This window comes from Eschscholzia californica, unplaced genomic scaffold, assembly GCF_041429995.1.
Source record: "Eschscholzia californica isolate CP2 unplaced genomic scaffold, dmEscCali1.0.p SCAF_3, whole genome shotgun sequence".
In the NCBI taxonomy this organism is placed as follows: Eukaryota; Viridiplantae; Streptophyta; class Magnoliopsida; order Ranunculales; family Papaveraceae; genus Eschscholzia; species Eschscholzia californica.
The window spans coordinates 39,336,760-39,455,034 of NW_028238420.1; the positions used below are offsets into that span (position 1 = coordinate 39,336,760).

The 118,275-nt window shown below is 35.6% G+C and overlaps 9 protein-coding genes and 2 long non-coding RNA genes across 20 annotated transcripts; 1 reads left to right on the forward strand and 10 right to left on the reverse strand.

Moving 5' to 3' along the window:
- Nucleotides 1-1,952: 1,952 nt before the first annotated feature.
- On the reverse strand, nucleotides 1,953-3,727 carry LOC147550171 (transcription factor MYB14-like). Its single transcript, XM_086669778.1, has 3 exons — nucleotides 3,444-3,727; nucleotides 3,147-3,276; nucleotides 1,953-2,883 (listed from the first exon to the last, which is right to left on the reverse strand). Exons 1-3 carry the CDS (start codon nucleotides 3,577-3,579, stop codon nucleotides 2,205-2,207), a joined length of 945 nt encoding a protein of 314 aa, XP_086525904.1. The 5' UTR covers nucleotides 3,580-3,727; the 3' UTR covers nucleotides 1,953-2,204.
- Nucleotides 3,728-10,181: 6,454 nt separating this feature from the next.
- LOC147550172 (S-adenosyl-L-methionine-dependent methyltransferases superfamily protein) lies at nucleotides 10,182-13,857 on the reverse strand. 2 transcript variants are annotated; one of them, XM_086669594.1, is made up of 10 exons: nucleotides 13,520-13,782; nucleotides 13,168-13,234; nucleotides 12,831-12,896; nucleotides 12,447-12,540; nucleotides 11,869-11,985; nucleotides 11,648-11,748; nucleotides 11,352-11,426; nucleotides 11,128-11,220; nucleotides 10,638-11,040; nucleotides 10,182-10,551 (listed from the first exon to the last, which is right to left on the reverse strand). In XM_086669594.1, the coding sequence occupies exons 1-9, from the start codon at nucleotides 13,531-13,533 to the stop codon at nucleotides 10,651-10,653; spliced, it is 1,017 nt and encodes a 338-aa protein (XP_086525720.1). In that variant the 5' UTR covers nucleotides 13,534-13,782; the 3' UTR covers nucleotides 10,182-10,551; nucleotides 10,638-10,650. The 2 variants fall into 2 exon arrangements, with proteins under 2 accessions (XP_086525720.1, XP_086525719.1); XM_086669593.1 differs by having other exon boundaries at nucleotides 10,182-11,040; nucleotides 13,520-13,857.
- A 3,348-nt stretch (nucleotides 13,858-17,205) lies between these two features.
- Nucleotides 17,206-23,515, reverse strand: LOC147550173 (phosphoadenosine phosphosulfate (PAPS) reductase family protein). 4 transcript variants are annotated; one of them, XM_086666824.1, is made up of 17 exons: nucleotides 23,362-23,515; nucleotides 23,141-23,254; nucleotides 21,771-21,816; nucleotides 21,506-21,675; nucleotides 21,269-21,386; nucleotides 21,071-21,153; nucleotides 20,844-20,903; nucleotides 20,448-20,705; nucleotides 19,781-19,877; nucleotides 19,626-19,676; nucleotides 19,413-19,493; nucleotides 18,638-18,709; nucleotides 18,427-18,489; nucleotides 18,096-18,248; nucleotides 17,948-18,005; nucleotides 17,778-17,830; nucleotides 17,206-17,680 (listed from the first exon to the last, which is right to left on the reverse strand). In XM_086666824.1, the coding sequence occupies exons 2-17, from the start codon at nucleotides 23,239-23,241 to the stop codon at nucleotides 17,597-17,599; spliced, it is 1,548 nt and encodes a 515-aa protein (XP_086522950.1). In that variant the 5' UTR covers nucleotides 23,242-23,254; nucleotides 23,362-23,515; the 3' UTR covers nucleotides 17,206-17,596. The 4 variants fall into 4 exon arrangements, with proteins under 4 accessions (XP_086522950.1, XP_086522952.1, XP_086522951.1 ...); XM_086666826.1 differs by having other exon boundaries at nucleotides 17,206-17,674; nucleotides 23,141-23,252; nucleotides 23,362-23,513; XM_086666825.1 differs by having other exon boundaries at nucleotides 23,141-23,249; nucleotides 23,362-23,486.
- Nucleotides 23,516-27,730: 4,215 nt separating this feature from the next.
- LOC147550174 (serine carboxypeptidase-like 48) lies at nucleotides 27,731-30,217 on the reverse strand. The gene is made up of 8 exons (XM_086669285.1): nucleotides 29,742-30,217; nucleotides 29,510-29,629; nucleotides 29,277-29,420; nucleotides 29,030-29,180; nucleotides 28,850-28,941; nucleotides 28,482-28,744; nucleotides 28,251-28,384; nucleotides 27,731-28,049 (listed from the first exon to the last, which is right to left on the reverse strand). Exons 1-7 carry the CDS (start codon nucleotides 29,937-29,939, stop codon nucleotides 28,363-28,365), a joined length of 990 nt encoding a protein of 329 aa, XP_086525411.1. The 5' UTR covers nucleotides 29,940-30,217; the 3' UTR covers nucleotides 27,731-28,049; nucleotides 28,251-28,362.
- Nucleotides 30,218-40,704: 10,487 nt separating this feature from the next.
- LOC147550175 (serine carboxypeptidase-like) lies at nucleotides 40,705-49,375 on the reverse strand. Its single transcript, XM_086670306.1, has 9 exons — nucleotides 48,757-49,375; nucleotides 42,763-42,934; nucleotides 42,531-42,650; nucleotides 42,298-42,441; nucleotides 42,073-42,223; nucleotides 41,893-41,984; nucleotides 41,529-41,787; nucleotides 41,291-41,424; nucleotides 40,705-41,062 (listed from the first exon to the last, which is right to left on the reverse strand). The coding sequence occupies exons 1-9, from the start codon at nucleotides 49,071-49,073 to the stop codon at nucleotides 40,970-40,972; spliced, it is 1,482 nt and encodes a 493-aa protein (XP_086526432.1). The 5' UTR covers nucleotides 49,074-49,375; the 3' UTR covers nucleotides 40,705-40,969.
- A 10,128-nt stretch (nucleotides 49,376-59,503) lies between these two features.
- LOC147550176 (uncharacterized) lies at nucleotides 59,504-62,113 on the reverse strand. The gene is made up of 5 exons (XM_086668430.1): nucleotides 61,858-62,113; nucleotides 61,103-61,668; nucleotides 60,487-60,861; nucleotides 59,908-60,402; nucleotides 59,504-59,785 (listed from the first exon to the last, which is right to left on the reverse strand). The coding sequence occupies exons 1-5, from the start codon at nucleotides 62,111-62,113 to the stop codon at nucleotides 59,504-59,506; spliced, it is 1,974 nt and encodes a 657-aa protein (XP_086524556.1).
- A 992-nt stretch (nucleotides 62,114-63,105) lies between these two features.
- Nucleotides 63,106-66,397, reverse strand: LOC147550177 (serine carboxypeptidase-like). Its single transcript, XM_086668431.1, has 9 exons — nucleotides 66,051-66,397; nucleotides 64,903-65,074; nucleotides 64,671-64,790; nucleotides 64,438-64,581; nucleotides 64,213-64,363; nucleotides 64,033-64,124; nucleotides 63,669-63,927; nucleotides 63,435-63,568; nucleotides 63,106-63,198 (listed from the first exon to the last, which is right to left on the reverse strand). Exons 1-9 carry the CDS (start codon nucleotides 66,365-66,367, stop codon nucleotides 63,106-63,108), a joined length of 1,482 nt encoding a protein of 493 aa, XP_086524557.1. The 5' UTR covers nucleotides 66,368-66,397.
- A 3,396-nt stretch (nucleotides 66,398-69,793) lies between these two features.
- LOC147550178 (uncharacterized) lies at nucleotides 69,794-90,875 on the reverse strand. The gene is made up of 3 exons (XR_015236801.1): nucleotides 90,794-90,875; nucleotides 90,262-90,321; nucleotides 69,794-69,872 (listed from the first exon to the last, which is right to left on the reverse strand). It is a non-coding gene; the product is annotated as an uncharacterized LOC147550178 (long non-coding RNA).
- A 4,251-nt stretch (nucleotides 90,876-95,126) lies between these two features.
- On the reverse strand, nucleotides 95,127-99,427 carry LOC147550179 (serine carboxypeptidase-like). The gene is made up of 9 exons (XM_086665592.1): nucleotides 98,251-99,427; nucleotides 97,714-97,885; nucleotides 97,477-97,596; nucleotides 97,222-97,365; nucleotides 96,976-97,126; nucleotides 96,692-96,780; nucleotides 96,027-96,285; nucleotides 95,776-95,909; nucleotides 95,127-95,537 (listed from the first exon to the last, which is right to left on the reverse strand). The coding sequence occupies exons 1-9, from the start codon at nucleotides 98,550-98,552 to the stop codon at nucleotides 95,409-95,411; spliced, it is 1,500 nt and encodes a 499-aa protein (XP_086521718.1). The 5' UTR covers nucleotides 98,553-99,427; the 3' UTR covers nucleotides 95,127-95,408.
- A 242-nt stretch (nucleotides 99,428-99,669) lies between these two features.
- LOC147550180 (zinc finger protein) lies at nucleotides 99,670-103,420 on the reverse strand. 5 transcript variants are annotated; one of them, XM_086665593.1, is made up of 5 exons: nucleotides 103,180-103,420; nucleotides 101,152-101,398; nucleotides 100,834-100,921; nucleotides 100,122-100,188; nucleotides 99,670-100,032 (listed from the first exon to the last, which is right to left on the reverse strand). In XM_086665593.1, exons 2-5 carry the CDS (start codon nucleotides 101,267-101,269, stop codon nucleotides 99,979-99,981), a joined length of 327 nt encoding a protein of 108 aa, XP_086521719.1. In that variant the 5' UTR covers nucleotides 101,270-101,398; nucleotides 103,180-103,420; the 3' UTR covers nucleotides 99,670-99,978. The 5 variants fall into 5 exon arrangements, with proteins under 5 accessions (XP_086521719.1, XP_086521722.1, XP_086521720.1 ...); XM_086665596.1 differs by lacking the exon at nucleotides 103,180-103,420 and adding an exon at nucleotides 102,290-102,444; XM_086665594.1 differs by lacking the exon at nucleotides 103,180-103,420 and adding an exon at nucleotides 101,862-102,307.
- A 3,196-nt stretch (nucleotides 103,421-106,616) lies between these two features.
- Nucleotides 106,617-109,010, forward strand: LOC147550181 (uncharacterized). Of its 2 annotated transcripts, none has more exons than XR_015236799.1 (4): nucleotides 106,617-107,095; nucleotides 107,789-107,900; nucleotides 108,027-108,115; nucleotides 108,665-109,010. It is a non-coding gene; the product is annotated as an uncharacterized LOC147550181 (long non-coding RNA). The 2 variants fall into 2 exon arrangements; XR_015236800.1 differs by having other exon boundaries at nucleotides 108,027-108,097.
- The last annotated feature ends 9,265 nt before the right edge of the window (nucleotides 109,011-118,275 follow it).

Consider the following 118,275-nt stretch of genomic DNA (forward strand, 5'->3'; position numbering starts at 1 on the left):
TTACATGGGCCTGCCACTTACTCTGGTCTCTGGCTGTGGCTGAGAGATACAAGTGAGTGAGCTGGGCCTGGATGGCTCTGAGCAATATTGTGGAATGCGAAATGTTATATGGACTTGCCGTTTCAACCTACCACATATCTTCTTTGACTTCGACAAAAAAATACCTAAGATATGACTGTATATAACAAAAATGGTGAGTGCATTTAAACTTTCCCTTGTGGAACTGTCAAACCAAACATTTAAGACGGTTAATCAAAGGAGAGCCCATATAATCCTCGTATATGTGACGCTCTTCCCCTCTTGGATTCAAGGAATTTCAAGGTTTTCTTTAATTGCAAATATTTATTCTTATGCTGGATATATCTGTGCAATGAGCATACAACCAAACATGCCCTTCTGTCTTCTAAATACAAACTTCCAAATTTCTCTACTTTACACATGATTGACTTCTATTCATTGCTGAAAATTGTGTAGTTTCATGTTTGGAGATGTTGAAACAACACTATATAAGTAACTCACTTACATGGTTTGATTGGTTCGGTCTGTTTTTGCACACCCCTACCAATAAGAATAAATGTTTAGTTTCACTTAATTGAAATTATTAAATGGTTAGCTGGCAGAACCTAATTAATCTAACTTATCTTAGATGCATACAAAAACTATCAAGAGTCAATGGATTCAATTTGGATATTGTTTGTTTATATTTACACCCTAACAAAGACAAAAATGAGTTAGCCAATTATACATCAAAATCCATCAACCAATGATTTCCCAAAGAGCAAAGGCATCCAATCCCACCAAGTCATACATTTTAGGGCCTTTGGACATAGGAACTACATTCCAACAAGGATCCTCTATCATTTATACATTTATGACTATGTAATATTGGATAAACTTACTAGGTAAATACATATATAACTCTCATCTTCAAGGGTTTTCGAAAATACAGCTATTTTGTACTGAATTTGTTGTGGTACTTGAGTTTGTAACACAATAATGATCAATCTTCTTTATCACATTCCAAACACAAACAAACAAACCCGATCAAGGGTTTCCTTAGTTGGTTGGGTTTATCAAGTATCCATCTAGTCTAACTTAACAATACATAGGGGTACACGTCGAAAAACGTTGGGAATTTTATATCATTAAATACGAAGTTATCTATCAGTCTATTAAATTGAAGATGTCAATTTCATGAGGTAGCACTCCTTTGGTAGTAAGGTTCTTTTTGGCAGCCTATAAAAACATGCGATATATTGTTCCCATTATTTGGCCGCCATCTAATGTTTACCTAAACATTGATAGATACCGTCTATCAACCAAATGACATAGACGTTTCGGATATACTTTTGTCTTTTAACTTAAATAATTATATAAAAATGACCATGATTAGTAGAAAATTCGAAATTTAGAAAATTTAAATTTTAATTGTTTGGTTGAAGAATGGAAATTACCATCACATGATGATGCTGCCAAACTGTTTTGCAAATTTATTATCAAAAAAATCCTCTGTCTTCAAAATAAAAATAATTAAAAATTAATTTTCAATAATATTAAGTCTAAAAGAAATCCATAGTGAAAATAATTAATGATAAAGATGTATGTCTAATTCTTAAGGGGGTATTGTATGAATCAGTCTATACGTACAATCCTCTCACACGTGAGAGTCAAAAGCGAGTTGTTAAGAATTCAAGATGCGGATAACCTACTAGACTATATGAGAGAGTTGTCTAAGCAGAGGAATTTTAAAATATTTTTTTCTATTATACGTAGACATTTGTAAATATGTTTTAAGACATTTTGATATATTTTAAGATATTGAATCAATAGACAAAATGTCTTGTAAATATATAAAGATGTTGAGTCTATAAATAAAATGTCTTACGGACATTGTGTAACGAACCCTTTGATTAACAAATCTTAAGGGCCAAAAAGAATGCTAGACAAACATATGTGTCAAATTTTTTAATTGATCACAAATTTGGGTCCAACTTGGAATTAACACAAAAATTAAAGACACCAAAAGAACTTTTGGTATTGCACTGTCAAAAAAGTATTTTCACTGAAACCATACAATGAAAAGACAACCCCAAAAACTTATGACCAAGAAATCTTCAAAATCTGAAATTCTGACTTCCCCTTCCTTACCTTTCAAATCTCTTGATTTTGGTTACTGTCAGTCAATATCAGATTCATTAGTACTACTACATGATGACTCTCCCTTGTGTCTTGTTTTCATCACTATTACTACTACTGCTAACAAATTGTTTATCTTCTTCAACACCAAACCCTAATAATTGCTTATGATCTTCCCAAAATAACTCACTTGATGGATTCTCATGATTATCTTCAATTTCATACAAGTAATTATTTTCCATGATCATATCAGAAATAGTAGTACTTATACTATCACCATGGATCTGATTATTACAACTTTCATTAGAAGAACTTGAACTTAGTTGATCTATACCACTAGATCCAAATATGAGAGGATTCTTATAATTAGTAACTTCACAAAGGTGCATATTGGAACCCATTAAACCATTTTCTTGAAAATCTTCAAAATGGGTTTCAGTCATCATGGAGTTAATATTCTTGAAAGATAATGATTTTGGAGTAATGGGTTCATCAAGTAGGCTCATAAAGGATGACCTAGTTGTGGTATAATCATAATTTTCATTGAACATTACTGGCATTGGCAATGGAGTTTGAAGATGATGATTAAGTAATGGAAAGTTATTTGAATCATAAGCTGGTTTTCTTTGATGAGATGATGAAGGAATGACAATTGATCCCATGATTTTCTTCTTCAGTTTGGTGTTCCAGTAGTTCTTAACATCGTTATCTGTTCTTCCCGGTAATTGTGCTGCTATAATTGACCACCTATAAATATTTGAAATGACTATTAAAATCAACTAATTCTAGTACATCTTATTTGACATTTAAAAATGAAAACTTTCTTCAAAAACTGAATTTTTATCAAGTTCTTTTTTTTTTTTGTGAATTCATGATCTTTACTAAAGAAGGAAAGTGAAGGAAACAAGATGTTTTTTTTTTGTTCTGATTTTAAGAGAAAATATGAAACAGAAACACCAAATTTAAACCCAAACAAAATGGGAAATAAAAGAGAATTTGGAGGTGATCACCTGCTCCCAATTGTGGCAAAGAGGTTGAAGATGATTCTATCTTCATCATCAGAGAAATCTCCATGTTTAATATTGGGTCTGAGATAGTTTAGCCATCTCAATCTACAACTCTTACCACATCTTTTTAGACCTGAAAAATATAGTATATTGTATACCCAAGTCAAGAATGTTACCACAAAGGAATAAAAACCTAGAAAAGAATACAAATTAACAACAACAACTTGAACCTTTTGTTAATCAAATGAATGTAAGGGTAGTTTCAAATTTTCTCTCTCTCTCTCTAGGAGTCTAGCTTACCAGCTTTTGGTGGTAAAGCAATCCAATTCCCACCAGTTCCATGTTTCTCAATGAAATTCTTGAGTTTTGAATCTTCATCAGGTGACCATGGTCCTCTCTTCACATTAGCCTTGTCACAGCATGGAGCTCTCCCCATTTCTCTCTCTTTAGAACTTTTTGGGGGTCTGTTGGTTCTTGTTTGTGAGGAGAAGAAATTGATGATGATATACCTAAAAGTTCAAGTATATTATAATGTGGGTAGTGATGTTCATTTTCTTTCTATATAGGAGACCTGTGTTTTCCACAGTGATAATAAATAGAATCCTTTATTCTTACTATAAAAGTCAAAGGTAACTTGTCTGACTTACACACTAATGTGGTGAATCTGAGTCCGTTCGATCATGTCAGCATTTAATTCTGTTTCGACCCCCCGAGTTGTGACCAACTGTTGTTCCCAATTGTGTTGGATAGTTCAATTTGGTGCCCAATTATGTCTGAGAATTTAATTTGGTTCCAAAATTTTGTCAAGCCTTCCATTTCTACCTCATGATATTTTTGTAATTATATTTTCTATTTGTCCAACTTTCCTCCACTTCTGCTTTCTTCCACTTCCCCTTCCCCTTCTTCAACCTAAGAAGGTAGCTGACCGTTTCTTAGGTTAAAATAAGCGGGATGGAAGAAATAGAAAGTTGAATTGGAGGCGAATAGGATAAAACGAAGATTTCTATGAGGTAGAAACAAGAGACTTGACAACTTTTGGGAGCCAAATCGAACTCTCAGAAACAATTGGGAGCTAAATCGAATTTCTAGACACAATTGGGGGCCAAATCAGCCAGTTGATCACAAATGAGGAATCAAACAGAATTAATCCTCTCGGAAAAGAAAAGCCAGTACTTAGGGTCTCACCTTTGGTTCCCAGCATGTGGACTTAGGCCAATTAGAATTAAGCCTAACGAACTAAGGGCACAATTTAATTTTCACCCAAAAAGTTAACATGTTTACATATACGACCCCATTTTCAACTTCATCTTCACGAACACCACTATCTCCGACCATCTCTCCTCATTTCTCTTGATCAATGTCCTTCTTCGATTTTTTTTCTCTTTCTTTTAAAAGAAAACCCAATCCCTTTCCTTCCTCACACTTTTCCCTCGAACGAAATCACTGAAACCCTCTTTGTTTAAGAAGGGGGACCGGCCTATCTTCTCGGACGAAGGGGATAGGAGCCCTCCGGCGACATGCCACGATCAAAGGGTTAGGGTTTCAGACGCCTGAAACCTTATCCCTTTCGTTTGAGAAGGGGGTTATGGCGAAGAGAAATGTGCCCTTTGCCTGAACAAAAAGAGAGAAAAATGGTGGTGGTAAAGATGAAAATTAGTAGTAAAATGTAAACATGTTAATTTTGTGGGTGAAAATTAAGTTGTTCCCTAAGTCAATTTTGGTCAAACTCTGATGGACCACGTCTACATGCCCAAAATCTAAAGCAGACAACTTAGCGCGCTGGCCAAAACAAATTAATCTTGACAAACCATTCGAAGCATGAGTTATATGTGCAAGTAGGTACTGGGGGCCAACATGTTGTGTCGTTTCGTGACCATGAAGATAAATCTAGGGCACAAACACGGCCACTCCTCCTAAATCTTTTTATTTGTAATTGTTTATGTCTTAACTTACAAGGTTTGGGCTACAAATCCATCCCTTGACCAAGAAATAGGCGGGAGATCCTGATAGACTGGAGGTCCAAATGGCAAAATTGACGTTTGTCCCTCTACTTTTTCTACATGACACACGAAAAAAATAACTTGAGAGAGAATAACGTATTATAAACAAACATTTAGGTGGTATGACAGTTCAAATATCATAATGAAAAATGCGAGATTTCCTCATCTCTATCCATCTCTTTTATCTTTCCCTCATCTCTCTCACTTTTCTCATATCCCCTTTTCTCTATGACCGGCGAAGGGATTCTCCTCCCCTTCTCTGGATCGAGAGAAAAATAAGAGTGGTGAGGACAGCAGAAGAGATGGGAAATAGGAGGGAGAAAAAAAAGATGGGCAGAGTTGGCTAGGCCCAAAGCGGCTACTTTGGGCCCCAACTTACTTATAGGCCTTTTCTTTAAAATTCTATACGTTGGTGCGATTTCAATACACATAACTAAAACTAAAATATTGACAAGATTCAAGATACGACTTAGTGATTAAGAACTTGGTATATGTAATAAATGTACAAGGTTTGATTCCTCCGTAAAGCAGCATACCCTATTCTTGACTTGAATTTGGTGAGATGAAAGAGAGACATGGTGAGGAAGGGAGAAAGAAAGAGAGAGAGAGAATAGTGTTCGTGTGTGTGTGTCCCATGGTGGTGTAGGTAGTAGAAGAAGAAGAAGATATTATGTATACTAGGGTATAGCCCGTGCCTCTGGCACGAAAAATTTCATTGAGCATTTTACTCACTATTCGAAGTAAATGCTTTTACACACTTAACAAATTTATTTTGGGGTTATTTCCCTAATGGCCCCCAACTTTGTGACCAGCTTCCCGCCTGACCCCCTACTTTACGAGAAATACCCATATGGCCCCCTTCCGTTATAACACCGTTACTCTCTCTCTTCCATTTCTTTTCTCTCTCCTCCATCTCTTTTTCTCTCTCTGCCATGTCACGCCACATCATCTGTTACGCCACCTCATCACCTTCTCCGGCAGATGTCGCCGGCCGGCCAAATTTCCGACCGGCGACCTTCAAACTAAAAATAAAAATAAAATTTTTTTTCTTCTTCTTCTTCCTCTGTCTCCTGTTTTCTCTCTCTTCTTCTTCTTCCTCTCTCTCTCATCTTCTTCCTCTCTCTCTCTCTCTTCCCCTTTCTTCTCACTCTCTCTCTCTCTAAAATGGTCGGCGAAGGGGGGAACCCTTCGCCGGCCGTCGGTCTGGTTTCCCCAGACCTTCAGATCTGGGAGAAACCAGACCGACGAAGGTCTGGGATAACCAGACCTCGTCGGTCGGTCTCCCAGACCGACGACCGGCGAAGGGTTCCCCCCTTCGCCGACCATTTTAGAGAGAGAGAGAAGAAAGGGAAAGAGAGAGAAAAGAGAGGAAGAAGATGAGAGAGAGAGAGAGAGAGGAAGAAGAAGATAGAGAGAATAGGAGAGAGAAAACAGGAGAGAGAGAGAGAGAGGAAGAAGAAGAGAAAAAAAATTTAGTTTGAAGGTCGCCGACCGGAAATTTGGCCGGTCGGCGACCTCTGCCGTAGAAGGTGATGAGGTGGCGTAACAGATGATGTGGCGTGACAGGGCAGAGAGAGAAAAAGAGATGGAGGAGAGAGAAAAGAAATGGAAGAGAGAGAGAGTAACGGTGTTATAACAGAAGGGGGTCATATGGGTATTTCTCGTAAAGTAGGGGCCGGGCGGGAAGCTGGTCACAAAGTTGGGGGCCATTAGGGAAATAACCCTTTATTTTGATATGTTTTAGTTTTCAGTTATTCCGTACAAATAATCACGTAACCCTCGCCTAGAGCTGGCTTCCACGAAGTTCAGATTATATTGACTCACTAAATGGAAGGTTCACTGCTAATGGAGAAATTGACAATTGTTTATGGAATTAAACTGAGGTTCGGTCATACCTACAAAATGGGGTAAACAGAATTTAACAATGTTCACACCTTTTCTTCTCCTCATTCTCATCACCTGTGAAAAATTTATAGACTTCTCTAGATGAATCTTTGCACTTCTTATCAATGATATTTACTAATGAATTATGGGCTCTTAAATAACAAACAATATCTCAACTACTGTAAGTAGATAACATTCGAAAAAGTACTTGAAGATTTAACTAAATATTTGAATAACTAGATACACCGAGATGAGCTAATTTTTGAATACAAAAAGATGAGCTAATTTTTTAATAGCTAGATCTTTTGCCTAAAACACAAATACATATATGTACCTTACTATACATATTAGCGAACTTTTATAACCAGTTTCGAGATTGTTACATCAACCATCTACCGAAAGAGTTCAGAGTACATATTAGAAGGATTACTGAGATTTACTTTGTTATCGTAGGACAACAACCTGATCAGGTTAGCCGCAACTTTAACAGTGGCAGGCTGCCCCAGTTGTATGATTGTATACTCCAACCATCAACCATGTAAACCTAATAAACAAATATAAATACACACCTCTTATGAGTTATTTTTAAATATCGTATATTTCGGTGCTTACTGCTTAATACACACCTCTTATGAGTTATTTTTAAACATGATATATTTCAGTGCTTACTGCTTAATACACACCGCTTATAGGTTATTTTTTATAAGTTATTTCATTTCTAAGAAGGACCGCATTATAAATTTAGGAAAGGGTTGCTAGACAATATCTATAATTCAAAAATGATGTTTGTCTCAGTCAGTATTTTTCCTTCTATTTTATGTAATAGATTTTTTAATAGCTAGATCTTTTGCCTAAAACACAAATACATATATGTACCTTACTATACATATTAGCGAATTTTTACAACGAGTTTCGAGATTGTTACATCAACCATCTACCCAGAGAGTTCGGAGTACATATTAGAAGGATTACTGAGACTTCCTTTGTTATCGTAGGACAACAACCTGATCAGGTTAGCCGCAACTTTAACAGTGACAGGCTTCCCCAGTTGTATGATTGTATCCTGCAACCATCAACCATGTAAACCTAATAAACAAATACAAATATGGTTGATAAAATTTCGATGCTTAATACACACCTCTTATGAGTTATTTTTAAACATGTATATTTCGGTGCTTACTGCTTAATACACACCTCTTATGAGTTATTTTTAAACATGGTATATTTCGGTGCTTACGGCTTAATACACACCTCTTATGGGTTATTTTTTATAAGTTCTTTTATTTCTAAGAATGAATGTATTATAAATTTAGGAAATGGCTGTTAGATAATATCCATAGTTAAAAAATGATGTTTGTCCCAGTCAGCATTTTCCCATCTGTTTTATATAATTGATTTTCTTTGTGTGAATTCACGAACAAAGTTGTTGACCGCCAACCTTACGTTGGCAACCTTAGTGAAGGACAAAACGCGAAGTGGAGAGATGAAGTAGTAGAGTGAAGTGTATGAGAGAGATGGTAATGATAAAAAAAAATATTTACAAAAATGACATAAATAATTTCAAAATAAATTTTGACATTTGAAATCAAAACGAACTGTCAGACATTTATGTAGTCAAAAAAGACTAATTGATTACGAATTAGGGCCAAAATAGAATTAACAAAATACATCTACACAAAAAAAGGAGCGTCTAAGAGCACCTGAAAAAATTGTTGTTGGCATCCGGGGAAGTAGATTGAGTAACGTCAATCTCCTTTGACTCCAAACTTCTAGTCGCACCCGACACAGATCGGTACCCATCTGAATACCAAAGCAAAGGCTCGGACCCAGATCAGTCTGAGACCCAAAGAAATAGCTCAGACTGGCTAGTCTGAGGGCTTTTCAAGGGGTTACTTCGAGTTCAACCATAACTTTTCTTCAAGACAAATTCTAATCTAATCTGATTGTTCAATATTAGATTTAATTTGATTGCTCAATGTTAGATCAAAATATAATTTGCGTTTTAAGGTTTGATGAATTGAAATTACTTGTTTTGAGACTTTTTGTTTCAGATCATGGTGATTTCTCGGCGCCAATAACAATTTGTCAGGTGCCTTTAGCCGGTAAAAAAAAACAATAATTTTAGACGTAGCCTGGGCTAAAGTTTTTTTTTAATTATCAAACGTCCATCTGTAGAGAGAAGTTGGGCGGAAAATCATTGAAATTTGGTTTCCTAGCTCACCCGTCTAGGTTGTCTACTGCGGCGGATTGATATTATGTAGTACGAGAAGAGATGAAGACGGTGGTTAGGGTGATGGATTTTCGACGACGATTGATCTTCTCTTTATCCATGACAACTTGACAAGAGCAACCGATATCTCAGTGTGGCGGACTACGGTGATCCTTGATCAGGAAAGACGACAATGATGGTTTTGATGTTCTTGATGATACCGCTATTCATCTCTCCTGTTAAATATAATATGTATAATAAGATTCACGACGTGGCGACTTCCCAGTAATGGCGGCGGTGGTTCTCTCAGCTTGGTCACTTTTAGTCTTAGTTCAATAATTTTGTCGACTTTTAGGGTATTTTCATTCTCGATCTTAAGGATCTTTTCATTTTTCGACCTTTAAGGTCTTTTCTTTAGTCTGTCTTGTCAATTCATTTCCCTTCACGAGGCACTTTATGTTCGAAAGTTCTGTGTAGAACTTTACTTATGTAACTCTCATGTAGTTCTCAGAGGAATAAGAATTATCTTACCGTGTAATATTGTGACCGATTTCACTAATGAATGTAACATGTGGTTTTACTCAAAAAAAAAAAAAAGTTTCTGGCAATCCTACATGATTGAGTTTGAACTTTTTTCATGTCTGAAGAGTTTAAAGTTAGTTTGTATGTATACTTTTTTCGTACTGTGAATGTTAACACCGTGCACTAGGACCTTAAACATACATCTCGGGGGGCCAATCCCATGTAACCAAAACGTACTACCACAGGTAGTGACACGGTACACGACTGATATTAGCACAACCCATGCCTGCCACAACCACGTCGAGACATGTCTTGAGTCCCATACTTTGGCTTGGAACTAAAATATTCTTCAAATACTGACTCACACCCGGTTGTTTTAGGTTTAAGACGTGTCTTTTTGTTATATTGTGCAACATGTAGAAGAAGTTTTTATGGTATATCATCTTCAAAAACATTCCTTCTTTAACAAGATCAAGAATGGGAATAAGCAACTACCCACCAATCAAAAGGGTGTGTGTAGAGTTCTACTTCAGCTCCCTGGTATAAAATATTGTTGGTTAACAAGCAACTTTCATAAATTACATCTGAAACATACCTACCATAATCCTTAAACTTACCAGAGCCCAGTTCAATTCACCAAATAACAAGCTCTGGTGATTGCCGCCTAAACCCTAGTGAACAAGGAAACCATCTCCTGCAAGCATTTTCCTAGTCATAACTGAGGAGAGCTGCCAGGAGCTTGGAAACGTCTGTGTTCCGGACCATCCTACTAACTCTGTTCTGCAATTTATCACTGGAAACCAAAGATAGACTTTAAACCGATAAAAATTGATTACCAAATATTTGCATCATATGAACGTTAGGAGAACCTTAACGTACAATGTTGGAGACTTCAATTTATCTGGATATCGCGTAAAAGTCGTGCAGCCATAGCACCATATCTTCTTGCTTCCCATTCATCAAGCTTCCCATCTTTGAGTTCTGTAACTGGGTCGCTTTCATGTCCTTCACAAATTGTACTAATTTCTAATTCATCAACTCCATTGCCACTCTCAGAATCTTCATCATTTTCATGCTTCTTTGCCGACTCTAGTTCTGTAACTTGTTTGATTTTACTTGCATGTTCTAATTCATCAACTCTGTTGGAACTACCATCTTCTTCACTGATTTCATGCTTCTTTGCTGATTCCACATCTTGGGCTTCATTCTCTGCAAGTAATGATCGAGTCTTCTGGCCCATTATGTAGAGTTGGATACTGGCATGTTGAAATTTACTATCCATCTAGATAGTGGAAAACATTATCTTTTTTAGTTTAGAGATCAAGTTTTGAGAAATAAATATTAGCTATCAGTTGTTATGTTGAAACACCTTAGTTCTTGGGACAGTTTTCACTTCAAAGTTGCTCTTCCACATCTGAAGCATTTGTTCATGGACAGATGTTGATCGGATCTCATAACCCAACTGAGTGAAAAGTTCACGAGGGATAAGTTAGAATAAGGTAAAAATATGGACTATGGAGAAAGGGTTATCAGAAATTTGTTATCTGGACATAGTAGTTAAACACGAAAATAAGAATCTTACGAACATATTACCAAGATTGTAGTTTTAGGTCCTGATAGGGCGAATATTGTCTGCAAGAGTGGTTCTAAGAGGTGCTCGGCATAAACCTAAAACCAACAAGGAATAAATCAAATTATATAGAGGAATTATATACAACACGTTTTTAGAAGAAACTAGATATAAGCGAAACATATACTAACAAAAAGCCTCTTGAACAGCACCAATAAAGAGTAAAATAAACAAGTCGTTTTTTAGTTTGAGGAAAATTGGGTGAAAATGTAGGAAATGGTTTATTCCTTTTTCTTCTTTATGATGGGTGTATACTTACAACATCAGTCCCAATGATGTAATCAAATGGAGGTTCAACGGCCTTTATATGATTCTTGTTTCCCCAGTCCAGCTCTGCAGCCTGGATCGAACCAAATGATGCTACGAAAGCCCAAAAACAACATAGTGGTGAAGTTAGAGAAAAGGTGAAAGTTCCTTTAAAATTGGAGAAAAAGATTAAACAAATCCAAGACAAAAACCCGTATGAAAAAAGATGTGTACCTAGATCAGGATTCGCTTGCATGATTCTTGAAGTATTCCTTTCAACGTTCCTCATTAACAATGGCAAAACCTCAATCTGGTCTGTTGTAATGACGTCACATCCTAGTAATGCCATGCCTGAGAAAAGCATTTCGTGAGAATAGTCCAACATAGACAAAAGATGACATCATTACAAACTAAACAGTATCGAAGACTTCTCCACTCATTGCCAATTGGTTTATAGTAGGATGCCCACAAACTTAATATGGTATCTGGAGATAGGTCCACATGTGATAGGCCCTATGCTCGAACATGCTCCACGTAATAAGTAATCCAACCAAAAGGCATGTTTTAGACTCAAAGAATGCCAAGTGTAATTGGCGTGTAGAATAGTCCCACAATGACAAAAGGAAATATCATGGCCGAGAACATAATGTCAAGGACTTGTCAAATTATTGCCAATTGGCTTTGAGTGGATAGTGACATACTTGATACATTTCAGATCAAACCTAAGCAAATCCATGCTCGATAAAATCCAGTACAACGTGTTCCTACACATTTTAGAATTCCTGTCTATATACACTATGCAAGAAACTAACCAAATCCAGCTACTCCACAACCAGCTCCAAGTTCAATCACACGCTTTCCTTTCAATTTTGAAGGGCAAAACCTACCCTTTCTACAATTCCTTTCCTGAGTAATTCATACAAGAACATATTTATGAGCAACACAAACATCTTATAGAAGTTTGACATTTCCATCAAAACTCAAAACCTCATTTCAACACATAGTTTTGCAATGATATATCTCACGAGATTGCGATAGATGATGTGACCCACAAGAGAATCATATTAACTTAATACCATAAGTTGATAACATGATTTTTTGCCCAAAGCAAGATTAAAAATCAAAGAGATGGACTGCTTTCAGTAAAAATCAGCTGAACTTGCTAATGAAGACAGTAGTAGAATTCTAATTCTTACCAGAAATTTAACAAACACCATGGATGCATCCCAAACTGTAGTTCCAAGATGCTTCGAGTTCGGGTCCTACGACAACCAAATTAAACATTTTATGAGACACACATTCGATCATCTATTTATCGGAGTGAATTAAAAAAAAAATTTGTTAAGATTGGTAAGTCAAGTATTTAAAAATCCAAAAAAGAGTATCCTATTCATTTGAGAAACCACAAGTATAAACCTTTTAAATTCCCCCCACTTGAGAATGTTATTAGATATATAAACATTAAATAGTCCTCAAAATTAGCTGAGCAAAATGCCAAAATGTGAAATAAAAAGAGCAATGTTAATAATATACCTGAGAAAACTGAAGTTGATGGCCTAAAACCTCAAGTGTTATTGCTGATGTATTTGGAGAATTTAACCTGAAAAGGGCATCAATTTTGTTATGTTTTTGGGATACTAACTCAGAGTAGGGTAAACTCCACTATAAATCAGAACTACAATAACAAGAGGATTTAGTTTATAAAATTTTGCTGAAACTGGAAGTTGTATATTGTTTTAGTTTTCTTAATATAAGCAAAAGTTTTTATGTCAGAAACTAGAAGGGGAAGTTTAGTTTGATCTTTTGTAAAGCAAAAGATAAGGAAAAGAAAAACCCTAGTTTTAGTAGAAGGATACTTAGGATAGAAAGTCGAAAATAATATTACCTGTCATCCTCCATTGCTGAAGACGTTTAGAGAGAGAGAGAGAGAGAGAGAGGATCTGAAGTGTTCAATATTTACATTCAGAGAGTAAACTTGCTCAACCCTGTGTTAGATTGGACTCGGAGAGTTAAAATCACATCAAGCAATGCTACTAGTGATCTGGACCGTAAATTTACTTCTTCCTACCGCACCACTGAGCCGTGGGATGGGCAGACCCGGGATTTAGTTTGGTATTAGGGTGGTGGGGATGGGAATATCTTAAATCCAGTTTGGGAGACAACCTTATGTAGTAGCATAGTAGTAGTACGGGAAGATTTTCCAGTGTTGCACTTTGCACTCTCTTTTTCAAAAAATAAGTTACATATAAGTGTTTAAAAGAGGTAAATACTATTTTTCAAAAGTTTAACACTAAAAAAAAAAGTCTAAACAGCAATTCAATCATACGAAAAGGGGTCCAAACAGCAAATCTCCTTACTAGTATGTATGGCGGCGTCTGCTGTCAAGTCTAAGCAATTATTCACATTATCTCCCTTTTGCGAACTATGGAAGAGTAGATGAGTTTGTTTTTGACCGAAAATTTTACGTCAAAAAACCTTGATACTATACATGGAAAGTGACTCTTTTATACATATTCACTAGCTACTTGCAGGTTTTGAAACTAGGGTTGGAATATTACCGTACAAAAAAATGTTTCACAATATCACAATTTGCTGGAGATGGGTTGCTTCCTCTGTACACAAAATTCAGGGGAGGTTGCTATTTTTTTTTTTTTGATGAAGGGAAATACCATTAAAATAAAGCGTCTATTACAAGCCAACTTAAAATTCAGAAAAGAAAGATGCTACATCATTCCATATTTTCTTATACCCATGAGTACGTCCCCATTTAGCTAAAGCATCAGCATAGCCATTACCATTTCTAGACACATAAGTGAAAATAATTCCCGAAAATTTATCTTTGATGTTCTTGATCTGTTGGATGATATCTTGAGATTGTCATTGAGTTCTTCCTTCATCACCGTTGATAGCTTGGATTATTGACTTGTTATCACTTTCTAGATGCACATAAGCAATTTGTAGTTGCCTCGCTCCTAGAAGCCCATATAATATTGCTAAGCTTTCACATTCTTCCGCATTCTGTCCTCGTACAGTATCTGCTGCTGCCATTAAAATTTTGGCATCTGCATCACGCATAATGTAACCAATCCCTGCTTGTTCTGTAAGGTTCATAAAAGAGGCATCTACATTGATTTTAATATAAGGTGCCGTAGGAAGTTTCCATGTTTGTATATCCGTTTTTTCCTTACTCTTAGTGGTGATGCAATTTTCTGTTCTGAGTGGGGTTGTAGTGGTGCTGTTTATCCTTTCTATCGTTTGGACTGGATTCTGTTTATTCGTCGTGAAACAGTTCTCACATCTGGATTTCCACAGTAACCAAAGAATTTTAGCATACAGATTAATAGTTTCTTCCTCAAGGGACTTCCATTGTTGAATCCATTGCATAATGGTCTCAATATGATCAGTTCTAACATTATAATGAAACCAGACTGCCTTCGCGAAAGGGCAATGAAGCATGACATGATCAATAGTCTCTTCCTCATTGCAGTTAGTACAGGAGTAATTATTTCCAATGAACTTGCCAATTCTAGCTCTGACTGGTAAGCTATTCGTACAACATTTCCATAGAAATAGTTTAATCCTTGGGATAGTGTTCATATTCCATATAAAGAACCAGTCCATCTGGTCATTAGTGTTAAACATTGAATTGTTGCGTAAAAAATTGTACATGGATTTAAGCGTGAAATTACCTGATTTTGTCAGTGTCCAAATAGCTTTATCCTCTTCATTAGGATTGAGATTGATGCTGAGTATTGCCCTGCAAATGTCATTATTAAAAAACATATTAATAACATTTAAATTCCAATTTCCATTCGTAATAAGTTGTGAAACCCGATTCAAAGAGCATCCTCTATCATTCGTAATGGGAGGTGGATGGTTAGGTATCCAGTAGTCCGTCCAAATATTGATTTGCTCTCCTTTGTTGATGTTCCAAAATATCAGACTCTCACTTTGATGATGGTGTTTAGATATAGATTTCCACGGCCACGAGTGATGGTTCTTGGGCGGTTTAGGTTTATTTGAGTTGTGAAAATACTTTCCTTTAAGCACTTGGACCCAGATAGCCTTCGGATTGTTGATTATCCGCCAGTTAAGTTTGTGCAAAAAGGCTTGATTATCAAGAAGAGGAAGACGAAGCCCAAGACCTCCAAATTTGCGAGGTTTGCAAATAGAGTTCCAATTGATCGTATGAAAAGTTTTGGATTTTCCCCACCAAAAAGTCCTTTGAATAGACTCAATGCTATTGCTAATGCCTTTAGGAAGGGCAAAGCACTGCATCTGGTATCGGGGAACGGCCGCTACGATTGTAGAGATGACTACCGAGCGGCCAGCTTGCGAGAGGAGATGAGTTTGCCATTTGGCAAGCTTATTTTTTATTTGAGTGACAAGAGAGTTGAAAGCTTGTTTCTTGTTACAATCGATAAAAAGATTAGTGCCAAGGTATTTGTCCCCGGATGACGAAATGTGGACTTTAAGTTCTTTGATAATCATCCGTTTGAACTTGGGGTGCGAATTTTTAGAAAAGAATATATTCGACTTCGCATAGTTGATCATCTGGCCAGAAGTTTCACTGAATTCCTTAAGAATTTGTTTAAGGTTGTAGATATTCTCCAGAGAGTTTTGCCCAAAAATGATGCAGTCATCTGCGAAGAGGAGATGTTTGATCGAGAAGTTCGCGTTAGGGATAGGAAAGCCGATGAAGGAGGAAGCACTATGATTATTCTCAAGAAGCCGACTAAGACCTTCCATGGCAATGGCAAACAGGAAAGGGGAGAGTGGATCTCCCTGCCTAATACCCCTACTAACATTAAAAGTACTGCCCGGTCTCCCATTGATAAGAACCGCCATGGAGCTGGTAGAAAGGCAGGTCCTAATAAGATTGATCCAAGTGTTAGAAAAACCCATCCTCTTCATAACGTTCTCCAGATAGCTCCATTCAATTCTATCAAAAGCTTTAGACATGTCTAATTTTAAACCGAAGTAGCTTTTGGCTCCTTTGACTTTTTTGAAGGAATGGATGATTTCTTGACTAATAATGATATTATCAGTGATTTGTCTGCCAGGAACATAAGCTCCCTGGAAAGGGGAGATAATATCAGCCAGAATGAGTTTAAGTCTATTAGCCAGAATTTTGGTAATGATTTTATACGTAGTGTTCAGCAAGCTAATAGGACGATAATCAGCAAGAGATTGAGGAGTTTTAGTTTTGGGTAGAAGGCAAATGTGAGTATGGTTAGACTTCTCAGGAAGAGTATAGCTCTGAAAGAAAGTGTTAGTCATAAGTTGAATATCATCCTTAACAGTATCCCAGTTAGACTGGTAAAAATACGGAGGAAAACCATCTGGACCTGGAGCCGCTCCCGGCTTGAGAGAGAAAGTGGCCTTCCGAAGTTCCTCATACTGCGGAAGCGCTGTGAGAGCTTCATTTTGAACTTCGGAAATCTGAGGGTAAAAGCACTCCATAAAGTTAGTAGAGATCACCGAACCCGCTGTGGTGGAGATCTGCTGAATATGCTTGGAAAAGATCATCGCTATCTCCACTTCATCATTCGTTCAAAATCAGGCATAAGATTTACTCATCTCAAAACTAACTTCATAAAAATATATTGATTATAAATCAAAGTTAGGGTAAAGTTGCAGCTTGTGTCCATTCAAATATAGTTGTCTAATGGAGAATTACATAAAAAAAAAATCTTTGAATATCAAAGTATTTCAATGTTCTGTGAGAGGCTAAGACATAATAAACAAGGGGAAGAACTCTAAACTGTTTTCTCTGTCTTCCCATTTTCTTCTATCCGCCTTCCTGATTGCTAACATGTGAGAGTCTTCCCTTACCGTCTGAATTTGGCTGAAAAGGTGAACTTCAGCCAAATACATTGGAATTCCTAGTGGGGTTATAAAATTAAAGTCCTTCCTTCAAGGGAATCGAGTTTGATTTGCAAGACTTTGGACTAGGAAAGGATCATCCGGATTTGATCTCCGAGAAAGCTCCGGGTTGAAATTTTTGGCACAGAGCTTGTGCTGCTAGCTCTATTCTTGCCTGGTCCTGCATCAAATTTTAGTCAGGTTCTATTACTTGAGCAAATCAATAAGAAATTATATTAAAAGTAAGACATTGCTTCTAAGCTTCTTCTTTTACATACCTTTCCGATGAAACTGACGATTAGTGGTCCTTTTCTTGATTTCCGGTAACATCCTATATAATGCAAATGAGAATCAGATGTTCAGACGAGTCAGAAAATTTCCTTGTTTGGATCGGGAGTCGTGACTATACTTTATATAAAGACGTAACCATGTTTCTTGATGATCTTACCAATGCGAATATCTGGGAATTCAAGGCATAGTTTTGTTAGCGATTGGGAAACTTTTACCTGTATAATGTCAAGAAGTAATTGAGAATCAGCGAGAACATTGAACGGAAATACATTAGTTTGAAATAGTGATTGCTCTCTGATACATACTTCAGGAAGAGTTGTACTCAGATGCTTTGACAGAAATGGTGCCATCAACTTAAGCTGGCTGCTAGAGCTTTTAGGTTCAACTAGACAGTTCCACTGCTGTTCTAGCTCGGTGACATTTGTTGCAGAAAGAACAATCACATTTTGGCATTTAATCTGCAAAAAATATGAAGAAACTTCATTGAGCAAAAAGTGCAGGTTCAGGTGAAATTTGTTGGTCTTAAGCAAGTCAAAAGAATATTAATGCATTTGCAAGAAGTCTCTTTCTTTGGCATGAAATGTTCAAAATATGAATTCGACGATGTCGCAATAAGTGTAAGCAAAACGTTCATACCAAAGGCACTGCTAGCATTTCATGGTGCAATAATTCAGTGATACCCTCAGGCAATTGAGCCATCTGAAAAGAAAAAGATAGAGATGCTAATTTAGAATAATAAGCAAACTCGAAACATATATGCCATATCATATTGAGCTAAATAACACAATCAGAACAAGAATAGGCTGACAAGAAGAGATCACATAGATATTTCTGAACATCATCCTACCTCATTTCGTTCCCCAGTGCACTGCTCGCCTATGAGATGCCTAAGATACTCTTCAAACTCTTCATCGGGAGCCTAAACAACAAAAATTAATTTATTGCTTAATGTTAGCCACCGATAAATTATAAACAACTAAATCAAAATATCCAACTGAATATATATTAGGCACTAATAACTGGTATATACAGTTTAGAAATATCAAGTTAAGGTTGTACACTACGGCATTTTTTATATTTGAATCTATAGGGAAACGATTGGAGTTGGCATTTGAAGGACAAGTGACACATTGGACTCAACTAGTGAGGACCCAAACCTGACATACTGGCACCACCGGCTAAATGGTTTCATAGGACGAGGTATCTAAACACAACTAGGACGAAGGGGGCTTTGGACTTTGGAGTGATTCAAACTATTGAAGTTTCAGTCGTGAAAGGCTTCTACCAAGTACCCAGTGGGCACGAATATGTTAGTTGCTAGAAAAATGGTATAGTTTGTCTATACAAAAAGATGGTAAGTTTGATCCATATTTATAATATTTAATAATGTGCTAAGAAAGACCGTGACCAGATATGTATTTCTTGTGATCATTAGATCTAATGTTTTCTTTTGTTTGCACTAGCATGTGGAAGGATCTAGTTTGGGAGCTTCGTTGATGTATTTTATCTTATTCAACCATTCGTCAGAAATGGTAGTCGTTGTGGTAGACATGTCGGAACAATCTTATTAAAAATTAAAACTTAGCTAAGAATAACAAATAGTACTTTGTACTGTATCATACCATACGAACTCCAAAGGCTTTTGCAATGCCTGCCATGGACACATCCGAATGCAAAGGGCCGAAACCACCATATAGAAACACCTGAAAGGATTAACACAGATTTGGTCCCACACAGAAACTTTAGGAACAAGATTATCCAGATATAACTTCAACGTTAAAGTACCACAATACCACTAAGAGTGTCTTTCAAGAAGTTTGTTAATAAAGGCCTACCATATCAGTAGCAGATTTTTGACGTTCAACTTCTTCAGCTACAGAATCAATCTACAATTTAAAAATTTGGGTCAACAAAACCTTCCGCTGACTGTAATAATGTTCAGAGTTCAAATCACATAAAAGTTCATAAAGTGAAGATATTGAAATCTTACATCATTGCGAACCACGGAAGTATGTGATACAACCCAACCTATAGAATGAAGCTTTCTACACAATGATGGCCCAACTTGGTCCTCAACAGTGCCAAACCTGAGCTATGGAAGAGATAGAAACGTCATACATCAGAAGCAATATTATCACAAACTAAGCTGTTGCAAAAGGTATAGATAATAGAAGCCGACATGTCAAATTGCATTAACATTGTGCCGGTGCTCTCGACCTAATATCCTTGAAGGGAAAAACTTCATGAGCCCATGGCAACTACAATAGGATGTATTTATTTCATCAAAAGTGATACACGGGCCAAAAGTCAAGGCCAAAATCAGCCGAAAACTGATTCAACAGCCCAGATCATCGGGTCAACATATCAGTTTACGAGCACCGAAGATTGTGGCCGTTGATTACCGTTTCCGGCTGATCTCAGCCTTCAGAATTTTGGTTTGCCTATCACTTTTGTCATCTCATTTGTTACTAGAAGACTCTAGGGGTTCTTAAACCTGAACGACCCTGTAAGAATCACTCAGTCTTGGTCAGTCTTGGCCCAATAAACTTAAGCATTATTGCAAGCAAGGAAACAAATTTCGGCTAAATTGGAAGGTCAAACTACCTAAAAAACTCAAGGTTCCTGAATTTCAGAACGTATGGCTCGAATGGACTTACAGAATCTCATCACCAACAGCGATGACAGAGGCCGTGAGAGTACTTGTCTGATGCAAGTCCACATTGTTCAGGCCATTGCTTACGACAGGACCATCTCCACTAGCCGACTGATGACATTTTTTTGCTCTACCTGCTCTTTCTAGTCTTCCATCTGCTAGTAAGTATGCAGGTCTAAAATTCTCTTTACTGCTGGAGGAGTCATCAATGCATAATAATGCATTTGGAACTGTGTCATATACACTCCCAATGGATGTATACCTGTAAAAAGACAAACAATTACCAGAAATAGTAAAGATTTGAATCAACAACAAGAAAGTAGAGACCCAGTTACACTTCTGAAAGTAATGCTCCACACACAGAACCTTCAAAAGTAGGAAGTTGAAAGAAAAGCTTTACCCCTGATCATAGAGACTGCAGTATGGAACCTTACAAGTTAAAAGAAAAGCCCAAACATCCCTGTAAGGAAGACGCATGAAGTTATAAGCTTCATTCTTTTAAGCAACAAGAATGCATAACACAAACAAACATGGGATACATCTCTATATTACTGACAAAGAAAGAGAACTACTAAAAAGCGGGAGTATCTACTAACTGATTGTGTACAGATTTTGGTCAAGGAGTACCTGTATGACCAATCCAAGATGGGATTCACTCTCATAAAAGGTGGCCATCCAGGTGAGCTAGGGGAAAACTGTTCTTGACCAACCTGCATACCATTAAGTCAGACAGTAGAATATTAGTTATATTTAAGCAAATAATTGGGCAGATTATCATCAAGGAATAAATGACATGCCCAAGCATCACAATGTATTCATACGTACAGCATTTGGGTCTCCAATTCGAGTACCGAGAAAAATAGCTGCTGTTGGTTTTTTCATAATCAAAGCCTCCAAACCAGACTTAAAATCTAGGCGAATGATTTCAATTTGCAAGCCATGACTGCTCAAAAACAAAATATACAAAGTAAACCTTCATACTTTCATGGAATATGCCGTAAGTACATCTGCTTGAAAGAGAGAGAGAGAACGAAACAATGTAAGTAGTAAATGATTTCTCACGTTTCAGCTGTTTTGTAAGTGAATGAGTTGATCTCAGGAAAAGCAGAAGCAGTCTCAAAGTATATAGTTCTTAACGGAAACTTCAGGTCAGCTTTTGTTTTGATCCCACTAGAACAATCAGATGTCTCTTTATGCAAAAAATAACCAGCTCTCAAAAGATGCAGCAAAACCTGCAAAGATGAACTCAACTTTTTTAATTACAATTTGATGAAATTTTGTATGCTACTATTCCTAAGAAATTAGATTAACATGTAACAAAAATTACAGTTGAATCTTTGCCTCCATTAAAGCTGAAGGCAACCTCTTCAAACCTGTTAAGAAAGACAAATGAACGTCAGGAATCATGAGCGACTTGATTACAAAGCACAAGGAGAGTTTATTAGGATATTCATGTGACTAAAAGAATAAGCTCTTGGGCCAACAGCAATTAAGCAAAATAAATAAATTGCTCATGATTTACATTTACTACTGATGCAATATCAATATCGTGATTCTACGTAAGGTAGCTAACGCAGTGAGCAAGACATTTAATAATAGTTAATAGTTTACTAGAATACACATGTCGGAAGTTTAAATCATACTTAGTGCGACCGTGATACATGATATTTATTTTGTATTCTTTATTGAAAATGTGAATCGGCATTGCGCGCCCATTTTCTGTTCGCAAATTATCATCATTCATCAGTGGCTTCGTAAATTAAATTCCTAGTGAGCAGATAGCTTATAGATGAAGCCCTATAAAGTAAAAACTAAAATTTGCAAGATCTTATTCGACAATAATCACCAACCAAATTGACAACCCAATCAATTTCAGCCTAAAAAATCATTGAAGTTTCCTTACACAATTGGGACAAAATGAGCCAAATAGGAATAAAAAGTACGAGCCAATGACAAAAGACGAAGAGTTAAAAGTGTCAGCGCCTCCAATCTTGGACACCAAACAATCCACCAATCTCGACGTGCCGAGAATCATTTCTAGATGCTTTGCCAAATAAAGAACCCAATAATGTGGGTCCCATCATTCTCCATTTCGGAAAATACAATAATGTTTATCCTATCCAAAGATCAAACGCATAATAGTCACTCATCCTAATGACCATAAAATTCTGATCAATGAAACTTCGTAACTATGCTTCCATGAATGAAGAGGATAAAACAACACCTCACGGTCATTGCATCAAAGTAAACATCTTTCTTTACCCAAATGAGATCCTTTCCACCCAACTTTACACATCCAGAAGGATAAGTACAAATCAAATTCCCAAATATACGGCAAAACACATGATTTTAACCTAACAAAGTATAAACTAGTTAAGAAGTCCATGATCTATAAGAGCTTTAAATAGGCAAATTATTATTAGCAAATCAGGAAGAAAACACATGTATCCTCAATAATGCAAATCTTGCATTCTTTAAGTTCTAATCAAATCCACATCTTTACTCCAATATACTATCCAAGCAGACAAAAAAATTCAGCTCAAATAACAACACAAATTATATAAGAACAAGAAATTACTACTCCACTCTAACAAAAACCTAACAAATAACTCAAACTTATCAATTCAAATAAGAATCAAACTGATAAACACGATAAACAAAAATAAGAACTGATAAAACACGAAAAGAAAAACTTACTTGTAAAGAGCAAAAGCTCTTTGGATTACATAGATTGCGTTGTTATACTTCGTCTTCAATCTTTTGTCATCACTTTCTCTGATAGCTCTATCGATCTCCATATCTCGATCTTCTCTATAATCAAAAAATTGAAAATCTCTTACTTTATTTGGTCCAAAATTGAAATCAAATAGAGTTCAAAGAAAGAGAAGATTTCAAGAGAAAATTGATCGAAATCTGACCTTAGAATTGAGAAGGAAAAGGAAATCTGTAAAAATGGTGGTGAAATATCCGAGAAGGAACACTCGTAGTCTCTCAGAACTCAGAAGTCAGAATAGAAGAACCAATTTTCTTATTTATAAATCTTTTTTATACACAGATGGCTCATCTTTTTCTAGTGACTGAAATATTTTCTTCGCTACTAAAAAATATATCAAAATTCTTGATGGGACCTACTTAATTGACGGTCAGGGTCAAGATTCTTGGTAGGCCCAGTTTAATTGACGGGGGTGATTAACCCCTAATGAGATTGATAGTGATGGTAGTTGGTAGAGGAGGTTGGTGTATCAATAATGATGAACCAAAATGTATTGAAGTGCTTCTCAGTGACTCAGCAGAATCAACCGAATTAAAGATAAGAAATGTAAAGGTGTAACACCGTTGGATGTTCCTTGAGATTTGCATTGATGAATATCTTTTTTCTTTTTTGGGGAAATTGACTACTATCAAAACCTCTTATAAAATCTGGCCTATAGTCCAAATAAACTATGGCCTAAAGCCCAACTACATTATTTATACCCTAATAATCCTTATTCAAATAACTTCCAAAGGTTCCACCTTCTCTGAGATTCGAAAATGGGACGTCCAGGGCTTTCTGAAGTTTATGTCAACACCTTGAAACCACTTAGGCTACCAACTATTGACACATTAATGAATATTGTTTTGTCAAAATGGATATTAGGGGGAACCGTAGTTCCAAAGCGCCCCATATTATACGCGCCCACACATCCAAACTTTTTGATAGGTGCATGTAGGGTGGGAATCGGGTCGGGTTGGGTGACCACAGACTTACTCGCTCATTTAGTTGGGTCAGTCGGACTCTGAAATTTTGTATCAATTATCTATCCTATTATCCAATCAAAGTCCATTAAATATTTCAGGTTTATCGAGAACCCGACTCGTATCTCAGACTTTCATTATTCAAGAGAAAAGAAGTTTTACGCTCTACTCAAGAGAGGGGCACCTTTGGATATTGTTTTTCTTATATATATATATACACACACATTATAAATATATGCTCCTATTGTTATTATGACACACTTAATACATAATTTGTATATAGGTATTGTCGGACAAATAGAAGACTACGTTGGACAAATACTAACGAGCCCAGCTCGGACGAGATGTCGAGTAACACTTCAAAATCCAAGTCCAACCCGTCATCGGGTTGGTCGGGTTGAAATCATCTTCAAATTTCAAGTGTTCATGGGTCAAACAAACTTAGGTGTCCTTCGGAGTTTTGAGTTATCGAACTTTTTTCCTAGCCTTAGAGCATCTCCAATGGGACACTCAAACTCTAATATTTAGAGTACCACTTATGATTTATAGAGATTTTGTTAAAAAAAACCTTCTCCAATGCGACACTCTACTTGACACTCCATTATGGTGTGGAGGCATTTAATATAGAAACTCTCAAGAGAGACACTCTAAAAGTCGAGTGTCTCCTTAAGACTCTCTAAGTGTCACTTTAAAATTCTAACCAATGAAACCCTTGCTTTTTAACCACATTCTCTCTATTGAATTGAAGAGTAACATGTGTATTAAGTGTAGGTATTTTAGAGATCTCCATTTGAGATAAAAAGGGTTTAGAATGTCTCTATATTGACACATAGGAAAGAGAATCTTCATTGACACTTGATAACTAGATTTTTAGAGTGTTTGTTAGAGTGTCCCATTGAGGATGCTCTTAAGTTCATGTGTAATTGGTTCGCCTAGAGCAATTACTTTGGGCGCCTTTAGAACTTTTGGAGGGAGGATGGTTAGGAGGGAATAAAGTAAGCCGCGACTTTAGGGAATAAAGAAAATTCTCTGGGGAATAAATTCTCGAGGGAATCCAGATTTTTTTGAAAATTCTCTGAGGAATAAATTTTTATGGGGAATACAGAATACATTTTTTTGAAAGTTCTCCTCCATCTCATCTGTTCTCTCTGCCACTTCATCTTCTCGACACCTCATCATCTTCTCCAGCGAAAGTCGCCGGCCGGCGACCTTCAAACATAAAAATAAAAAAAAAAATTAAAAATTTTCTCTCTCTCTAGAACAGATCTAGACAGAGAGAGAAGGTCTGTTCGTGAGAGCAAACCTTCTCTCTCTCTAGATCTGTTCTAGAGAGAAAGAGAAAAAAATTTGAGAGAGAGAAATTTATTTATTATTTTTTTTTATGTTTGGGTCGCCGGCCGGCGACTTTCGCCGGAGAAGATGATGAGGTGTCGAGAAGATGAAGTGGTAGAGAGAGGTGATGAGATGGAGGAGCTTTTTTTATAGCATCTTCTAAAATTAGAAGCCCCCTAACAATAAAAAGAAACATAAAAAGTCAATCTTATTTGACTAGTTTTAAGAAAAGTCTTTATTCCCCAGAGAATTTTCTTTATTCCACAAAGCCGCGGCCATAAAGTAATTGTAAGTACGTGCATTTTGTGCACATGAGATCAAGATTGATTGTGGCAAGCCTATGGCCAACCTGCCTACACCATCTCAGAACAGAGGGTTAGGAGATGGTGACTATCGAAACTGAGTAATTAGTCGAGTTTCATTTGATTTTTCATTAACTAATATGTTGAAAGTGTCTTAAGTGTGAGTAGATATCTAACCCGATTTGTGACCCGCCAACCCGCTTGCAGGAGGTCTCGGCACGAAATTGTAGACCCGTACCAAGGCTGATCTCCGAAACAGGGCTTGTATGTGAAGCATGACTTATGTTAAGGAGGTTAAAAATGTTAGTAGAAACTGTGTATTTCAGTAATTAGAAAGAGAGCGTTGGTGAAGCGGTGAGTCTGCGGTATTAGAGTTTTAGTAGCTATATAAACTAAAATCCTAGAGATATCTTATTCACCTGAATTTTCACGAATTTCTTGTGTAACTTGTTTTCTTATTATAGTAAAAATCATCGCGTTACTGTCCGCCGTGGAATATGTCTCACCAACCGAAGCACGTAAATCTCTTTGTATTCTCTGGGATTGTTTATTTTTTTATTACTTTTGTTTGTTGCTTGAATACGTCACAACAACATACATACATACATGCATACGAGATATATACATAAATGATTTTTATTCTACAATACATCCGGACTCTAATAATTCAAAATTTTAAACATTCCAAATAAATCAGAGGAGTCTGCCGAGGATTGATTTGGACTACTTCCAGTCACGATTTCATGGCCGAGCCAGTCACAATTAAGTAATGTGAAGTAAATAAAGCCGTTTCAAGCAAAGGATGATGGGGGAGAACCTTCCAAAATTTGAAGTCTAATTTGTTGAAGATTGTTTTATGTTCGACTTTGACTAGCAGAAGCAATCTGTTGATGCAAGTGGTGTGCCTTGAACCAAACTTATTATTTTATTTCTTTTCAATCGTCATGACTTCGCCATTAAGTTTGAATTCTAACTAAAAATTATGTAAAATGAGACTAATTTGATTGATTTAATAGTAGAATTTTTTTTGTTGCTTCTTCTGTTTAAGAGAAATGGTCAATTCATTGCACGCGTTGATATGGTCCTATACTTGGTGATGTTATTTCTGGTAGAGAAATGGTCCTTTATGGTTTTTTTTCCTTTGATTTAAATCTTTTTTAAAAGACGATTTTGAATTTAAATTTTTTTTTTTTTGTTTTTCGTATTGAGTACATTCATTGATTGGTATTGTAGAACTATCGGTTTAGGGTTCATTTGTCCTTATACTATGCTTTGTAATCATTTCCGATAGTTTTTGGCCGAGTTTTTCTCTTTACCTCTTGGCTAACTTATTACATTGATCCGGTTAACCTACTAATTCCTCTTTTAAGATAGTATTAATAAATTCATTCGATTGGTCACTCCATCACTATCCAGCCACTAGAATAAATTCTATAAACCACTACATAAATTTTTTATTTTGCTTTTTCGGATTTATACTGATTACTCCATCACTATCTGTTCACTAGAACAGACTCTATGAACCAATTATCTCTAGAGTAATTTCTTGTTTAGCTTATTCTTAAAATAACTTGATTGACAAAACACTTCTTCCCCACTTGGCCTTGGGCAATGACTATTCTTTGGAGCTTACTACTGATTGTGACGTTATTTGTTAAAAGAATCTAGAAACAACAAAAATAAAACTGTTATCCCAATTGAGATGAGTTTTATCCAAAAAGATGAAGCTTGAATCACTAAAGCTCATTTACCGTTGGTGTGCTTTTAGCAGATATATCAATTAACAAGAGCACTTGCTCCGAGATATAATTTCGCAGATATTTTTTGGGTTCTCACCTTTTAGTTATCTAGAAAATAGAACACTTAATTTTTGCCATTTTGTTGCAATTCCATCTTTCCAAATTAGGGAAGAAATTGATTTCAGCCTTCAAATATTTGAAGTCATATTCCTTAAATTGCATATCACCATTGATCATAATACAAATTCCATAATTTCCAGTATTTAGAGCCCATCTCAAAGAAAAAACATAGTTTTATTACATCATATATAACCAGGAGACAAACAACTAAAAGTGGACATGTCACAAGTCTTTAGTCCCGATCACAGCAGAAGCAACACCAGTTTGAGCAGGAGCACCTGCAACTTAAGCAGGTAATTTACCTTGAGCCCATCTCTTCAACATCTCCAATGCCACCTTTGGTTGATCCATCGGAACCATATGACCAGCATCATGAACCTTTACATAACGACCATTTATAGAGTTTTAGCATTCAATAATATATTTAGGGTTTAGAAATCAGATTGTTCTAAAATATGAGATAAACAACATAACCTAGCTATTGATCAGAACATATATTGTGTTAGCTAATAACTAGCTACAATAAATAGGCTTCATATGTGGTCATGTAATGTTGCCAATGTAGCAGGAACGGTATACCTTGAGGAAACTTAGAGGACCATGGCTTTTCAGTAGTCCCGCGTCTTTACCGTCTACAATAAACGAAGTGTTGGTTGCTCGGACAAATTTTTGCTGCCCAGACCACTTCATTTCATGAACCCATTTGCAATTTCCTGCTCAAGATTGAAGTTCATAACTTAAGAAAGAGACAGTTCAAATCCATTGCCACTTCTAAAGTCATGATACATGCTTGGTTCAAACCAAAGAGACGTCCCGAGCCAGTTGCATATTAAATCATACTCGCCCGCGTAAATAAGACCCTTTATACCATCTTCAAGAAGTTCTGGAATACCAACTTCAAGATTCTTCATCCAGTCTGCCATCATTAGCGAGTAAACTTGAGTGTTGCATGAAGCGAATTCAATGTCTCCAACTCCAAGAGCCTTTCTAACCGATTCCAAATTCAAGAATGTCTCCATATTTGAGAAATCGTAACAGAGACTCCCTTCACACTCCTTTCTAACGTCATAATACTACATAACGATAAAAATCAAGGTCAACATACAACTTGCTATATATCAGCGTAAAACCAAATACATATATAAGTAAACAAGAATGAGATAACTTTGCTTTCTTACGTTTACGTTTCCAGCAACACTTAGGATTGATTGAAATATACTGTTACACCTCGAGCGTGCTGTAGAGCACTCAGTGTCATCACCAGTAGACTCTGAAACAAAACTCCAGAAATGGACTAATGAAAGAAAAGAAGAAAACGAATCACTAGAAATGATACAACGAAAATTGCAATGAAATACCACATAATTTTGCTTCCTTTTCGCATTCTGGGATCATTTGCTTGATACTCTCGTAATCAGATTCTTTTATTAGTCCCACGTCCAAAGCATAATCTCCATATGCTTTGTACTGGACTCTAGGATTAGTAAGGCCATTTCCGATGGCAAATCCCTGTTTCATGATTAATTAGACTAGTCCAAGAACACAAACCGAATTTATATATATATATATATATATATATATATATATATGCGTGTGTGTGTGTACCTTGAGATTAATGTGAATCCCTTCCTTAGCTTTGTTTCCTTTGTGAATACGAGAAGCAAGGGCAGGAATATAATGTCCAGCGTATGATTCACCGGTTATGTAAAAATCATTGTTTTCATATTGAGGATGTTCTTCGTAAAACGCCTAGTTTACGAAAAAGGCTTATAATATAAATTCAAGTTGGATTCTACCATGTAAGCAAAGAACTAAAAGAAAGAAATCTGTTTACATACCTGCAAGAAATCATATAGATCATTACTAACACCTGTTTCATTCTGACGGAAGTCTTTCTCATCTGAACTGTAACTAAATCCAGTTCCAGTTGGTTGGTCGACAAAAAGTATGTCTGATGTCTACATAGTGACAACAATATTTTCAATCTTAAATTTGTTAGGCTGGTCGAAGAAATAAAAATTAAGAGTGTTCAAACTCACAAACGGAATTGCTATAAGAATATAGATATACCTTATCCCAACCATATTCATTCCACGAAAGAGACAAGTTATTTGAAATAGTGAAAGGTCCATTTTCATAAAAGAGAGCTACTTCACTACCACATCCTGGCCCTCCTGTTAACCATATGACAACAGGGTCCTTCTTCTTGTTGTTCCTTGATTCGAAAAAGAAGTAGAACATCCTACAACAGAGTATACAATTTAGCATTATAGACTACTATTATAGAACAAGAGAGAAACTCAAAATACTACATGTAAGGCTTAAACATGTAATTAGTGTTTCTCTTTTCTATAAATCAAATTTGAAATCTGCATCTACATTGGCTCAGGTCAGATTACAGACTTTTGTTTTCTCACCCTCGTCTGAATTTTCGAGTTAGGCTAATTTTGTGTTCATTTGAGTTAGATAATTCAGATTCAGACAGATCAACTTTTTTTTTTTTTTTTGTTAAGGAAGATCAACAGACTTTAGAAGGAAAAGAAATTTCACTGAATCATGCTCCTATACCTATTAGGACATGAAAAAGTTGTAAACAGAGACAAGTTACAAACAAAACCTATACAAACACCCCTTCCATGACTCCTCTCGTGACCGTCACAAATAAAACAAGGTTAATTTAATCTTTTTCACACATGTGAAAGCATTAAAGGACTAAAATACTCTTTGTATTCTTCTTGTGACGTGCACGCAGATGTCGCCAAGGGGTCTTCAAGAGGGGGGGTTTTCTATCACTTTTTAGTTACAAATTCTCTGCTTTCCCTTTACATTCATCTTTACTTAGTGGTGTCTGGTGAGAGTCAGCAATTAGGTGACTAATATGATTTTTTTTTGAGTAAAACTGAAACGGGAAATTTGGTCAAAACTCCCTAAAAAATTTGCCTTTTGGTTAAAAATGATTCATCAACTTTTTATAGGCTTCAGCTCCCCGTGACGGGGGAATTTGGCCAAAACTCCCTAAGAAATTATGACTTTGGTTAAAAAAGATTCATCAAAGTTTTTTAGGCTTCACCTCCCTGTTGCCAATTATGTAATTTTCTATTTCAGTGAAAAGACCAACCTAACCCTAGTCTAAGAAAATGCCTTACAAACACCTTGCAGAGCCTTGCAAACACCTTGGAACCTTGCAAACACCTTCCACTGCATTGCAGAGCCTTGCAAATACTTTGGAGAGCCTTGCGAACACCTAGCATGACTTTTGCAAACACCTTGCATAATCTTGCAGAGCCTTGCAAAGCTTGCAAACACCTTGCAGAACCTTGCAAACACCTTGTATGGTTTTTATAAACACCTTGCATGGTTTTTACAAACACCTTGGATAGCTTTCCAAACACCTTGCAGAGCCTTGCAAACACTTTGCAGAGCCTTGCGAACACCTTGCATGACTTTTGCAAACACCTTGCATAACCTTGCAAACACCTTGCAGAGCCTTGCAATGCGCTTGCATTGCCTTGCAAGTAACTTGTTGAACCTTGCAAATGGTTTGCAAATTAGTTTTTGAATTGATTTAACATGAAATTTGTTACAAATTGTTATATTAATAGAATGTTTTACCGAAAGACTAGCTAAATATCCTAAAACTTCATAGTTGTCATTTTATCAACTCTACCACCATCCTTTTACATTTCTTCGAAAAACTTCCATGAAATTCTTAATTTGAACATAAGTACCTATCATGATTGTTCAAGAGGAAGCATTTCTCAAAGGAATTTCATCAAACAACTTTAGAGCTATTTCAACCAACCCAAATTTTGTATAACCAACTAACATTGCATTCCAAACAACAACATTTTATCAAACACATTCCTTGCATCAACTATACTTCGATAACTTCCATATAAATTCAACAAATAAGTTTGAACATAAACATCAAAAATAACAAAACATCAAGACTAACATAGCAAAAAATTTACTTCAACCCTAAAGATTCGAAACTTGGAAATTGCAACTTTCTCTTCTAGAGTTTTCCACCAAAACTAACTCAAACCCTCCAAATCATCTTCTAACAACAAGTAAGAGATTCAATCACAAAAACGTAAAATAGATTGATGATCAAAACATAAGGAGATAGACCCTATAGAATCAGCTCGGAGAAATCCACCAATTTCCCACATTCGTTTTTTTCATGAGTAGAAAAAAAAACTTCTTAATTTATGAAAAAATTGATTTTTTTGGTATTTTTCATCACATAAAGGGTATTTTTGACCCTGAAAATGAGAGTGCCTACAAAATTGTCCTTCAAGAACATTTTGAAAAGTTATATGGGGACTAACTCTTAAAAAAGATGAGATGTCTTTTTAACAAAAAAAATAAAAAATTGGGCCTTCGGCCCAATTTCCTGTTTGTAAATTATCTAATACAAGGAAAAGACAAAACTGGCCTTATTGCAAAACAGTGCAAACCAGATTGCAAAGTCATTGCAAAATAGTGCAAACTAGATTGCAAAGCAGTGCAAACCAGATTGCAAATCAATGCAAACCAGATTGCAAAGCTCTGCAAACCAGACTGCAAATCAATGCCGACCAGATTGCAAAGCTCTGCAAACCAGATTGTAGAGCAGTGCAAACGGGATTGCAAAGTTCTGCAAACCAGTTTGCAAAGCTTCACAAACTCACATAAATCCTAGAAAAATAGTTACTAAGAAGTAAGATTATACATCGAAATAACAACAGATTCTCCTTCCATTATTGTCTATAAGTCCAATGATGAAGAAAACAATGTATACACCCTAGCAAAATCGTTCCATGATTGATCAATTTGTACTTTCTCTCTCTAGAATTCTTTCCAAAAAATTAATTAAAAACCATAAAATCAACTTGAAACACCAAATATAGAGATTCAAAAAGCTAAACATAAACTAAATTGATGATTGATAGACAAAAATCGATAGGAACCCTAGATACAAAAATCGACTAGCTCCCACTTTCACTCTTTTTTTTTTCTCTAAACTTAGAAAGTTTGGAGGATTCTAAATCTTTGGGTTTCTTGATAATCGCCCTAGATACAAAGGTTATTTAAGGTAAAAAAATGAGGGGGCTTCTAAAATTGTCCTTGAAACCTATTTCTATAGTCTTCATGGTGCCTAGAAGAAGAAAAAGATAATTTGTCTTTTTGACCCAAAAAAAAGAGAAAATTGGGCCTCCAGCCCAATTTCCTGAAACCACAATTACATTCATAAGTGAAGTCGATCACAATATTACGTGGTAAGATAATTCTTGTTCCTCTAAGAACTACATGAGAGTTACATAAGTAAAGTTCTACACAGAACTTTCGAACGTAAAGTGCCTCATGAAGGGAAAGGAATGACAAGGCACAAAATCAAAGAATAGACCCTAAAGGTCGAAAAATGAAAAGATCTTAAGATCGAGAATGAAAAGACCCTAAAGGTCGACAAAATTATTGAACTAACACTAAAATATATGAAGGAGACATTGACATTTGATTCCAAGGATGAACGTTGAATTAATTCCATAAGTTCATCTTCTTGTCGAGACTATTGATCAAATACAAAATTGCAAAGGATCGAGCACCCCGAAAATTTGTCCCACATTAGTGTAATCAACACAAGAACCTCCAAAAATACGACCGTCTTCCTGATAATATCACTTTTACTTCACTTTTTGTTCTTTGATCTCAATCATATACCTAACTGATCTCCATTATGGAAGAAACTTCCAAAAGATCACAATCACAAGGAGATACTCAATAATAATGGTGGATCTTCTACCCATACCAATATTCTCTCCTTCATCTTTACAGTTAAACTTCTCTTCTCTACTCCAAATTCTCTAATAGGAAGATAAAAGATTTAAAACTAAATCAAGAAACAAAAACAAAGAACCTTTCGCCGGAGAAAATAAAAAATTTACTCTCTCTAGAAGAAAACAGTTATGGAGAGGAGAGAAGAGTGGAAGCGGTTATGCAGAGACTGATATGATCTTTAAACACCAATTCGGGACTTCTTTATTTTTTGAGAAATTTTTTGAGACTTCTTGGTGGTGTGTGACTTTGTTCACCTACTTTAGAACCAGGTTGAACAAAATCTCACCCACATGTCTACGTGCAATCTGACAATAATATCCTAGAGATTCATCAGAACCGAGACCCACTACATACAGATTCTAGACATACATCTTATGTGGCTTACTGTGATTCGTGGTTTTGATGATTTAAATCTACCAAAATAACGAATCATGGAAAGCCACATAGGATGTATGTCCGGAGTCTGTCTAGTTTTTCTTGTTCCTTATCATTTTTCATGAGTAATACCATGCGTCTACGTGGCGCTATCAAAGGTCTAAATTAAATGAAGATAGAAAATTGGTAGAGAGAGACCTGGCGTCGATAGAATGTCGAATCTTGTAGTACCCAACACGGTGACTGTCAAAATAGCAGAGATATATCAAAATAGCAGAGATTGAGAGAATTATAGAGTTAAAACTCAATTCCATTCATCTAAGTTCCATTACACAAGCTTTCCCTATTTATAGACTAACCAGTTGTTAATCTAGTGAGAGAAAATGGTTAGTTAGAAAAGTTTGTAATTAACAACAAACTTTTCTCTAACTAACTTTGTTAACTGCCTACTTAGCTACTTCATGCTATAGGCACTCCATTAGTTCTATTGTCTTCTTTTATTACACTTTGTTTACATCACCTCCTTCAATCACTCATATACGTACACTGACATGCCCCCTCAAGATAATGGAGTCGAAACTAGTGAAGAGCTTTGGGAGAGGGTCATTAGCTTGCTTCGTAATGGAATGAAAAGGGCCTTGGGAAGGCCTTTAGTGAGAATATCAGTAGGCTGCTCCAAGGTTGGAATGTGTCGGATTTGAAGCTTTCCTGAAGTAATCAGATCTCGCACAAAATGATAGTCCACTTCTATGTGTTTCGTTCGGGCATGGCAAATCGGATTAGCAGCAATGTTCTTGGCACCTAAATTATCACAATAGATCACCATTGGAGGAGAAATTGGATGATGCAGCTCCTGAAGAATGTAAGAAATCCAAAGTAACTCGGCAGCAACAAGTGATAGGGCCTTGTACTCTGCTTCGGTGGACGACTTAGCCACTATAGGTTGTTTCTTAGACCCCCAAGCTACAAGTGAATGACCAAGAACAACACAAAACCCAGTGGTGGATCTCCTAGTACCAGGGCACCCTGCCCAATCCGAGTCGGAATACCCCACTAGTTGAGAAACATCTCATTTGGTAATGGTTACACCAGAGTCAATTGTTCCCTTTACATACCTTAGAATCTTCTTCACTAGTTGAAAATGAGAAGACCTAGGTGTTTGCATGACTTGGGCTGCATAATTGATAGCAAAAGATATGTCTGGTCTTGTCATAGTAAGGTACTGAAGACTCCCAACAAGACATCTGTAAGGAGCTGGATCAGATAGCACAGTACCATCCATTTTCGAGATTCTATTGCCCCCTGAAACTGGAGTATTACTTAGTTTGCATTCCAACATATCAGCCTTCTGAAGTAATTCCAAATCATACTTTTTCTGAGTTAATAGCAGCTCAGAAGATTCATTTTTGGAGACCTCAATACCAAGAAAGAAATGCAATGATCCCAACTCTTTCATAGCAAATTCAGACTTAAGAGTAGAGATTAGAACCTTTAAATCATGTGAATTGCTACCAGTGAGAACAATATCATCAACATAGAGTAATATAACTTGAATGGAAGAAGCAGTGTACTTGATAAACAAGGAGTGATCAGTAGCACTTTTCTGAAAACCCAAAGTGAGAAGAAAAGACTCAAACCTGTTAAACCAGGCCCGTGGTGCTTGTTTAAGACCATAAAGGCTTTTGTGGAGTTTACACACATATGAAGGGCAGGTATCATCAACAAAACCAGGTGGTTGTGACATAAAAACTTCCTCTTCTAGGATTCCATGAAGGAATGCATTAGACACATCAAGTTGTAAAATATCCCAAGTGGTGGAAACTGCCAATTTCAACACAATTCTTATAGTAGTAGCCTTAACCACAGGACTAAATGTCTCAGTGTAGTCTAGACCATCCTTTTGATGGAAACCCTTAGCTACCAGCCTTGCTTTATACCTCTCCACAGAACCATCAGCCTTATATTTCACTTTGAAGACCCATTTACATCCCAAAATATTCATTGAAGATGTACTCGGAACTAAGGACCATGTGTTATTCTTAATCAAGGCTTGATATTCTTCAAGCATAGCCTTGCACCACTTAGGATCTACTACAGCTTGTTTGTAAGTGCTAGGTTCTGGGATATGCTGTAATAGTGTCAGAAAAGCTCTTGGTAGGGGATGATAGCTGCTGTAATTTACATATTGATCTGGTAGCCTCTTTGGTTTAACAATACCATCTTTCAATCTTGTTCTCATTGGATGTGTTGGCCTTATAGGAGAAGCAACAGATGCTATAAGAGACATATTTGATAATAATGGAGATGAAATAGCTTGTGGTGTTGATTCTGTACAAGTTGTAGTAAGAGGAGATATACCAAAATCAATGGAATGAGATAACACAAGATTTTGGGAAGAAGAAGCAGCTGCATTTGGGACAGAAGAAGATGAATATGGGAAAACATCTTCATCAAATATAACACTTCTAGAGATATATATCTTGTCATTCTCCATGTCAAGGCACTTATAACCTTTATGGTTAGAACTATAGCCCAAGAAGACACACATAGACGACTTAGGACTGAGTTTGTCAGGTCTTGTGTGTGCTAGATGAGGATAACATAGACATCCAAACACCTTCAAGAAAGAGTAATCTGGCTCCTTGCAAAAAAGTTGCTCATAGGGTGATTTGCATTTAAGAAGTTTTGTAGGCAACCTATTGATGATGAAAACAGCAGTGGAATAGGCCTCAAACCAATAGGATTTAGGTATATGAGATTGAAATAGCAATGTATTCCCAACTTCAGTGATCCACCTATTTCTTCTTTCAGCCCTACCATTCTATTGTGGTGTATAAGGGCAAGAGCTTCTGAAAAGAATACTACTCTGATCTAGAAAAGATTTAAAATCCCCTTTTGCCAACTCTAAAGCACCATCACTTTGAAAATATTTGATGGTGGTAGAGAATAAGTTTTCAGAGGTAGCTTTGAAATGTTTAAAACATTGTAAGCTGTCTGATTTACGCTTTAATGGATATATCCAAAGGTATCTACTATAATCGTCAAGAAACAAAATGTAGTACCTTTCACCATTCTTGGTTGAAGTGGGAGCTGGACCCCAAATGTCTGAGTGAATAAGATATAATGGAGCTTCTGTATTATTTTCCTGAATTAGAAAATGGAAGGCACTTACTCGTGGCCAAGTGACAATAATGACAAAGACCTCTTTGTGGTTTGAACTCCAAAGGAATAGACTTATTCCTAGTGAGTATGTGCAAAACAGAATCAGAGGTATGCCCCAATCTATTATGCCATGTAGCTGAAGATGCAGTAACTTGAGTCATATAGGCCTCATGAGAGATATCAACTTCAAACTTGATAGGATATAAGTCATTAATAACCGGACCTTCATTTAAAACTTGATCAGACCAAATATCTAAGATTTTGTAACCCCATGGTGAAAACTGAACCAAGCATTGATTATCTCTAGTGAACTTAGAGATAGATAACAGATTTCTTTTGATATTGGGAACAATAAGCACATTCTTAAGATCAAAGTTATGAAGAGGAGTTATAAGTTTAGTATCACCTGAGCCTGAAATGGGGATACAATTTCCACTCCCAACCATTACTGAATCGGCACCAATGTGAGACCTTTTATTTTGTATCGAAGATTGATCATTTGTCATATGGCTTGTTGCTCCGGTGTCTGCCAGCCAAACTTTAGGAGCTGGCTTTGTAGTTATTTCAGTAACCATGTGTGCCTCTTCATTCTCAGACTCTTCTTGAAAATAGCCAAACTGAGCATCATAAGCTTCTTCATCATTAATTTTGTCATCCTTGTTTATGTTTGAGGTCTCACCTTCTTCATATAGGTGTAAACCTGCAAAATTTGGTTTAGTTTGATTGCTGTCTCTTCTATTTGAGTTGAAATTTGTAGTGTTGTTGTTTATATTGCTATTGCTGTTATAAGATCTATTTGATTCATCTGGTGCATATCTAAATCGACATTTGGAAGCTGAATGTCCCCATTTTCTGCATATACCACAAGGAATACTTGTGAAATCGAAGTCAATTGCTTTCTCTCCGGTCTGTATTAGTCTGCTATTTTGGCTATGTTGACCACTTTGGTTATTATAATGCTGTCTATTTGAACTGTGTTGTTCATGATGTGAGAAATTTCTCTGTTGATTTGGTTGAAAGGTTTTTGATGTTTTTGGATTCATTTGATTGAAGTTGTATTGTTGATATTGTTGTCTTGAAGGAGTTCTTTTAACATAATAAGCTGAATCAATTGTATCTTCTATATCTTGAGCTTTCAGCCATTGTTCATGATGTATGAGTCGAGTTCTTAGTTCAGGAAAAATCATCCTCGAATCTCTTTGATGAGTAGCAATCACAAACTGCCTATACTTCTTACCTAAACCTTTTAAAGCTATTATGCACAACTCTTTTTCAGAAATTTTATCATTAACAGCCATTAGAGCATCTGCTAGTGTTTTAATCTTTCTCAAATACTCACTCACTGATGATTCTCCTTTCTTTGTGTTTTGAAGTTGATCTCTTAGTGTAGAGATCTTAGCTTCGTATTCCTCAATGTACATCATCTCTAGGAACTTTCAGATCTCCTTAGCTGTAGTTAACCCTAGAACATCTGAAGATATTGATCTTGTGAAAGTAGATTTCAAACAGGATTTTACAAAACTGTCTGCCTTTCTCCAGGTGATGTATAAAGGATTCAAAACCTCTGGATTCGCCTCATCTATGAACTTATTTGGGGCTTGAATCGAACCATCGACATAACCTAAGAGATCTGTGCTCAAAAGTATGGATTCTAGTTGATCCTTCCAAAGTAAATAATTGGCACCATCTAATTTCTCAGAAATAAAACTGGAGATATTTGAAATTGATATGTTTGTATTTGAACTGAAACTAGGTGATGAAGAAGATGTAGATGAATCCATTATTGATAGTAAAAGATTGAGAGAGAAAGTTTACTTACTTGATTTCGGCAAAAAAAAAAAGCAAGTTCAGAACCAATAGATTGAAGATCGAAAACCAGATCTGAGGATACAATCACTTCAGTGACAAGAGCAGAGAGAGATGAAGAATTAGGTTTTCTCCAAGCTCTGATACCATGTCAAAATAGCAGAGATATATCAAAATAGCAGAGATTGAGAGAATTATAGAGTTAAAACTCAATTCCATTCATCTAAGTTCTATTACACAAGCTTTCCCTATTTATAGACTAACCAGTTGTTAATCTAGTGAGAGAAAATGGTTAGTTAGAAAAGTTTGTAATTAACAACAAACTTTTCTCTAACTAACTTTGTTAACTGCCTACTTAGCTACTTCATGCTATAGGCACTCCATTAGTTCTATTGTCTTCTTTTATTACACTTCGTTTACATCACCTCCTTCAATCACTCATATACACTGACAGTGACCTAAATCTCCAACAGAAGTATTACCAGAATAAGCAACCAAATTGGGAAATTGGAAACTTTTCTCAAAAAGTCTTGGTGTCACCAAAGATTCATCTGATTTTACTTGTTGGTATGAATTGTGAAGGATTAGATTTAGTTGACGAATTAGCTTCTCAGCTTCTTGCTCTAATGGAGATTTTGAATTGGAACGAAAGTCATCAGTACGGATTGCAGAAGAGAAATGAGAAAGAATAATAAAACAGAGACGGACAAGAAAAATATTTCTCTCCATTTGACCGACTCTTTCTTATGTGGGGTCTTTTCTTGATGGATGAGAAAATGAGAGAGGGTTTGAATTTATAAGGGGATGAAAATGAAGTTGGAAAAGTACAAAAAAGATTTATGGTGTGTTTGGTTGCAGGATTCCTAAGTAGGATTCCTATCAAAAGTGGGATTTGGTAGGAATCATGAATCCTTGGTCTGTTTGGCTACCAAGAATCCTAGGACTCTTGAATCCTAAGGATTCCTAATTCCAAAAATTGTATTGGACCAAAATCCCACCTTACCCCCTAGGATTTGCTAGGATTTTGGATTAATGAACCTTTTCAAACTTAAAATCAACAAAAAAATATTTCCTTCTACAAAATCATTATTTATTTTCAAAATCATTATTTTTTTCAAAAATCATATTTTTTCTAAAGACTTTTAAAAATACTCAAATAATAATAAATCATAGGATTCTTAGTTGCCAAACAAGCCAAAAAATATTACTAGGATTCATGAATCCGTGGAATCATGAATCCCAAGGACTCATGAATCCGCGGATTCATGATTCCGTCATCCAAACACACCATTAGTAGTAAATGAAGAAACAAAATCATTTAAATATGGTGAGGAATGAGTGAAAGATTTTGTGAATGATTGGTATTATTATACATATTAATGAAAGATATTGTGAATGATTGGTATTATTGTACTTTGAAATTTTAGGAAAAAATTTATACATTTATATTTGTTTGTTATTATGGATCAAAATAAAATCATTCTTTTTTGGTAGTTTCATTAATATGTATATATACAAAAACATAAAAGGGAGAATAAAGTTATTAGGTATTAAAGTCATAACTAGCCCTTTAAGGATTCAAGTATTACTGACGGTCGGAATAACTCTATCGGTGAGATTAAGTAGAAGATATCATTTTATTTGATAACAGGTTTGTTGATCACTCAAGTTCAACTTAATGGGAGAATTATGAAATCATCATTACCATAATTAAACTTCAGATCACAAAACAATGAAGCTTGAGATCACAAAATCTCGTCTCCCGACTGGTGTACTTCTACCAGATATATGACATTTTGGCTTTTGTCTTGACTGGGTCTATATCAATTATCAAGGACACTTGCTCTAAAATATAATTTCACAGATATTATTTTGGGTTCTCATATCTTATAGATTTTTGCCACTTTCTTACAAATATTTCAAATCATATCATATTCCTTAAATTGCATATCACTATTGGTCATTCCCCTACCACAAATTCCTTAATTTCCAGTATTTAGAGCCCATCTCAAATAAAAATCATAGTTTGATTACAGCATATATAACCGAAGACAAACAACTAAAAATGGACATTCGACTAGACTTAGTCCCAACCGCAGTCGGAGCAACACCAGTTTGAGCAGCAGTGCTGCAACTTAAGCATTCAATTTGCCTTGAGTCCATCTCCTCAACATCTCCAACGCCGCCTTAGGTTGATCCATCGGAACCATATGACCAGCATCACGAACCTTTACACAACAACCATTTACATAGTTTCAGCATTAAATAAATATATTTATTATTTAGGGGGTTAGAAGTCAGATTGTTCTAAAATATGAGATAAACCACATAACCTAGCATTCATCAGAACATACATTGTGTTAGCTAATAATTAGCTACAATAAATACGCTTCATGCAATGTTGTCAATGTAACAGTAACGAAAGCATCAATTACAAGCGCAAACAGATGGTATACCTTGAGGAAACTAAGAGGACGATGGCTTTTTAGTAGTCCCGCGTCTGTACCGTCTACTGTAAACGAAGTGTTGGCTGCTTGAATGAATTTTTGTTGCCCAGACCACTTCATTTCATGAACCCAATTCCAATTTCCTGCTCAGGATTGAAGTTAATAACTTAAGAAAGAGATAGTTCAAATCCACTGCCACTTCTAAAGTCATGAAAATACATGTTTGGTTCAAACCAAAGAGACGTACCGAGCCAGTTGCATATTAAATCATACTCGCCCGCGTAAATTAGAGCCTCTATACCATCTTCAAGAAGTTCTGGAATACCAACTTCAAGATTCTTCATCCAGTCTTCTATCATTAGCGAGTAAACTTGAGTGTTGCATGAAGCGAATTCAATGTCTCCAACTCCAAGAGCCTTTCTAACCGACTCCAAATTCAAGAATGTCTCCATATTAGAGAAATCGTAACAGAGTCTCCCTTTACACTCCTTTCTAATGTCATAATACTACATAACGATAAAAATCAAGGTCAACATACAACTTATTGTATATCGGTGTAAAACCAAATACATATATAAGTAAACAAGAATGAGATAACTTTGCTTTCTTACGTTTACATTTCCAGCAACATTTAGGATTGATTGAAATATACTGTTACACCTCGAGCGTGCTATAGAGCACTCAGTTTCATCACCAGTAGATTCTGAAACAAAACTCCAGAAATGAACTAATGAAAGAAGAGAAGAAAACGAATCACTAGAAATGGTACTACGAAAATTGCAAAGAAATACCACATAATTTTGCTTCCTTTTCGCATTGTGGGATCATTTGCTTGATTCTCTCGTAATCAGATTCTTTTATTAGTCCCACGTTCAAAGCATAATCTCCATATGCTTTGTACTGGACTCTAGGATTAGTAAGGCCATTTCCGATGGCAAATCCCTGTTTCATGATTAATTAGACTAGTCCAAGAACACAAACCGAAAATTTATATATATAGATGTGTTCGTATGTACCTTGAGATTAATATGAATCCCTTCCTTAGCTTTGTTTCCTTTGTGAATACGAGAAGCAAGGGCAGGAATATAATGTCCAGCATATGATTCTCCAGTTATGTAAAAATCATTGTTTGCATATTGAGGATGCTCTTCGAAAAATGCCTAGTTTATGAAAAAGGGTTATAATGTAATTTCAAGGTGGGTTCTACCATGTAAGCAAACAAGTAAAATAAACAAATCTGTTTATATACCTGCAAGAAATCATATAGATCATTACTAACACCTGTTTCATTCTGACGGAAGTCTGTCTCATCTGAACTGTAACTAAATCCAGTTCCAGTTGGTTGGTCGACAAAAAGTATGTTTGATGTCTACATAGTGACAACAATATTTTCAATCTTAAATTTGTTAGGCTGGTCGAAGAAATAAAAATTAAGAGTATTCAAATTCACAAACGGAATTGCTATAAGAATATAGATATACCTTATCCCAACCATATTCATTCCACGAAAGAGACAAGTTATTTGAAATAGTGAAAGGTCCATTTTCATAAAAGAGAGCTACTTCACTACCACATCCTGGCCCTCCTGTTAACCATATGACAACAGGGTCGTTCTTCTTGTCGTTCCTTGATTCGAAAAAGAAGTAGAACATCCTACAACAGAGTATACAATTTAGCATTATAGACTACTATTATAGAACAAAAGAGAAACTCGAAATACTACATGTAAGGCTTAAACATGTAATCAGTGTTTTTTTTTTTCTTTTTCTCTATAAATTGAATTTTAAACCCTAATCGAAGTCTAAATTGACTTAAATTGACTTAAATCAGATTACAGACTATTTTTTTTCTCACGCTCGTCTGAATTTCCGAGTTTAATTTTGTATTCATTTTGATAATTCATATTCAGACAAATCAACAGATTACAAAAAGTTGTAAATAGAGACAAGTTACAAACAAAACCCATACAAGCACCCCTTTGAATACTCTCTGGTGACCGTCACAAACAATACCCATAAAGTAACCCTTTGTGTTCTTTGTGTGACGAACGCGCAAAGGTCACGAAGATGGGGTTTTCTATCATTTGTGAAAAGACTAAAGTACCTGTGAAGAGGGATATACCTCTTGAATAATAATAGCTTGAACACAGAGAGAGAGAAGACAAGAAAGAGAGAGAGATATGTGAGAAGATTTCTCTGTGTGTTTTATTCATTGATTTACACAAGTATTTATAGGTTTACAAGGGATTTACATATAGAAGTAATTTAGGAATAATGGGAAACTTCCCTATTCATGAATATTAGGAAACTTGGGAAACTTCCCTATTCATGAATATTACAATAATTAACAACTTTACATAATAGCAAAACTGCTATATTCTAACACTCCCCCTCAAGTTGGAGTCGAAAGGGACGTGAGGCCCAACTTGCCAATAATCGTCTTGAATGCATCAGCTCCTAGTGGTTTGGTAAAGATATCCGCTAGTTGTTCAGAAGTTGGTGTGAAACGAGGAGCGATGACATTTGCTTTGATCTTTTCCCGAACGAAGTGACAATCAATCTCAATATGCTTTGTTCGTTCATGGAAGACTGGGTTATCGGCGATATGGAGAGCAGCTTTGTTATCACAGTGAACCGTCATGTGTGAAGAATGTGTGATGCCAAGATCTTTGAGAAGGTACTTCAGCCATTGAAGCTCACTAGTGAGATGTGCTAGCGCACGATACTCTGCTTCAGCAGAAGATTTAGCAATCGTTGGTTGTTTCTTGGATTTCCAAGAGAGAGGGCTAGAACCCAACATAGTGAAGTAACCCGTGGTAGAACGACGAGTGGAGGGGCATCCAGCCCAGTCAGAGTCACAGTATCCAGTGATGTGCAGAGAACTGGAAGAAGAGAGAAGAAGGCCATGGCCAATGGATCCTTTGACATAACGAAGGACCCGATGAGCAGCATCAAGGTGAGTAGTGCTGGGTTTTTGTAGAAATTGACTAAGATTATTGACCGCATAACAGATATCAGGACGTGTTACGGTGAGATAGAGAAGACGACCAATCAGCCGTCTGTAAACGGTGGGATCCGGAAGAGGATCACCATCAGAAGGACTGAGGTGAAGTTTCTGTTCCATTGGGAAAGGAGAAGGACGACATGTCGAAAGACCAGAGTCTTTAATGATGTCAAGGGCATATTTGCGTTGACAAAGGAATATGCCTTTGGAGGATCGGGAGACCTCGATCCCTAAAAAATATTTAAGAGGACTCAAATCCTTGAGAGAGAAAGTGGCGTGGAGAAAGGATTTAAGTTTGGAAATGGCGGATTCATCATTTCCAGTGATGACAATATCATCTACGTAAACTAGAACGTATAGATGTACGGAAGATGTGCAGAGAGAAAATAATGAATAGTCAGAGAGGGATTGAGTGAAACCCTTCTTGATAAGGACGGATGAAAATTTTGAGAACCATTAACGAGATGCCTATTTAAGGCCATAGAGAGATTTCTGAAGGCGACAGACTTTGGACTCCCCCTGTTTGGAGAAACCGGGAGGTAATTTCATGAAGACCTCTTCATCGAGGTCGCCTTGGAGAAAGGCATTATTTACATCTAGTTGGTGGAGAGACCAACCTTTAATAGACGCGATTGATAGAAGAACGCGTACAGTAACTAACTTTGCGACGGGGGCAAAGGTGTCATGAAAATCGAGACCCTCGATTTGTGTGTATCCTTTTGCTACAAGACGGGCTTTGTAGCGTTCAATGGAACCATCGGCTTTGAATTTGATTTTGTAGACCCATTTACATCCGATGAACCTTTTTCCAGAAGGGAGGTCTGTAATGGTCCATGTGTTATTTGATTCTAAAGCGGCAATTTCTTTAGACATTGCCTCACGCCAATGAGGTGATTTGACGGCTTGAGAAAAAGAAGTGGGTTCAACGGTTGTGATTACCGAATTGAGAAAGACTTGATGAGAACCCGAGAATTGTTCAAAATTTAGATATTGAGTAAGAGGGTAGACCACATCAGAATCCGGGTAAGAGTGACAGATGTAGTCATTGAGATGAGTGGGTGGTCGGCGGTTGCGGGATGGCCGTGAAGGATGAATTGAACCATCGGGAGGAGGTGTCCTTAGAGATGTGGGTGCGTGATCGATGGAGAGGGAGCCGGGCTCTGGCTTTGGTCCGTGAGGAGCCCAGGAGTGCCCGAAGAGGAGTCGCTGTCGGGCTGACTCGAAGCGGAAGGGACAGAGCCGAAAAGCCGTGAGGGAGTGCCTATAGGCACATCAGACGCTTGATGAGATGCTTGACGAGGAGCCGATGGTGATGTCCTTGAAAAATTAAAGGAACCATCATCGTGGATGGAGACCATCGGTCGGTAAGAAGGAGGAGAAGAGATCGGATGTTTAGACAACACCGGAAATTTGTCTTCGTAAAAAAGGACATCACGAGAGGTGATTATTTTACGAGAATTCAAGTCGAAAACGGGATATCCTTTTTGATTGTGGGGATAGCCAACGAAAATACCCGGAGATGCTCGGGAATCTAACTTTGTTTTTACCAAAGGACGTCTAGTAAAGCACAGACATCCAAAGACCCGAAGATGGTCAAATTTAGGAGGAGAACCCAAGAGTTTTTCATGAGGAGAAATGCCTTGTAATGTTGGTGTTGGCAATTTGTTGATGAGATATACTGCCGTTAGAACACATTCACCCCAAAAGGAAATTGGGAGATGGGCTTGAAGACATAAGGAGCGTGCTACTTCCAGAATGTGTCGATGTTTTCTTTCGACGATGCCATTCTGTTGAGGAGTATGAGGGCAACTAGTTTGATGAATAATGCCCTTCTTACGGAACCATGATTGAAGTTCATGATTCATAAATTCCATACCATTATCAGATCGGATTGATTGAATTTTCGGAATAGGAAACGTTCCTTGTCCGGACTGTAAATTGGAGATGGAAGAATCAAATTGAGTTGATATATAATTAGAAAAATTCTTGAGAAATTGAGTAGTGTCGGATTTATTTGACATTAAAAAAATCCAAGTGCAACGAGTAAAATCGTCCACTAAAGTTAAGAAATAACGACAACCAGAGTTTGAGGGGACGGAGAAAGGTCCCCATAAATCCGCATGAATTAATTCAAAGGGACGAGAAGAAGTAGAATTGCTTAACAGAAAAGATAAACGTGTAAATTTGGACAAGGGACAAATTTCGCACGGATTTTTACTGAATGAAACTGATTTCATACATTGAGTTCTTGAAATTAAAGACTTAAAAATAGAAGAAGAAGGATGTCCGAGGCGCCAATGCCAAATATCGGAAACATCTTTATTATATAGACTATTACTAGAAATTGAAAAGGATCAAATCCTAATATCCGTGCGGAGAAAGTATAGTCCTTCATGGAGATCACCAAGTCCAATCCTCGTTTTCGTCACTGGGTCCTGAAAGACACATGAAGAAAAATCGAATGTTACTAAACATCGACGAGAATTGGTGAGTTGGGAGACAGAAATTAAATTGATTTTAAATTTCGGAACATGTAAAACGTTTTTGAGAATTAAAATTGAATTGAAAACAATCGTTCCAATGTGACGTACTTGAATACGTTTACCGTCCGGTAAACGGACAAAACATTGAGGTGGAGCATCAACATAATGTGAGAAACGAGATAAAGAACTACATATATGTTTGGCGGCACCGGAATCAATAACCCAAGGAGAAGAGAGGAATTGAATACCTGTAAAGTTAATACCTGCGTCGGTAGATCCTTGAGTAGGATTGGAAGTGCCGTTAGAATGGCGTTGGTGATCGAGAAGTGAAAGAAGACCTTGATATTCCTCTTGAGTTAATGAGGTGGCTAGAGGTGCTCCCGTTGGAGGATCAACCGTCTCGGTTACGGTGGCGGCAAGTGGACCGGTCGGTCGTGGTGGGCGATTTGGCCGAGCACCTGAGTTGGAACGGTTTGGATAACCGTTTAATTGATAACATGTAGCCCGGACGTGGCCATGTTGTTGACAATAGTCACAAAAGGGACGAGCTCGTTTAGGACGTTGAGCGTTTGGTTTCTCCATTCGAAAATTTCGTTGATCATTGTTGTATGTTGCAAGGGTGGCGGCTTCCGGTGGATTGGAAGTAGCGGCCATGATATTTTGTTGGATTTCTTCTTGTTTGACAAGATAATGAATCTTTAGGATTGAAGGAAAAGGATCCATTAACAAAATTTGACTTCGAATTGCCAAAAAACGGTCATGAAGCCCTTGAAGAAATTCCATAGCACGTTCTTGATTAGTACGATCAAGTAACGATTTCCCTTGACCACAAATACATGGATCGATTACCATGAGGGATTGTAACTCATCTTGTAGAGTTTTGAGTTGAGTAAAATAGGAGGAGACATCATGTCCTTCTTGTTTGAAGGATGAAATTGCCTGTTTCAATTGATAAATTTTGGGGGCATTGGTTTGAAAAAAACCTTTCATAAAGATTACGCCAAATATCGGCGGCACTTTCATCGTATAAAACGGAAGACCGAATATCCGGAGCAATGGAATTGATAATCCAACTACTAACAAGATCATTACACCTTCCCCATGAGTGTAATTGATTTGGAGAAGTGGGTTTGGGAATAGAACCATCTACAAACCCGAATTTATCTTTTGCCCGAAGAGCCATCTTCATGGCTCTTGACCAAGAGGCATAGTTATCTCCGGTTAATAATGGAGCGATGAGAATAGTAGTTGGTGAGTCAGAGTGATGAACATCAAACACCGGATTAGGTGGAGAATGAGGTGTATAGTCTCCAGTATCGACTTCAGTAGTAGTCATGATAGAAGAAATTGATTATTAAAAAAAACTGAATTGACTCTTATACCATGTGAAGAGGGAAATACCTCTTGAATAATAATAGCTTGAACACAGAGAGAGAAGACAAGAAAGAGAGAGAGATATGTGAGAAGATTTCTCTGTGTGTTTTATTCATTGATTTACACAAGTATTTATAGGTTTACAAGGGATTTACATATAGAAGTAATTTAGGAATAATGGGAAACTTCCCTATTCATGAATATTACAATAATTAACAACTTTAAATAATAGCAAAACTGCTATATTCTAACAGTACCCTTTGTATTATTCTTGTGAGGTACGCTCAGAGGTCGCCAAGGGGGTTTCCATCATTTTTTTAGGTACAAATTCTCTAGTTTCCCTTTACATTCATCCTTACTCAGTCGTGTCTAGTGAGAGTCAACCAATTAGGTGACAATATGATCTTTGAACACCAAGTTGGGACTTTTTGGTGGTTTAGCTCACCTACTTCAAAACTAGGTTCAACAAAATCTGACCCACATGCCAGGTAAACTGACAAGAACATCCTACAGATTCATGAAAACCAAGACCCACTACTGACCCACAATGTTTCTACGTGGCACTATCAATGGTTTAAATTAAATGAAGATAGAAATTTGGTGGTAGAGAGAGACCTGGCGTCGATAGAATGTCGAATCTTGTAGTACCCAGCATGATGACCTAAATCTTGAACAGAAGTATTACCAGAAGAACCAACCAAATTGGGAAATTGAAAACTTTTCTCAAAAAGTCTAGGTGCCACCAAAGATCCATCCGATTTTACTTGTTGGATTGATTTGTGAGGGATTAGATTTAGTTGACGAATAAGCTTCTCAGCTTCTTGCTCTAATGGTGATTTTGAATTGGAACGAAAATCATTAGTACGGATTGCAGAAGAGAAATGAGAAAGAATAATAAAACAGAGACACACAAGAAAAATATTTCTCTCCATTTGACTGACTCTTTCTTATGTTGGGTTTTTTTGATGGATGAGAAAATGGGAGAGAAGGATTGAATTTAAAAGGGGATGAAAGTCAAGCTTCATAAAAGGATTAGTAATAAATGAAGAAACAAAATCATTTACATATGGTGAGGAATGAGTGATAGATACTGGGAATAATTGGTATTATTGTATTTTTGAAATGTTATATTAGTTTTTAGGATAATAATTATACATTTATATTTGTTAGTTATTCTGAATCAAAACTAAAAAAAAAAACTCAAATTGTTAATGTTGAGATCTTAATTCATAAGTCATCTCCATTGTAATACTTTAGAAACTTAAAAGTAACTTAGGTGTCATTTTTTAAAATATTTAGATTTGGTTTTAATATTATGTGGCCATTTGCGATCTTCAAAAGAAATCTCAAATATCGAGTTTCTTCATGAGATATCTTAACATTAAATGATGTCTGATGCCACATCATTTTGAGATCCAAATTAAGTGTTGCATTGGAGAGAGTATTTTACAAAAAAACTCAAAAAAAATCTTAGGTGACACTTTGAATTTTTCAATTTGAATGTTGCGTTGGAGATGTTCTTAGAGTCATAGTCGTTTAAGGATTCAAGTATGACTAACGGTGGGAATAACTCTATCGGTGAGATTAGGTAGAAGATATATGATATCCCTTATCTTGATAATCAGATTTGTTGATCACTCCAGTTCAACTTAATGAGAAAATTATGAAATCATCTTTACCATAATTAACTAAAAGGGTTATTTCCCAAATGGCCCCCAACTTTATGACCAGCTTCCTGCCTGACCCCCTACTTTAGCAAAAATACTCGTATGGCTCCCTCTTTCAGTTACCGTTAACTAGTCATCATTTCTCTCTCTTCCATCTCATTACCTCTCTCTGCCACCTCATCGTCTTCTCCGGCAAAAGTCGCCAACCGGCGACCTTCAAACCCAAAAAAAAAAATATTTTTTTTATCTCTCCTCTCTCTCTCTCTTTAAAAAAAAAATTTCAAAAAATTTTCTCTCTCTAGGTCTGTTCGCAGACCTTTAATGGCCTGTTTACAAACCTTCGGAATGTCTGCGAACAGACCTAAATCTGTTTTTTTTTTAAAGAGAGAGAGAGAGAGGAGGTTAATTTTTTTTTATTTTTTTTTTGGGTTTGAAGGTCGCCGGCCGGAAAATTAGCCGGCCGGCGACTTTCGCCGGAGAAGACGATGAGGTGGCGATAACGTGAGGTGGTAGAGAGAGGTAATGAGATGGAAGAGAGAGAAATGATGACTAGTTAACGGTAACTGAAAAAGGGGGTCATGTGGGTATTTTTCCTAAAGTAGGGGGCTAGGCAGGAAGCTGGTCACAAAGTTGGGGCCATTTGGGAAATAACCCTAACTAAAAACAAGAATTAAGGTTGCTGTGGATGACATGCTTGGTCTTATTAGGCTGAGGCATAAATGATGGAGTTTTTTCATTTGAGTTTTTCTCCTTACTCTTGTCTTTATGGTTGTAATTTTCTTATGGGATCGTATGTTTTTAGTCGGCAGCTGGGATTTTTGTATCAGTTGGTTTTTTGTGTGATGCCTTTTCTTGCTGTCCTTTCTTTCTTGTGAGGGTTCTGGCTGCCCTTCAGCCTGCTGATCAATACAAAAAATAAATAAAATTAAATGCCCAAACTTACTACTACAGGCGCCTAGACTAATTGCTACAAGCGCCCAATCATATTACTATAGGTTCCCCAAATTTTTGCACTAGAGCGCGAACTAATTTGTGCGTGGGTGGGTGGGTGGGGGGGGGGGGGGGTAATGGCTATAGGGGTTGAACTTATTACTACAAGCGCCCCTTCAAATAAAATCATGAACTAATTGAGGTTGTGTTTGATAGTAATTTGAAAAAAGAAGAAAAATGGAGAAACATTCACTTTGAGATATATTTTCTCTGAGAAACAATTTCTCCATCAATGTTACCATATTTTCGTCCGCTTGGTAAACCGAGCGAAAACAATTATTTCCCAATTTTTGCACTCTCCACTGTTTGGTTCACTAAGACAAAAGATCCTACTTTAATGTCCCCATTTATCTGTAAGCATGTAGATAGACTAGCTATAACCCGTGCCTACGACGCGACGTATTCGTTGAACACTTTACGCATATTGAAACGCAATACGTACACAATGATAAAGTATAGTCCATAGTTTTTGCACAGTGAAATTTAAGTATAAAATTTATTATACAGATGAAATAGTACAATATGAATTTTACATTAACAATGGAGATATAACAAAATATAATGTTTCACGAAATAAACATTTATTACTAATATAAATGTTGGTTTTGATATTGTAGAGAATTTTGATGTTTTGCAATTTAAGTTTATAATGTTTAGAAAGTTAAAATAAAGACACTATCATCATACAAACCAGTTAACAAAATAAGAGCATTTCTACTGGTAATGGCTATAGAGGTTGAACTTATTACTACAAGCGCCCCTTCAAATAAAATCATGAACTAATTGAGGTTGTGTTTGATAGTAATTTGAAAAAAGAAGAAAAATAGAGAAACATTCACTTTGAGATATATTTTCTCTGAGAAACAATTTCTCCATCAATGTTACCATATTTTCGTCCGCTTGGTAAACCGAGCGAAAACAATTATTTCCCAATTTTTGCACTCTCCACTGTTTGGTTCACTAAGACAAAAGATCCTACTTTAATGTCCCCATTTATCTGTAAGCATGTAGATAGACTAGCTATAACCCGTGCCTACAACGCGACGTGTTCGTTGAACACTTTACGCATATTGAAACGCAGTACGTACACAATGTAGAGAGAAATTTAATGAGAGAGGAAGATGAGATGACTTTTATCCTAATAAGTATGGAGGACATTTATTTTGTCTTAGTCAGCATGCATTTATTTTGTCTCAGTCAACAAAATAACTGCTAACAATATAGATCACCTTAGAAATTTTGTAGAGCTCAGAAATATGAACGTGTTCTCTACTTCTTTTCAGTTACACCATATCAAGATAAGATTAATTAAATACTCTTATTAACTAACTTGATGGGGGAAGTGAACATTTTATGTGGAAAACTGATCTTTATGATGAATTTGTGAAGAACATCAAGCATTCTACCATAATAGTTTCTTTTTTTCGAAAACATATATTATGGTTTACCAAGACAAACAAATCGTATCTGAAGAAATTTTAGTCAGTACAGTCTCAATAAGCAAAAAGCTAGTACAAAAAAAATCCATGAAGGTAAACTAGGGGCTATAAAGGATATAATTTACCAAGACAAACTGTTGAAGTTAACTACAATTTTAAGATAAAAAAATCATCTTTGAATTTACGAATTATAGGAGGCTAAAAAGGAAGCTTGTCACAGACTAAGGACGAAAAAAAATAACCATTTTTTCTTAATATAACCTTAACATTACGAAAATACTAACATAGAAAAATCATTGAAAAAAGTTATTAGATTCGATACTTCTATGTGGAATTATACTTTCATAATTCTCCTTTTCTCTTGCGAAGAACACACATTCTCTTATTGTATTTCGATTCACTAGTTTTATTTTAATGAGTTGGTTAATTGAAATAGTTTAAAAAGATTAAAAAGAATTAGATTATTAAGAGATGAAGAATGAAGAAATATAGTATCTAATTTAGGATTTATAAATTAATTAGTAAAGAGATTAAAGAGAGATTTAGGGAAAATGGGAGAGAGAATTATCAATCAACACTTAATGTAATAAGGAGAGAATGATGTATTTTTTTTTTTGGTTATTTCCCAAATGGCCCCCAACTTTGTTACCAGCTTCCTGCCTAGCCCCCTACTTTAGCAAATATTCTCATATGGCCCCCTTTTTTCGTTATCTATAACTGTCCGTTACTCTCACTCCTCCACCTCATTTCCTCTCTCTGTCAAGTCACTTAAATCGCCACATCATCGTCTTCACCGGCAGGGGTCGCCGGCCGGCCAAATTTTTGGCCGACGACCTTCAAACATAATTTTTTTTCCCTCTCTCTCTAGATATGGTTCATGGTGAACCAGATCTAGGTCTGACTCGAATATACCTTCAAAGGTCTGTTCGAATCAGACCCGAACAGACTTAGATCTAGTCCATGGTGAACCAGATCTAGAGAGAGAAAGAGATTTTTTTTTCTTTTTAGAGAGAGAGGGAAAAAATACTTTTTTTTTATGTTTGAAGGTCGTCGGTCGAAAATTTGGCCGGGCGGCGACCCCTACCGGAGAAGATGATGATGTGGCGTTTGAAGTGACTTGGCAGAGAGAGGAAATGAGGTGGAGGAGTGAGAGTAACGGTCAGTTAAAGATAACGGAAAAAGGGGGTCATATGGGAATATTTGCTAAAGTAGGGGGCTAGGCAGGAATAGGGGTGTCAACGGGGCGGGTTTGGAACGGATCACCCCCTTCCCAATTCCGTCCCGTTAGTAAACGGGTTTTACCGTTACCATCCCAATTGTTAATCGGGGTGGGTATTTAAATACCAAACCCTTCCCGATTAAAAGTGGCCTTACCATTACCGCCCCGCCCCGCCCCGTTTAACATGAAGCGGGTCGGGCCAGTCGGGTTGAATTCCCACATAAACTTATTGTTTTTTTATTCAAAAAGACAGATTCAATTAAAAGTAATATTTCCTTCTTAACAAAATTCATAATAGTTTCGAATTCATCCACCATAAGCACAATAATTAATTAGATAATACAAAATATAAAACTACAAATTCTAAGATTATCGATATTGGAATAGCTCATCCATCAACCAAAGAACGAAAATTTGTTTCTTAACTGCAATAGAAAAAAACATTTGTATTAGAGTTTAGTAAAGAAAATCATATATGAAACCAAATACAATATCAATTTTAGACATCTCTTACCTTTCATCTAATTCTTCATCACATATTGTTGCTCTACAAATTGTAGAAGTAGAACCTGCTTGCCGAAAATTAATCACAAACCATTCAATTTTGTTATTAAATGAAAAAAATAAAATTGAACAAAGAAAATAACATTAGTAAGTTTGAATTTTGGTAAAAATAGTAGTAAGAATCTTTTACCTTCTATCGTGTTCCATTCCCAATCTCGTGTACACATTAATGCCTCCAAAACTTTTGGACTAAGTTTACTACGGTGTGCACTTACTACTCTACCGCTTGTACTAAATGCCGATTCAGATGCAACCGTTGATATAGGTATAGCGAGGATGTCTCGAGCAATCAATTGTAGTGTTGGATATTTACTCCCGTTTGTCTTCCACCAATTTAGAATATAAAAATCTGGGCTACGAGGGATAACATTTTCTTCCAAGTAATGATCCAATTCCGATTTTACATTTACACCTCTTGACAAATGATCATTAACGAGGATGTCGTATTCAGAAAAAAGATCCCATTCTGCACTTTGTTTTTCACATGTAGTTGTTTCGCTTAAACCACCAACCTCACTAGCTTCATTATTTGATTTGAACTTAACTTGGTACTCAAAAAGTAAATCATAACAAGCTTTACGCATCGACTCTAAATGAGATAAATATTCTGACCCAAATATCTTACGAAATCCATGTTCCAAAAATTTAAGTTTATAGCGAGGATCGAGAATTAATGCTAATCCTGCAACAACATGACAATCGTTCCAATACTTATTGAACTTGTCCATCATATTTTCTGCCATTTTTTGAACCACCTCATTTCCAGAACAACACCAACTACGTAAAGCTAACTTTATTTCACATACTTTCGGAAAAAGAAAATTTGAAGTAGGAAATCTAGTCCCAGAGAATATCTCAGTGATTGAATAGAATAACTTTAACCTACCACAAATATCTTTCGCTAAATTCCAATCAACGTCTGATGGTAAAGATGAGTAAAGTTTTTCTCGTACCTTCAAACGTGGAAACACATCTTTATAATAAATCGCTGATTCGAGCATCAAATATGTAGAATTCCAACGAGTTTTACAATCAAGGGACAACTTTTTTGTGCATGAGATTTTCAACTGACTAGCTGCTTCTTCAAATTTCTCCACTCTACTTTGAGTGGCTGTCCAAAATACAACACTATCTCGAATTTTTGCAATTGCTCCACCAATTACATCTAGTCCATCTTTAACTATCAAATTCAGTATATGTGCCGCGCAACGCATATGAAGTAATTTTCCATCTAAAAGCAACGAATCACTTGTAGCTAATTTTTCCAACATAATACCGATTAATGCATCATTAGTTGAAGCATTGTCCAACGTAATTGTAGAAATTTTTCTATCTAAATTCCAGTCCAACAAACAATTCATAAGGAACTCACAAAGCACTTCTTTGTTATGAGGAGCAGGTACATACAAAAATCTGAAAAGATACTAATTAGAAACATCATAAAATTAAATATGACGTATAAATAAGTAAATAAATGTTTTGATTTATGCTTACCCGATAATCATATTTTGTAGCTTCCAAGTGTCATCAATGAAGTGAGCAGTAACAACCATATAACCTTTTTTTTGGTTGGATGTCCACATATCTGTTGTAATAGCGACTCGACATTGAAGTTGATCAAGCAAATGGTATAATTTTGTTTTTTCCACTTCATGAAGCTTTAATATATCACTTCTGATAGTGTTGCGACTTACTATTTTGAAGAGAGGTTGAAGAGAATTTAAAACTCGTCTAAACCCAACATGCTCAACTATGCTAAGGGGATACTCATGCAAAATGATAGCCTTGGCTAGTTCTTTTCTTGATAGTTCCTGATCAAATGTGTAGTTACTGAATTTGACCTTCCCATCACTACTAACACTACCTTCCGAAACAGATAGCAGTTGTTGTCGTATATCAACATTTCTTCTTTTCGAACACCTTTTCAAATGTGTATGTAAATGTGTCGTTCCATTTTTACTTTCTGCCTTAAGTTTCGACTTGCAATGGTGACAAATAGCCAAACTTTTTCCATCCTCTACGACCTTCTCAAACTCATTCCAAACTGAAGAAGTCACCTTTCTCTTCAACTTCGTATTCGAGGGTGAAACCTTTGGTGAGTTGGTAGGTGATTTTTGCGTTAAGTCTACGAGTGTTTCAGGAGTTGGATTCACAATTGGTGACTCAGTTATTGTTGATGGTTCTTGTTGTGTACTTTCTGCCATAAGTACCTGAAAAGTAGAAACCATAGTTGAATTAATATGACATACTTACCTAATTGCAGCTAATGGACTTTTTTAATCAGAAACAACTATAAGCAATCATTCACTAAAGTAACTAGATTAAAAACAACCATGGACACAACATCCATCTTTGACTGGTCCAAAAATTAGCAAATCTTACTCCACATACTAAAAGGAAACATAATTAAGGGAGGGAAATTTCTCTAGTAATTGAGAGAGATTTGAGATGGTTGTTTTAGAGAAAGATTTGACATTGTGGTGGTAATTTGCCCCTCTTGGTTAGATACCATCATATATCCATCAAATTGAAGCATATCATATATGGATTGAAGCTATTATGAAAGTTCAATAACTTGAAGCAAAAAAAATATGACCTCAGGAAAGACCAAGCTCTTGATGAATAAAAAGATGAAGTAATTAAAAGTGAAATCCACAATGTTAATCAAATTAAAATAACCTTCAAAGTAAGAAGAAAGAAAATATAAGAATGAAATTGCTCTCCTTTAGGGTTCTTACCTGTTGTTTGATGAAAGCTTGACTCTTTTGGTTGGGACTTGGGTGTTGAAATGTTGATCGATTTTTTCCCTTTCTCTCTCTTAAGTAAGGTGTATAGGACTGTTGTTGGAGTATCAATTATACAGGTTTTAGACTTCTGGCTCTTCATATTCATAAAGGAAAATGGAAATACTAATTGATTTATGTAAAGCTAGAGCTTTGGGAATAGACTAATCTTGGAGAAATTGAGAAGTTGGAAAAAATTGACTCTTCATATACCAAATTAGCTAATCTTCTTTCTTTTATTTAAGGTTACTATCTAATCAAATGTTCTAAAACTTAATTAAGGCTAAAATGTAAAACAGATAGTATATATAATCGGGGCGGGGCGGGTTTTAAAACTAAATCCCATACCCGCCCCGAACCCGATAAATTTTTTTAGCACCATACCATCCCCGCCCCGTTTAATAAACGGGTCGGTAAAACCCGTTCCATTAGGGGCGGGTTTGGACAAAAACCCATCGGGTCGGTTTTAATTGCCACCCCTAGGCAGGAAGCTGGTCACAAAGTTGGGGGCCATTTGGGAAATAACCGTCTGGTGTACTTTTACGAGATAGATGATGTTTTGGCTTTTCTCTTGACTGCGTCTATATCAATTATCAAGGACACTTGCTCGAAAATATAATTTCATAGATATTATTTTGGGTTTTTACATCTTAGATATTTTTGCCACTTTGTTACAAATATTCCATCTTTCCCAACTATGAAAGAAAATTGATTTCAACCTTCAAATATTTAAATTCATATCCCTTCAATTAAGAATAAGAGATTGAGAGAAACTCGTTTTCTTTAATAATTCTTGTGTATACAATATGAGATGTTCATCCCCTTATATAATTACAAAAGTCATATATATAGAATATATTATATAAAGTATTTAGTATATCTCATATATATCATCATATATTCAATATATATCCATATTGAGAGAATATATCATATACACTGTATATATGCTATATTGAGAGAATATATCCTATATTCTGTATATATTTTATTAAACATATCTTATGTTCAACACTTCCTCTCAAGATGGAGCATAGATGTCAATCATGCCCAGCTTGTCAATCACTTTGTTAAATATTCATCCGAAAACTCCTTTTGTAAGAATATCTGCAAGTTGATCTTCTGACTTTACGAATGGAAAATATATGCACCCTTTGTCAATATTTTCTCTGATAAAGAAACGATCCACTTCAACATGTTTCATACGGTCATGTTGAATTGGATTATGTGCAATCATAATTGCCGCTTTATTGTCACAGTGTAGATCCATTGCTTTCACAAGTTTAAATCCAAGATCCTTCAATATATTTCGTGTCCATAGTAGTTCACATACCCCTTGAGCAATACCCCGTAACTCAGATTCTTCACTTGATCTAGCAACAACTTTTTGCTTCTTAGCTCTAAATGTTACCATATTCCCACATACAAATGTAAAATATCCAGAGGTTGACCTCCTGTCCGTTATATCTCCTGCCCAATCTGCATCTGTGTATCCCATTACTTCCATATCACCACCTTTCAAGAATAAGAAACCTTTTCCCCCAGATTTCTTCAAGAACCATAGTATTCGAAAGACTGCCTTCATATGTTCTTCACTTGGATTATGCATGAATTGACTCACGACGCTATTGGAATATGCAATATCCAGTCTAGTATGAAAGAGGTAAATTAGTCTCCCACACTAAGCGTTGGTACCTTCCTTTGTCACATGGAACTTGATCTGAAAATATTCCCAAGTGATGATTTGCTTCTATAGGTGTATCTACCGGTTTGTAATCAAACATCCCAGTTTCAACAAGAAGATCTAATATATACTTTCGTTGAGACATGAAATACCTTGACTTGATCGTGCAACTTCAATGCCTAAGAAGTATTTTAACTGCCCCAAATCCTTCATCTCAAATTCCCGCGACAAATAGTTTTTCAGAGCCTCCATTTCCACTGAGTCATTTCCAGTAACAACCATATCGTCAACATAAACAATAAGAGCAGTAAGCTTGCCTAACTTTTATTTTATAAACAAGGTATGATCAGAATTACTTTGTTTATATCCAAATGCCTTCATGTTCTTCGTAAACCGTCCAAACCAAGCTCGTGGTGACTGTTTTAACCCGTACAATGCCTTCTTTAATTTGCATACTTTTCCTACTTCAGAATTCGTGACTCCAGGTGGTAACTCCATGTATACTTCTTCTTCTAAGTCTCCATTGAGAAATGCATTCTTCACGTCAAACTGTTGTAATGGCCAACCTTGATTGGCTGCAAGAGAAATGGGTAGACGAATAGTGTTTATCTTTGCCACCGGGACGAAGGTCTCCTCATAATCCACACCATACGTCTGAATATACCCTTTGGCAACAAGTCTGGCTTTATACCTGTCAACACTTCCATCTGAAGTCATCTTTACTGTAAAGATCCAACGACACCCAACAATACGATATCCGTGGGGTTTATCAACAAGTTCCTAAGTGGAATTCTTCTGTAATGCATTTATCTCTTTATTCATGGCTTTCTTCCATCGTGGATCTGATAGTGCTTCCTGTAAATTACTAGGAATAGATACAAAGGATAATTGATTCATGGTGCATGTAAATGACTTAGACAACCTATTGGTGGACACATAATCAAAGATTGAGTATTTAGCTTTAGAATTAATATCTAGTTCATAAGTAAACTTCGGAATACCTTTAGTGGATCTTTCTAACGTCTAGGTTGAACATCATTAACAGTGGTAGGATCAAGTAATACCTGAGGTTCGACATTCTGAGGCAGGTCTTCGGTAGATGGTGTTAGATAGTTGGAGTCACGGGCAACTTCTACTACTTCAACTTGATTTCCCCCTGTCGTCTGATCCTCTCTATTCTCATAAATTTCATCTTCAATACCCTGATCTCCCCCTGTAACCTGCTCTGGTTCACTCCCCTTTCCATCATCACTTAGATTACTATGCATATTCAAATTACTTGTCCAATTCTCTAGTTCCTGAAACATACCCCAATAATGGGGAACTTTCCTTCACTATCATTTTGTTTCTCCCCCTGAAGGAAAGATCCCATAAAATATGCATCTAATTCCCGAAATGAAACATTTAATGAGATGTATACTTTCCCCTCTACAGGATCATAACAACGATAACCCTTTTGAAAATTAATATATCCAAGAAACACACACTTTCGAGCACAATGATCTAATTTTCCTCGCTGATGTTTAGGTATATGAACAAAGACAACACACCCAAAAACAAGTGGTTCTAGGTTTGGCATTGTAGGGATGGTGATAAGATCATGGAGTTTTCTGAAAGGGGTCTGAAATTCAATGACCCGAGATGGTGTGCGGTTTATCACATATGCAGCAGATTTTAACGCCTCCCCCCAATAATTAAATGGCATATTCATTTCGAAAAGAGATGCACGAACAACTTCTAACAGTTGTCTATTCATTCGTTCAGCTAACTGATTTTGTTGTGGGGTATAAGCATTAGAGGTTTGATGTCGAATGCCTTTATTTATCAGGAACTTCGACATGTCATTACTAGTAAATTCTCCTCTGTTATCAGATTGATACACTTGTATCCTCCTTTGGAATTGGATCAAAACCATCTAAAAAAATACTTTAAATACTTCACTTTTATGAGTGAGTAGCGATACCGACGACATATGAGTACACTCATCAATAAAAGTCACAAAGTAATGAGCTCCAAACAAAGAAGGAATACGTGCAGGACCCCATACATCAGAGTGAATAATACTAAAAGATTCTGAACTTTTATTGAAACTTGGAGAATATGTAATACGGTGACTTTTAGCAAGTTCACAAATATCACACTTAAATTGTGAAACACTACACTTCGAAAATAACGATGAATTTAATTTCTGAAGATATGCGAAGGAGAGATGACCCAATCGCCGATGCCATAACCAAATATTAGCTTTTGCTTCTTCAATTCCTCCAACTTTATTCACCTGATGAATCCTCTGCTCTCGACTACTAGACAGGTCCAAATAGTAGAGATTGCATTTTCTAACACCACAATCAAGAACTTGTCGCATCACTATGTCCTGAAAAATACAGAATTGAGGCTAAAACGTCACAGTACATGCAAGTGCACCAGTGATCCTACTGACTGATAGGATATTGTACTCTAACGCGGGAATAATAAGGATAGAGTTTAATGTCAGAGTTTCAGATATGTCAGTGGAACCTTCCCCAATTACAGGAGAGGAACCACCATTTGCTGTGTATATAGAGGTTTGGGTTGAAGGTATATATAATGGATGATAATATGCTAGTGTCATTTACCATGTGATCTGATGCACCAGTATCAATTAACCATACAGATAAAACACTACCTTTAGTTTTCATACCTGACTGTGCAACATTCACTGATAGAGGAATTATAGCAGAATCCTTCTTCGAAAATATGTTTTTCCTAGGTCGCTTTGTGAAATCCCACCATTCCGGATATCCAATGACTTCATAACACTTCTGTTTTGTGTGTTCCTTCTCTCCACAGTGGGTACACTCAAGATCAAGGCGTAATGGTCTAGTCTCTTTGTGAGAATTCCAAGAACCTTGAGGTTGTCCCTTTTTATAGTTGACTGCCATAACTGAAGACTCAGTTATAAGTGTTTGGGTTCCCATCACCTGTTTGTGAACTGACACCCTTCGTACTGTTTGATAAGACTGTTCCATTGTAAGGGGAGGGTCTTTTCGAAGAATCTCACCACGCACCTGATCATACATACTTTCTAATCCAGAGAGGAACATGTGAACCTTAAGACGTCCTACATATTGTTGTAGGAGGGTGATAGATTCAACACTTTTTCCTTTCACAGTGTTGCGCTGGTCAATTTCTTGAAAAATTGCTGCTAATTCATCATAATATGTCGCAATAGATCGACCAGCTTGTTTTGTTCAGAAACACTTCCTATGTAACTCAAAGATTTGAGTTTCATCAGATGTGTCTGTATACATAGCTTCAAGAGAGTCCCAAACTTCCTTCGCAGTTTCCAAACAAACATACCTGTTCATTAGTGTTGTGGACATTGAATCACAGCACCATCCCTTCACCATATCATTCTCCGAATACCAATTTTCATATTCTTCACTTCCTTCTGCAGGTTTAGTTTTAGTGCCACTAATATATCCCCACATTTTCCGACCATTAATACGCATCTTCATGACCTTTGACCAAAGGATGTAATTGTTCTCATTCAGGGTATTATTACCTATTGGAAAGGGTGCATCGATGTGGTTGTGAACAACGTGAGGGTTTGGTAGTACCATTGTTGCATCATCATTGGAACCCATTGAGCTTTCAATTTCGAGATTCGCAGCGGAATTCAATTCAATTCGAAATAACCAGGTTCAATAATCGAACCTGCTCTCGATACCAAGTAGAAACTAATACAAACTAAGAATAAGAGATTGAGAGAAACTCGTTTTCTTTAATAATTCTTGTGTATACAATAGGAGATGTTCTTCCCCTTATATAATTACAAAAGTTACATATATAGAATATATTATATAAAGTATTTATATCCCATATATCCAATATATCATATATATCATATATTCAATACATATCACATATTGAAAGAATATATCCTATATACTGTACATATGCTACATTGAGAGAATATATCTTATACTAGGGTATATCCCGTGGCCTAGGGCACGACAACTTTATCAATCAAATTTGATGACTTTTCATATTTATTATTGATATATTGTGGATACCCTAATTTTTTAATATTCTAGTTATTGTTTATTTTCTTTTGTTTCATTTTTTTCTTAAATCAGTTTATTGATAGAGTGATAGAGATTTTCAAAATCTTTTTTAACCTTTACAATATCTTTTGTTTCATTTTTTCTTAAATTAGTTATTTTATTTCTAAAAGGACTATACTTAAATTTCGGGATGGACTTCTAGACAATATCTTAAATTTCGGGATGGACTTCTAAAAGGATGTTTGTCCCAGTCAGCGTTTTTTTATTATATAGATTCTGTGTATATTTTATTTAAACATATCTTATATTCAACATATTCCATCTTTCCCAATTTTGAAAGAAATTGATTTCAGCCTTCAAATATTTAAATTCATATTCCTTCAATTGCGTATCACCATTGGTAATAATACAAATTCCATAATTTCCAGTACTTAGAGCCCATCTCAAAGAAAAATCATAGTTTGATTACAGCATGCATAACCAAAAGATAAACAACTAAAAATGGACATTCGACTGGTCTTAATCCCAACCGCAGTAGAAGCAACACCAGTTTGAGCAGGAGCATCTGCAACTTAAGCATTCAATTTGCCTTGAGTCCATCTCCTCAACATCTCCAATGCTGCCTTTGGTTGATCCATTGGAACCATATGACCAGCATCACGAACCTTTACATAACGATCATTTACATAGTTTCAGCATTCAATAAATATTTAGGATTTAGGGTTTAGAAGTCAGATTGTTCTAAAATATGAGATAAACCACATAACCTAGCTATTCATCAGAACATACATTGTCTTAGCTAATAACTAGCTACAATAAATACGCTTCTTATGTGGTCATGTAATGTTGTCAATGTAGTAGTAACAGAAGCATCAATTACAAGCACAAACAGATGGTATACCTTGAGGAAACTTAGAGGGCCATGGCTTTTGAGTAGTCCCGTGTCTTTACCGTCTACTGTAAACGAAGTGTTGGCTGCTCGGGTGAATTTTTGTTGCCCGGACCACTTCATTTCATGAACCCAATTCCAATTTCCTGCTCAAGATTGAAGTTAATAACTTAAGAAAGAGTTCAAATCCATTGCCACTTCTAAAGTCATGAAAGTACATGTTTGGTTCAAAACAAAGAGACGTACCGAGCCAGTTGCATATTAAATCATACTCGCCCGCGTAAATAAGAGCCTCTATACCATCTTCAAGAAGTTCCGGAATACCAACTTCAAGATTCTTCATCCAGTCTCCTATCATTAGCGAGTAAACTTGAGAGTTGCATGAAGCGAATTCAATGTCTCCAACTCCAAGAGCCTTTCTAACCGACTCCAAATTCAAGAATGTCTCCATATTAGAGAAATCGTAACAGAGACTCCCTTCACACTCCTTTCTAACGTCATAATACTACATAACGATAAAAATCAAGGTCAACATACAACTTGCTATATATCAGCGTAAAACCAAATACATATATAAGTAAACAAGAATGAGATAACTTTGCTTTCTTACGTTTACGTTTCCAGCAACATTTAGGATTGATTGAAATATACTGTTACACCTCGAGCGTGCTGTAGAGCACTCAGTGTCATCACCAGTAGACTCTGAAACAAAACTCCAGAAATGAACTAATGAAAGAAAAGAAGAAAACGAATCACTAGAAATGATACAACGAAAATTGCAAAGAAATACCACATAATTTTGCTTCCTTTTCGCATTCTGGGATCATTTGCTTGATACTCTCGTAATCAGATTCTTTTATTAGTCCCACGTCCAAAGCATAATCTCCATATGCTTTGTACTGGACTCTAGGATTAGTAAGGCCATTTCCGATGGCAAATCCCTGTTTCATGATTAATTAGACTAGTCCAAGAACACAAACCGAATTTATATATATATGTGTGTGTGTGTGTGTACCTTGAGATTAATGTGAATCCCTTCCTTAGCTTTGTTTCCTTTGTGAATACGAGAAGCAAGGGCAGGAATATAATGTCCAGCGTATGATTCTCCGGTTATGTAAAAATCATTGTTTTCATATTGAGGATGTTCTTCGTAAAATGCCTAGTTTACGGAAAAGGGTTATAATATAAATTCAAATTGGATTCTACCATGTAAGCAAAGAACTAAAAGAAAGAAATCTGTTTACATACCTGCAAGAAATCATATAGATCATTACTAACACCTGTTTCATTCTGACGGAAGTCTGTCTCATCTGAACTGTAACTAAATCCAGTTCCAGTTGGTTGGTCGACAAAAAGTATGTTTGATGTCTACATAGTGACAACAATATTTTCAATCTTAAATTTGTTAGGCTGGTCGAAGAAATAAAAATTAAGAGTATTCAAATTCACAAACGGAATTGCTATAAGAATATTGATATACCTTATCCCAACCATATTCATTCCACGAAAGAGACAAGTTATTTGAAATAGTGAAAGGTCCATTTTCATAAAAGAGAGCTACTTCACTACCACATCCTGGCCCTCCTGTCAACCATATCACAACGGGATCTTTCTTCTTGTCGTTCCTTGATTCAAAAAAGAAGTAGAACATCCTATAACAGAGTACACAATTTAGCATTATAGAAGAAAAGAGAAACCCGAAATACTACACGTTACATGTAAGGCTTAAATATGTAATTAGTGTTTTTTTTTCTATAAATTTAATTCTAAATCTGAATTAAAGTCTGAATTGACTCAAGTCAGATTTCAGACTTTTTGTGTTTCTTATGCTCGTCTGAATTTCAAAGTTACAAAAAAACCGATACAAGAATCCACTTGATGCTCATAGTAGCTATTAGGATTTAGGACATTAGAAAGTTGTGAGCAGAGACAAGTTACAAAAAACCCCAACACAAGAACCCACTCAATGACTGTTTTGGTGACAGTCTAAAATAAAACAAAAGGTATTTTAGTCTTTTACGGTTTGAAAAGACCAAACTACCCGTCACCTTATTCGTCACTTAAGCCAAAGTTCAACAAATGAGTCAATTTTTTTGTGTTACAAATTCTTTAGTTTTCCTTTGCACTCATCTTTACTTTGTTGTGTGATCGTGTCTAGTGAGAGTCAACCAATTAGGTGACTGGTATAGTGGTATGATGTTTAAACACCAATGTAATCTGACAAGAATATCCTACTGACCCACAATGGCTAATATCATGCGTATAGGTCAACAGTTGGTAGCCCAAGTGGTTCCAAGGTGTTGACATAAACTCCAGAAATCCCTGGAGGTCTCAGGTTCAAATCCCAAAGAAGCTGGAATCTTTGGTTATTTGATTTGGGATTATTAGGGTGTAAATAATGTAGTTGGGCTTTAGGCCATTGTCTTGTTGGGCTATAGGCCCGGTCTTGTTTCAATTTGAGTGGGCAGTTATTGAGCGTATCACATCTTTGATGTATCAATGCCAAATGTAACGACATACGTAGATCGTAGTCGTCTTCAAAAAAAAAAAAAAAATAAATAAATATCATGCGTATACGTGGCACTATCAACGGTTTAAATTAAATGAAGATATAAATTTGGGAGGGACCTGGCGTCGATAGAATGTCGAATCTTGTAGTACCCAGCACGGTGACCTAAATCTTCAACAGAAGTATTACCAGAAGAACCAACCAAATTGGGAAATTGAAAACTTTTCTCAAAAAGTCTCGGTGCCACCAAAGATTCATCCGATTTTACTTGTTGGATTGATTTGTGAGGGATTAGATTTAGTTGACGAATTAGCTTCTCAGCTTCTTGCTCTAATGGAGATTTTGAATTGGAACGAAAGTCATTGGTACGGATTGCAGAAGAGAAATGAGAAAGAATAATAAAACAAAGACACACAAGAAAAATATTTCTCTCCATTTGACTGACTCTTTCTTATGTGGGGTTTTTTTTGATGAATGAGAAAATGGGAGAGAAGGTTTGAATTTATAAGGGGATGACAATGAAGCTTGAGAAATGCAAAAAAAATTAGTAATAAATGAAGAAACAAAATCATTTAAATATGGTGAGGAATGAGTGAAAGATATTGGGAATAATTGGTATTATTGTATTTTTGAAATGTTAATCTTAGTTTTTAGGAATATAATTATATATTTATATTTCTTTGTTATTCTGAATCAAAATAAGATCATTCTCTTTTGGTATCATATATAAAAATACATATAGAAAGTTAGAATCACAAAAAGAGAACAAAACACTTCACTTTTCGCAACTTAATATGGTATTAGAGTCGTAACCATTTGAGATATCAAGTATGACTAACGGTGGGAATAAATCTTTCGGTGAGAGATTAGACAGAGTATATTGTCATATGATATCACTTATCTTGATAATCAGGTTTGTTGATCACTCGAGTTCAACTTAATGAAATAATTATAAAATCATTATTATTATTACCATAATTAATTAGAAACAAAAACTATATCTGCATCATGAGCAATGACAGAAGGTCCATATGCGCCAAGGCTTACTACTACAGGGGCCTAATCATATTGCTATAGACACCTCAACCAATTGCAGCAGGCACCCAAACTAATTGCTTTAGGTTCCAAACTGATTGCTATAGGTGCCCAGGCTTATTACTACAGGCACCCCTTCACAGAAACTGAGGAACTGATATTTTTTTTTCGTTGAAATCAAATACATTAAATTAAGAGTCTATTACAATATCCAAATTAAAAAGATAAACATAAACAGTAAACAAAGTAATACACCAAAATACAGAAATGAGGAATTGCGTAAAATAACTTCGTGTAGTGGATCTTCCTTTATTCTGTAGCTTAGACGTCTGGCAGCTCTTCAAGATGATTACGTGAAAGTTGGTCTTGAGATTTCTTCCGATAGATTGAAAGATGTAACTAGTACCTGCCTTCCTGTAACATGTAAGATGGATTAAACAGACACCCGAAGTTCCAGAACGAAACAAAGGTGTCTGTAGGGTGGAGCGAAAAGATGGTTCCGGGGTATCCCGCCAGTATTCTCCATATGCAGAGACCATATCCGTTCGAGTTTCACAAAGTAGAATTTGATCAGACACCTGGTAAATGGGATCGCCGTCATATCCCGAGTATAAATACTCAGCTAATTTGACAAAAGATCGCACATGAGTTGCGACAAGGGATGGAAGTGAGCATGTTAAGGACCTTGGATAAGTGGTTAAATCTATGCTAAAATAAAAAACGAAAGAATTCGACAGAGATTGAGCTGAAGCGTAAGAGAGTGGGCTACTAAGATGGATATACCTATGTGAATCGAAGTGTCTTCCGGGGTCGAAAGGTAAGTTAATGCTAATATTAAATCTCTTATAGGACATACGATACGAGCTCATGATCCATAAGGTTAAGCGATGTATCCAAATAAACATGAAATGATTACATACTTTACAACCTTTCTTAGAGATGAACAGTAAGATGATAGGAGGTGGATTAACGTTTGAGTAACATTCAATTGAAATAGAAGAGATATTGGAACCTATGGTATGATCATCGATTAATCGGAGTGGGAAGCAAATCCCCCACCGATTGTGACCTATAAGCTTGTCCTCTAAAGAAGCATAGCTGAAAGCCGAGAGATGCAGAAACAAAGTGATGAATGTGAAAGTATGGTTGCCGCCAGATCTAGAGCACACCAAATTCATCAGAAAATGCAAAAAGATATTCATCACACCAAGAAAGCTATTTAGGAGACTATCAAAAGGACCAAAATCGGACCTAGATTGAAGACTGGATTCCAAAACCTAATTAAGCAAAAACAGAAGATGCATCAACAGGTAATACACTCCAGCAAGAAATATCATCAAGTTTGGGCTCAAATAAAGATAAAATCAACACCAAACCAACTATCATCAAGATCAGGGCATCTTGCTATGGATCTTCAGGGTTTGGTTGAAATATGGAAGCTTTTCTATTAGATCTAGTAAGATATACTGTTAATGGAGCTCCAAGAGAAAAAAGGGGATCTTCCCTAACCCAAACTGCCTAATCGAGTAAACCCTAGAGAGAAGCGAGGTTGGAAGGCCAAGGGATTATACTTATGGATCTCTCAACATGCAAAGGTAGGGAAGGGATTATCAGTCTCCAATAAGTCGAATCTAACAAAGGCTAGAGCTATGATAATATGAATTAAAAATATAACTAACAACCAAAAAGAGATAGAAAGAAACTTCCCTGAAGAAATGTTTGCTCAGATTCTTAAGTAGCTGGATGTTGCTCTCCAAAAGTTGGTGTGAGTTGAATCAGATTTTGAGATTCAATCTTCCTTCTTTGGATTGATGCGTCTGATGGTATTCTTTGTGAGTGGGGGTAAAGATCTTTGGTATTAGGGTTTGCAGGCTTGATTGCGGGTGGATTTTAGGTTACTCGAGAAAGGAGAATAGAATCGCCTGCTGACGTCAGCTCGGACTTTCTCACTCCTCAAAAAACCCCAAGAACGTGCCTCAATGGATTTAACTGAGGAACTGATTGAAATTGAAATGGGGCATTTAAAAAGAAAACTAACATCAACGTTTTATCTCCAATAGTTTATGGTTCTTCTTCAATTATTTTGAGAAAAATAACCTAACTAAATTTTCTCTGTAAGAAATTAAACTAGTTACGAGAATCTATAGATATAAATTATAGTGAGAAACCCTCACTTTTTTTCTCTCTCAACAAACCCGAATCCGAGAGATTATGGGAGAGAGGAACAAAGAAAAATATTTATTTCTTCGAAAAAAGTTAACAAAATCCTTAAATAAAATTAGAGCAATCAATTCTTAATTATCTATCTTAAGACCCAAATCAAAAATAATAATTAAAATGGGTTATAAGGTACCTAAATTATCTCTTAACTGTTGTAAAGCAATCCCACATTGGTGGGAGACAGGAGTGTGGTGCTCCTCTTAAGAGGTTAAGCACCCTTCCCGAGTGAGGCCTTTTAAAACCCTGAGGCCCAGGTGTGCCAAAGCGGACAGTATCACTAGCAGCCCGGAAGGCTGGTCCGCACCATCCTATAACACGTTATCAGCACGATTCACTCTACTATGATGTGGTCTTGGGAGGGTGTGTTGTAAAGTAATCCCACATTGGTGGGAGACAGGAGTGTGGTGCTCCTCTTAAGAGGTTAAGCACCCTTCCCTAGTGAGGGCTTTTAAAACCGTGAGGCTCAGGTGTGCCAAAGCGGACAGTATCACTAGCAGTCCGGAAGGCTGGTCCGCACCATCCTATAACATTAACTAATTAATCTTCAATCGAGATATTATAGGAGAAAGAAATAAGAAAAATAATAACTACTTAAACTTTATCTGTCCCAACACAAAATGCCATTTATAAACATAAAGTTCATCATGAATATCACCAAGTCCAACCGTCGTTGTCGTTGCTCGGTCCTGAAAGACACAAGAAGAAGAATCAAAGTTAACATTACAAGAAAGTGATTTTGTAATTTGAGAGACGGAAATTAAGTTAAACTTGAAAGAATGAATGTGCAAGACATCAGTAAGAGAGAAAGTGGGGAAAAAGGAAATAACTTTAATGTGATGAACCCGACAACGGGAAACATCGGGTAACCATACAAAATAATCATAAATTACGGTTATATATGAAGAGAAAAGAGGGAGCAAACAACATATGTTCCTAGCAGCTCCTAAATCGACTACCCAAGGAAGAGAATGAAGAGACATACCTGTGAGGTTTATAACCGGGTCGGTGGAGGTGCTTGCAGTAAGGGTGCCTGTAGCGGGTCTATTTTGTTCGAGTAGGGCAAGCAGTTGGTTGTACTGGTCTAAAGACATGGAGGTGGCTGAAGGCACCCCAAGTCAGAAGACTGAACAACAACATTAATAAGAGAATTTCGTGTGTTGCGGTGATCCGGATATCCATGAAGTTGATAGCATGTGGCCTGGACATGGCCATGTTGACGACAGTTGTCACAAAAGGGTCGTTGACGCTTTTGTCCAGGTCGATCAATTCAATCGGTACAGGGTGGACGACCGTTTCGATTATGATTTTGGTGATCGTAATGGTTAACGGCTAGGGCAACAGAGTCATTAGGAACCATGGTGTCAGTCATAAGAGTTTGTTGTACTTCTTGTTGTTTGCCCAGACTATGAATGCGAAGCAGAGAGGGAAAGGGATCCATAATAAGGATCTGACTTCTAATTGCAGAAAAATGGTCGTGAAGACCTTGCAAGAATTCCATTGATCGCTCTTGATTGGAACGATCAATAAGTGATTTTTCGTGAGCACAGATGCACGATTCAACTACCTCTAAAGATTGAAGTTCATCCTGAAGGGATTTAAAGTGAGTAAAATATGTAGAAACATCGACACCTTGTTTTAAAGAGGATATAGTTGTTTTAAGTTGGAAAACTTTAGGAGCATTCGTTTGAAAGAAACGATCATGTAGATTATTCCAAGTATCGGCAGCAGAAGCATCATAAAGTATGGAAGACCTAATTTCCGGAGCAACCGAATTAATGATCCAACTGGCAACAAGATCGTTGCATCGTTCCCATGAATGCAGTTCCACGTGAGAGGTTGGTTTAGGAATAGTAACATCAACCAAACCAAGCTTATCTTTGGCTCGAATGGTTTTCATCATTCCTCTGCCCAGGAAGCATAGTTATCTCCAATGAAAAGTGGAGTGATTAAGACGGTGGTGGGGGAATCAAAGTGATGAACATCAAAGAGTTGAGAGTTTTGAGCAACATTGGAGGCAACATCATCGGCGGAAGACATCTCGATTAAAACACAGATGAAAGAGAGATAGTAGAAGATCGGAGAATACCTCTTACGATAATAGAAGATTGGAGAACAGAGATGAAAGAGAGATAGCAAGTAGTATTTTGAGAACTAATTCTCTTGATTTTATTAATGTACAATGAGATGTATATATAGGTTTAGACTTTTGGGTTAGTAAGATAAACATAAAAGAACACAAGATAAACATCAACTAGTTAGTTAGCAAGATCTCCAAGGATCTTCTCCTTGTGATGATCGGTGGGTTTCCCTTCTCCACGGGACGTCGGTTGCATGAGACGAACCGGGTCGGTGGTCCGGTTGGTATGTTATCCATAATAGCATCCCTACTCTTCTTGAAGATGGAATTAAGCTTCTTGTATATGCCAAGGAGTATGATCTTATATGCAACTGGATAAGAAAGCATCTTAAATTCAATTTAGCCCTAAACACTACGTCTATATCCTCAAATGATAGTTTATTTAATTACACTCTTGTGAATTGTAAGTTGAGTGGAGAGTTCAAGATGGGGTGATGTCATGGAATGGTCTGATGCCGAAAAATACATTAGAACTCCTACTGTTCCAATTGTTGTAGATGGTGGTGAAGCAGAAGTCTTGGAAAGCTATGGTCCTCTCAGAAAACAGATTAATTAGTAAAATAAATTCAAAATGAAAAGAAGAGAAACATTTATAACAGAGATTCATTAAACAAACCTCAAATGAAAAGAAGAAAAACATATATTCATTACCCTAGATCTATAATAGTCCGATAGAGACTAAGGTTGTGTTTGTTCATTCAAATTTTTCAGATTTATATGAAATGGGACCAATTCAGATTTCAGATGTTTGTTTTTCATTTTGCAAAATTTGAAATTTGGGTTGAATGACTACACGTTTGAACGGGCTGAATAAGGACCCAATTATTTCATACTCCAAACAAGTATGAAGTGGACTCCCATCATCTGAAAACATCTGAATGACGTATATACCCCCACGAATTTCAGGAAAATACTTTACTATCCACAAGCTCATCTCTGTTACCTCTACCACCACCATCGCCGCCGCCACCACCAGCAACAACGACCACCACCACCAACGACCCCCACCGACCCCCACCGACGACACTATCTTTAACTCGAAAATTTCACGCTGTGTAGTGCACAAAGAGGGGGGGAACACAAATATGATCTTTCTCAAAATAAAATAATAATCACATGAAAGTTTTAAGATTAAGATCAGATCGAGAAGGTTGGGATGGTGACTTTCGAAGCATTTTCCTTCATATCGGTTCTTCTCTCTCTGTTTTGGCAACTTCTATTTCGATGAAGAGGCGGTTGGAGTTTGAGATCTCCTGCTAGGGTTTTGAGAACGGAAAGTACTGCTAGGGTTTGAGAGTGTGTAGTTGGTGCTTGTGCTCTTATGTTAGGGTTTGAGAAAGAAATGATGGTTGCTAGGGTTTAAAAGAAGATGATATATGGTTTATGTTTGGGAGATAGAGGCTGCTAGCGTTTTAAGTTTGGGAGAGAGAGGCTCTTAGGTTTTGAGAGAGGACTAGAGATGATGTTAGAAGAAATTAGTGGTTTCGGAAGTGACAAATTCAAATTTCAAGTTAAAAAAAATAACAAAGTAATGCAGTCTGTTGTCGGTGATATCCGGGCTCGTTCAAGTACTCAGATGGACTTTACAGTAAAATGATTACACAATTTTTAGTATTATGGGTACGGGTATAAAAGTCAAATTACTTAAACGGTGCATAAGTTTCCACTCTCTATAAATGAAAAGAAGACAAACATAGATATGTCATGTGTAATACTAATAGGGACTAAGTTTCATTAAACTAAACTTAAATGAGAAGAAGCAAAACATAGATTCATTACCCTATATCTATAATACTCCAACAAATACTAAGATTCATTAAAATATAAAATCTAGCTCCTTAAACGATCCATAAGTTTCGTTTCTTTATAAATGAAAAGAAGAAAAACACAAATTTGTAGCACTAATAACGACTAAGATTTATTAAACTAAAAGAGAACCTAGCTACTCTTTAAAAAAAATTATTCTACATTTGAGATTTTTAATCTTCAAACAAAGCCTTTATAGCAATAGTGAAGGTTAAAATCCATATATTATTTTTTTTCTCCAATGTTTTGATTCTCTTTTTAAGATTTTTCTTTTGTTGAAGAACTTGTTTCTAACCAGCAGAGAGATTTTGCATTGCTTTGTTGATTTCAGCTAATAAATTTCACTTTATCCGCCTTGATTCAGCTCTGTTTGTTTTACATATGCCCTATGTTTTAGATTTTAACCTTGTAGCCACATCAAAGAGGGAAAACTGAAAAAAATTATGAACGACCCAGATTTATTTTTATTCTCTCCAAATTGTTTGTTCTCTGCTTGAGTTGTTTTTCTAATCCGGTATAATGTATTTTACGTCCTTAATATTTTATAAAACATTTATGTAACATCATATATTTGTTTTAATTATTAAATAATATTATAATAAATAGTATTTATTAATATAGATGAACATAAATAAAATTTTATTCTTAAAACTACATAAATAAAAATTATAAATTAGTAGATTTAAAATATATTTATTTTTTTATAAAATGTATGATATTATATATAACTTATCATAATTTACGAAACGTTACTTATGTAATTTAAGTTATTTAATTAATCAAATATTAATAACACATTTAGGTCCCATCATATTTTTCAATTAATAAATATTTTATTAAATAAATGAACATATATAAAATTTCGTTAATAAAAATTAATAAATAAAAATGATAAGTTAGTAAATTTAAAATATATTTATATTACATATTAATTATCAAACTTTAGAAAATAAATTTATATTACATATTTACTCGTTTAGGCGAAGTATTATAAAATAACTTTGTCCTTTGTAGAGTGTCTAATTTGGTTTGGAAAGACTTCAGTGCTACAATAGCAGGAGTGTCACCGATTTGATCTCTCTACTTCATTAGCATGGTGATTATCTCTGAGATACTAAACTCCTCCATTGTGGGTCCTAACCATTTCTAACTGCATATATCTTTAAATTTATTCTTTGCTTTTAGGAGAAAGAAATAAAAAATCATATAGTTTTTTCTCCTCTAAAGTCTCGACATCCTTTGTCAAGCTTTGTTTTCGTTCCAGGAGGTTTTTCTCATCATGGGAGAGACCATCTGTAGATTCATTATTTCCTTTGTGAGATCTCCCCTCATCCTAGTGTATTTACCCTAATTCTGTTTGGTTTTTGCCCCCATTAAGAGCATCCAACTTAGTTTGTAAAGCCTTAAGTGCTATGATAGCTAGAGTATCATGCAGTTCATCTCTCTCGTTCTTCAAACGGCTAATCCTCTCTGAAATACCTCCATTGTTCCTCCTAATATTTCTCTCTCTATTTTTTCACTCATCACTTCTTCAGATGGTGTACTACTTATAAAAGGTAGAGAGGGGGAGAGAGACAAAGAGTGTCAGGTTGCTTGTGGGTCCTGCATATATCTTCAAGAAAATAATAATATTTATTATCTTTGACACTAATACAATATTCTTCCCTCTTTCCGAAACAGGCATTAGTCCACACACACACACTCCCTCTTTCTCTATCCGAAACAGGCATCAAACTCTCGTGCGTCTTCTATATTTAATCTCAAGTTACATTCTTCCCACTTTCTCTATGTACCCCTTCATCTGAAATCCATTCTGAAATAGTTCTTGAAATTTGATTAGATTTACTTCTTTAATTATAGTTTTTCTATTTTATAATTTGTCCTGCCTAATTCGCTTCAAACACTCCGGATTCTTAAAGAAATCCGTTTCAAACTTCTTTCTGTCTCTAAAACAAAATTGATTTTTTTGATTTCAATTAGTTAATAAAAAAACACAAACCCTATGTTGAGATACTGTCGTCTCCAAAGATCGTAAACATGTTTAGGTTCATTGAAATTTGTCTTGCTTTAATATTTCTCTCTTGGGTTTTCAACTGAACTTCCATTCATAATCAAATTTTCGAACGAGTATTTCAATCATCTTTCTGTTTTCTTCTTACTTCTGATCTCTGATGTAGAGATGTGTTCAGCAAATATTCTAAGAATCTAAGATAACTTCAAACCTAATTATTTTAGTAGTTTCATATTTTTAGAAGGATTAATATTTTTTATTAGTTTTATATTTTCAGGAAACTTTCTAAGTTTTAGATTTTAGTATTTTGTTTAATTAGAAGTTGTTAATTATGGTTTGATTAGGTTTTGAAAACTCTAATGTTATATAAAGAGGATCTAGTAGTTGTTTACTTGGTTCATTTATCAATAAAATTAAGTATTTCTTTTACTCTTGTGAATTTCGGATTTTATAAGACCAAAGACAGATATCTAAAGGCTTTTTAATACTTCTCTGTTGCGTCAGTTGGCATTAAGAGCGAGGATTCGCCTGGTTCGATATCATCTAAGGGAATATCACTTTAGACCACATCAATGAATTTTCCAAAGATGCATCTAAATTTGGTTTTAAAAAAGTCATCTACATTATTTTTCCATTACCAATTTTGCTATCCGTCAATATGGAGAAATATTATCATAACAACATTTTTTTTTCAATTCAAGTACACCTGCGTAGAGATTATGATGAGTACAAGATCAAGACAGAGATAACAATCTTCGATGAATATGTACCTATAAAAGGAAGAACACAATCATTTCAGCAATTCAGGAGATGAAGGTAACAATTTTTCAATTCAAGTGCACCCAAGTAGAGATTATGATGAGTACATGATCAATGCAGAGATACCAATCTTCGATGGGTATTTACCTATAGAAGATCAGTTCTTTGATTGGCTTAATAAGGTCGAACGACAAGTCAATATGTCGGCTACTCTTCTGAATGATCAGATAGTTAAGATCATTGCTTGTAGACTTAAGGAGATTGTCGCAAATTGATGGAATCAATTACAACGTCTAAGGATGAGATAAGGAAAGGCACCAATCTAGAATTGGTCGTCTATGAAAGAGAACCTAAGGGAGAGGTTCTTACCTCTTGAATATCAACAACACTGGTTCAGAATATACCAGAGTTGTGGACATGAGCTGCGTTCAGTGGATGCATATTACGAGGAATTCTCAATGTTAGCTCAAAGAAACAGTATGGAAAATTTTATAAAACTAGATAATGTTCTAATAGATCAATTTTTGAACGGATTAAAATTTAGTCTGGAATTTAGTTTGAGGGAAAAAGTTGAGTTACTTACATTATGAAATATTCAAGACGCCTACAACTTGGCCTTAAAAGCTGAAGCTTAGGAGCGGACTATAGGAACTCTGGATTTTGGGAGGAAGAACAACCTCGCTTTAGTGCCAATAAGGTAAAAAGGCTCCCCTAGAGAACGTTGAACCACCACGAATTGTGACCATAAACAATTCAGATAATATGATTAATGAAGCAAAATACGACATTATTGTGTTCACGGATAAGTCTCTTAATATCAATTTACACGATAACGAAGATGTTTGCGAAGAAGTTGTCCAGGAAATTAAGTTAAAAAAAACTTGTTCCAGAAGTTGAGCTAGAGGCAGTTGTTCAGGAAACTGAGTCAAATGACCATTAGTCATTATAACTAAACATCCTAACACGTATCACAAAAGAATCGTTATTCTTGTTGTGTATATATATATATATATATGTGTGTGTGTGTGTGTGTGTTTGAGTACCTTGAGATTAATGTGAATCCCTTCTTTAGCTTTATTTCCTTTGTGAATACGAGAAGCAAGGGGAGGAATATAATATCATGATTCTCCAGTTATGTAAAAATCACTAGCCATAACAGCATTATGTGCGGGGCCACTACCTCTTACGAAATGTGAATAGTGGGGCAATGAAATTGAGATTGGTACAATTGGCTACAATTTTTGCTTATCCAACGCATCGTATGTAACCACGAATATAACACATTCTATCATGTATGAGTTGAAAACGATTAGTGTTGTGTTCCAAAAGAATATCATATATGATGAATATGATAAAACAAATCCAACTCGGACAGAAATGCGGGAATATAAATGGTTTGTAATGAAATTCAAATGTCAAACGTGGATTCTAACCTTCGTATGGTTGAGAAGTCCTTCGTTTTTCTCCTGATAAGTCAAAACTGCAAAACAGATAAAGTAAATGATAAGAATCAAATACAAACCTTAGCTTTACATTCACCCTGGACATAATAAAATAGTCTTTAATTTAAGATCAGCAACAATACTCTCCTTAATTGTATTTCTTCACACAAATAATTACATGCAAGGATAAAAGTAAATGACAGAGGCACGTGAAGGTCACATGTTGCATCTTGTGAAGCATCAGTTATTGTAAAAATGGGTGTTCCCAGTTTCGAAATACGTTACAGATTCAGACACAATATTTAATCTATTTCAAAATCTATGAGGTGGAATTCATGAAGAACCATACTATTCATGTTGTAGCAACTCAATTATTTCTGAAATTTGCTCAATTTTCTTTAGATAAATGTCATAATTTTTGGGTTCCTAGTCCAAAAATCTTTACCTAAACACACATTTAGTCCACTCTAATATTAATACAAGATTTTAAGCCAAAATAATAATTATAATGAATATTTAGTCCTAATTGACACATCTCTATAGAAAAAAAAAAGATCTCTATCATTTCTATTTAATCATAATACCCATTATAACCTTTTATATAAGAAAACACCCACTTTTGAAAATCAATCCTCAAAATTCTCTTTCTTTTGTTTCTCAGATTTTTTTGATTGATTTCAAACTTACTAACTGTTCCGCAATATACACGTTATTTAGTATCAATTACGTATATTTCTACAACAAAACACATTTAGTATAGTTAAAGTATGTCTAGATGTCAAAGTTACAGTATTTTTCTGTTTATTGATTCTTGTTTTGTTTCATAAATAACGCGTTATTTATTGTTAAAGTTTCATACTTTATTTAATTTTTTTTATATGTGCCATACATAACACATTATGTATCAACAATGTTTCTTCCAAAAGGGAAAAGGACTAAAATCCTATTTTCTGGGAAGAATAGACCTTAATTCTTTTTTGAATTTTATTTTGGGCCTAAAACCCGTGGAACCTAAATGTCACACCCAAACTTATTTTCTATATTTACTGTCTGAAAAATATCTTTCTCCAATGCAGAAAAACTTGAATCCTCTACATGTGGAAGCTGACCTACAATTTCCTGCAAAAATATAATGACAATCAGGTCCTTACATGGACTACACAAACTAGTCTGTCTCAAACAAAAATAATAAATCGTTAAGCAATGAAGGTTTTTGAATTTCAAAATGCAATCGACCTCCTATGTTTTTGTTGGCTTCTTCTCAAATTCTGAGTGTATTCTCTCTGACACAGTAGCCTCCGCAAATGTCTTGATATTCGCAGCACCAATATTAATATTTAAAATTTGCAGTAGCAAGCTGAACACATGGGCCACAAATTAAAACTTAAACATCACAAAACGAATAACAAATGGGATAATGACATCCTGAATGCAAATTTCGATACCGCTACTCAGAATCTCATCAAAGCAATCCCTGTGAGTACCGAAGGAAAAGATCACCTTAAATGGAACCTGTCAAAATCCGGAAAATTTACGGTAGCCTCTATGTACCAGCACTTAAGCACCAATAGCAGTAACCAAAACCTTAACTCTCGTAACTGGAAGTTCATATGGTCACTCCCGGCTGTCCCTCGGATCAAATTATTTATCTGGAAAATTTGTAATAAAGCCCTACCGATCAGAGAAAGAATAGGCAAATATATTGACAACAATACGAGTTGTCCTAATTGTACGACCATTGAATCTATTGAGCATGCTCTCTTACATTGTGCCATAGCGAGAAATATTTGGTTCCACTTTAACATAATCTCTGAGAACATCTCACATCTCTTCCATTACGGAATGGATCTTCTCTTAGGAAGTACATCCTGATCCTTGTCATACCGCGGAGAATATACACTTTACAACCATCCTTTGGATTTTATAGAAAATACGTTGCGACCATTGCTTTCAACATGAATTTAATGATCTCCCGAAAATTATCAAAATGATAGAAAACTTTCCGAGAATAAACAAAAGACCGGTAAAAAACAAGCAAACACCTCTTGATAAATGGCAACCTCCGACTAATGATTTTATCAAGATCAATGTTGATGCTTCATTTGTCAATATTACATCCAATGTGGGTATTAGTATGATATCTCATGATGGTAATGCAAAATTTATACATGCACAAGCAAAAACTACTAGAGGCAGAAATAGTGAAGAATGTGAAGCCATGGCTATCCTTTTCGGAATGGAATGGGCCAAATCTAAGAATCACAAATATATAATCATAGAAAGTGATAATTTCAATCTCATCAAACATCTGGGCAACAATCGCCATACTATTCACTAGCAATCCTTGATCCACGTCAGGAAGATCCGAGGAAGCAGGAAAGAATTTGATGCGGTTCAATTCCACTACACTAAAAGAGAATTAAACTCAAACGCAGACAAGCTAGCAAGATGGGGAAGGAAGCGCAATAGAAGCATTAATGTAAGATTAGTTCAACAAAAAAAAAAAAAACTTAAAGATATGCATCAATATTTAGTCTAACGGTAACAATCACTTTAATAGGTAAATGTGAGAGTGCGTACAAATATCTTGTCTATACTTGCCGAGATGCACATAATCATGTTAGGACCATAAACTACTCTAATCTAGTTGGACATTGTTATGTGAATAATTTAAAATAGATTCATGCAAAAAGCAAAAAAAAGTTCAATAAAAATAATGGCTAATTTACTAAGACAACAATATATATATATATATATATATATATATATATATATATATATATTCAATAAAAATAATGGCTTAATCTAGCGGAGAATGCCTTTTACTCAACGCGACAAAATAGACATATTATTTGATTATTTGATATACTTTTTTGACATTTGGTGCTTTCTCATTGTAAAATTTTCAGATCAACACTCTGTAAAGATAAGTTTAGTGTTCGAGAGGTCTAGTATCTATCTTAAGTTATTTAAGATTTTTGAGACTAAAATTATTTTTGATTTTGACATTCTTAATTCTATTTGAAAAATTCATTTTGAAAGAAATTTCTCATATATTAATTTCTTTAAATAAATACATAGCAAATTCTAAAATAAAAACGAAAACATTAGTAATTTTAATTTACTTCACAAATTGAATTCTAATTAGAATCCATGAAAGAACATAAAAGAAAAGATTGTGCGGCTTTAGAGAGAGGGAGATGGAGACAAAGAAGAGCTAATGGGAAGCTCTAGTGAGAGAAAGAAAAAAAAAGGGAAAAGATAAAATATTTACATAGAGGAAAAAATCTATTATATTAAAACAGCTCAGTCGGTTATCCGGGGGATAAGTCTGACCATCCATTTTTATTGTGATTTTCATAAAGATCACATCTGAAGGTTGTTATAAAATCTCTTTCGTGTAAATGCAGTCAAAATAGAAGGGTAGTAGTGTAAAACGACCAAAATTGGTTAGGATATCCCTACATAACTACCCACGTATTTCTCTCCCTCGCGATTTTCAGTCATCGATTTATTGGTTAATATATCCTCCCTATTTATTCTCCTTTTTCCAAGAAATTTAAATTTATTTTTTTCTTAAGCGTTAGCCAAGAGGGCTCTTCCCCGTCCTACGGACGGGGAGGAAACCTAGTACACTTAAATGGGATAGTCATAAACTGCCAAAAGAGTTTATTTTTTTAAGTAATTAAATAGAGAATTGGAACAAGGAAATTTGATAGAGGTTTTTTAGGAGAGAGAGACTCCCGGGTGACGTCACCCACTTTCCCAATTTTTCCTTTCTCCTTTTTCCTCTCAAAACCTAGCCCATTGTCAAAACCCTAAGCTCAAAATCAACCCAGTTATCAGCTACAAATCAATTGATTCACCCGAACAATAGGGGATACATCAACATACCTAGATACAACCCGTTCATCGACACTAACAGGAAGGATAGTCTCATCCAAGGGCGAGCCCACATAGGGGCCCGTGGGGGCGCAGGCCCCCACGACCCTAACGTGGCTCGTTAGTGTAATGCGAGTTTTTCCCCTATATTAGATAAATATATCTATATATAGCTATATATATTTCCGTTTTTCAAACACAATTCTTCCTTAGCTTAGTTGGTGAAGAGATTATGTTTCAATATTGAGGTCAAGGGATTGAGTCCCACACACAACATTCTTTTTTTCTAGAAAATTTCTACTACTTGCATTTTTTTTCTAAAATATCTACTACTTAAGTTAGTTGAAATTATTGTTTGGTTTAAGATGACTACTTATTAGAAATACATTATAAAGGACATGCTTGGCTTAAAATTGGTTCTTATTAATTGAGATAACTCAATTTTGACCTCCTCAAAGTACCAACTAAATAAAATGGGATGATGAGTTTTCTAAACGTCCTCCTTACTTTTGATTTTGATGATTTTTCGGTGACTTGTATTTTGAATTTCAATATTGTCTTTTTTAGACTTTTGTTCTGGTAAACATGTTATTAGAAAAAAAAAAACTTAATCTTCATCTTTTCTTCCATTACGATCACATATTTTGGGATCCAGTCGCAGGAAAGATCCTTAATCCATATTGAGAAAATTAGAGATTGATTGTTATACATCAAAAATACCACAGAATATCTAAACTATAAATAAAATTTTGTTAAAAATTTGCTTTTCGATTTCTAGCTTGATCATTCTTTCATTAACTATAACAAAGAGGTGCCCCCACTCATAAAATTTTCTAGGTAGTGAAGGTCGTGAAAGTGCCTCAATCTTAGAGATATTCCCCAACTACTAACCCCAGGGAGCTCACACACAGCTATCACTAGAGGAGGAAGTAAACTAAAAGAGGAATCCCTTACAAATATTATTTTGTTCATCTCTTACAAGTCAGGTAAACCTGATTTAATTTCAATGGCCATTTCAATGGCCATGGGAGTATCTTAGTTTTGTTCCTCTTTACCATAATTGCTCTGATGGTTCCCAATTTTCTTACTTCATGTGACAAGTTTATTAGTCTTTTGTTCTTAAATCCTTATATGCTAATCTTGCCCCCTTGTTTTTGTTCTTTAGTACATGCATCTAGGAGATATCTTTTTCTTAATTTATCTTTTCTCTTGCTCACTTATGATTAGTTTGTTGCCTCTTCCCCGGTTCACTTTCAGCTTTTTCCTTTGGTATAAAAAAATAAGAAAAAAAAATACGTTTCTTCTATTCTATTTTTTGTGTGTACTATTGCTACTGTTTAGTGTTTACTTCTTTTGCTTGTAGTAACTGCTAGGGTACTGTTTAGTGTTTTCTTTTTTGTCTTTTCAACTAGCTTCTAGTGGACAATCTTGACTGGGGTCTGTTTCTAGTCCCTGGTTCTTAAGGATTATATCTAATCATATATGCTTTAGTGTATTACTTTCTGGTTGTTTCACCTTTGTCTGATTAGCCAGCTTCTAGTGGAGATTCTCGGTTGGGGTGTGTTTAGGGATTTCCTCATATCACCATTACAGGTCATCCCTCTTCCGCTTGGGCTTCGATTGCTCTTCATCATCATCTCGACCAGCTGGAGGTGCTTTTATATCACCTCTGTCTCTCTCTTTTTGTTTCTGCACTGGTTTGGGTTTCGGTGTGGCTCTTATTCTTTTTCCTTAGTGGGCTCATGGACTTTCAATAGTCTACCGACAACCAAACACCAATAGACATGGCCTTTCTGGCCTGGAATGTCAAGGGTTGTGGAAACTTTACCAACAGAAAGCATCTGTTGCGCCTAATTAAAGAGCATAACCCTGATTTTATTTTCTTAGCTGAAACCAAGTGCATCAACGTTAACTTAGACAAAATTCTTAATCTGGGAAACATTTACAAACACCATGAGGTCAACCCCATAAACAAAGCCGGTGGGTTGGCTCTATACTGGTCTCCTAATTATACCCTGGACATCTTGTACACGGACCAAAACATGATACACGCTAAAGGAACCCAAATCGATAATAATTATCATTTTTATCTTACTGGATTTTATGGGTGCCCATATAGCAACAACAAAATGAGACCATGGGAGACCCTGGCTAGCCACACCCCGGACAATAGAGACCCTTGGTTAGTAATAGGCGATCTTAATTGTATTCTGCACCCGTCTGAAAAAGCTGGAGGGAAAGAGGCCCACTGCTCTAAAGGCCATCAATAACCTGGGCCTCCATGACATTGGTTACTCTGGCTATCCCTTCACTTGGACCAACAAACAATTTAAGGGCAATCTTATTCAGGAGAGGCTAGATAGAGCTCTAGTAAATCATAATTGGCTTTCCATCTTTCCTCACTCCAAACTCACACATCTTCCCACTCTTGGCTCTGACCATAATCCCATTATCCTTACTACCAAACCTAACTCCTCATTGGGTCGCAAACCCTTCAAATTCATCCGTACTTGGATGTCTCATCCTAACTGTGCTCAATTCATCAAATCCAATTGGACTTCTCTCCTGAATCAAATCCAGTCAAAACTCAACTCTTTGGCCATCCGCTTGTCGAAATGGAACAAAGAGGTCTTCGGTCATCTGGACACTAACATAGAAGGAAAAATGGAAATGAACCAACATTTAAAACATAGATAACTAAGTATTCGTGAATTTATTTATCTTAAGCTTAGAATATATAAATCTTCAAGAATTTTGCGGTATACAACAAATACAGTATTCGCCTCGACAATATGAAATTCCTTGCTCTCTATATTTATAGCACTTTATGGCACATTCAGCTTCATCACATTTATAAATGCCAATTACTGCTTCGAAGCATGCTTGTGTTTGTTGCGCCACCATTGCTGAAATTACACAAAAAAATGTGGTAAAAAAATTTAAAACCGAACCCAAACTTTATGGATAAAACTATTGTTTTTTGTATAATTCGTCAGTACATATAATCTTCTCATATGAGGAGGTTTTTGCGGTTTGAATTTTAGGGCAACATGCCTATGGGCGTCCGTATGAGATGGCCAAAGAAGTTTATACATACATAATCCTGTAAAAAAAATTGGTGCTAGTAACTAAAGTAAAGGTTGAGGGACAAACCGGAGAATAAAACAAGAACAAGAAGGAAAAAATTGGTGAAGGAGAATTTAGCCATTCCAACTTTATAAAAGAACTTGAGGAAAATACTTTTGTAAGAACTTGAAGGTAATGTTTTTTTCTTGTATGTTCAAGCATCTTGTTGTTCATCCTTATTTATAGGACTTATAAACAATCACATTGATCTCCTAATATTCTATATAAGGTTTTTTCTTGAAGGGAGAATAAGTTTGAATGACTAAATTTGGTTAAAGAAATAATTTTCACAATCAATTCCTGATACACTATCATTCAAGTGAATCATTTATTTAATTACTTATTAAAACTAGAAAAAGGTTATGATTTAACATGGGTGAGAAGGATAACATATATCTGTATAATTAAATTGTATAATACATTTATATTGTAATCCATTTATTGCACAAAGAAAACAATATATATATATATATATACATACTAGATATAACCCGTGCCCATGGGGCACGGGCAATTTGACGCGTGCAATGGGCGTGTTTGAGCACTTAAATTTGTAACCATTTGAGGGATGTATAAAAACCCCAATTTAGAGTTGTTCTAGAAGTATAAAGAAAAGTGGATTACACACATAATGAATCATTTTCCATTTAATCGAGTTATCATAAAGCAACTTTACAAAGAAATTATTATTAAGCAACTTAGTCATCTACGTCAATATCCATGCCTTAAGAACAGAAAGAAATGACTTTTCATTTGTAAGAAAATATTAAAGTCCATTACTTTTGTGAAAGGATTGAATAGAAAAGAGAGTGAAAGCAAACCACAAGACAATACCTAGAAGTTAAGTTGACTCATTTCGTAAGTTATGTATCGACATCCGTTACAATGTTAGTAGAGATGAATTTTTTTTTCTCAACAAGAGATTCGTGACAAAAATATTTGTATAAGTGAAAAGTGTTCCCACATGCTCAACACATTTAGCGATTCTAGCAAGAATAAACTCTACACTAGTACCCCATAAAGAGGATTATACTCTATGTGGTTCTGAATCAGTCTTATATGGTACGTATCTTGTCACTTCTTCGAATATGAATAAAAACATATTTACGTAACACCCACTTAATTTGTTGTGATAAAAAGCTTTGACATTTGCCAAATAAGGAGGAATAATAGACAAATAAATAAGATAAAAATCAAGAATGTATTATGACTAAGCTTTTCGTGAATTCAACCTATTTTCAGTCTCCAATAAGAAAAAATTTGCAGAATTTTCTCATGAGTAACCACAAATATCAGAAAATTTCTAGAGGAAAACTATCTATATACGATCAAACAGAGGAGCAAAACTACTCAAAAGACACATGAGCAAATGATGCCAAAATCTCATACTACATTTTTTATTTGTAGATCAAACAATGTTAATTGCTAAGAAACCAATTGTACGTCTTAGGAAAACAAAGACAATGCATTAAAGAAGAATCGCGTAACTTTTTATTAATCTTGAATAACAACTTGTATTGATTATATTACCCAGGCATATAGACGAAAGAATCATGAACATATGATGCATGCCCAAGATATATACACCTTAATCTGTTTTTCCCCCATCAAAAGTAATGTAACGGAAGATAAAACTCGTCCCACACACATGAGACATCTTCTACACAAGAAACATCTAACCCTAAAAAGTACCGGCTTGAAGGCCATTTATACTGACTACTATCTACACCTCTGGCCGGACTGATATGAAAGCTCCCTTTTAGATCACCTATTATTGAGAAAAAGAATTATAATCTATTATGCAAGTGACATGAAACATATGTTGAGTTTCAAATAAAAACTGTGTATAAGAATCAACGAGACCGAGAGTTTTCATTTGAAAAATAATTTCCTAAATAAGTTAAAAAGATAAAACATATTTTATTAAAACAAATGTACAAGTTGAGGGGATAAATACTAAATTACCTTACAATTTAAGCTATATAGCGAAAAAATTCAAGCTATCAATTGGTAAGTCGTGAAGATGTATGGTGTATCTCCATATTGTCATCCATTTTAAATTGGATCACATCTTCTGTAAAAAAAAAATCACAAGGGCAACAAGCTCAACCTTAATTTCCTCTCCTTTAGTTGTGATTTCATCAATATCCTTGTTTGTGTTAGCATGGTTCTTGGAACTAATGGTGACCATCTCAACTTCAAATCTTACCATTTGTAACAACTCCACTTTATTATCAGTTTTACAACCAAATGATCATGAAACCGTTTTTTTATAATAGAGATTTTCATCAATTTCGGAGAGTTACAAGAATATGAAACTTTTTTTTTGTATAATAGAGATTTATGATAATTAATACACATTTAATTAATATTATCCAAATCTTTAATTTGAAGATTAAAGCTAAGATTTAAAGAATTCATACAATTAACCGAATTCACACATAACAAGCAAATTTTTGATAGAAAAGACTATGACATAAATTGCAAGGAAGTAACATAAACAACAACTAAAACCAAATTGGCAATTAGGATATTATGATAAATAAGAAATATCGTTATAAGATCAACCCAAAATAAAAAACCTAGACCACCTAAAAATGAAATTAAAATGGATGAGGGGCGGGATGCCGGGATTCTACGTGCTTTGTTCTAATTCCATTATTTTTTTTCTTATCAAGTATTTGCTTAGATGAACTATATCATACTTAAATCATATATTCAAAACTAGCCAAGCTGAAATGCTTACTGGTCAGAACAAGCAACCTATCCATTTGTTGTCAACAACTTGTTTTGGTAAGACTTGCTAATGTCAATTCAAAAACCCATACAACCTACACCCATTTTATTCCGTGAATTGGGAATGAAGATATAGAATTCTATATCCCTGATGAAGATTTCCTCAAACTTTCATGTTCAAAGTGAAAAAACAAGGTCACGGCTTTGGGTTAAAAAGAAAATAACTAATTTTCACCTATTCATCTTGAAACAACCATACAAAGTTAACCATTTTTTGTAGTGGAATTGTAACCTCAAACTGTAAAATATGTAGAGTCAAATGATTCTCTAACGGATGTCATTAATGGTGAGGGGAAAAAATATTGTAACGGGTGGAAAAATTAATGGAAACACAAAATGGGGAAGAAAATAAAAGTTGGAGAAGAGGATATGAGAGGGTTTAACCCGGATAATGACCCAATTAAATAATACTAATAGGGAGGTGAGATTTGGTTTATTCACTTTCTTTGGTTTAGTGGGTCAATAAATTTGTAAAAATTAGGATGGGTAATAGATCAAAGGGTGTGGATCTTATCAAAATTCCAACGAACACCGGATTTGTCTTTCAACTTGTCACAGTCAGCACAAAACATTGTGTTTTGTTATATATACTAGGTATAACCCGTGCCTCCGGCACGACTAAATTTGTTTGATACATTATTTATCACAAGTCCAAAGGTGTAAGGCATCACATTTGAATTCGTATGTTGTATTTATTCATTTCTAAACTATCGTGCTTCGTGTGAATGAAATCATCTATCATATAAGGCTTCATAACTTAAACTAAGGTTTTGCTTTCATGAAAATCTGGAATGGGAAATGGAGAAACCAATCACATGTTTAAGACAGTACAATTAGTGATGTGTAACCTAGGACGATTGTCCTCCGCATAGAAAACTCTGCTCCAATAGAAAACACACCAACTCTTATTCCCAATACATGGTCAGTAATTAGAATCGAAATAATTTTATTGAAGATAAAAATATCAATTTTTTATAAATTGATTTTTATAGTAAAGGACTTTATTACAAAAAAAAATATACAGTTGAATTATTGTTTAATCTCGTCTGCCGCTTCGACCACCAGAGTTGTATGATCTTCACCTTTATAGATATATTTTTCTATATATATATAATTGTATCTATCTCACGTGTTGAATTTAAGGGTTTAATGAGCAATTCTTTCGCATGATCGTCTTTTGATGACTTCATCCCCACTTTCATGTGACAATCCTTTTTTGATCCCTTTGTACACAATAGCATAGTAAACCATGAGACTAAGACAACGTGGTAACCACTCATATAATTTTAGGGTAAATAGATGAAAACAAAAATCTCCTTATCCAAACGTAATACTAACTTAACTCTTATGATCAATGGATAAATTTTGGCAGAAAAGTTCAAATAATTCAACTTCGGCACATAAGAGTCACTACCAAACTTTAGCCACCACATAAACATCTAAAGATATAGCTAAGGTCAAATTTAGCCAGAGGTATTAGATGATTGTTAGTTGTTTCTAAGTGTTAACTTTAGAAAAAATTCAATTATGAAGGTATTCAAAACTTTTTTTTCTACCGACCAACTCTTTTTACCTGGAAATTTTTCTATAGTCAACACTTAGAAACAATAAACTCAAAACTATGAAAGAAGAAAGTATTCAAAACTATGTAAGCTCTCTCGGGATTTCTATCGAACATGTTGTGATTTATTAATTTAAAATTGACACGGCAATGCTACTTTACAAGTGAATATTCACCAAATAGGTCATATAATTAGAGGAGACTATTTGCAAAGTTCGGTTACCATTAATGGGTGACTAAAGAGATGTTATATTGACACAGTACTCCTAGAATATCTCAGTCTTATGGTTCAAAATCACAAAAATGAAACACCAAGTTCGAAAAAGATTACATTTTTTTCAATTTCTTAAAGCGTACTACAGATAAAAGGTACTTTGAGCATCAATTTGTGCTCCGGAAAATCCAATTAGGAAAAACTATTTTTCACAGACATCTATTACTTTGGGTCTTCTTAGTTCTTACCTTATAATTCTGACTATTTTTCTTTCCTTTCAAACAGAAAAGAATTCATAATTCCACCAACCCTAACCTGTTGTTGTGGAAATACAGCAATGCTACTTTACAAGTGAATATCCACCAAATATCCTATATATTTCAACCGAATTGATTCATTTTGTGTATGATAAGTTTGATAATCATTATCTTTTTAACGAAGGTGTGAAAGTAGCAGTAGGAAAAAACCAAACTGACCTAAGACATGGCGGCTTATCGATACATTGTCAAATGTCAGTTCACATATAGGCGTATGGCAGTTCATATATATAGTCAGAAACATATCAATATGTACCACATTCTATTATATAAAACTGGTTTTGGTAGTTCAAACTACATATAAGGATAATCACATATTCTTTATTTCTTATTCTTATAGAATTATATATAGTCAGAAACATATCTATATGTACCACATCTATTATATAAAACAGGTTTTGGTAGTTTAAACTACATATAAGGATAATCACATATTCTTTATTTCTTATTCTTATAGAATTATTGTTTTCCGATGAAATTTAGAGACACTATATTTCAATTTTATTTGTTTATTTCCCAACAAGCTACCTACATATAATTCTCTTAATCCCAAAATATATTTTCAGACATTGTATTTCACTTTTATTTGTTAAGGTCGTGGATGCAACAAATGATGAACCGTGGGGGTCCTCATGGATCTGACTTGACAGAGATAGCTATAGCAACTAAAAAGAGGTAAGTCGTTACTTGAAGGCGTTACTATTTTTTTTGAAACTATATAAGGTAGTGTTTCTGTTATACTCACCTATTACTACACATATAAGGTAGTGTTTCTTTTATACTTTACTACACATATATAGTCAAATAATTTCCGGAACCTATTTACTCTATACGACAACTGAGCCAAGGACATTAAGGAACACGAAATCAAAACAGGGTTTCCTTATGATGCCTAGTAAGCTTGTAATATCCTTGACTTCATATCAATCTCTTCAAAGAACATGAATACATCTAGATTTTTGTAACATTATCTAGCATCATAACTGTACTAATTCAAGAGATAACATTTGATAACAGTACTAACCTTTGTGTGACGATGGAAGTTGGAGATGTCGAGAACACTGTTGGATGCAATATGTAAACCCTGGATGCAATATGTGAAAGAGTCAAGCTAAAGTTTCCATGGTTGTAAGTAAAACAATGAACTATTATGATTTAGCCAACGGTATTAGCTATTTCAGAAGTTTTGTCAAACATATTATGTGCAACTGTTGGAAATAAAAACCCTATTGAAACCAACTTCAAATTTCTCAATATATAAACTCAATAGAAACAAACTACAAAGGTATAATCTATTTGGGGAGTTTTGTCAAACATATTATGTGCAACTGTTTGAAATAGAAACCCTATTGAAACTCAATAAAAACAAACTACAAACTAACTATAGAACTTCTCTTTACAAACAAACTAACAAACTACAACCCAACTATTTTTATGGAAACAAACTACAAACCAACTACAAAATTTCACTATAGAAACAAACTAACAAACTACAAAGCAACTACAAAATTTCTCTACAAAATAAGGAATTGGAAGAGAGATGTTTTGAAACTTACAAATCTACAGAGAAATTTTGATTTGAAGGATGCTGGTTACTCAGTTTCTGAAACATACTTTTATAGTGGAAGAAATCTACGGGGATAAAGATGTCAGTTGTGCGAATCACACATGGACGAAAAACGTTAGTTTCTGAAATTTTGATTTGAAGGATGCTGGTTACTCAGTTTCTGAAATTTTGATTTGAAGGATGCTGGTTACTCAGTTTCACCCCCATTTTTTATAAACTTTTGATTTATACCCCCATATGGACGAAAAACGTTAGTTTCTACTTAAATGTCAGTTGTGCGAATCACACTTGTGAATCAGGACAAAAATACCCTTATTCACATTCATCTCAATACCTCTTCTTTCTTCTATTAATTAACTTCATCAACCACAGACAACCTTTCATTGACTCCCACCTCTCCTACACAGCCACCAACACAATCTTTATCTTCACAAGCCACCATCACAACCATCGGGTTTTAGTCAGTGATCAAAATTGTATGCCTTCTTTGGTTGATTTGAGCTTATTGAGTTAGAGGCCAGCTCATAAAAGCAGGGTCGGCTAGGCCCAAAGCCATCAAAGCCACGCCTCATCTTTGTAATGAAATAATGAGGGTCCCAAATCTGAATTTACCTTTAACAAGAAGGCATCTTATACACTATTAAGGTAAATATAATTAGCTCAACTGGTAACTTGCTTTTATACAACTCAAGAGGTCATGAGTTCAACTCACCAACCTCTTATTATTGTACATTATATTCATATTTTTGTTTAGTCTGTTTTAGTTTCCTTCAAGATTCTCTCAATGTATGGGTCAAAATACGTCACCAGGAGCTCCCCCATAAATCCACGATTAATGGGCTCACATGGTGACCAAGGCCATGAATTATTGGCTAATGGGCGCGACCAATTAAGCTTTGGGCACCTTGAAGCAAGGTCAAGATACGCAAGCACATCCAGCTCTGGATAAAGAGGTTCACCCTTACCTCCTCAACAGAGCTCTCTTCGAGTATCCGTTGAGGAAATGTTACTGTCATTCAAGATGACAATATTCCAGATATGCCCGTTAGGGGAGTTACGATCTTCACATTTATGATGATAACTCTTTGTGTTACCGCCTTAAAGAGACAGCTCATCACTGGGTAGCAGTCGACCCAAGACACTATAAATTGACTCAAGCAAGAATGATATAGATCATTGAGTTTCAGACAAAAACACCCGATCATCTAATTCTGGGCAAACACATCGAGTACAGACTCAATACTTTCATCTAGCTTCTGACTAAAACACTCGATCATTTGGTATCGGGCAATCAACGAAAACAACCCACTGATTTCTCTCTCATACAGAGGGATCAACTAGTTGTCTACGACACTTCTACTACTGTCATCGCCTTATTCTCTCTCTGTCATCGACCAATCCAACATCCATTGAAGAACCTACGACTAATCAAAAGAAGGTCGACCTATATTTCTCTCTCCCGGCGACCACTCATCAAAGGAGGTCGACCACTCATCAAAAGAGGTCGACAACTCATCAAATGAGGTCGACCACTCATAAAGGGAGGACGACCTATCTTTCTCTCTCCTGAAGACCACTCATCAAAGGGAGACGACCTATCTTTCTCTCTCCAGACGATCAAAGTAACCAAGCTACTTTATCTCTCCTGGAGGTCAGACCTTCCTTACTTTGTCCACGTGAATATTTACGAGGATTTACTTAGTCAAGGACAGACCTCATAGGCTGCTACAATCTCTCTCCAAACAAGTCAGTCTACCCGCAGAGCTCGAGCTCCGGCCACTCTGTGAGCGGCGCCTAAACTCCGACCATCATCCAAACAACAATAACATTCCATTGATATCACTGACGTACCTTTTACTTCTCTTGCAAGCTTACTGACTTGACCGTTGGAGCCCCCTTAGGCCGGCACCATCCCGGTGTCCTAGGGATCTTACGGTCACATGTGTTTTGTCTCTTGTGTCATAGGTTAAAGCTCAAAGACGTCGTCAGTGCGCGCAAAAATATTAACAGGTGGAGGTTTGATTTCCGGTCCACTTGACTTCTTGACCCGCGATTTCCTACCCTCACAGTTTGGCGCTAGAAGGAGGGGCTGACTACTAATTACTGAGCTTACCTCAATGGCACAAGAAATGACTAACACTCCACTCGATGTAGCATCCCAACTTGCAATGCTAACAGCTCAGATGCAAGAGAACACGCAACGGTACAGAGCTGTGGAAGAGGAGAACGTCCCGCTCAGAGTCGAAAATCAATTATTACATGAAAAAATTACGGAACTGTCTGTAGCCGTACCACCTCGAAGACCAGTTTCTCCTAGGAAGACAGAGTTGAATCCCAAAGAGCGGGCAGAAAGGACTACCGAAGCGGGAGGCATGCTTAACAAGTCAATCCTTCGTTCGGCAGCCCCAAGGCAGTCAACCAAGACAGATTAGGCGGCATCTCAAGCCGACCTGTCACTCAACCAGACCTGGATGACAACCAACATCCAACAACGCAGACCACGGTTGCACCTCACGCCTCTACTCTTCCTCCTTTATTTACTGTACCTATATTACAGACTAATGGGACCTATATCCCTACACACCCGTACTCTCCTAGAGACAACTCTCTGGAGCAGAGCTTGACAAAAAGGCTAGCAGACCTAGAAGCTTTGCTTACGCGCATACCTGGGGTCTCGACTCCATTTAAAAAGAGTCTGGCCCAAAGTTATGCCGACTTACCATTTGTAGATGCCATCACTCTTGTTGAGATGTCCAGGAAGTTCTCTTTCTCAAATATGAAGATGTGCGATGGTACGTCTGACCCAGCTGATCACATTGCTTCTTACAAGCAACGTATGTTTACTGCTGCTATACCAAGAGACCTAAGAGAAGCATGCATGTGTAAGAGCTTCGGCTCTAGCCTCGTTGGCCCAGCCTTGTAGTGGTACTTCGGTTCATGTTTTTAAAAAGAGACCACTCCATTTTGGGATGTATAAGTTATTGCTACTTCGGTTCGTGTTTTTGAAATGAAATGACTCTATTTTAAGATGTATAAGTTGTTGATATCTCTTTTCACAAAATTATGCAAAATCACTGTCTGAGTAGTGCTGATAATGATGGACTTGGAGATGATGAAGATTATAAGATTCATTATCAAGAAAATTAGTTCAAGCAGTTTGTGAAGATGAAGATTGTGGTAGTGGTTGTGTGAGTCGGAGGATGAAGACTATGAAAATTAAAATGTAAATAAGAGCATTTTTTTCCTGGTTCATATGTGTGATTCCCACGACTGACGTTGACCTAGAAGTTAACGTTTTCCGTCCACGAGGGAGTTTAAATCAAAAGTTTTGAAAAAACGGGAATGTAGTCTTAATATCGATATAAAAGTGGGATCAATGTCAAAATCATAAAGAAGGGTATTTTGTCATGATTCACATGTGTGATCGCACAACTGACATTTAACTAGAAGTTAACGTTTTCCGTTTATGTGGGAGTGTAAATCAAAAGTTTTAGAAAAATGGGGGTGTAGCCCTTATCGGTATAAAAGTGGGGGTCAATGTGAAAATCTCCTTTGATACAAAAGGTTAGTGAGTATTCAAATGAAAAATTGCTTTTATTAAGATTTTTTCAAGAATTTATTAAAATTGTTTACATTGTAAATCTTTCGAGATATAAATAATTAAGTAGGATTGTGTAATTGGAAGTGTTAAAGTCTTAAAGACACCTCCTCTCGTAAGAGCATTTTCAATTCAACACTGATCTTAGAAATTTTGGACGCCACATTATTTTTTTTAGAATTATTGATTAAAAATTATCTCCAATACAAAATTCAATTTGGATTTCTAACATGATGGGGAGGTAGTTAAATAGAAATTGGTTTGTCAACAACCCAAGTTTCCAGGTGTCTGATTACGTGACAAATTTCCAGGTGTCTGATTACGATCTCTTTTGATTGTGGTGGGACAGAATTTCTCTACTGACAGAATTCTAGTGGGATACTCTTTGAATCTTCTTGTGGTGTGGTTTGAACCGTTTCAGGTTTTACAAGTGATGGTCTTGGTTGAGGTTGCATCTTGGCGGCTGCTCACTAATAGGCTGGTTTGTTTTTAAGCGACCATGTGTATAGTCGCAGGTTGGCGGAAATACAACTAGTCTTAGATTAGAAGTTTAATGTGGTGGCTTTCACTACAGTCTAAGAGGGTTACAATTTGGAAATGTGCTTAAAATTGTATAGTTTAGTTTTCTTCTTTTTTGTTTCTTATTTTAGTTTTGTATAGCATTGAGAATTTCTTGAAGAATAATCCCACAAATTTATTCTACATATATATATGTACTGTGTCATTTAAAGAAAAAGAGAAACCAGAAGTTTCATTATTTATGTAAATTTCTTAATTTACAAACTGCCTACCCGAAACAAGTCAACAACACTAGTACATCTGAACCTTTTTTTACATCTGATTTTGTGAGCAAATTAAGACTGAAACTTGTTACAATATTTAGATAATATAAAAAGGGTGGAATTAGACAACTATTCCCTTAACTGAAAGACATATCTAAGTCTAAAAAACAACATAAAACAGATCGAGAGTGCACAAGGAGAAATCATTGTTGAAGTTTTACACATTAGAGATCTGCAACTCCATCATCAGACTCACCAACATCTTCTGCAAGTTTGCTTTGAGTCCATCTTTTCAACATTTCTAAGGCAGCCTTGGGTTGATCCATCGGAACCATGTGACCCGCATTGTGTACCTGCACGTTGAATCGGCATCAGTTAATCATGTACATGTTTTCTTTATTTATGTAGATAGCTATACTTTAAAAAAATTTACTGAACTTATTGATACCAAAACACTGATTTTAAATATAACTGACGAAAATATGTGGCCAGAAAGATGTGATATCAGCTTCTGAGTTGAACTCTGATAAAATGGACACACGTGAACATTGATTATATGAGGTTTAAATGTAATTGTTTTTCGAAACAGACCTTAAGAAAGCTGAGCGGCCCATGGGTTTTCAATTCTCCTGCTTCTACATTGTCCACCTTAAATGGAATAGTTGAGGATTGAACAAATTGTTGCTGCCCGGACCATTTCATAGCATGAACCCACCTCGAGTTACCTGCTCAAATGCAAAAAGCACAAAACAGCCATTTCGATAGAGGTTAGTTGAAGTGGTTGTGTATAAGTAAACAACGATGTGAAGTAATCAAACTAGAGAGGAACATAATAAACTCACCAAGCCAGTTACATATGAGATCATACTCTCCGGCGTAAACAAGCAATTTGATTCCATCCTCAAGAAGACCAGGAATACCAACTTCAAGATTTCTCATCCAGTCCATCAGCATGGCCTGGTAGACAGTAGGGCTACACGAGACAAATTCTATGTCTCCAACACCCAGAGCATCCCTAACAGACTTCTGGTTTAGAAATTTCTCCATGTTTGAGAAATCGTAACAGAGGTCTCCCTCACACTTCCTTCTGATATCGTAGTACTACAAGGAGAAGCAAAGATGCATTTAGATTCACGTAACTTTCAAACATAGTTTCTTCATAATCGATATCGTTAAATTTGTGGACATCCAACTGGAGCTAATAAAGATATTTTCATATTATTGGTCATGAGAGTATACTTTTTCCATGTGGGCCTATTCTCACACTTCCCGTCACATGTCGCTTTATGTGAACCTAACATGTGTTTGTTTGTTTGTTCGATAATGTGTTGTCTGGTAGGCCTATCAGACATGGGTTCGTCTTTGGTAGCATGTTAAGTCAGAAACCACTCAAACATTTGCCATGAGTGCCAAGGACATAGATATTATATTCTTAGTTATGAGAATACCCTTTGTCCATGTAGGAATATTCTCACAAAGATTGTTGAGGATATATATAATTACTTACGTTTAGACCTCCAACGTGATTCATTATCTTATTGAATATGCTTGTGCAGACAGTGTAAGAGGCCATGCAAGAGACTTCGCCATCAGTGCCTGAAAAGACAGCCAGTTATGAAAGCACTGATAATGTTGTAGTAAGTACACCCCAACAAAGTAAGCTGCGCTCTTGCAAAGATACAAGAAACTTTACCCAATAATTTTACATATCCAATAACTCTGACGAAACGCGAAACCACAATTTTACATATGAAAAAGGTAGTGATGGTAATTTGGAAATAAATAAATTACCGCAAAGCTTTATTGCTAATTCGCATGCCGGAAGCATCTTATTAATACTCTTGTAGTCCGATTCCTTAATCAACCCATTGTCGAGTGCATAGTCAGTGTAAGCTTGATATTGAATTGCAGGATCCGTTAGCCCATTCCCAATGGCAAAACCCTATTCGAAAGACATTCAGTTTATATAAGTTCAAGAAACCAAGCAGAGGAAAACAAATACTATCATGAAATTGGTATTGGGCAATGAAGACATACTTTTAAGTTTATCTGAATTCCTTCCTTAGCTTTGTTTCCACGGTGGACTCGGGCAGCAAAAGCAGGAATATAATGCCCGGCATATGACTCTCCAGTAATGTAAAAATCATTATTTACATATTGAGGATGCTCAGCGAAGAATGCCTATAACCATCACAAAAGAGTGCTTAGAGTTAAGTCATCCATTCATTGTCACCCGTTAAAAATAAATTTCATCATATCATATATTATATGAACTAAAGCATCAAAACAAACCTGCAAGAAATCGTACAGATCATTACTGACACCATCTTCGTTGTGGCGAAAATCACGGTCATCAGAAGTGTAACTAAAACCGGTTCCAGTCGGTTGGTCAACATATAAAAGGTTCGATGCCTGCAGAATTACGGATTAAAGCTAAATCAATTGTCTGAAAAGCTTATCTAAAATATCGGCAAAAGTAAACATTCGTGTTTAATTCGAAAGATTTGTCTATATTCCTAAGAAAAATACCTTGTCCCAGCCATATTCATTCCACGCAAGAGACAAGTTCTTCGAAATGGTGAAAGGTCCATTCTCATAGAAAACTGCTAATTCACTACTACAACCTGGTCCTCCAGTTAACCATATAACCACAGGATCCTTCTGCTTGTCATTTCTCGATTCGAAAAAAAAGTAGAACATCCTTCAAAATACCAAAAACCCCTAATTTCAGTGCAAAAACTACATTCTCAAGAACTTCAAAACCGATAAAAAAAACGACTGAAAAATCAAATTCTAACCATAACAACCAACCCAAAGCATAATTTTATACAGGATAGAAATTTAGAACAGATTTGGTTTCAAATCGTAAGTTGAACTAAAACTTTTTGGTGATTTTCACACCAAACCTAAACCTAAATTACTAATTTTGAGTGAATCTGATAAGTAGAGAACGTGACCGAATTTCAATAATCCACAGATAAATGGGTTCATTTTAAAGAAACCCTAACATGCATTCATGATTTCTAAAGTAAAAACAACTACAAATTTAGGGTTTGAAGAGTGTACCTAGCAGCATGAGAATGTTGAAGTTTATAGTACCCAGCATGATGACCAAGTTCATCAACAGAAACCCCAGAATCAGCAAGATTAGGAAACATAAAAGGCTTCTCAACAATTTTCTTAGGTGCCATCGATTCATCAACAGATTTAGCATCTTTGGGGAAGAGATTAAGTTGTTTGATTAGTTTTTCTGCATGAATTGATGGGAAACTTGCATCTGGTGGAAGACGAAAATCATCTTCTGTTGAAGAAGCAAAAGAAGATAGAAGAGTAAAACAGAGACAAGAAAAAATCACAAATTTCTTCATTCTTGTTCTTTTTTTTGTTGTGATTGAGAAATTTAGGGTTTGGAAATTTATACTATTAAGAAGTTAGAAGGTAACCAATTTTGTTGTGGATGACGCAAGTGAGAGTGGAGTGAAAATGTGAATAAAGGAAAGCTTAGAAGCAAGAAAGAGAAACTAGTGAAAGAAAGAACAAAGAAAGGAGATTGTTTGGAATGAACGGTTAGGATTTGATGATGAGGATTAGTTATGAATCGAGGGTGGTAAGAACCTTTGAAACTACTTGATTAGCCACGTGTCGGTTAATAGCGAGGGAGTAACTAACAACTGGACTCCCGCGTGACATACAATCAGAAAAAGTTGGAACTAACTATTTTCCCGCTTTTGTTTCCTTGTCCGGTTTGTTTGTACTTTTGAAAGAACTGGGAAGATAAGTACGGGTTTGTTTCTAAGAATTTAGAATTTGATGTACAAGTCTCCATCAAAATTTTGATGGATTTAAAGACACACTACGGAGATCTAACGGCTACGACAAAATTCTAGCATCCAATGGTTTATAATATATCTCATGACTCATGAACAAACCCAGGCTTCAAGCGCAGCCAATCCAGTGACATGGCCGAAACCTAAAGGTTTCTTGCCCCTGCCAACTGCGCGAGGACGTATTACAAGTGACTGACTAGGGCCCACCCAAGACCATCCATGTAGCAGAAGCCTAAAGGTTTCTGGCCCTGCCAACGGCGCGAGGAAGTACTACAAGTGACTGACCAGGGTCAGCCTAAGACCACCCATATCTGCAACCCCAGCAATCTATAGGCAACAGTTGCGTATACGCAAGTGCAGTATAATGCTGTGGATCTGGAAATAAAGTACTGTCACATGTATGAGAGGCCGAACGACTGTTACGGAAAAAAAACATTAAAAGCCTGGCAATAAAACAAAACGGTTACAGAACAACCAGCAGTAATCTGGGAAGAAATAGGGATCATGGAATCCATACTTCACCCACACATAACATCCAAACCAGGTCATTCATTTGATGCATCTCTTTCTTTTGTATTCCATCGTGTCTCTCTTTAATCTCTATAAACACATTTTCGTGACGACCTTGGTTAAAAAGAAATGTCAAAAGCAGAAAACATTGAACATTCACAACATTATTCTTTAAACATAGATATTAAGTTCAAGCATACTGGGAGAAAAGTACATCAATATTTCAGTATTAAGATGAAACTAAACTTCAACTCTGACTAAGAAATTACAAGATCTAAGGTGTTATACAAGACTACAGTTAGGGTACAACTACCTTCAAAATTCGTCAAGGTCTCCGTGAAGAAAAGATCTAAAGGTTGAATTTAAGCTCTAAATCACAGTAGATATCTAATGGAGGCATGGGTTAAAATGCTATCAAAAGTATGAACGAACTTGAGGAGAACCCAGAGAAAGATCTTTAATCATAAAGTCCTTCCTCGTGCCATATATCAACTAAAAAATCAACCATCTCCTGCCATGAACAAAACAAATCAATGTTATGAATAATGTAGCACCTCGTTGAAGCGAGATAACATCATGAAAATATGTATGAGAGCTTACGGGTAATGGGATTGGCTGAGGAAAAGGATCATGCGTCAAAAGCAAATCGTCGTAGGTCAACGACCAGCTACAAAAGAAGATTTTGTTAGCTCAAGATTTCGATAATTTCATATGTACTGTTGGATTTATCCCATATTATTGTGGGAGGGTGGCTTGCACTAGCTTCTGGGCCTCTGGGGTTAGAGAGACCAAGACCACTTGGGGCAAGGAAGGCCCAAGACTGCTTGGGGCACGGAAGGCCCGAGACCGCTTTGGCCAGGGAAGGACCAAGACCACTTGGGCCAGGGAAGGACCAAGACCACTTGGGCCAAGGAAAGACCAAGATCACTTAGGACAAAGGAAGGCCCAAGATCACTTAGGACAAAGGAAGACCCAAGACCAATTGGGAGAAGGAAAGCCCAAGACCACACCCACAATTAGTATCAAAACCCATATTTACTGAAGTCTTCCAAGTCCCACTATGGAGAGGGTGGAAGATAGTATTCCATGTCCCAGTCTGTGAAGGGAAAGATTGTTGGAGACTTGGAGTAATCCCACATTGGTTGTAAGAGGAGGAGGTGTCACTTTATAAGTGTGAGCGGAAGCCTCACCTCTAGAGCTAGCTTTTGGGGTGACATAGACTAAAGTCCACTTGGGGGCATGGAAGGCCGAAGACTGCACCCACATGTAGAACCTGTAATTTGAACGACTTATTTGAAAACTTAAAGTGCACCTTAATACTGGATCTTTTGGCATCCTTTGAGACTTTTGAGATAGATCTCCCGCCCATTCTTTTCTTCTCTCATGCCAAGCTATTTCAGCTACAGAGTCATAGACAATAACTTCACATTTAAGACGATAATTGGGCAAAAACACCAAAATAGAATAGAGTGTAGCAACGTATGAAGGTAACAAAAACAGTTATTTATGTATACTGGGAAGAACACTGTTTGCTGTAGGGTTTCATCATAAACTATTCGAAAGTACTAAAGTAGTTAAGTACATTAGCAAAATAGCATTTAATAAACCTTCTAAGAGAAACAAAACTAACCTTGGTTCACGAATACTGTACCATTCTCTGTGATCTTCTTGTTGTCTTCACTAACAAATGTGGATCCTACTGAAGGTTGTTTTTCACGAGCACAAGAATTGCTTACATCTTTATCCATCTGATCTAAACTAAGTCATTTGCTTACTATAACTCCCAAGTCTTGATGGCTTGCTTTCTTCGTTATTGGGGTTCTTTGGAAGAGGGAACGTCACTCACAAATCCAAAGGTCCTTCGGCACTGCAACTACCTTCAAAAATAGAAAAGACAAGCTTCACCAGATTGAAAAACGTCTATGACACCAAATGCCAATATCTCGATTTTAAGTCATTGCCTCTTTGACACAAGATAGTGAAATGTCTCTGACGGAACTACTCGTTAAAGATATAATCCCAAGGAAATATTATACCACTGCCACAGGGAAGACACCGAATAACTCAATGCTTCTAGAAGCAAGGGCTAAATGGATAACTCTCTGTTGATTAAGTGTCAAAATCAAGGTTCGAACATATCCCAATTATACTAAAAATGGACCAAATTATACTAGAGACGGATTTCCTTAACCATAATTACTTGAATGTGAAAAGCCCACTTGAACGATAATTTACGGAATGAAGCTTGAATTTCTTCAATAATGAAAGAACAATTTGCAGTAAATTAAAAAAACAACAACAATATATAAGAATAAAGAACACAAGTATCAATTTCATCACCTAAAACAGGCAATGATATGCTGCCCAAGAATTCTATTGAGAAATATCCATAAATTAAACTAGACTAAAATATCAACTTCATTTTCCCTCAAACCATTGTAGTCTCACTTAATGGGAAGTGAATACAAACCGAACGTAAACCTTGACAAGAATACGAGGAAAAAGGCAGTCATTCGAATCCCAGATATGTGAAGAAATTATTATGAGAGGTCTTGTCTTGTGATGATCAAGAGGGTGGTTAAAGAGTCTATCATTTTATTTTAGTTCGTCTTTCGAAACGGAGTTTTCTACCGAGTGGAGTAGGAAATGAAAGTGAGATAAAGGTTAGGATGCTTCAGTTGGAATATTGTAACAAGAGAAACTAAATAGTACGCTTCGGGTGAGCTTATAGGGTTTCCAACTCAAGACCAAACCTAGAAGTGAATTACCTTAGGATCTTATACTTTCCAAGGCTATTCATGGTTCGAACTACGAAGTCATCTAGATCGGATTTATGTTAATAAGAGTTTCAACTAACAAACTTTTCTAGTCTCTGCCGACTTTTCACTTGAAGACCCTAAACAAGAAAATTATACAAAATGCAAAGAGAAACAATAACACGCAATAGTTCAAAGTTTCTTCGATTGTTACATACACGCAACAAAGTACCAAAATTTTTGCCAAACTAACTTCAACATTACGAATTCAAACCTAATAAAACACTAAATGCTTGCTCTTTATCATAACTACTACCCTAAAGTTAGAAGCAACTTCCTAAACCCACTAAAATCCAACAAACATTTCTCAATAATGCTGAAAACAGTGTCGGTAACTTATAAAATTAAATCTAAAACTAGGGTAAGGTTTATTTCACTCCTCAAATCTCATTTTTGTTCTAATCCTCTTTACCACCAAAACCTCCAAAATCATTCCCTTTGCTCACCTAATAACTTTAACTATCTAAAATTCAAGAACCAACTTTTCAAAAACCAGATGTTTGTGTTCTGAGGTTAGAAGAAAACTCTTGTCCCAACATTACTAATTTCTTAAGTGTGGAACTGAATTTTCACAGCAAAAGAAAAGGGCATCTGTCATTTCATCTTGTTTGCCTTAACATATCATATAAATTCATAAATACACAAAATTACAACAACCCACACCAGAAATTTTAATCAAACCCCATAATCAACTACAATCCCCTAAAAACAACACAAAAGATAAATAAAAATGCATCAATTTATACCATAGTAAAAATAATCATAAAAAACAAGTAAAACCCAACATTTTGTTCAACATAAACAAAGAGATCTTAAAAAGGGTATTAGTAAAAAACCCATACCTGATTTCCAATTTATCTAATATTGAAGCATTTGGGTAGGTAGCAATTCAGCCAAAGATGAAGAATAAATCTGATTTGAAGAAGATTGAAGAGAAGAAAAACAGATTAGATCCAAATAGAAAGTCTGATCAATTTTGGTTGGTCGAACTAATTAAAACGTATGTCATTTTCGTTTGTTTCCTCTTCTTCTTCTTCTCTTCCTCCTCTTTACCCTCGTGTTTTCAGCCTTCTGATAGGGTTCACGATGCTAATCTACTCCAGGAGTTGACTAGCTAATCTCTTTAATCTGACACGTGTCTAGATGACCCAATATTAAGAATATCATCCGTTGGATTAAATTATATATAAACACGTGGCAGATAACGAAGACGAAGTCTATCGATTAATTCTACTTCGCGGAGTACAGTTGTATACGCTATTGAAACTAGGACATTGGATAAGCTATCCGGTGAGAGAAATTTCTGTGGGTGGAAACAGAATGACTAAAATACCCTCAACCTACTGTGAAAAAGTCGGGAGACGGAAGGTATTTTAGTCATTTGACTGGTGAAATTAGGAATATGCAATTTTCTTCAAAAAGGTGAAGAAAATGACCAAGATAAGTGGATAACCTTCAAATCTCACGTGGTTGGGTAGATTTTTTGTGGACTCTTATTAATGGGCCTATTTGGTGTCCAACCCACCTCAAATGTTAGGATTAAAATGTTAGTATTTCCAATAGTAAAATAAGGAGTTAACGCTAAACTCTAAAATTCTGGACGTCTCACGTTCGATTCTCATATGAGGTAGAATTCATGGTTATTGAAATTGGATTATTAAAGGTATCAATAATATGCTTGTTGGGTTTTAGGCTCTTTATTATGTTGTTGGGTTTTAAGCCCCTTTGATTAGTGACTTAATTTCGGTGGTTATCACCATAGCCGTGTTTGAGGGAGGGGGAGGCGGGAAGGGCGTCTACCCTGGGCCCCCCACCACACGGAGGCCCATGTCTTATGAAGGTCCAATTAAAATTACATATAATTAGCATTAAAAAAATGAAGGCATACAATTACTCATCAAATTAGAATAGTGAACTATGGTGATTACTTGACAATCTGCTGATACTCTTGCTAACCCAGTGCAGTTTTAAGTCTATAATTACTCATCAAATTAGAATAGTGAACTATCTTGAAGGCATACAAGTTGTCACAGCGAAGGTGAGAGAGATTTAATTCGTTTTCTTATCAAAGTTTTTACTTTGTTAGATTTGTTCATAAAAATTAGATACAATGATTTTCATACATAATTACATAAGTTAAACTATGTACCTCAGGGTTTCGAATTACCATCTCTTTGCCATGCTCAATACTTTTTATGGTGTTTGAACTTATGCTTGGTTTCCTTTCTTAATTAGCTTGGTTTCATTTTTATTGACAGTAGTATTTGTTGTGTTTGTTACATATTATAGTTTGATTATTGAGTAACTTATGGTTTCATTTTTTTTTTGATGGATCATGTTCCTTCATTTTCTTTGTTTAACTTTACATAAATATTGACACTTTCTTGGGTCCTCCGTAAAGGCATAGAATTTGAAATTATATATGCCCCTTTTCAGCCTTATTTGAAAAGCAAGGTGATCTAGCGTTGGTGATCCCTTCTATATTAAGTGTTTTTAATGTAGTCGATGGAGTTATTGTTGCATTTATAACAATATATAGAAGGTGAAGAACACAATGGGCCTTTTTTTGTTATTCAACTACTACAAATATGTGCATCTTCTATTGAAAAATCAACATACTCCAGCTTCACACATATTTTATACTTCTTGGGCTAATTATGCTTCTTTTATTGGCAGGTGACCCCAAATTGAGTTGGACAAGGCTTGATTCAGATGAGGTGTTTTTCAATTGATCAATAATGTTTGTCATAGTTGTTTTTGGTTTTCTTACGTTATTTGCAAACATTTAGTTAGACTCTCTAAATGTTGTTCGACACTTAAGTAAATAACCTGACCTTATGTCAAATATTGTACCTTAGTTTTTGGTGACTGCCCTGTCATAGCCAGTGTGTGAGTCGCCCATGGTGTTGGAAGAGTAGAATTTGTTACACTCATGTATTCTATAGACACTTTCAACAACAAAAAATGTATTCTATAGACAAGCATAACCGACTAAATCATATAAATTGCACACAATGTAAATCAACACATTGTTAACTCACTTAATATCAATTAAAATACATTGGAACAATACAATTTATATCAGGCTAATTTATAGGTTATGCTTCTCTTTATGTTGACTCAGAACCTATATTTTATATAACGACATTCTTTGCTATATTATACCATCCATATTGAAAAGCCTTGAAATCTTCCAACTTAAATTACACTAAATATATTTCATTAAGTCTAATTAATATTTATGCACCTAGTTAATATTATTTTTGTTCAATAATTATACCGAACTTAATTAATTTTTTTAATAATATAGATTGAGGTGGAAGTACACAAACCATTAAATGTGAGGCAACGTGGCTATTCATCCTAGTAAGCATTGAGTATGGCACACGACTTTGTGATTATTAGTCTAATTTTGTCCATGCAAATCCAACATGTTTGGTTGATTATCTGAGTCTTGATTCATCCAAAGGTAAATCAATATTTAAGAGGTTTTAGTTGTCCAGATGCTAACATGTTATAGTTTTGATTTCCCATCCTTATCTAATATTGTATTAATATCAACAATGCATGATATATCTACTATATTCTGAAACCTAATTGGTTCCCTCTTCTAATATCCCTCTTCTAATATCTAATAGGTAGAACCTAATTTTAGTGGAGCATTAGTTGAGATCATCGCAAATTCATTCTTATACGGTCAATTTTGATTTAAGGTTGATTTTACCAAATGTTTTGAAATCTAAACTCTACAAAAATGTCTTCTGAAACCTACCTTATTACAATCACTTAAGAATTGGTTGAGGTTAATTGTGAGGGATTGATTTTGGTTCTCATTTTAACATTTGTAGATATGATGGCTGCCTTAGAACATGCCATGCTCACTGCTCAGTTATCTATCATACAAAGGCAGAAAGCCGGCACCAATTTGGTATGAGTCAAAGTAGAAGTGTATACTCTAAAGTGCGAAAAAAGTTTTGTTTAATGAGTTCGTAACTATCAAGAAAATTTCATATTCGGAACTAAAATTATCTAAAATCTTTTTAATTTATTGGCAGGTGCTATAATGGTGCTCAGATAGGAGCAAATATGCTTTGTAAGTTGAGCAATAGTGTTCGATAACTTTGTTTCTCATCTCTCTGGCATGTTTCCTGTTGAACGCATTATCAGAATGAAATGCTAGCATCTGGAAGTCTAAACAGTATATAGCGTTCACAAAATTTTGCAATTTCTTATACCACCCATTTAAATTTTAAGAAACTATTTTCTCGTAGGGACAAATCTTGGTCATTTTTCAGATTTTGTGGGTCATAGAGAACATGACCTGCTTTAAGTGTTCCAGTTGTGCGAAGAAATCAAACATATTTGGACGAGGAAGAGCACTAAGAAGAACCGATGAAATCGATATGGAGCCCCGTGATGAGGTTTAAGTAGATATTATATCATAGTTACTGCCCATCGAGAACATCGTATAATGTTTGAAATTGAATTTTTCTTTTTCATTCATGATAATCTCTCTGATATACAATGACAATTAAAAGTTTCCTTGTTCAAATGATCAAGTCTCTATTTTTCTGATCTTTATTATAGCAAATTGATCTTTTCAGTTTTTGTACCACTATCCTAGGTTTTCATCAGGTCCTTACACCAGAACTAAGTCAACTATAACAACTCTCGAATTTTTCTGACAAGCTGTTTATGTACCAATTCTTCTCCAATCACACACACGCATACCTGCTGAGAGACGAATAAGCTAAACAGGTTCCTCTATCTCGGTCTCGTCTCTTAATGTTTCATTCTACTCACACACATCTGTAAAGGTTAATTCAAGTTGTTTGATTTATTTATTTATTGGCACTAAGTGAACTTGAACAGTCTTAACAATTGGAAATCTAATAAAATTCAATGTTCCTAAGTATTTATATTAGAAAATGGTCTGATTAATGTCCCTTTCACCGATTGTAATGTTAATTTTCCTTTCAGTATAACAAACAAATTTTCTCTTTGTGTTAGACATACTTTGATGGATCGGACAAAATTTTGTTCAATTGATCATTACTTTGCTAAATTGACATTAGCATATCATATTTGAGATACCTTTGAAGATCTTACAAAACATACGAGTGTTACTTGTAATAGGGAAGTAGTAGTTCACCCTCTGATTGAGATATCTTTTGTACTGAAATGGGATAAAAAAATGATGAACTTTTCCGCGAGAATATTAGTTCAATGACGAGAAGTTTATGTCGAAATTGTAGAAGTCCTAATATGAACTAGGGTTAGGATTGTTGGTCGACTGAAATGTTCATTTGATCATGTGTTTTGTTCATATTTTCTTAAACTAATGTCATACGTACCAGATTTCATGAGACATTAGGTTTTGCATTAAATTTGATGTTAGAAAATATCAATTCCAGAGTTAACTTTTATTAGAACTTTTGTCTATTTTTGCAGGGTCATTCAATTACGAAGGAAAGACCCATGAATGTCTTATTAAGTTTCATCTCAATTCTAACAATTGGTTGGGTGCTCATTAATCACATGTGCATTCTTTAGAAGGATTTTGGTAATGCTACTGTTGTCTTTTTTATATTGCAAGTTAGCTTGATTAATTCATTGTTTTCTGTTTGAAGTTCTTCATGAAGTTTTTGTTATTGATAACTGATGAATCTGAGATGTTCATTTGATACAGGAGTTTCGACATTAACAAGTTGCAATCGGTTGAAGCTGAAAGGAAAGAGATCATGCACGAGCATAAGAGAAGTAAGTTGATGTTCATAAGTAAGTTTAAATAGTCCAACCTGTTCTTGAATTAATTCCACATTTTCTTAATTAGTAATTATCAACATCAAAAACACTTAATTCATGTATTCTCGAGACTATTAGTTAAATGAACATAATTTTATGTAGAAATTACGAAAGTCCAAGTAAGAACTAGAGTTAGGGTTAGGTATGCGGGTCAACTGGAATGTTATCACGAACTTTGTTCATATTTGCTAAATTCCACAAAATTCATTCAATAGTGAAATTTGTTGTTGTAGAGAGCATAAAGATTTGCAATCTTACCAGAAACAAATTTAATTTTCTCGCTCACCTATTATCGATTTTAATAAAGTCGTACGTCAGTTAGGGTTCTGATCAAATAAGTAGTGGCCTTTGATAAGTTTGTGATCTATTATAATGATTTGTAACAAGTCTTAAATATCTCATCTAAAATTACTAATACCTTTCTGAATATGGACTAATTGTTATTTAATGTCTTAGTTTTATGTATGTCGAAATTATGTCAGTCATGTTTGTCTAAACTATTCTATTTGATATATTTTGTAGCGAGTACTCAATGCAAGAGCTAAATGCTTCTCGTTCCAAGTTATTGAACCTCAGGATGACTTGGTTAGATCCTTAAAGTATACAATTCCATATGAGCTACAACGTGCGTGCACTAGACACAACTTTTAACCTTTCTATTTTCATAGTTGTTAGTGTGTTGTATAATTTTGGGAGATGCTAGAGAGCCCAAATTTTTTGGGCATTTTAATGCCCAGCTGATGTGGAATCACTAAAAGACAAGGTTTTTTCAAAGTTTGACTATGGTGGGGACCGCTTTTATTTCTAAATGAGGAAATATGTCACCCTCTAAGTACCAATTTCTAAGTCACTCTATCATTTCCCTATAATTTTTATTTACTATTTGGTACCAATTCAAAATTCTATTAGTAAAAATTTCTTTATATATAGATCTCACCGTGCCGGAGGCACGGGTCATGCCTAGTTAAATTACATATCTAAGTGTTTTTTTCTTATTCTAGCAATACATAAATATTAATGAGAAAACCATGATACAAAAGGTAATATATTCAAAAAATCGCTTAGACTCTAACCTATACGTTGCACAAAGATTTTTTATCATTTTAAGTTAGATGTGTTCACTAAAAGTTTTTAACGGCTCGTGGTTCAACCTTTTTACTTGTAATTCTTTTATTATACGAAAGGCCTATAATCAAACTTCGTCCTGGGCCCTCAAATTTTCAGCCACGGCTCTGGTTATCATATCTTGATGAGGTATCAATGCCACGTAATGAATAACATAGAATGTAGTCCCTTTCAAAAAATATGAGTGAAAAGCCCAAAATCTGGACCCTAATAGGAAAAAAACGTCCAAAAATAATAATGTAAAAAAAAACTCATTTTCTAACACTTTTTTAACGGTTGACAACATATATAATTATGATGTTAACAAAACAGACATATTTTTTTCTATAAACGTCTTTTTACCCTTCTATGTTGACAACATATATAAATATGTTGTTATAAACGATTGACAACATATGCAATAATGTTCTGACTTGTTATAAAACGTTGACAACATATATAGTTGACCTGACTTATTATAAAACTAGGCATAATCCCCGCCCTACGGGCGGAGAAATGCCCTTTATGCGACACAAAGAAGTAGACATACAAAATACAATATAAATTATTGAAAAATATTTAATTAACAATTTTTAACAAATTAATTACATAAATAAAAATTATGTCGACTTGATAAAAGCGACATTTGAGATTAAGAAATGTGTGTGACTAAAACTTCTAATGACGAAGACAATATAAAATCTATCTTATAGGAAAATAAAATGATGATAGCCATGCTTTAATGTAAATAATTGTATATAATTACTAAATGTGTTGCTAAAGAGAGATATATAAAGTGATAGAGAAGAATCTGGTCTCAGGCAGAAGGAAAAAAAACATTTCTAACAAACTCCTTGTTGATGAAAAAGTAATTTCAGAAACACTTCCACAACCTCGTCGCAAAATAGAGAGGGCATTTAGGTTCTTCAGTATTGACAAGTACCTAGCACTTAGAGGTCAATAAACATTAACTTGTTTGAGAACCCTTCACTATTATAACAATCTAATTAGTATGGCGTTCAACAACAATTTTGAGGTTTGTAAAAGCGCTTTCTCTAGGTGCAGTTGTGAGGAGTATATTATCTAGTTAATATTCTTCTCAAAAGACACATATTCACAGCTAGTCGTCTTACCACACCATTTGAACCAGTTCTTGTAGTGTCTTCCAGTGTTACAAACATCCCATCTGCAACAGAGACCTTGTTATTGATGAAGCTGAGACTCCTAGGTTTAATCTCGATGATCTTTCCCATTCTCTCAAAAATGGTATCCAAATCCTCCTTATTCTGAATAGCTAACGGCAATTTATAGAGGGTGCACCACATAGGTTCGTAGAACAAGTCATCAGTGCTTTCCGTAAGTGGAAAGCCCACTTGCTTAAGCACCAGGAGCATCCCTCTCATAATCCAGGGGCGGCCAAAGTTAATTGCATTGAGGATGAATAGACTTTTTGGTTTAATGAGAAAGGTATTGACCGGACCTGCGACAGGAGCATAATGACAGTCCCTGAAAAAGACAGTGAGAGGGTACAACATCCTTTTGAGTTGAAAAAGGGTTGCCTCTTCTGGACAGCACCATCGAGCCACAAAGTCCTGAGAGATGGCTTGAAGTTCATGGTTAGTGGAGGGCTTTTGGTATTTCAAGGAAAGATGACCTCTGGGAGCGACTGCAAAGTGGGTTGCCATAGATGAAAGGTAAGAACTTTTGGGAGAAGAGAGTGAATAGGGAGAGTGGACAGAAAAGGTAGGAAGAATAAAGATGAAGAAAGAAGGGGAAGATAACCAGTGGTATTTAAAGGCCAACGTTAGATGAGTCAAGAAGAAGAAGCCCCATACTGGATTGGGTGGTGCCAACCACCCGGCTAGTCTACTCGCCGGACAAGACGCTTGACATACTGGAGAGAGAAAATAAAACCAAAACCAGAGAGAGAGAGAGAGAGAGAGAGAGGGAGAGAGAGAGGAGGAAAACTAAAACGAAAAAGCCAAACGAAATCAAATCTTATGCGTGGGAGAGAAAGTAAAGAGTAATAAAGAAAGTTAATCAGACATTAAGTTAGAGTTCATACCGTTAATGTGGTCTATTCGCGTGAATGAAGAGATCTCGAAAACGTCGCGTGCCTGCCTTGAATGAACCTCGATTAGATTCTCCACCAATGTTCTCTTTGCCTTCTGGTGGTTACTATTGACTGCATGAAGTTGTGACGACTGCTTGGGGAGATGAACTGGTGTTGATTGGGTATGGAGCTAATCAATGGTTGTGGGGGGCGATGATGATATTCTGTCGGGGAGTGTTTAAGGCTTGATATGTGATTTCCAAGAGAAATCCGGCGGGAATCCGGCTAGGTGAGTGAATGCTGGTTGCGGCGGGAGGAAGGTGGAAAGGAGAAAGAGAAGGAGGGCTGACGTCACTCTGGATAGTCTCTCTCCTCAAAAAACCTTTTCTCCGGTCTGGTCTCTTATTATACCCCAAATTTTGAGTGTTTAAACCCACCCAAAAAAAAGATGGTAAAATAAGGGTGTTACTCCAGTAAAAATACGTATATGTTAAGATTAATAGAGTGTCGTAGTTGAGCTTAGGGAGAGGTAGAAAACATATTTTTCCTAACAAAATGCAAATTAGGGTTGATATAGTAAGAAGTAAAATGTAAGGCAACTAGTACATTGTACTCTACCCAGCCCTTAATATGTTTAGGGTGTTTAGCTATGATTATAGTTCAACAATTGTGCAAGTATCTCCACTTCTCTCATCAAAAAAAAAAAAGTATCTCCACTTTGTTTCTGTACCAATATAATAGTATTCTATATTGTGAAGTTCAACCCTTGTTAGCTTAGGAAAGTTTTTCATCTAGGGTGCTCATAAAAAGCTTCCTTATTTCAGTCAATGATACAAATAAAAACATACATTTGGTTATCCTGATTTCTTTCTTCATATTGTAAAGGGGAGCAAAACCCGTTTTTTGGCTCCCTCTGTTGATAGATGAGGGCCCTCTTGTAGTCATTTCAGCGACTCCCTCTGTTGATAGATGAGGGCCCTCTTGTAGTCATTTCAGCGACTGACTCGTATGGCTTCCGGCTTCCCTCAACTCGATACTTCTAATATTTCTTATTAAAATAAACATGACCTACTAATGGTTCAGGGAATTGTTTAGTTCGTGTCTCGATTTTCAATTACAGAGAATGGTCAAGGTGGAAAATGTCCAAAGTATCTAAAATTCAGTGACATCTATATCAATATTGAATCTTTTTTCAGTGTTATTTATATTATAAAATTTGATATTTTGATATAATCTTACCATTTAATGATGAATAAATACATAAAGAGTCCAATCAGTCTTTGAGACACCTCCAATCCGTGAAATTTAATGTTTCACCTACCATTAATACAAAATTATGATATGTGATATGTCTCCAACAACTTAGCTTGCCTCCTTCGTCAAAAAAAAACTTAGCTTGCCATTTTGTCAACATTTTGTTTCTTTCTAGTCATTGTAGACTGACTCAAATGACATAGTACTACTTTTAACTGTTTCAAATTTATTTTTTTTGGAATCTGAATACGATAGTCATTAAAATGACGTTGGTACATCAATAGAATGTGATAAGCACGATAACGAACAAATTTAAATTTTTACAAGAACGGAAGCCCAATTAAACAACTTTATTTATACCTTTATAACTATCCATATATTATAGAATTCACTTTCGATGTGAATCGAATCTGAAACCTCTAGAGTTTTGGAATACATGCCCTGCTAACTGAACTACCATTTGTGGACAACCCTTTCAATTTCATAAATCATCATACTTAGTAAATTCATTACTAAGCAAATCATCTCAAACAAAAAGGAAAAAGCAACTCGGGGATTAAATATGCACGTCTCATATGTTATATAATTCAATAAACCGGTCTCTATCTAATTGATATGTGAATATGAGTGACATTTTATCGTTAATATCATATAAAATTTATTTATTTCTTTTGTTAAAGTTGATGTATTTTTTATTTCAAATCAAAATAAGCATTCATAAATTTGTCGGTGGGCAATATTAAATTAAATATAATATAAGACAAAGTGGACTGCAGGTCGGTATATGAAATTGGATCAGAGTGTACGGTCCGTATTTTTTTTTTAACAATTTTCTTTACTTGTTGTTTTTTGCATTATCTTTTGTGGATTTTCCAATATAAATATTTCTTTTTCAATCAATTCAAACTTTTCCACTCAAATGGTGCGTGTATAAAATTCCAAATCATTTTATTTATCCAATTTGGCATTTTGTTATTTTGATTGATCAACGCCCGCTCCTGAAATTATGATTGATGTTTACGAACAACATGGTTGTTTTTGTTAATGTGACAATCAACTTTTTTTATTTTGTTCCGAGAAGATACATTTGAAAACAACTTAACTGCAACGATTTCACAGAGATGTGAGGGAAAGCACCTTAAGCAATAATAATTCCACAAAAGTAAAGATAATAATACTTGAATAAATTGAAATAATCTCAAAGATATGAATACAAATATGAAATTTGTTGTGGCATTAACTGATACAAGCTAAACAAGACAATCATAAAATTACTCTAGTAAATACTTTTCAAATATGAAATTGTCGATTTGAATTCACATGATCCTTATTATCTATTTTATAGTTTTAGTTAGCATTCGTGCATATACACTTCTTGAAAATATACTTCAACTCAAGGAGAATATACTTTCTTATAACATAAAAAAAAAGTTAAAAAAAAAAAAGAGTATGATTTAACTCTTGTGTCAGGTCGGTCTAAAATAAAACCCAGAATAATCCCTCGACGCAACACGCAAATATATAAATATATACATATGTAAGGCATTATAAAATCTAGTAGGCCAGAAAATCTTTAGTTTTGGATAGTAGCCCTCCTGTCTCTTTCTTCCATGATTTTCTTCTGTTTAGAAAATAACGTATAGAAAAGTTAAACAAAAACTTATGAAAGAAGATAGATTTCGTATCCATTTAGTGATAAATTAGAAATACGAGGACACCCAAAATCAAATTGTTGTTAAACCATTATTTATTCGATCCAACCGAAGAGAAAACAATAGTTTTCACTGTTTCACAATTACTACTTGATTTGACTATAAATTTTGCTTGAAGAAACACTATAAATCAGTAATCGTTCAATCTGAATAGCCGGACTGTTTATGAATATACCCTCATACACATGGGATCAGTGACGACACGTAGGGGTAAACTAGAGCACCTATGTGTACCTTAGGCTAGGGTTGGTTCATTTTGAGTTTACAAGAACAATAGATATGGGTGTGGTCGGGCAACACAAAGTAAAATATTTGTACTTATAGAAGTACTATTGCTTTAAAAGATTATAAAATTTGTGTAAATTTTAATGAGTAATATAATCACAAATGAAAAAGTCAAAAAGTCAGTTTGCTGGTGTAATGGACTTTACATCTTGAGTTTTTTTTTTCAATTATTAAAGAGTACTTACTTTTAATTTAGCTTATTTCCAATCTTGTTGATGGTGGTGAGGTTGGTGATCGTGCAGCGGTGATGGTGGTACACTGGCAGTGGTGACGGTAGTGGTGTAGTGTTGACAACGTGATCATTATAGTCGTGGTGGCAGTGGTGACGATTTGGTAATAATTGGACTCAAGTACAGAAGCAGATCATCACGGATAAATATGGTGGTTTATTAACTAACTGATTCCCCACACCTACTAATTTGTTGCACAAAATATGACTTTGGAAATGTATAGTTACTAACCCTGCTTTCATAAAACAGCATTGCTTCATTTCAACATGGTCATCAGTTGACTAGGGTCAATTAGTCAAGAAGACGAGAAGCCCAACAAATCAACTCGTATCAAGTCATCAGGGAGGTCGAATCCAAAACAAGTATGTCACTCAAGTTCAGCTCTGGAGGGTCACTACGATCGACCTAGGCGCCTAAGTCTGCCCTGGCTCAAACACAACTGTGTTAGTCCTGAGATTTAAGAGAAGACTAAGGGGTCCACGTAAGGGGGATCCATACCTCAATCCCGAAACATGGGGGTAGAATTATGCCTACTCTTATGCCTAATGCTTTCCGACTTAAACTGGAATGCTATCATAGATCTCAATCGGTGAAGATCTTAAATATTTATTAAGCTTGTGCTTCAAGAATTCTGCATGGAGGAAAAGTTCCCCACATAATCTACAAGATTGGAAGACGATCTACCGTAAATACTAAATATCCTTTAACAAGGTAACTTCTAAATATCAAATGTACAGATAATCCCAAATAGGAATCCTAATATCATCTAACTACAAAATAGTAGTTATATTCTTACACGGTGGATCTCAGTCGCCTCATCAACACCGCCTATCTATAGTCAGTCAAAACAGCCTATAAAAGGTAATCAAATTGTCTCAAAGCAGACAGACTCACTCGACGAACCTCAATCACGACTAAGTCACAACTCATAAATTCAGTTTCACTCAATACTCAATAGTTTAACTTCGAAGGTAATCTGACTGTCTTGAGTGTCGGAGAGGTTTTCGAGTTCCTTGCGGTTTTCACCCCTCGGATTCAAGGAGTAAAACGGAGTTCAAAGTAGCAGTCTCAACATCATGACTGATTCCAGATAGACAAAGACATCAACAATAGCCATACCTCATTCTGGGAGGATCTTTAGGATGATTCTCAATCTTTAAGGCACCTTTTTCGATCCCTTGGGCTGGCATCTAGGTCTAAATACTATTCGATAGCGAAAATCGTGATGACTGATGGGATACATACAAATTGGAATTCCGCTTTTGCTAGACTTTTAGATGCCCAAACGTCCATTGTTCTTTATAAAAAAAATGGGGAAGAAAATAACCCCACCAAGAGGACCTTTTTTATTTGGTTGACAACAGTTACAAAAATCCGACAAATAATTATCATATGAAGAGATGCATCGCGTCAGTAAACAAATGGTACTTATGTGAACGGATTGTGGAATTGACATAGCATATCCTGATATCCTTGTCCACAGCTCTTCTATTAAGGCTCTATGGAAGTATTTTGCGTCTTCTTACTTGCATTTGCCTTCAAACCCCTCTTCATTTTGCGAACTTCTCACATCATGGAGGATTGGCAAGTCTCACTCATGAAAGATTTTCATTCCACGGCTCTTCCATTTGGCATTTGGTGGACCATTTGGAGAGAACATAACAATCGTGTTTTTCGGAGAATAGAAAAGGACAGTGTCCAACTTATCAAGTGGGTCAGGTTTTTCCTCAGACTACTCTCGTCCATATCTTCGAAATATTAGTTAAATCTCTTTTTGGAGGAATTGGAAAATTCTAATTCGCAATATGTAATCTTTTTTTTGTTCCTTTTGTTTTAGGATTTAGTCTTTAATCGCTTGCCTCCTTGCCACTTTCTAAATCAATATACTATCAATTAAAATTATATATTAAATTAGATTAAAAAAAATGTTCAATGAGAAAGGATAATGAAGAAAGTAGTTTGAAGATTAGGTAACTAAAATTTGTAGTCTTTAAAAGTTTAACATTGGCATCTCACCTTTGAACTTTCTGTACTCAATCAGTTCGGTCACGGAAGAAATTGTGCCGGCAGCCATCCGATTGGTATCGTTCAAGTACGACACTACCTGTTTTTTGTCAAATTACTTTGATGGTTTTAGAAAGAGAGACAGAGAAAGGAACGAGAAGAATCTTAAAACAATCATTGTATATTTGATCAAAAAAAATAAGTGAAAAACCTTACTCTTAAACTTACAAGAATTTAGTGAAACGCCGATAACTGTTTGACAAGTTAGTTGTACATCTACTTTAAAAATTTGGAAGTCATATGTTTGATTCACGGTAGAGGTAGAATCTACTATTTATTGACTTGTGGTAAGAGGTATAAATAAAGTAAAGATATGAAAGCTTTTGGGATAGTCATAAAGGTCTTCATATAATCTTTAAAATCGAAGATGTCTTTGATAATGATAGTACTACCGCTAATTCAAATTCACATATTTATTCATGATGTATCTCTATCATATTGAATAAATGAATGGATTTTTGAGCCAGGGGTCCAAAAAGTGGGGGGTAAACCCAAAAAAAATCCACTCTTGCCCAAAAATTAGTTGCAGGTCCAAATGTCAGATTTTTTTTTTTATTACCCTCTTGCCCTTGGACGGGACATGCTGACGTTTCCCTGAAAAAAAAATGTCTGGTAAATAAAATAATTTACCAGTATACGAAAAATTCAAAGTTTCAAAATTTTTTGAAAATTTGAAAACGAAATTTCAAATTCCCGCCCAGCAAACCATCTCTTCCCGGTAAATAAAATAATTTCCCTTACACAAAAAATTTCAATTTTCAAATATTTTTGAAATTTTCAAACGAAATTTTTTTTTCGAAATTTTCAAATTTTTAAACGAAATTTCAAATTCCCGGCCAAAATATCAAATTTTTTTTGAAAATTTTAAATTCCCGGGCAAATTTTGAAATTTTTTTGAAAATTTTAAATTCCCGCCCAGCAAAAGTGTCTAGTACAGAAAAAAATTTCCAGTAAATAAAATAATTTCCCGGTCTCAAAATTTTTTTTTCGAAGTTTTGAAATTTTCAAACGAAATTTCAAATTCCCGCCCAAATTTTTTTACGAAATTTCAAATTCCCGCCCAAAATTTCAAAATTTTTTGAAAATTTTAAATTTCCGGGCAAATTTTGAAATTTTTTTGAAAATTTTAAATTCCCGCCCAGCAAAAGTGTCTAGTACAGAAAAAAATTTCCAGTAAATAAAATAATTTCCCGGTCACAATCTTTTTTTTCGAAGTTTTGAAATTTTCAAACGAATTTTCAAATTCCCGCCCAAATTTTCAAATTTTTTTACCAGTAAATAAAATAATTTTCAGAAAAAAAAATCGTTTCCCGAGAATTTTCGATGGCAATTTTGTAATTTTCGATGGCATGAACGGTAAATACTTTATTTTCTAAGGGCCCTTTACGTAATTTTGACCCCCAAACTGACACATTGGACCTCCCTTTCATT

Coding starts and splice junctions, on each gene's coding strand:
- LOC147550180 (XM_086665593.1), bottom strand. CDS start 101,269: ATGGATAAAGATGTAAGCAATTCTTGTGCTCGTGAAAAACAACCTTCA. Junction 100,922..101,151: donor TACAGTATTCGTGAACCAAG/GTTAGTTTTGTT, acceptor ATGACTCTGTAG/CTGAAATAGCTTGGCATGAG. Junction 100,033..100,121: donor CTCAGCCAATCCCATTACCC/GTAAGCTCTCAT, acceptor TGTTCATGGCAG/GAGATGGTTGATTTTTTAGT.
- LOC147550175 (XM_086670306.1), bottom strand. CDS start 49,073: ATGGAGAGAAATATTTTTCTTGTGTGTCTCTGTTTTATTATTCTTTCT. Junction 42,651..42,762: donor ATGAATATGGTTGGGATAAG/GTATATCTATAT, acceptor GTCACTATGTAG/ACATCAAACATACTTTTTGT. Junction 41,425..41,528: donor TTTAATATGCAACTGGCTCG/GTACGTCTCTTT, acceptor AATCCTGAGCAG/GAAATTGGAATTGGGTTCAT.
- LOC147550179 (XM_086665592.1), bottom strand. CDS start 98,552: ATGAAGAAATTTGTGATTTTTTCTTGTCTCTGTTTTACTCTTCTATCT. Junction 97,886..98,250: donor CAACATTCTCATGCTGCTAG/GTACACTCTTCA, acceptor GGTATTTTGAAG/GATGTTCTACTTTTTTTTCG. Junction 96,781..96,975: donor ATTAGCAATAAAGCTTTGCG/GTAATTTATTTA, acceptor CTGTCTTTTCAG/GCACTGATGGCGAAGTCTCT.
- LOC147550171 (XM_086669778.1), bottom strand. CDS start 3,579: ATGGGGAGAGCTCCATGCTGTGACAAGGCTAATGTGAAGAGAGGACCA. Junction 3,277..3,443: donor TGCTTTACCACCAAAAGCTG/GTAAGCTAGACT, acceptor TATATTTTTCAG/GTCTAAAAAGATGTGGTAAG. Junction 2,884..3,146: donor TTTGCCACAATTGGGAGCAG/GTGATCACCTCC, acceptor AAATATTTATAG/GTGGTCAATTATAGCAGCAC.
- LOC147550174 (XM_086669285.1), bottom strand. CDS start 29,939: ATGCTAAATTGTATACTCTGTTGTAGGATGTTCTACTTCTTTTTCGAA. Junction 29,181..29,276: donor GGATTCACATTAATCTCAAG/GTACACACACAC, acceptor ATCATGAAACAG/GGATTTGCCATCGGAAATGG. Junction 28,745..28,849: donor GTGTTGCTGGAAACGTAAAC/GTAAGAAAGCAA, acceptor ATCGTTATGTAG/TATTATGACGTTAGAAAGGA.
- LOC147550173 (XM_086666824.1), bottom strand. CDS start 23,241: ATGGAGATCGATAGAGCTATCAGAGAAAGTGATGACAAAAGATTGAAG. Junction 20,706..20,843: donor TGCAGTCTCTATGATCAGGG/GTAAAGCTTTTC, acceptor GTCTTTTTACAG/GTATACATCCATTGGGAGTG. Junction 17,681..17,777: donor TCGTCAGTTTCATCGGAAAG/GTATGTAAAAGA, acceptor AATTTGATGCAG/GACCAGGCAAGAATAGAGCT.
- LOC147550172 (XM_086669593.1), bottom strand. Junction 12,897..13,167: donor ATCAACTTCAGTTTTCTCAG/GTATATTATTAA, acceptor TGGTTGTCGTAG/GACCCGAACTCGAAGCATCT. Junction 11,221..11,351: donor GACCTAAAACTACAATCTTG/GTAATATGTTCG, acceptor CTTTTCACTCAG/TTGGGTTATGAGATCCGATC.
- LOC147550176 (XM_086668430.1), bottom strand. CDS start 62,113: ATGGGTTCCAATGATGATGCAACAATGGTACTACCAAACCCTCACGTT. Junction 61,669..61,857: donor TATGGTGAAGGGATGGTGCT/GTGATTCAATGT, acceptor ATGAATTAGCAG/CAATTTTTCAAGAAATTGAC. Junction 59,786..59,907: donor ATGATCCTGTAGAGGGGAAA/GTATACATCTCA, acceptor GGTATGTTTCAG/GAACTAGAGAATTGGACAAG.
- LOC147550177 (XM_086668431.1), bottom strand. CDS start 66,367: ATGGAGAGAAATATTTTTCTTGTGTGTCTTTGTTTTATTATTCTTTCT. Junction 64,791..64,902: donor ATGAATATGGTTGGGATAAG/GTATATCAATAT, acceptor GTCACTATGTAG/ACATCAAACATACTTTTTGT. Junction 63,199..63,434: donor GCCCTCTAAGTTTCCTCAAG/GTATACCATCTG, acceptor CGTTATGTAAAG/GTTCGTGATGCTGGTCATAT.